The sequence below is a fragment of the Muntiacus reevesi genome, chromosome 2, assembly GCF_963930625.1.
Source record: "Muntiacus reevesi chromosome 2, mMunRee1.1, whole genome shotgun sequence".
In the NCBI taxonomy this organism is placed as follows: Eukaryota; Metazoa; Chordata; class Mammalia; order Artiodactyla; family Cervidae; genus Muntiacus; species Muntiacus reevesi.
The window spans coordinates 161,082,492-161,225,320 of NC_089250.1; the positions used below are offsets into that span (position 1 = coordinate 161,082,492).

The window sequence follows — 142,829 nt, forward strand, 5'->3', positions numbered from 1 at the left end:
TCTTAAAAAAAAAGAAAAAGGCATCCCTCCAATCTATTAATACTAGGAAGGAAGAGAACCACGGTGCCTCCCTGGCCCGACCACTGGCCATAGCCTCTCTGTGGGTGTGGGTTCTGTGCCCACTAGCCAGCTGTCTTTCCAACGTGGTGGTCGGTGGTGGCCGATTAATTGAAATGAGGTCTCCTGCCCGTATTTGGAGTGGTTAGCACACCAAAAGCATGGAAATTAATAACAATGGCAACAAAAGTATGTTGTAATAAGTAACCACATACAGACCCCAATTATCACTCTGTGAGCTTGCATCACTGGATGTGGGCACATGAACCTCTCCCCATGAGGACAGCTGCCCTCAGTTTAATGAACAAAGCCAGTTGGTTGAGAACCAAATCTTCAATCCAGATGCCATGTGTGGCATCTGTGCAGTGGCTTACCCAAGTTGCACACTAGGGTGTCCTTTGGTTATTCTTTAATTCACAGAGAAGAGCTTTTATTAATAAAACCGGACACTTCTGCTGCCTCTCCCCGTTACAGTGGAAAGGTTCTCTTTCTCATGAGCATGACCGTGTCTTGTAAAGAGAAGAGAGACCCTGGGGACTGGGGGAGGTGGTTGCGTCTACAGCTGTGCCTGATGACTGTGCTTTCTCCCAGGCTGTGGCTCAGCTGGAGCTGGGGAAAGTGCCAGGCTCCCGGGGGCCCCATCCCAAAGGGGGTCTTTGTCCTGGAGGTCACCATTCTCTCCCTTACAATTCTCTGACCCAATTCTCCAGCAGGGGTTTTGTCCTCAGTAACTGCTCTCCCTTCATTCCCAGGCCTGGCTCTTGCCTTCAGGGCATCCGGAGACCCCGAGGTCTTCCCATCCCTGGAGGGGTCTGTCACCTCCCACCCCCGGGGACCCTTAGTGCACGGACTAGCCTTTGCCTAACCTTTTCAGTCACTCTCCAGAGTCGAGAGGATACCTATGGCAAACAGCAGCATTTGTTTTAAATTAATACCAGGGGGAGAGAAGTGAGCCCAAGATGGTCTTAACCCAGAGAGAGACCAGACCTCCTGAGCCCAGAGCTGGGGAGGGACCACTCAGGCCTGAGCACCTCAGGGGGTCCACAACAGATGCTTATGTGGCCTTGCCACCCAGAACACTCACACTCACATGCTTGTGATCTTTCCCTTTCAGAGATTTGAAACCCGAAAATATCCTGTTAGACGATTACGGTAAGTCACGCAGCGGCCCCGGGGATCCATTCCCAGCTCTGTAGCTGAGCGTCACAAGCCAAATTGAGCGGGCGGCTTCCAACAGAGACTCAGAGATGCTGACCCTGGGTCCTCGGGAGGGCAGAGGGTGTGGACACAGCTCCTACTTGATGAAGAAGGATGTGGCTCAGCGGACGGTGGAGGACAGGGAGAGAAAGAGGGAGCCAGCACTGAGTGAGGAGTCGAGGGTTCCAGAGACTCTGGGCAAACATTTAGCTCTCACACAACTCCCCTCACCCCATCTTTCTAGTCTGTGAAATGGAAACATGGGCCTTGCCCTGCCTTCTTCAGATGGTGGAGGGTGGTGCTGAGGTTCTGGCGAGATACCTTGATAAGTTGTTTTATCAACTGTGTGTGCGGGCTTAGTTGCTCAGTCCTGTCAACTCTTTGCGACCCTGTGGACTGTAGCCCACCAACCTCCTCTGTCCGTGGGATTCTCCAGGCAAGACTACTGGAGTGGGCTGCCATTTCCTCCTCCAAGGGATCTTCCTGACCCAGGGATTGAACCTGGGTCTCCTGCATTGCAGCTGGCCTCTTTACCATCTGAGCCACCAGGGAAGCCAGCCATAACATGTTAGGTGTTATTACTTGTCTGTCATCATTGTTATTTTCATGTGTGTTTGTGCACACACACATGGATAACAAAGCCTCCACAGGAGCCCCTCACGACTATTTAGACTCTCACACCTGGGAAAGGGTTGTCGCATCTTCTAACTAAATTGTCCCATCTTTACAGAGGGAGCAGGGCCAGTTGACCCTGTGCCCATTTTACAGATGATAAGATTGAGTCTCAGAGGAGCCCACTCACCAAGGCCACCCACAAAAATCAGTGGGGAGTGGAGACCTGAAAGTAGGTCTCCCTGCCAGCAAGTCCCAGGCCAAAGGGAAGGAAGGGGAGGGAGAAGACCTGGAGAAGAGGTTTGAGTGGGATGCTGTCGGGCAGAGGGCTCAGGGCCCACTGCCCCTCTGTGTATGCGCCCAGAGCCCCCAGGGAACTCAGAACTGTGCCTACCACCAATCTATCATCCAACGTCCTGAATCTGCATGCTCTCTCCCCTAGCACCATTCCTGCCTTCATCAGGGACAACAAGCCAGCGGGCTTCACTCAGCTCCAGCCTCGTGGTGGGGCTCCCTGCTTTGGGCCTCGTTGAAGTCCAGTCTGGGGAGGGGGGTCAGTGTTCCTTCCTGCAGGGTCAGATGAGGCCATGACACTTCCAAGTGGGCTGCTGGAAGACACAGTGCCAAGGCGCGCTCTCAGGACGGGGTCGCCTCTGGCTTTTGGGGGTCAGTTCTGGCTTGGGAGCTCCAATGCCACCTCCCAGTCTCTGCTGGTCTGGGCGGCAGGTTCTCCAAAGGGAAACAAACAAGCAACCCCAAAGACCAACAAGGCAGAACAGGGAGTTGCTTCCCATGTTGCTTTGTGATTTTTCCCCTAAAGCAAATTGTTGCAAAATGTCAGGAGAATCTCACATTTTCCCATGAAGCAATCCCAGAATTGGGCAAGGCATCTTAAACTTCGTGATGTTAGCCTCCCAAGAAGCCCCTTAGGGCATTTTATGAGGCTGGTCCGCCATCTTCCAGCTGAATGCAGGGGTCCTATTGCATCTTTATGTTTTTCTCCCTAAGAGTAATAATTTACCCCTGACCTCTGACATCTGACTCTCGCGATGGTCCACAGTCACCCTGCATGGCCAACTGGGTACCACTCTTCTTGGGACAAATGAAAGGCGAGGGCCCCGTGGCAAGTCTAGGGTCCTGCCCAGGGTGGACCAGATGTCCACAGGGCCACCCCAGGGACCTGCTGACCCTGCTGTCCCCCATCAGGCCACATCAGGATCTCGGACCTGGGCCTGGCCGTGAAGATCCCTGAGGGAGACCTGATCCGCGGCCGGGTGGGCACCGTCGGCTACATGGGTGAGTATAGGATGGCTCCTCCCCGGGCTGGGCCCTTGGAGCCACTGGCCTCTTTGTGTAACTTGCCGAAGTAGTCACGTGGGAGGCGGGAAGTTGCGGCCAGGGTCGGGGACGTGTTGGGGCCCCAGGGTGTCTCGACTACACTGAGTTCTGCAGCCCCCACCCCCAGCCAAAGCCCTCCCAGGGCAGTTTCAGGGCTGACACACACAGTTGCCTGGGGTGTGGGTCAAGTAGGGGTCCAGTGAATTGACAGACAGCCTTTCAGAGTGACCTCAAGAAGGGGAGGTCATTAGGAAGGGCCCAGAAAGGAGAGGAGCATGCCACCTACTGTGTCACAAAGCCCCGTTCTAAGCAGGGACCAGCCTTGGCTCCTGCCCCGTGTCCCCTGAGCCTTCTCAGAGACGGTTGCCCTGGAGCTACACTGGTCCCCTGGGGTCTGCCTTCCAAATAGGGATATTCCTCAGGCATCTTCCTGTATACCTCACACACATCCACCTGCTCACCCCAGGAGGCAGGGGACTCGAGAAAGCTCCAAGGGACAGGAACACTGTTGTCCTCCTCTGGGCTCATGCCAGCAGCACACGCTCAGGGTTCTGGACTCTGGTGTCAGAGGGTCCTTTTCAGATTGCATGGTATTGGGGGACCCATGGGGTGTGTGTCTATGTGTATGTAGGAGGTATATATACCTATGTGAATGCTTACGGATGGGTGGATGGATAGATGATCGATAGGTGATAGATAATGGATGGATGATGGATGACTGGGTTAATAAGTGGATGGATAGATGATGAGTGGATGGATAGATGATGGATGGATGGATGATGGGTAGATGGATGGGTGATGGATGGATGGGTGAGTGATGGATAGATGATGGATGGATGGGTGATGGATGGATAGATAGATGATAGGTAGATGGATGATGGTTGGATGGATGATGGATGGATGGATGATGGGTGGATAGATGATGGATGGATGGGATGGATGAATGATGGATGGATGGGTGATGGATGGATGATGGATGGATGGATGATGGGTGGATGGATGGGTGATGGATGGATAGACAGATGATGGATGGATGGGTGATATGGATAGATGATGGATGGATGATGGGTGGATGGATGGGTCAGTGATGGATAGATAAATCCATCTGTGCACGCTGTGTGTGCCTGCTTGGGCATCTGTGTCATCTTCTTGTGCACAGTGTCTGCACCCATGTGGATACAGTTGCCTTCCTGGATGTACGTGGCCTGCCTATCTTCTCTTGCACTTCTCTGGTGAATCTATAATCCATTTGATCAAAGTGTTAGGGAAGTCATAGTGAGACGTTGCTGGAATTCCGGATACATTTAAAATCATCTTTACTTTGGGCGGACACACTTTCATTCATTGAAATGAATATGTGTGCAACACCTACTGTATGCCAGGCATCATACCTGTTACCAGGAGCAGCAGGGAATGAGGCGGCTCACAGTCGAGTGGGGGAGATGTCAAGGGAACGGGTTGTTTTCATCCACCATGGTCAGGCGTCTGAAGCCACAGTCAGAGTCCTTTGGGAGCGCAGAGAAGAGCAACCAAGGCAGGCTCCCTGGAAGAGGAGGTATTTCTAGCAGTTGGTGGGCAGGAGTCAGCAGTGGGAAGGGATCCCAGCTGTGGAGCCCCAGGCCTCCTGTGAGCAGTACCACCACTCCTGCTTGCAGGATGTCCTGAGGCCCCATTAGCATCCCAGTCCTGGCCCCACGTGCCTGGCTCTGACCCACCACCAGCCGTCCCTCACCTCCCCGGATCTCCTGCTCTGCCCCCAGCTCCAGAGGTCCTGAACAACCAGAGGTACGGCCTGAGCCCTGACTACTGGGGTCTGGGCTGCCTCATCTACGAGATGATCGAAGGCCAGTCGCCCTTCCGCGGCCGCAAGGAGAAGGTGAAGAGGGAGGAGGTGGACCGCCGGGTGTTGGAGACAGAGGAGGTGTACTCGCACAAGTTCTCCGAGGAGGCCAAGTCCATCTGCAAAATGGTGAGCTCCTGGTGAGCCAGACGTCGCCCTAGGGCCGGTGTGCAATGCCGGCTCCCTTCCCGGCCCCTAGCCAAGAACAGCCAACAGGCAGATGGGAGCAGGGCCAGGGCATGCTAGGGTGTGGATGATGAAGCCACCGGCTCTGTGAACTGGGGTGGTTGACAGACACTTCCAGGAGGGAGCCTGGGGTGCGGCAGGGAGGCTCCGTGACAAGGAAGGGGGGCTACGGTGAGCAAGGGGAGACACCCTTATGTCCAGCTCTGAGGGGAGGTCAGCATGGGGGAGAAAGGGGATGCTCCCAGCTGGTCTCCAAGATACAAAGGCATCAGGACAGCCCCTGCCCTTGACCTTGGGCCTCCTGTTCCGTCCAGCTCTGAATCCCTGGTGCTGCTCTGGGGCCAGGGGCTGCAGGCGGTGAGTGGTGATAGTCTTGGCCTTCGAACATCATTTAATCAAGTTTTCCACCCACTACATGGAATGTTGGTCACACCTGCTGAGGTCCTGAGTGACAGCGTCCATGGATAGAGAATTTGACCCGGCCCCAGACAGAGCTCACTCGGGGTGTGGCCTTTAGCCAGGCTGGTGGGCAGGGACCAGACTGGGGGCCTGGAAGCTGAATAGAGCAAGTGGGGTGGCAGGACCTCAAAAGTGAAGCTGGAGAGAGTCTGCCCCTGGACCGAGGCCCTTCTCCTCGGTTCCGGCGGGCCCCCTTCCTTCCCTGCCGGGCTCTCTGGCTCCCGAGTCCCACCTGTGCCCCCCAGGGCCCTCTTCCCTCTGGCTTCAGTACTGCTGTGCTGGCAGATGCCCTCTAACGCCAGCCACGCGGGGACAAGGGCCTGAGTGCCCAACGCTTGGCACCTGGGAGCCCCAGGTCCCTTCCTCTGCTCTGCAACTAGAACAGCAAGACAGGGGTCTAACCCTCGGGGTCTGAAATGTGAACGTCTACAACCAGGCCGGAGTCCAGGGAAAGGCAGGCCTGGGAAACGGATGACAAGTAGCAAAGTTTCTGCTTCTAGAAAACCCGAGGCTGCACTGCTAGGGGCCCCGGAGCCATGTGGCCGAGTTCCCGCCCCCAGAAGGCCGCCCTCCTGGAGCCGGCCACCCGCTGCCTGACCACTTCCTCTCACCAGCCTCAGCCTGACGTCACAGAGGCACAGGGAGAGGGATTTGGCCCAGAGCTGCCATCTGACCATTTCCAAAGAGGAACCATAGATCTGTCGTTTGCGTGTGTGAGACCGTGAGGGAGGCATGGCGTGTACACAAGCAAACACATGCCCGGACCACATGCCTGGGCCAGCCTGCAGCTGGGCGGCCTCCAAGGAAACAGGTAGTCACGGCAGCCGGAGCTGGGATAGAGGGGCAAGAGGAGCAAGGCAGCAAAAGGCAGGTACATGGAAGTGTGGGGTACCCTAGGGGGTGGTTGAAAACCGGGGGGGTCGAAAGGGGAGCCAGCAACACTTGGTTGATGTTGCAACCAGGTACCTATCCACGGGGACCTAACGGTGAGGGATGGAAGGTCAGCGCATCATCAAATAGGTCAGGAATTCAGAGAAGCAGTTCTTGAGAGACCCTAAGAGCAACAGGGGACCCACTGGGAGGACAGAGAGGCACAGAGGGCCCCCTGCCCTCGGTCATCGGCTCTGGGACACTGCCGTTCCTCTGCTGCCCCCTGGTGGCCACTACAAGGAAGGCGGCAGCTGAGCCCAGTCTCCAGGTGGACCTGGGCTCACAGGTGCAAATGTCAAAAGCAAGGTCCCCTCATCTTTCTCAGCTAGAAGAACTTCTGGAGGCCTCTGGTCTTGCTCTGACTCCTTGCAAATGACCCTGAGGTCTTGGAATTCTGATCTAGGATTTCTTCCATGTCCTTAACCTCAACCCATCTGGTCTAGCAGCCAGGCTCGCCCTGTCACCACCAAGGGACACCAGGCCCAGGATATAGGACGGCCTGATCGTAAGGAGACCACGGAGGTCCTGGGCAGCTGCAGCCCTGCCTACTGAGGAAGACTTTTCTACAAACAGCAATAAAGTCAGTCCGCAGCCCCCATTCCACCTGGGCAGTCACAAGGCCCCCTTCCCTGCCCCTGTGGTCCAGGAGTGCATGCCTCTATTTGTCCTGTCTCCTGGGTCCAGTCCCTAAGCCCAGACCTCAGCCCCCACCTTTATTAGGCCCCTGCTGAGTCCCAGCACTGGTCCTTCCCCATGGCCCTGTATCCCTCTCAGTCCCACCCATCCTTCCAGCCCATCTCTAGTCATCCTCCTCCAGGAAGCCCTCTCTGCCTGCCCCATCCCCCTCAGCTCACACCATTTCTGTCTCTTGCTTCTCCTGGTTTATACCTAATATAATATTTGTAAACTCTTGACCTGATGCCCAGGCTGCAAATAGGCAACACATAGGTGGGTGTTTATTTTAGCTGAACAGTGTTTTAGAAAAAAGTGAATAGTGGGTTAATTGCCAAGATTTTTAAATGGGGCAAAATCACATAAAAACCTGGATTTTCTGGCCTCTTTTGCAAAAAGCAGAAGCCCCGGACACCTGCCAACATTCCTGCCTGGCAGGAGCTGAGGGACAGCCTGGCATGGCCCACGCAGCCAACCCTCAACTTCTACCCTCACTGTGTCATCTGCCTGGCCAGCCCCTGCAGCCTCTGGGGCCTGCAGCCCAGAGGTTTCTTGGAGACAAGCAGAGCCCAGAAGAAGGGCAGGAGTGGCCCCGAGCCACCAGTCCACGGGGCCAAGCCTGCGGGGGCGGGGGGTCGGTAGACCGAGTTGGGGACATTGTGAGCAGCCAGCTCGTGGCTCCGTCCCTTCAAGGCTCGCCCCACGGTCAGCTTTCACTGCTTAGTTTTGAGGGGAGCAGTCCCAGCAAGTCTCCCCTCCAGACCGTGGACCCCAGGAGGCCCCCTGCCTCTCATAATGAGCATGTGCAGAGGGCACCAGGACGCTGGTAAAAGAAAGGGCTGGACTCCCTCCAAGGTGCGGGCCGCCCACTTTGATTTCAGTCTTGAAGCAAACACTTAGATTCCAACTGTGTCCTCGGGGGAGTGCTCAGTGTGGCGGGCAGGAGAGCAGGCAGCGACCCTGGGGCTGGGGATGGGGCTGACGCCCTGCAGTCATATTGGGGCCCCGCCTCATCTTCAGCTGTGGCCCGGCCCGCCCCGCCCCCTCCCTTCCGCTTCCTCCTTCCCGCCCCTCCCCCTCACTGCCCCTTCCTCCTCCCCGCTCCCCATCTTTCATTCACACCTCCCTCCTGTCTGGTCGTTTGTCGGTCCCTGCAGCCCCTTCCTCTCTTATTAACCTTCCATCCTGCCTTTTGTTTGTGATGAGTACCTTCTTCCATCCTTGGCTCCCCACTACCTCTGTATTAAAATCCCACCTCCAGACCTGGCCTTCAGGACCCTCCATCACTCCTTCCCAGCCGGTCCTCTTGACTCTGACCCATCTCTCTCACCCCCATCCTTCCCTCAGACTCAACGATGAGTGTTCTCCAAGCTCGCCCTACTTACACTGTCACAGGTCCCTCCAGTGCCTTCTGCCCACCTTGAAAGCCTGTCTCAGACGCCCCCTCCCCAGACCACCTCCTGATCCCTCAGCTAGCAGCCAGTTCTCATTTCCTCCGCCACTGTGGTGTCGTATCTGCCTTGCCCTGATGGGTCCTCTTAACATAACTTTGCTGAGGCCAGACCCTCAGCATCCCGTCTCTCGGCACCTACTGGGTACGAGTCTGCCATGTACCTAGGAATCGAGTAGAAGAATGAGAAAGCCCACAGACCAGTCTTTGTCCTTTGTAGCTTACCTGGAGCAAAAGAGGGGATGCCAGTTCAGCACACATTAGTGGGTGCCAGGTACGCACCAGGCATGGGCCATGCAGTCGTGGGCAGAATCAGACAGGACTCCTGCTCTCCTGAGGGTTCCAGGCATCCGAGCACGCTGGGATCCTGGGACCACAAAGTACCCCGCAGTTCAGGAGATCCTCTGAATCAGGGTAGAGCAGTGTCTGATGGGAACCTGGGGTGGCCCAGGCCTGGTGGATGCGAAAGAAGGGATGTCTTGGCGGGGGATGGCTCGGAGATTCTTGTGTGAAAGGGAGGTGATCATAGGCTCTCCAAAGCCCCTCTGCCCCTTGGGCCTCTGGGCAGGAGGAAAGGCCCCCCCCAACCCCCGCCAGGCAAGTCCTCATGGGGCTCTCCTGTCGCAGCTGCTCACCAAAGATGCGAAGCAGAGGCTGGGCTGCCAGGAGGAAGGGGCCGCGGAGGTCAAGAGGCACCCCTTCTTCAGGAACATGAATTTCAAGCGCTTAGAGGCCGGGATGTTGGATCCCCCCTTTATTCCAGATGTGAGTAGCTCCCCAGCCTGGATTGAGCCCATGCACTGACTTACGACCTTTGACTTTGCTGAACATCTGTGCGGGGCCCTGGACCCAGGGCTGAACCCTGTGGCCAGGGGGTGGCTCCCGTCTGCCAGTAGCAGAGCATTGCCTGGTCTGGAGGGGTCTTCATCACCTAAATGAAGTTTTCATTTCCAGATTCCCAGGCTCCCAGAACCCCTGGGAGCCCTCCCCCACCAACCTTGAACTCCCAGAGGGCAGGGCCCAGGTTTGTCTCTCTGAGTCTCTGAACTGCAGCCCCAGAGCATGTTTGGTGGACAAGTGAGATGAAAGAGATCACCAGGGTTACAGCATCAGGTCCATAGCAGCACTGACGACAGCCTCATGGCCCAGTGCCTCAATTGTCCCCATTTTGCAGGCGAGGAAACTGAGGCCTCCAGGGGTTAATGTGACTTTCCCAAAGTGCCTAAGCACCACAGTTGGGACCCCAGCCCAGGTCTGTGTGTGGCAGACAAGCCTGCATGGTGACCCACCCCCCCCCCACCCCCGACTGGCCTCTGATGTGGGAAGGGCCAGAGTGGTCCTCCTGGGACATCCCCCATCATAGCCTGTGGGTCAGTGATGGCAGGAAGGGGCCTGAGTTCTCATCATCCCAACTGGGGGCCCCTTGGTCCCTCTGAGCCAGGGCAGCCAGGTTCCCAGGGAGGGGGGGAGGCCCTGGGAGACCACCCCTGCCCCCCCCATTCAAATCCCTCCCTCCCCAGCCCCGGGCCGTGTACTGCAAGGACGTGTTGGACATCGAGCAGTTCTCCACTGTGAAAGGCGTCAACCTGGACCACACGGACGATGACTTCTACTCCAAGTTCTCCACGGGCTCCGTGCCCATCCCGTGGCAAAGCGAGGTGAGCACAGTGGGGTCCTCGGCTTCACCTGAAAGCGGGGGCGGGGCTGCTCTGAGGGCAGAAAGGGTCGCCGAGGAGGGGGTGCGTCCCGGTGGGCAGACTGGGGCATGGCATGGTGCCGGGTCAGGAGCTGGCTGGGCGGGGAGAGGAGGCCTGTCCGGATGACTCTGGAGAAGCGTGGCTGGGAAACGGGGCAGCAGCTGGAGGCCTGAGGGGGATGATGGAGTCGGGGCAGTTATCTGAGGACTGAAGATGCAGCAGCAGGCAAAACCGCATCCCTCCTTTGGGGATCTTAGTGGCGGGTGAGCCAAGAAAGTGCTCCCATTACCCCACTGCACACTGGGGGATGGAACCCAGTCCGAGCTGGTTCGCGTGAGATAGAAATGATGGGGCGGTCGGCCTGCAGCCTTGGAGCGGGACGGTCCAGAACACGGGTGGAGAAGGAGCTGAGGGAGGCTGAAAGATGAGCGCCTACATCCCACCCTCCGTGCCCGGCTTCTGTCTTCTGAGTGAGGGCGGCTCGCCAGGCAGTCCGGGAGAGGCAGTGGGCAGGCGGGAGGCTGTCGGGGTCTCAGCCCAGGCGAGTGGAGGGCCTGGCAGGACCAGGCTCGGGACCATGCCGCCCACGACCCGGCTGCTGGGCTGCCTGTCCCGCCGGGATGACCTGGACAGCCCCTCGCCCCGCCTGTGTTTTGACCGCTTCCCCAGATGATAGAGACAGAGTGCTTTAAGGAGCTGAACGTGTTCGGACCCCACGGTACCCTCTCAGCAGACCTAAACCGAAGCCACCCTCCGGAACCGCCAAAGAAAGGGCTGCTCCAGAGGCTCTTCAAGCGTCAGGTGAGACCCTCGCCCCCAGCCCAACCTGGATGCCCTGGTCTCAGCTCTGGGAACCCCAGGCCTGGCCCTTCCATAGGACTGAGACCAACTTGCGGGCTGGGGAGACGGGGAGGTTGCAGCTGCAGCCTGGAAGGACAGGCAGCCTGTGCGAAGTACCTCGAAACCCACTGGTTGATGGGGTCCCCAGAGCGGAGGGCACACCCGAAGTTGACCCTCTGTCAGGGTTCCTCAGCCTCAGCACTGTTGATGCGTTGGGTTTATCCTTTGTTGTTGGCCTGTCCGATGCCTTCGGGGGTTTAGCAGCACCCCTGGCCTCCAGCCAGTAGATGGCAGTAGCATCCACTCCCTTGTGTTGGTCAAATGTGTCCCCAGGACCTGGGGACAAAACGCCCCTGGTTGAGAGTCGTTGTAAAGGCGACGCCAGTTACGCATGCAAAGATCTGACACAGAACAGGCGTGCCTGGCGTTGGAGAGGCATCCCCACAGAACCTCGGGGCTCCTGAGAAGGCCCTGTAGTTGCATGCTGTGCCTTACCGCCAGCAGCCAGAGGAGACTTTGTCCCTCAGGAAAAGGTATTCTTCTCTCAGAGACTGGTCTTGGATGAAGGGTTGGTGGGGCCAAATGGAGAAATGTCCCAGGCAGGACCAGGCAGGCCTTTGGGAGAGAGAGACCCCTACCCTCATCCCTGCCACCAAGAAGCGGGGAGCCAGCATAGCGCCCCCTCCTGGCCTGGCTCTTTAAGAAGGTGTGGTCCCATCCCCAGGCCTGCGAGGCCCCGGTTCCTTATTTTCCTCTTTCCCGGCCCACAGGAGCAGCCCCTCTCCCCAGGGGGATGAAGAGGTGAAGGCAGGTGCAGCTCTGTCCCCAGGCCCTTGGCATCCCACCTCCCTCCCTCTTAAATAACAGGGAAGAGGTGACTGTTTGTGGCACTCCACTGTGGGCCGGAACCTGTGCTGACTGCTTTTTGAAGGTGTCTCTTATTTAATCTTCATAAAACCCCAGGCCTCCATTCAACTATTCATTCCGCCAATATGTATTGAGAACCTATTTGTGCTAGACTGTTACCTGAGGACTTAAGATGCAGCAGCAGGCAAAACTGTATCCCTCCTTTGGAGACCTTAGTGGAGGGTAAGCCCTGGAAGTGCTCCCATCACCCCATTTCACAGAGGAGGAAACTGAGGCTGAGAAGGGTTAGGGAACTTGCTCAAGGTCACGCAGCCTGTGAGCCCACACAGAGGATCTGGAATAACAGGGTGGGGAGCATGGATCTGGCAGAATCCAGAGAGAAAATGCAGACTGAGGGCCCAAGTTTATGGTTTTATCTAGAAACTTCGTACACATTCCACGAACATACTCATCTCCGCCTACTATAAAAATATACTTTTCAAATGCCTCCATCAAGTAAAATTGAAATTCCAGACAGAAATGACCCCCATCTCTGACATGGACAAGCACCCCAGGACAGCCCCGGATTCTGGGACAGGTGTTTGCTATGGAAGCTCACAGTCTGAGTTCAAATCCAGCCCTGACCCCTTCTCGGTTGGGCGGCAGCTCACTGACCCTCTCCCAGCCTCTGTTTGCCCACCAGAAAATGCAGGATGGAGATGCTCACTGCCCCGGGTGGGGAGAGGACTTAGTGGGGTGGAGAACAGTGGCCTCAGCACAAGCCCGAAACACCACCAACCGGGGCAGCAGACGCCCGGATCTCTCTTCTCCTGGGATGGGGTGCTGAGAGGCTGCCGGGGCACTAAGGATGAGCAGCTCATGGTTCCGGAGCCGGGCAGCCCAGAGAGCCCTTTGTATACACAGCCTAGTTTCCTTTTTCGAACAGCCCCGGGCACGTGGCTCCTACCCCACCTTACAAAGGCCAGGCAACCAAGGGAGTCAGACACTTGCTCAAGGTCACTCAGCTAAGAAGTGGCACACTTAGGGTTTGAACCGGCAGCCTAACTCCAGGCCAGCAGGTCTAACCATGTACATATTAATACAGAGGGACCGCCTTCTCCCTGCCTTGGGCTTCTGTGAATTCCATAGCTTCTCCCAGGCACCAAGAGAAAGCCTCCACCCGCAGGGTGCTCTGTGAACCTAGGCCTGCGTGGGGGGGAAACGGAAGGCCCCAGAAAGCAAGAGGGAGGGCTGGTCATCCCAGCACTTCTCTGGCTCAGGTTCCGAGGCCCCTGTGAGGCAAGGGCCCCAGGGCCTGACTGCAGTGACTGACTTGCTCTCTCGCCTTCTCTCCTCTCTGCTCACCCACCCTCCCAGCATCAGAACAATTCCAAGAGTTCACCCAATTCCAAGACCAGTTTTAACCATCACATCAATTCAAACCACGTGAGTTCAAACTCCACCGGAAGCAGCTAGTTGCAGCTCTGGCCTGAAGTCCATGGTGGGACCAGCCTGGACCCTTCTTAGAAGCGGACTTGCGACCGGAGGAGCTCCCACCCCGGCGGGCGGGTGGGGAAGCCCTCTAGGAGCCGGGGAAGGAGGCCACCCACCCCTGAGACCAGGAGCCTCCCAGTTCCCCAAAGAGATTTCCACTCAGGTCTGTGTTCGGAGGCGGCCCTCGAGCCGAGATGGATTGGACATGTCTCTGGCGAACATTGCAATAGAAATCCAGTCGGATACAACAACTTGCACGTATTTTAATAGCATCCTAATAACTAGAACTGAATTTTGTCTTTATTATTTTTAAAGAAAAGTTTTGTAAATTTCTCTATTGTCTCAGTTTACATTTTGTATATTTGTATTTAAAAGAAAGTCAGACTTTGAGGGTGTATATTTTCTGTGCAGCCACTGTTAAGCCATGTGTTTTAAGACATTTTAGAGGGGGGTTGGTGGGAGGGGGGGGGGATTTACAACAACAATGAAAAAAATGTGACTCAAGACTTCCAGAGCCTCAAATGAGAAAATGTTTTTATTAAATGTAGAAAATGATCCACACTTCACCTTTAAAGGATTGGTTGTATCCATCTCTATAAGCTTTTCCTCCCATTGGCACCCTCGTTCTGTTGACTTGTAACCATCTGAATTAAATAACACTGGGACATCACCCCCAGCCAGAATATCTTCCGTTGGGTGCGTGGAGTCACCTGAGCTCTGCTCCATCAAGACGTGCACTTTCCCTTTGGGGGCGCACGATGCCACCATTGCTTTGGCCTCAGCCTCCTCTTCCTTCTGGAAGGCAGCCAGTACTTGGAGCTGAGAGTCTTCAGCACAATGGTGTCTAGGCCTCTTTCTTTCTGAGCAGGTTCTGACTGCTGGAGCCAGTATGTTTTCAAGAGTCTTGCATTTGGGGATTATTCTATTTTTAAGAGACATATAGCAAGGATAGGTAGTCATGGAACCCCAAGAGTCCCAAGCTCTTCCGGCCCATGGAAGCATCAGGGGCAGAGGTCTTGGGTTTGTAGAGGTGAGAGTGGTTTGCCCAGGGCCTCCAGGCACATCCCTTGATTATATACGGGACCAGAGGGTCTTGAGAGCTTCGAGGGCCCCCATAAATTCATTGGCCCAGGTGACATGGATGGATGGATGAATGTGGTTGGTTCTCCAAGCAAATGGGAGAGGCTGGGCCACCAAAGAAGCTCAGGACCCACCGTCCCTTCTGGGCGAGGGAGGGCAGAGGCACGTATTAACTGGGCATCTCAAATCTCCAGGCACAAGCAGCCCCAGGAGGACTTGGTGGCTTTGCCAGCCCAGGGCCTCTAAGAGGCCCTTTGAGCCTGGCCATCCAGCCCCAGGTTGCCTTCCCCTGCTACCTTCACAAGATGACAAGGAGCAAATCCTCCTTTGCTTCCCCTCCCGGATTGGGTGAGAGGTCAACCTCCCACGCTCTCCTGCCTGCCCGGGGTGGCCTCAGTCAGACCCGGTCTCAGCTCCCAGGCAGCTGCCCGTGTTTCTCCCGGCGTGGGCCCTGTACTTCCTGCAGCGACGTCTCCCATCAAAATACAGATTTCGGGCTCCACCCCAAACCCGCAGAACGGGGTTCTCAGGGGGTAGGTCCAGGAACCCGCTTCTTCAAAAAGCTTGCCAGGTCATTCTACTGCACCCCAGAGTGTGAGAACCATGGCCTCAGGCCACCCATGGGGCTTCCGATTCTCCCAAACTTACTTCTCTAGGTGACCGGGCAGCTTTGGAGCCTGAGGTTTCAGGAAGAGAGAGAAGCCAGTGTGTCCGCCTTGCATGTAGGTCCCATGCTCCTTCCCCAAACCTTGCCTCTAGGTCTGGACGCTAGACAGGCGCCTGACCTTTGCAACTGACCGTTTTGAGGTCATTTTACAAGCAGAGAGGAGCCAGGAAACAGTTGGACTTCCCTCAGATCCATTTAATACACAGTATTATTTTCTTCAAGACCGGCTCATGTCTCCAAGGCTGCTTCCCTTCCCTTTCCTGGGCTGAGTACAGGATGAATACAAACAGCCATACTGATTTTTTGCTGAGGAAGTAGAGCTCTTTGACCAGTATTTTAAGATCCTCGAGCTCTGACTGACCTTCCTTTCTTATTGAAAAGAGGGACCGTCATCCCACTGGGATAGTCACCAGCCCACTCCACCACCCTCCTGTCCCGAAGTTTCATTCATTTTGCCGCATTCACAGTGACTCAAGCTTTTCCAAACGGACTGGTGTGCAGAAGTCAGTCTCTGCACCTCAAAGCCAATGTACTGTCGGTTTGCATTAAGCATCCTCAAGGAGCAAGAAAGCAAGCATGAATCAGTGGGTTTCTACGTTGTGAGAGCAGAGATGCTAAGAGCGCAGAGCTTTTCATGGCTCTTAGACTCACAGGCGTCTTCCTACACAGTCACTATCTGCCCCCAAGCGCCCAGAGGACACAGAGTCAGACTTGCTGGCCTTTGCAATCCTGCTCTTCCTTTACACCCATTGCTCTTTACAGAGAAGGGGCATCTTCATTTAGAAGAGTGCCTGAAAGTCAGCCCCTCCCCTCGGGGTCCCCACAGGTTCTGCCCCTGGGTGCCCCGACCTTGCACCCCACCCCCGCCCCAAGCTTCTACTCTGGCTTGTTTTCTATAGCTGCAGTTTTTAAAAGATTGTTTTTAATTAAGAAGAAAACTTCCTACCATCCACCTGTCCAGGATGAGTCATATTTGGACAGCAAGTGGATTTAAATCTTTTTACTGCATTAGAGCTCTTCACAGAAGAGCCTTTCTTCCTCCAAGTCATGACGTTCTTCTCACCAGACCTTCGCTGACTTTGTGCCTTTGACGTGAGACGCAAGGTCTCAGAGAAGTGTCTCTGCTTCCACTTTTCAGGAGACAAGCCGCTGTACCCGGTGGGATGGGGGTGGTCTCTCTACCATGATCACCATGACCCAGGAGTGTTTCTCGAGCCCCCTGGCGGGGGGTTCTCCCATAATATCGCTCTTAAGATCACAAAGGCCCAACCCCACCTTCCTGGAGGATGGCACCACCTCCCACAACAACTCGTCCTCTGATCTTCTAGGCCTGAGCATCACTTTGAAAACCACAAGGCTTCTTGCAAGGGCAGCTGGCTGGCACAGTAGCCAAGTGTTGCTCTGTCTTGAGCAGCCCAGGAGGGCTTCTGTCCTGACATGCACTGCTCTTAGCAAAGGGGAGCCTCGGTCTCGGAGGCCATGCTCCCCAGAAGCTAGCGGTGGGGCCTGGTATGCGCACGTTTCTCAGGTAGCCCATGGGGGCAAATGGCAGTGAGTTCTGAGATCACGTGTGGGAATGTGGCCTTGGCATTGAAGGCACAAGTGGGATGCGGCTGCTTGCCCTTGAACCTAGCAAGCCCGGATGATGTTGAGGGCCTGCCCTCCGAGAGGCAGGGGGTGTCCATGCTATTCCAAGGTGCCCAGCTCACCATGGAAGCGCCTCATCCTTCCACACCCTGTCCTCCCCCTTCCCTCCAAGATTTCCCACCAACACTCTCATGCAATCTGCTGACCCAGACCTCAGCCCCACAGCCCCCTGAACTTGGCACCCTAGGCCTCGGCCAAGGGGAACAGCGGCCTTGTCGATCATCAACAGTCCCCAGAGATGAAGAGGGAATGCCAGTCGGGGTGACACTGGGCTCTCCTCTCAGTTTGCTGTGCGCTTATGTACCTGGGGGCAACCCCTCTGGTTGTCTTCTGTTCTCTAGCTCCACACTCTGAAGTAGGACCTCCTAACCTTTCAGCCTTTGTATGGAAAGCATGTGAAATCTTTGTGCATCTCCAAGCGCAGGGCTGCGAGTCACGAATGGCAGAGAGCTCACGTCTTTCTGATCACAACAGACCGCGACGGTGACACCTCATCCCCCGAGACCCCTTCTGTACCTGCAACCAACCAGCCTAGCTTTTCAAGCTCCAGCAGGAGTGAGTGCTCATCAGGTCTAACTTTAAAGGTTTGCGCTGTGGACAGTGGCTAAAACTTTGGAAACGCTAGCTCTCCTTCGGAGGGAAAGACACACCCCAAAAGAAGAATCTAGATGTCTTGCCCCAGTCGATCACTAAGTCATTTTTGTAATAGATCAGAAGCAAATGTTCTCAATTAGAAGAGCTTCGCGGCTGTTGGTAGTGTGAAAATAATAATCCTAGTATCCAAAGGTTTTCTTTTTTTTTTTTTCAGGGAAATTTTAAGAATGATGAATAAAAATAGTTCCATTTTGGAGGTTGTTCCTGAAGATACCGGCTTTTGTTCTCCTGTTGCTCTGAATCTTTGTATGTTTCCTTGAATATGTCACAGTGCTGCTGTATCTAGATCGAACCACTGTTGTTTTGTTTTGTTTTTTTAAAGAGAAATAAATTCCTTAATGAAAATACGGTGCATTCTTTCCTTCTGAGCTGTTCTGTTCCTTCTGCCAAAGCCAGCTGCCCCCAAGATGCCAGGACCTGCCGCTTCGTTCTCTGAGTTAAACTCATCAGGTGGACGGTTCAGCACCCCCCCCCAAGGCTGGCCCTATGCTGACCATCCCTCCTGACCACAGCTGGCCCCACTCCAGGGGGCAGGGCTTAAGGAGCCCTTTCTAGGCTGTTTGACTTGTGATCCCAAACCCAGCAGATGGCTCCAGAGTGTTCCTGCCACATGATACCAGGCAGGATGGGGCGAGTGGGTCCAAGTCAGTGCCTGCACCCCGACGTCGGATGGGGCACCTCCCCCGGCAGGTTATTAATACCTGACAGAGGCCATAACTCAGAGATGGGCTCTGCAGACAGGGCCTCTTCTGGCCTTTCAGCCTCCACGAGCCACACGTTGGAACTGGTCACCAGCATGGCAGGATGGCCTTTGTGCCTCAGAACCCAGAGTCCCAACCCAGGCCCCGAGACCCCTCAGTCCCTCTCCACCTGCTTGGCCTAGCAGGACAATGAGCAGGGCTTTGGGGGCTAAGTGGGCTTCCATGGTGGCTCAGCTGGTAAAGAATCCAACTGCAATGCGGGTAGACCTAGGTTCGATCCCTGGGTTGGGAAGATCCCCTGGAGAAGGGAATGGCTCCAGTATTCTGGCCTGGAGAATTCCACAGGCTGTATAGTCCATGGGGTCGCAGAGTTGGACATGACTGAGCGACTTTCACTTTGGGTGCTAACAACCCTTTACTGACCATCAGCAGGACCTTGAGTGGCCACTTATCACTGAGCCTCAGTGGCTTCACGTGTAAAATGGGACAACACCCGCCAGGTGCGGAGGATGGAGTGAGGGACTCCTGAAAGATTTGGGAGGACCCTGCGATGCTCAGAACAGAGGCCTCTCTCCTGGAGGACGCAGCCACCCTGGCTGTCTTTGGTCCTAGGACAGGGCAGGGGTCCTAGACCCACACGCATCAGCCCCTCACAACCCCAAGGGGAGCTGGTTCCAGCCCCAGCACCTGGCGAGGGAGGCCCTGAGCTGGGAGTCAAGGCTTGAGCCGCCTGCCTCCCAGGGAAGGTGGGAATCAGAGTCATGTCGCCTCCCAGCTCCTGGAGCAGGGGTCTGTCCTCGTGAGAGAAAAGGACTGAAGAGAGGGTCTGGTGAGCAATGTGGGTGGGACCCTGGTGGGCTGAGGACGACGTCACCTGGGGAGAAATGAGAGGAGGGAGTGCGCTGCGCCTCTGAACAGGGGTCCATCACAGGGGTGGGGCTATTCTCTCGGTGGCCCCAGCATTTTCTCTGGGACCTTCTCCCTCCGTCCCATGGCCCGTCCTGTCTGAGCTGCCCCCCAGGCAGACAGAGGGGCTGAGGGAGAAACTCCAGCCTCAGGCCCCGGCCGCCCCTACCACCCACACCGCTCTGCCCAGCGACTTTAGCACTTCCCAGGTAGACGGGGCGAGCCGGGGGGCAGATGGTGTCTCACTCACCTCCCTCACTCCAGACAGCCATGGATTTGCTAAGTGTCCTCGGGACATTTGCCGAAACGTCTTTCAACTAGCTCATTTCCAGGCTCCAAGTGGACACCCCCAGATACTAAGGAGCTTCAGGCCGCTGTCCTCTGGGAGGGGGTCTGTGGGGCCACAGAACCGACCTGCCACCCCTAGAGATCATGAAGTGGAGGGAAAGCGGAGCCCTCGGGGACGGGCGTTCGGGCAGCGGCAGGCCAGGACTCCCGGCAGCACTTCGCCCAGCTGTTCCTCAAACCAAACACTGCCCGGAGGGGTCTGCTGTGGGTAGGGACAGGGAGACTACAAGGAGGCCTGCTCATTTGGCTAGAGGGTGTCTAAACTCAGACAAAGCCTCTGCCCTCTTCAGCTTCTTTCCAGGGGCCCTCAGCCCTCTACTCATAGATAAAAACCAGGGGGTGTGGAGACTCAGGCCAGTGCCTCTCACCTGAGGGAGCACAGCCTTACCTGGGCTCTTTGTAAACCACAGACTCTGATTCACCAGGCCTGGCTCGGGGTCTGCCTGCCTAACAAGCTCCCAGAGGCTTCCGGTCCACAGGTGACTGTTGAGAAGAGAACTTCAAACTGGAACGCCAGGCCAAGGTCCGCAGTCAAGCCGGGGCCTACGCTCCCACCGCCGTCCCCTCAGGCCCTGCACCTGGAGGCATCGATGTCTTAGGGAGACTTGAGGGTGTCTGCCCTGCCCTGAGTGGGGCTCACACTAGCGCTTCTCTAGGTCTGGTTCCTGGGAGCCCCGGCAAACTCTCACCTCCCCCCACCCAGGCCCGCCGAGGCAGAAACTCGGGGTGGGACCTGGAAACAGGCCATCCAGGTGACTGAGGACACACTCAGGTCTGAGGGCCACTGATTTACAAAGTGCCTTCTTCTCCTGAGATCTCATCAAAGCCCAGGGTCTCGCTGTGGACAGTCTGTTAAGCTGAGACATCCTGGGTGAGGCTTGTATGTATAAAAATGGAGATGGTGCGTGTGGCTGACCGCCTTTGTTCTCCAAAAATGGGAGCAAGGGTGCAGTGTGTTATCAGGTTACCTTATATTTTAAAAAATGAAAGGCTAAGCCAAAAACTTAAAGAAAAAAATTACCTAAAGGGAGAGGTATGGGGGATGGGGTGGGGAAACGGGTAATAAAAGCCAGGCCTCTCTGAAAGTGCCTGTCTTGTAGACTTGACTTAGAAAGCCAGGGCTCAAATGCAAAACAAGTCTGGACTTAGCGAGGGGAGATTTTTGTCCAAAAGGATTCTTGTAAAGGAGGAAAGAAGGGGTTTCATTGCAACAGAGGGATGGATGATATCTCAGGAGAGAGGCCACTTTGAGGTCTGCAAGGGCTCAGGTTTTGGATATAAAGGGGGTTTTCATTTAGGAGAGGAGTAAACAAGCCTCTTCTCACTCCACTTCCCCACCCTCTTGCTTTCTAGAAGAGGATGTCTTACCCAGAGTCCAGTGTATCCTCCAAGGGGCTGTGTGCTGGCTCGGGCTGAGGGTGGGCCAGAGTTCAGGATCTCGAGGAAGGAGAGAAACCAAAGCTGGACTGACAAGCATTTTGCTCTGATGGGCCAGTAAGGACTAACATTTCAGCTATGGTTTAGGAGACAAAGATGGGAACTTGGAGGGTCGGTGTCTGGCCTTGTCCTTTACAAACAGTGGGGGCATCCTTGGGTCTTACCTAAGTCATGTGGAAAAGAAGGTTCTTTGCAGTGAGATATTTTGGGTTTTTTTGTTTGGTTTCAGAATGCAAAAGGGTGAGGGGGTATTCCTTTAAAGTCACTGTTTTTCAAGAGTCCAGGGCTCAGGTAAAATTCAACACTGTCACCTGTAAATGCTTAAGATGATTGTAAAATAAAACTAAGATTTTTTTAAAAGCATTCGCTGAGAACTGGACATGGAACAACAGACTGGTTCCAAATCAGGAAAGGAGTACGTCCAGGCTGTATATTGTCACCTTGCTTATTTAACTTATATGCAGAGTACATCATGAGAAATGCTGGACTGGATGAAGCACAAGCTGGAATCAAGATCACTGGGAGAAATATCAATAATGTCAGATATGCAGATGACACCACTCTTATGGCAGAAAGCAAAGAAGAACTAAAGAGCCTCTTGATGAAGTGAAAGAGGACAGTGAAAAAGTTGGCTTAAAACTCAACATTCAGAAAAGATCATAGCATCCGATCCCATCACTTCATGGCAAATAGGTGGGGAAACAGTGAGAGACTTTATTTTTGGGGGCTCCAAAATCACTGCAGATGGTGACTGCAGCCATGAAATTAAAAGATGCTTGCTCCTTGGAAGAAAAGTTATGACCAACCTAGACAGCATATTAAAAAGCAAAGACATTACTTTGCCAACAAAAGTCTGTCTAGTCAAAGCTATGGTTTTTCCAGGAGTCACGTATGGATATTAGAGTTGGACTATAAAGAAAGCTGAGTGCCAAAGAATTGATGCTTTTGAACCGTGGTGCTGGAGGAGACTCTTGAGAGTCCCTTGGACTGCAAGGAGATCCAACCAGTCCATCCTAAAGGAAATCAGCCCTGAATTGGAGGGACTGATGTTGAAGCTGAAACTCCAATACTTTGGCCACCTGATGCAAAGAACCGACTCATTGGATAAGACCCTGATGCTGGGAAAAATTGAAGGTGGGAGGAGAAGGGGGTGACAGAGGATGAGGTGGTTGGATGGCATCACTGACTCAATGGACATGAGTGTGAGTAAACTCCGGGAGCTGGTGATGGACAGGGAGGCCTGAAACGGTACAGTCCTTGGGGTTGCAGAGTCATACATGACTGAGCGACTGAACTGAAAGATCAAACAACAAAATAAACCTACTTGGGTATGCAGTTGGTGGTGCAATCACACAGAATGTTCCCGGGTGACTTTGAAACCGAGCAGGGTCCCGCGGGGCCCTCCCAGCTCTAAAGTCCCCTCCATGTCCCCTGTTTGTAGAAAAAGACTCCTAGACCTTCCCCTAGTTCCAAAGAGTGGGCTCAGGTAGTTAAGAGGACAGAATCACAGGCGTTTAGTTCTCCTGAAAGGATGAAGATAACAATCTAGAATATATTTGAGTTGTTTTCCAAAAACGAAGAACCCCCAGGTGGAGGATGGTGTCTACACCTGGCCACAAGCACGTAGACCCCACGCTGGCTGGAACCAGAAGGATGAGATTCAGGGACATCACCCAGTTACCTCACCACCACCAATCAGAAGAAAGTCCCACTCCCCACAGCCATCACCCCAAGTTTTGCTTTTAATAAGTCTTTCCCTAAAAGCCAACAGGGAATTGGGGTTTCCTGAGCATGAGCTGCCTGTTCTCTCTGGCCCCGAAATAAACCATTCTCTGTTCTAAACTCCAACGTTTTGGTTGTTTGGCCTCTCAGTCCTGGGCAGGTAATGAAAATTTTCTAGCTAAATTTTCCAACCAGCATATACACGGTCAAGAGTGTCTGCCCACCACCCCCACTGACCCCACCACATAAGCAAATGCTTAGCTCCTATCTCTCCCCAGATTTCAAGTAGGTTGCTTGTCCTGCAGCCTCAGTTCTCTGATGGGTTTAAGAGAAAAGTTGCTGTTTGCAATTAGCCCAGCTCCTCTCCTGTCACAGATGTGAATTATACTGTGGATTGCTCTCGCAGCTCTGCAGTGAGGCTGGAAAACACTCTGAAGGCTCTAGTGTACCAAATCCAGACGGCGGGTCATACTTCCTTGCAGGAATGCAGGCTGGGTTTCTTTCCCAGCCTTTGCAGTCAGGAGGGGTTCCAACAGCGACACCTGACCCCACTCAAACCTTGACCAAGGAAGAGCAGAGAGGGGTGGGCGATTCTGAGTGCCGCTGGGCTCTGGAAGATTCCTGGGCCAGAGGGGGGTGCTGGGTGTGCCAGGGGATGGAGGAGAGTGACCCCTTTTCCTAGTGACCCCCAGGGTGGAAAAGAGGGAGGTCTATTCTCTCTCCACACCTGCTTCCTTCTAATTCATTCTCAAAAAGCAGCCAGAGAGAGCTTTGAGCTTAGTTAAAAAGTACTGCTCTCACCGGCTTTCCCCCTTATAATTGTGCCTTGAATAAGCAGGACTTCTCCCCATAGCCAGCGTTTTCCCCAAAGTGAAGACACACTTCCTTACACAGGCTGCGTATAGAAATGGGGTGGAAGGGACAGGGGATGCTGTGGACAAATTAACCAGCTGCAAGTAGAGAAAAAAAACTCTCCAGCCATTTCCAGTGGAGTCTGTGTATCCAGCAGGGCCCTCCAGTGTGAGGGCGGCCATGGGCCTCCGTCCTGCTCTCTCCACCCGTGGCTCCCTGCCCTCCGTCTGGGAGCTGGAGAAAGAGGCAGAGGCTGCCGGACATCACTGTGTTAGCACCTGACCAAGGGCAGAGGAGTCTGGGCGCTTGACCTTTGTCAGCAAACAGCAAGTAGCCAAGGTGGCGACGGCCAGGCTCTCTCGCCCCACGGCCTTTCCCTCTCACCCCGAGTCCTGTGAACAATGGCTTTGCCTGGTTGTCTAACAGCTGAGATCACTTACAGCACTGCACACGCGTGTCACGATGCGCTGTCTGCCTATATAAGCTTCACCTGAGACCCTCTTGACCCCGCACCAGCTGTATTAGAGAATAAGCTTGTCTGTGGTTCCTAAGGCTTCTCGGACCTTCTTCCAGCTTCCCCGCTTGCGCCTTGCCTACCCTGGGTTCAGCGAGCAACGTGAACAGCGAGAGGGCTGGCATGGCGGGCAGTGAGACAGAGTGAGACAACGTTGTATCACAAAGTCCCCTTCCTGCTTCTGGACTCGGGTGCCTAGCTGTGAGCATCAGCCTCCAGGAGATGGGGGAGCAGCTGTAAATAGCAGATCACTAGTAGAATGGTCGTTTAAAACGGCGTTCTGGGGCTTCCCTGGTGGCTCAGTGGCGAAGAATCTGCCTGCCCACGCAGTAGACACGGGTTCGATCCCTGGTCCGGGAGGATCCCACCACATGCCGGGGAGCAGCTGGGCCTGTGAGCCACGGTGATCGAGCCTGGCAGCCACAACTGCTGAAGCCTGTGGGAACCATGAGGCGGGTGGAGGGGAGCCTGCAATGAGAGGCCCACGCAGTCACAAAGACCCAGCACAGCCAAAGAAATAAGATTTTTTTTTTAAAGTATATATGTTTTAAAAGATGGCTATTCTGTTGCTCTCTATGAATCCCCTGCTCACCCAGGCCCTGCCTCATTCACGTGACTATCCAATTCTCTTAACTACACAGCCCAGGAGCAGGGCCCACCTGACATCAATTCCCTCATAAACCGGAGCCTCTTTCTCCCCTAAGTGCCAAGACTGCTGTTATATTCTCCGCACACATTGGGGTATTGCTCTGGGACCCTTTGTGTAAGATTCCCCCATCCCATTAGCCACTGAGGTCTCTCTTGCTGTCTTTGGGCTCTTCCGTCTCGAGGCTGGGCAGCTACAAGCAGTTCAGGGCTCAGCCCAACAGCAGTTCACATTCCTGGAGGCAGGAAGAAGTGTCCAAAGGAGGCGTTTTTGTGCAAGACTTGCCTGGAGGACTCGGTGGGCACCACCCAGGGAAAGTGAGAACCCATCATGGAGAGCAGGCATGCTAAACCCCCTGATGGGGAGAGAATGTTCTAAGAAACTCAGATCCTTCCGTAGGTGCCAGGGTCTTGGATTGCCCTTATGGGTGAAGGTGACTGAGGCTGGACAATAGGGCCAATTTTCTGTCGTGGCTGCGTGTTTGCAAAGCAGGAGGACGGGTGGATTGGCTCTGGGGCCGCTGCCAGGGAATGGTCAACCTTGAGCCGAGGCTTGGGCGGGGGACGTCCCCTGGGGAGCCCTTTGGGGAGATCTGTGTGCGTCTTTGGGCTGTGGGAACATTTGTTTTGTTTTTGACTGTGCTGTGAGGTTTGTGGGAATCTTAGTTCCCCAACCAGGGATTGAACCCCCAGACCCTTGGCCGTGAGTGAGAATGTGGAGTCCTGACAACCGGACCAGGGAATTCCCTGATGAGGAAGTATTTTAGGTCCGCTTAAAAGCCGTGTCCTCTGACTCTTGTGAAGTCTGTGTCCCGCCTTCAGGAAACTCTCTTCCAGATGTAGGGCCCCGTGCTGGGGTGGAGAGGAGACAGGGATTTGGGGTCTTCCTCACAAGGCCACTCTGAGGCTGCCTGCTGGAAGAGGCAGTATTCAAGCGGTCCAGGAGATGAGGCCAGAACCAATGAGCAGGGCAGCCAGGGGCCCGGGACAAAGATGCCTGAGTCTGGGAGGGACCCTTAGCGTGAAGCGTCTGCTCAGTGGGCGGCACCCCCCCCCAATGCCCCAGCCCTTTTTCTAATCTACTGAAATGAGCCTTAAAGAGGGGCGAAAAGGGATACAGGCAGAACACTAGCTCCAGAAAACAAGCTGACCACCCAGTTCCCTGCGTCTCACACCCTCTGCAGCCTCCCTGTCGCCCACCACTTCTCCCCTCTCACTCCCAGGCCTTTGCCCATGGTATGTCCCTGCTGGTACCACCCTCCACCCCTCTTTTAAATTATTATTAATAGACTCAATCCTTTACTAGGCTTTATATTTTTAAAGCAGTTTTAGGTGCACAGAAAAATTGGGAAGAAAGTACAGAGAATGACCGTATGTCCCTTCTGCCACCCCTGATCCCCGCACTCCAGCTCTGGAACACAATTTCCTCTGTTACCAATGTCTTGCATCAATGTGGTGCTTTTTGTTACCAATGGCTGAACCAATATTGAGGCCTTATTATAAAGTCCGTAATATATGCAAGGGCTCTGTGTCTCTGTGTCATACAGATCTGTGGGTTTGGACAGATACATAATGTCATGCTTCCACCATTAGAGAATCTTACAGGAGGGTTTCACTGCCCCCGAGTCCCCCCTCTTCTCCACCTGGTCATCCCTTCTTCCTCCCTCCACCCCCACCCCGCCCCTATGACATTCTTTTTTAAATGACTATTAACACCCATTTTACTCTTTGATTACTGGGTTAGGAAGAATCGCTGGAGAAGGGATAGGCTACCCACTCCAGTATTCTGGCCTGGAGAATTCCATGGACCTTAGTCCCTGGGGTTGCAAAGAGTGGGATTCTACTGAGCAACTTTCACTTTACTCTTTGAGCTAGATTCCTTTCTTTCTGATTTAAGTTGCCTCTATATTTGCATGAAGTCATTTATTTAACTGTTTGAAGTTGATGCTTTGGCAATGGAAGAACACCGGGAAGATGACAATAGATAGAGTGTACTTTCCCTCTTACAAAGGGAGTAGGAGCCCAGGAAAGCCTGGATTTTGTTCCTCTTCCCTCAAGTGTTCAGTTCAACTACCCCAGCAAGGCAGGGGCTGTTACCCCATTAGAGAGATGAGTGAACTGGGGCTTGGTTGCTTAAGTCACTCACCCAAAGTCACACAACTTGGAAGCAGCAGGGCTGGACGCAAACCCTAAGCCGTCCAGTCATAAAGGCAGTTCTCTTTCCAGCATAACCAGAGTTGAGCATCTGTCACCTCCTACCTGTGAGCTGTGTTTCCGCTGCAGCTTCACTAGGCCTGACACGTACCTGGACACAGCTGACCAGAGCAGGCTGCCCACCCTCACTGCCCCGGTGGACTCTTGGCCAGGATGTAGCTTCTGGTGTCTTCACTCATGCCGGGGACTGAAGGGCTCATGTGGCCACGGGGAAAGCAGGAGTCTGGTGGGACTTCCACACAACATTGTAAAGCAACTATACTCCAATAAGAATTAACTTAAGAAACCAAATCTATTCTGGAGGTCAGAAATCTAAAACAGGTTCGCAGGGTTGTTAGAGAAGGACTGGCAGGTGGGGCAAGGTGAGTTGGAAACTGCTAATGTTTGGTACTCCATGGCCTGTATTGTATTGGCCTGTAATACACTGACAAAACATTTTAAAATAATGAAAATAAGCTTCATATTAGGAGACCCCCACCCCAACCCCCCACCTCCCGCCCCAGGACTCCAGTCCTTTATTTCGGCTGCAACAGGTCCGTCTCTCACCTTCTAGACAGCAGGCAGGAAAGTGGGGAGGGGGCTGAGGAGTAAAAACCCCGGGGGGAGGGTTGGCCCTGGGTGACCACGTGACGTCGTGCGACCCCAGGCCACTTTCCCTGCCCCCTCTTCCCACTGTGGGGCTGCAGGGACTGACCAAGAGCCGGCGGCCGTGGGGCAGGTGGCATCAGCCCCTCTGATTCTCCATCGAGCGCTCTCCCTCTGGGATTTGAGGTGGGTCGAGTGGAGAGCCAGACAGCTGGCCGCAGCAGCAGTGGGTGACCTAGAACCCAGGGTCTAGAGAGGGCATGCGGGGTCAGGAGACGCCAGCCAGGTGTCGGCCGAGGCTCTGAGGATTGGAGGAGAAGCCAGTCCAGGCTGAGATGGACAGGTGAGAACAGGAAGAGAAGCTGGCTGCCCAGAGAGGGGGCAATGTGTCACCAAGCAGGGAGGTCCCCAGTGGCGTGAGGGCAGGGGTCCTGGGGCCGCCTTGGAGCCTGGTCCAGACATTCAGAAGTCCCTCTTTTGTTGAGTTTAGTTTCCACTGTTCAGCAAGATCAATCAGCCATAAGTATATATACATATCCCCTCCTTTTTGGACATCCTTCCCATGCAGTTCACCGCAGAGCATTAAGAGTTCCCTGTGCTATACAGTCGGTTCTCATAGTTATCTATTTTATACACACTGTCAATAGTGTGTAGGTGTCAATTCCAGATTTGTGCTGTTTTAAGCCACTAAGTTTGTGGTGATTTGTTTTAGCAGAAATAGAAAACTAATAATTGATATTGGTGGTAGTTGATGATTTAGTTGCTAAGTTATGTCCAACTCTTGCGACCCCGTGGACTGTAGCCTGCCAGGCTCCTCTGTCCATGGGAATTCTCCAGGCAAGAATACTGAAGTGGGTTGCCATTTCCTTCTCCATTAATTGATATTAATACATATTAATAGTTCCTTACACTCCTATTGTGCTTTACTATTTACCAAATAGTAAATATTGTACATCCTTGTCTCCCTGACTAGATTATAAATTCCTTAAGGATATGAACTGTCTTTTCTACTTCTCTTGCACCCCAGTACTGTCAGCTCTCTTCTGTGGGTTCCACATCCTCAGATACCAAAGGCCGACCGTGGTGTCTAATATCTAACAGCTCTAGGAGCTTGGTGAAGGAAGGAAGGAAGGGAGTGATGCTTCTTCAGCATACATTCTGTCCCAGGCATTGTCGTAAGCATTTTACATGTTTTGTCTCATTAAATCTTTACACGCCTTTAAAAATGGAGGGGGGTGGAAAGGAAAAGAGAATCTCTCTATTTTATAAGTTCAACATTTTGTAAATCCTCATGTTTCTCTTGTATATTTCCCTTTGGGCTTTGTGGGTTGTCAGTAAAATTCCATTTGAAAGCCTCTGTCCTTCAAGCCAAGGGAAACACAGAATTAGAACCGCTTTGGCCACGCTTGGCCAGAGGGAAAAAAAGAACTGGGTCTGGAAAGGGGGTTGAGGGTGAGGCTTTGAACCAAGAGAGCTGGGTGCAAGACCAGCTCTGCCACCCACTGGCTCCACGAACTTGGGCGATTGACTTACCCTCCCCAACTCTAAGTCTCCTCTGCTGTGAAACTCATGCCACATTGACTGCACAAATGTGAGGTGAGTGCTTATTCTGAGCTGGGCCCTGGCCCCAGCCCTAGAGATGAACAGATGAATACAAGAGGCACAAGTCCCTGCTTTCATGGGGCATACCTTCCAGAGAGGTAGAGAAAGTAAATAAGACACAAATAAACATGTAGTATGTTTGTCAACAATGCTAAGGGGAAACAGATGTCCTAGGTGAGCAGCTAAATAAAGGATGGTACATCCAGTGTCATGGGATGGTCTTAGCAATAAAAAGGAAAGAACTCTTGATACACCTTGTAGGGACCTCAAGGGCATCCTGAGTGAAAAGAGCCCATTTCCAAAGGTCACGGGCTGCCTGATTCCACTTCTATGTCATTGTCAGCATGCCAACATTGTAGAGATGGGGAACAGACTAGAGGTTGTCCGGGGTTAGGGGTGGTGGGTGTGTGGGCTTGACTACAGAGAGAGATCTTTGCGGTGATGGAGTATGCTGCAATTCGGTTGCAGTGGTCTTTACACCAAGCTACACTTGTATTTAAAAGGGCTGAAAACTGCACACACATTGGACCAGTGTCAGATTTCTGACTGTGATGTGATGTAAGATGCCACCATTGGAAACTGGATGAAGGGTGCATGGGACATTTCTGTGCTGTCTTCTCCAACTTGCTGTGAATCTATCATTTCAAAAAAATTTTAAATATACAGGAAAACAAACTAAAGGAAGGAGGAAGGATAGGAACTCTGTGGCCAGTGGTGTTGAAATTTTGGATGGGGCTTAGCAAGGTGTAACTACCTCAGAGGGCAGAAGGATGGTTTAAATGCGATGTGACTGGAACCTAGAAATGCTGCAAATACTCAGTAAATGCCGGTTATTAATGCTTTCCTTAGGGAGCTTGGGGTTCTGTTTAAATATCTCCTTTTTTGTATTTGATACTATTGGTGTGGTTATTTTTTTTCCAGGTCCATAACTTTTGAAGATGCATGTTTGAATGTTTACAGATGACATGGTATGCGGTCTGGTATTTCAAGATAAAACACAAAGCAGAGGGGACTTCCCTGGTGGTCCAGTGATTAAGACTTCACCTTCCGATGTTGCAGGTGCAGGTTCAATCCCTGATCGGGGACCTAAGATCCCACATGCCTCCTAGCCAAAAAACCAAAACAGAAAAAACAAAGAGTATTGCAATGAATTCAATAAAGAAAAAACAAAAAATGCTCCATGTCAAAAGAAAAAAAAAAAGAATCTTAAAAACACAAGGCAGAGAAGTGGAGGGATGTGGTCAGGGTTTGTGGCTGGGTGGACTGTGAGGCTAGTGGGGTCCCTTGAATTCTGTCACTAAGACACAGCAGCCTCTCGTCCCAGACGGACTCCAAGCACAGCAGGAGCCAGTTCTGCTGCGGGTCCCTGAGGTCAAGACCACACCCACGTCATCAGCTTTTGGTGTTGCAGAGAAGGCAACGTACCCTGCCAACCCAGATGGCCCACATCTTTGGTGAGACGGTCTGTAGGAGCTCTTCTTTCTGCTTTTCAAGTTGAGACCATCTCCTGGTTTGCTGTTTGGAGCTGGTTTTAGAGTCTGTCCCTGCGTTGTTTGTTAATAATTTGTTCACTTAGAAAATCGGGTTCTGAGGGCAGGTAGTGCAGCAGGGCGGAGGTGTGCTTTCCCCTAACTTGGGTTAGCTGCAGAAACTTCTCTCTCCCCAAACAAATCCTTGTGAGGCCACCAAACGTACAAAACCAACAGCCTTTCTACATCAGTGTCATCTTGAAGGAAGTGCTGTCCTCCCCTTTAAAAAAAAAAAAAATTGTTTATTTTTGGCTATGCTGGGTCTTCATTGCTGCTCGGACTTTCTCCAGCTGCAGCGATCAGGGACCACTCTCCAGTTGTGGTGCTTGGGCCCCTCGCGGCAGCAGCTTCTCTTGCAGCAGAGTATGGGCTCTTGGGCAGGAGGGCTTGAACAAGTGCAGCATGCTGGCTCAGCAGTTTCAGCTCCTGGACTCTAGAGCATAGGTTCAATAGCATGGGCTTAGTTGCTCCGAGGCATGTGGGACCCTTCTGGACCAGGGACTGAACCCACGTCTCCTGCCTTAGCAGGTGTATTCTTCACCACTGAGCCATGTGGGAACCCTCCCCTTTGGTTTCTTGGCCAGCACTTTACAGTTTATTGGCTCAGCTCCAAAGGGAGGCAGCCTAGATGAGGTCCTGTCTTAGAGCCAAGGAAGCTGGGAGCGGAAGGTTCTGTTATTTGCTTCAAGCCCTGTGGGTGATGAGCAGAGGGACCACTTCCTCCCTGAGTCCTCCACCATGCCTGTGGAAGCCAGGGTGGGTGGTCTCATCCCTGCAGCCCTCAACATAGGGTCCAGTGATGCATGGAAGTGAAATGCCCACGTGTGCTCCAGGCAGTCAATCAGCTAGTCTCCAGCTGGAGAGAACCACCTAGGTCCAGCCTTCAGTCTGCCATCAGCCACCCAGGGGACATTCACAGCACCCAAATGTCTTCAAAAGAAGGAACTTTGCCACTGCCTTTAGGCCTAAGTAACAGTGGCCTGTGGGAGAGGTCTCTATCCACAAAGATGATAACAGTTAACAGTATCCATTGGGTCAGTGCTGAAAATGTCTTTCTCACTCAGTCCTCCCAACCACTGTGGGTGTCACTATGATTAACCCTATTTTATAGATGGGAAAACTGAGGTCTAGAGAGGTGAAAAGACCTACCCGCAGTCAGACAGACGGTGAGTGATTGAAAAGAAAGTGAAAGTCACTCAGTCGTGTCCGACTCTTTGCAACCCCATGGAATTCTCCAGGCCAGAATACTGGAGCGGGTAGCCTTTCCCTTCTCCAGGGGGTTTTCCCAACTCAGGGATGGAACCCAGGTCTCCTGCATTGCAGGTGGATCCTTTACCAGCTGAGTCACAAGGGAGAAGAACCCAAAATTCACATCTATCTGGTTTCATAGGCCTTGCCTTTTCTTTCCAGTTTTTTGTTTATTTGTTTAATTTGGTAAAAAGTACCACACAACCATCCCCCTTCCCAGTAGAAGAGAGTTTTCTTTCTGGTGTCATTCTCCAGAGCTATTTCCTGCATGTATATTCTGTTTTGCATGTGTGTGTGCTCAGTCGTGTTTGACTCTTTTCCGACCCCATGGACTGTAGCCCTCTAGGCTCCTCTGTCCGTGGAATTTTCCAAGCAAGAATTTTGGAGTGGGTTGCCATTTCCTGCTTCAGGGGATCGTCCCGACCCAGGGATCAAATGCGTGCCTCTTGCATCTCCTTTATTGACAGGTGCATTCCTTACCATTGAGCCACCTGGGAAGCCAGATTCCATGCTAATCCTACTCAAAATGGGGGCTATACCCCCCACTCTCCACCTGGCTTTTCACTCAATGGAACTTCTTGAACAGGGTTCTGAATCAGTACATACAGATTGGCTTTGTCATTTTTTATCTGCTTAGTATTCTCTACCTGTGGCCATATTGATCCTTTTCATCAGTCTTCTGTCAATGGCCACCCAGGTGGATTCCAGAGGTTTCTCTCCCCAAGCACTGCCAGTGCCGACGTGCAAACTCGGCCAACACGCCTGACTGCCTCTTGTCAACGTGGCCATGACCCCTCTCTGGACTTAAGATTCCTTCCAGTCCTAACAACAGCCTCTGATCCTTTAGCTGAAGAAGGGCCAGAGCAGGTGTTCTCAGTCCCTTCTGATGGGGGTCAGAGGCCCTGCAGCAGGGTGAGAGGGCTGGTGGAGGGTCAGCTGGTCCATCTGCCTCCTGCAGGCCCAGCACCGCGCAGACCTCCCAGAGGAGAACCGCCCACCCCATACGCTCCTCTCTTAAAAGAAGAAACACGTGGCACCCACAGACGGCCCTCACGCCCCGTCACTGTTTCCTGCCCCTCCTATTTGGCCCAAGGCCTCTAATCCCCTTTTTCCATCTTGGCCCCTCAGGCCAACTTTCCTTCCTCCTGATCCCTCTGCAGAGGGTAGAGCAGATGGCGACCTTGCTCTCCAAGGTCAGAGCTGTCCCTCCTGAGAGGTGGCCTCAGATGACCCATGGATGAGGAGGGGGCCCTGGTAGGCAGCCAGCCAGGGGGCCTGTTGACAGGAGCCTTGGCAGGACAATGGGGCTACAGGCAGTTTGGGAATTCGCCTCAAACCCAAAAGGCCCTCAATGACCCAACTAAGTCAAATGAAGCCTGAATTGAAGCTCGCCTCCAGCAGTTTTCTTTCTATTCCTATAAAGCTTAAGAGAAGCAGGAAGGGGGAAGAGGACTCTTCTGCATCCTTCTCAATGTGGTGCTAAAGTACATGCATCCTGGGAGCAGAGAAATCGGGATTTGAATGAGCCTGGAGACCCAGGCTAGATCCCTGAGTTGGCAAGATCCCCTGGAGAAGAGGATGGTGACCCACTCCAGTCTTCTTGCCTGGAGAATCCCATGGACAGACGAGCCTGGTGGGCTACAGTCTATGGAGTTGCGACTGAGCATTCACACACGCAAACGCCAACGAAACGACCCAGAGTTACCCACTCAAGACCTCAGTGTCAACAGCTGTCAAGTGGGAGTTAGAAAACTGACCTAGACTGATCTAACAGCAGCTGCTGCCCTATGTGGCCGGTGGGACATTTGCTAGGTGGCATTTGCTTGCCAAGGAGGATGTATGTCCCAGGTGAGAGAAGTCTCTCTGCAGAACTGGGGACCTCCCAGCTCACTGAGGGGAGTCGCAGAGTAAGAGGGGCTGGCGGGCGGCCCCCGAGAGGCTGGGGGGTGGGAGCCACCCTGGCTCCCTGCTCTTCCAGCTCCCTCTGCCCCTTTCCCCCCGCTGGGGGTCGTGTCCACCCCTGCGGGGGTGATCCAGAGCCGACCCCCAGCCGGTGATCCTGGCCCCGTCGAGCGAGTCTCTGAGGCCCCTGTTTCCTCAATGCTGCCTGGGCTGTGACAGGAGCCTGGGAGCCACTCCCTGCTGTGGAAGCTGAGTCCCGAGAGACCCTCTGGAGGGGGCTCAGAGCGTCGGGCAGCGCCTGGAGAGAGGCCCTGGGGTGGCAGTCCGTGGGAGACCCCTCCCCACTGGGGTGGCAGCCAGGAGGTGGTGGGGGGCAGTCGTGGTGAGGGGTGTGTGCAACTGGGCATCCCCTGCACAGCCCCCCCTCCAGTGGCCTCCAGGGAGGATGAGGGGCCTCCAGCACCCCAGGGACCCCACTTGCCTCATCAGACAGGTGCCAGGAGAGGCTGGCAGGAGGCGCGGATCGGGCGTGTTTGAAGCACACCAGCATCTCTTCCTCACGCCTCATCTCTTGCAGCCTCCTTTCCTCGCTTTGACTCTGTGAGCCTCAGTCTCGGTCTCTGCCCCGGGTCTGCTTCCCCCATCTGCCTCTGCCTGCCCCTGGCACCCTGACCTCCAGCCCCCTCCTGCCCCTCTTCCCCTTTAGCCTCCCCTCACCCCCATTTTTCTCTACCTGAAAAGAACCCCAGCACCCTGAGGTTTGGGAAAGGTGGGGTTTGGGGACTCAGAGGCCAGGCCCTACCCCAGAAGCCCAGCAGCGAAGCCATCGCCAGCTCTGCAGGAGGCCACGGCCCCAGGAACCACCGCCGCTGTGAGCACCCCCGTCATTCGGTCATTTAACTTCCTCGCTTCTAACGAGTCCCACATGGAGAGACGACCAACCCGTCGTCCTTTCCCCCCAGGGCCCCTTCCTTCCAGGGAATGTTGTCATCCAAGCTTCTCGTCTCCAGAACAGGGAGGGCATGGAGCAGTGTGGTGCCAGGCCACAGGGTCTGAGGGCAGTTCTTCGGGATTTCTGGGTCTTTCCCACCACTCCTCCAGCGCAGCGCGGTTTGGAATCGGTCACATTGGGCCCATGCTGGGCTGGAATGGCGTCACGTGTGCTTATGAGATACCAGAGCCGTGAGGATGGGGTGTTAGACATTTGGAGACTCTTCTCATCAGCAGAAACATATTTGAGACCCTGGCCATTGTGAAGCACAGCGTGGTCCCTGGGGGGATGTCTTGCCTGCCCTTGCGCCTGGATTGGTGGCACAACTGGCCTGGATTCAGTTGGCAGAGTTGGGTCCCGTTTGTTCCCTGTGCATTGCCTTCGGCACCTGGCACCCCTTGTCACAATGGATGGTACCCCAGGCACCTCTTGGATGCTGGCCAAGACTTTCCAAATTCACCCCTTTGCAATCTCCAGGTCCCCGTTTTAACTGGAAGTTGGCTGGCACAGAGGACAACGAGCCCTCCCTGCCAACTTCCTCACCGCCCAGCTTTTGATTCTAAAGCCATCTTTATACCAATCCCACAAAAAGGAGCCCAAACCAACAACAACGGGAAGGGAAAGAACAATAAAATTGTGACAGACTCAGTGGTTGTTTCCAGCAGGTCTTGAGGGTCCAGGGAGGTCCTTTTGTGCAGCCAGGATCAGGGCCGGGCATCTGGGCTGAGTTACTGGCCCAGCTACAAAGGCGTCCCCTTCCCAGTGGCTCAGGGCTTGCCAAAGATTCCAGAAAAACAAGAGGGTTTGAGGTTGAAAAGTAGTTTAGGGATTGTGTTCATATTCTTGTAAATGATACGCAGTATTCCTCCGAGTGAATAGGAAAAGCTTAGGCAATTTAAACACAAGATAGCCAACAAGGGTGATGGAGACAGACAGTCATGGGCTTCGTCCCTCGTGGGGCCCCAGCTGTGGGCAGTTTTCAGAAAAGGCCTGGCCCTCTCTGCGGTCTTGAAGTTGGGCGCTGGGATGTTGATAGAGGACCGGGAGGGGGTGAGTGACATCACACCTCTTTACACGGTAATTTGTGCAAATTCTGAAAGGAGTGAAGGAATAAAGGAAGAAGAAATGAATTTTTAAAGTAACTTTTTTTATTCCCTAAAAAAGTATGGATCTGAGTTTTATCTCTGCCCTCCTAAAGATGCTTATTAGCTGTTTCTCTGTTCGCTTCTGCACCCACCCGTATCCTTCACTAACTCACTGCTCAGGTCTAAGTTCACCACTGATCGTTTGTTTTTTTTTTTCTATTTGCCCATTGCCAAACTGAGGATGTGTTTAGGGTTGTTTTTTTTAATGACCCCCACACACATACACACACACACATACCCTGGCCCTATGAATTAAACAGAGATAGATAGATAGATACAGGTAGATGGAGAGAGATACCAGTATCAATCTCTATCAATCTATCAATATCTGTATCTCTCTATCTTTATATCCACTGATTGGTCAATAATGAAAATAGAGACCAGAAATTCAAGGCTCTGTCACTTACCTGCCCAAGACCCCTGCTGGTCTTCAGCTATATTACAGACCATCCCTGCCTGGAATTCTCCAGGTCAGAATACTGGAGTGGGTAGCCTTTTCCTTCTCTAGGGGATCTTCCCAACCCAAGGATTGAACCCAGGTCTCCCGCATTGCAGGTGGATTCTTTACCAACTGAGCCATCAGGGAAGCCCTCTGGATGTGCTAGTCAATTTTTAACAGCAGGCTCTTGGGGGAAGTGGGTGAGAAGCCCTGCCTGTAGCCTTTGCTGATTCCCTTGATGTAAACTATTCCCACCATGGCTGACGTCACATTACCAGTGTGATGTCACGGAGCGTGGAGCTGGGAAGAGATGCACACGGCTGCTCTCACGAGTCGCGTCTGCTGCATCCAGCACACCACACGGGAGACCAGTGTGCGATGGACCCAGCTGGCCTCTGAGGCCGGAAGTCCCCCGATCCCTTCTCTGTCCGTGGCTGCCCCAGGGGTCTGAGACACTTTCCCACCAGCCGGCTCTTACCCTTTCTCCTCAATTCCTGGTCCACCTTCCACCCCTCCTCTTCCTCCAGCAAGTACAGACCAGGGTCAACAGTCCTTATCCAACAGCAACCGGAAACCACAGCCAGGACAACAGGTCTTTATTTTCTTTAAAAAGGAACTACAAACCAAATCAATGTATTCTCCACCCCCGAAATACGTAAACATATAAAAGAAAATGTACCCTTGTTACTGAAAGCGGAGAGTGAGGGAAAGGAGACGGTGGAGACCGCCGAGGAGCAGACCCACTGAGGTGGCCCAGCCCCGGGGGGTTACGGCCTGTGACCGTGGGCTCTGTGGTCACAGATGAGATGGCGATGCCTCAGAAGGGAGGAGGAGGCAGGCGGACTGGGCGGCCGCGGGCCAGCGTGGAGCCCTGGGCAGTCACTCAGGGGAAGGAAAGCCACTCAGGGCCGGGCTGAGGAGAGGAACTCCCCACCGTCTCCAAGCCTCCGGGCACCGGGAGGTCAGAAGCTCACTTCATACAGAGATTCAACTCCACCCACTCGAGAGAGAGAAAAGTGACCTTTGTAATAGTTGAGGCAATTCCAGGAAGCATCCCACACAGGAAGCGTCTTCCCTGAGTGAGCCTGGGGCGGACACGTGGGTCTCACCAGCTGCTCTCACTGCCCGGCTGGCTGAGGACATCTGCCCCTGTGCGTAATTCTGCTGTTTGAAGTCGTGAGGAGTTTTTACCCAGCTGGGCCCTCCAGAGGGGCAACTGCTGGGCGGGGACCTGTCCTCAGACCCTGGAGTCTGTTCCCATCCTGGAGGGAACCAAACTGGTCCATCTTCAACACTGTGCCTTTCTGGGGGTGGGGAGGAGTGTTCCAAGAGAAATTTGGATAAAGCACCTTTTTCACCCAATGTAAAGGAGCAGGGAGGGGAGAGGTGAGGCTCATGGACGTGAAGGATGGAGAGGTTAGGAGACGATGGTGTAGTCAGTCTTGGCTGACCCAAAGTCACCACTGCACTGACCTCACCTTGACCCCTCAGGGGGCTGAACAGCCCCCACCTCACCTTCACTGAGACCTTCACCCCTCCCCACTTTATGGTGAAATGAGCAGGGTAAGGCTCCCCCTTAGAAAAGCTGGGGACCCCTGAGTCATGGGCACTCTTTCTCAACACAGGAGACACTTTGGGGGTGATGCTTAGACACAGACAATGTTCAGTCAACCTTCTAAAAAAGGTAATTTCTTTTCTATTAATTTTTTAAATTAATTTTTATTGGAGTATAGTTGACTTGTAAAGTGTTAGTTTCAAAGTGAATCAGTGACACATATGCCCACTCTTTTTTAGATTCTTTTCCCAGATATAGGTCTTTAGAGTACTGAGTGGAGTTCACTGTGCTAGACGGTAGGGCCTGATAGCAGTGTGTATGGGTCGATGCCAATCTCCAATCTATCCCTCCCCCTCTCACCCCCTGTAACCATAAGTTTGCTTTCTATGTCTGTGACTCCATTTCTGTTTTGTAAACAGGTTCATCTGCACCATGCTTTTTAGATTGCACCTATAAGCAATATCATACGACATTTGTCTTTCTCCGTCTGACTTACTTTACTCAGGATGACAATCCCTAGGTCTGGCCACGTCCCTGCAAACGGCATTATTTCACCCTCTCTAAGGCTGAGCAGTATCCCAATGCATGAATGCACTGCATCTTCTTTATCCGTGCCTCCACGGATGGACATTTAGGTTGTCTCCCTGTCCTGGCTACTGGAAACAGCGCTGCAGTGAAGCCTTTCCCTTAGTTTTCAGTCCTCTGGTTGCCACACCGGGAGGTCTGTCTCGGCATTCTAGAGCCGCCACACAGAGCAGCAGGGAGCAGGGGGCTGAGCCGATAGAAACCCACTTTCTCACAGTTCTGAAGGCGGGACGGCCGACAGCAAGGTGTCTGTGGCGTGGGTTCCCTCCCGTCCCTGTGGCTTGCAGTTGGCCATTCCGTCTTCTCCCTGTGTCGTCACGCAGCCTCCCCTCCCTGGGTTCCTGTGTCCTAAACTCCTCTTTTCAGGGGGCTTCCTTGGTGGCCCAGTGATTGCGACTCTGCGCTCCCACTGCAGGGGGCACGGGCTGGATCCCTAGTCGGGGAACTAAGATCCTGAAATCTTCATGGTGTGGCCAAAAAAAAAAGACATCAGTCAGATTGGACTAGAGCCCATCCTAATGGCCTCATTTTAACTGAATCACCTCTTTAAAGATCCTGCCTCTAAATGCAGTCACATTCTGAAGGACTGGGGGTCGGGACATCAACATAAGAATTTCAGGGGGACACAGCACAGCCCATAATACCCCCGCTCGGTGCAGACATCTCTCTGTTTCGACATTTTCTCCTTTTTAGAAAAGATTTCAGACTAAGAGGCTCGAAGGCAAGAGAACCCCGAGTCAGAGATAATCATGCGGTGTTTCCATCAAGTGTACATTGTCTTCTGGGACATGTGACACTGAGCATATGTGGCAGTGACTTAATGTCACTTTTTAAAGTAAGTACACTGAAGAAATGAGTGAACTCTTCAGGAACATGAGGTACGTCATGAAGGTGCTACAGAGAGGAAATGGGATCTAGCCTAAAAGGCTGAGCAAATGGGATTGGATGGATGCCCGAGGCTGGCTGTGTTAGAGCAAGGGCTGGAACCCAGGGCCCCACCTCCAGGTCCGGATCCTTTCAAACAACCAGTGCTATGCCAGTGGGTGTTCAGTGATCAGGGAGGCTGGAAATTTGTGCTTTGTTGTCTTAGTCCATTTAGGCTGCTGTAACAGGATACTGTAGACTATGTGGCTTCTAAACAACAAACATTTATTTCCCTCGGTTCCAGAGGCTGGAAATCCAAGATCTGACTGCCAGTATCTTTCTTCCAGGTTGCAGATTACTGACTTCTCACTGTTCTCACGGGCTTCCCAGGTGGCGCTAGTGGTAAAGAACCCACCTGCCATTGCAGGAGATATAAGAGACGGTTTGATCCCTGGGTTGGGAAGATCCCCTGGAGGAAGGCATGGCAACCCACTCTAGTATTCTTGCCTGGAGAATCCCCTGGACAGAGGAGCCTGGTGGGCTACATTCCATAGGCTCACAAAGAGTCTGACACAACTGAAGTGACTTAGCACAAACTGTTCTCACACGGCAGAAGGAGTGCAGGCTTTCTCTGGGTCTCTTGCATAAGGGCACTAATTATTTTTTTTTATATTTATTTTTATTTTGGCCAAATTGGGTCTTAGTTGCAACCTTTGTCCCCTGACCAGGGATTGAACCTGGGTCCCCTACACTGGGAGAGTAGAGTCTTAGCCTCTGGACCACGAAGAAGGTCCCAAGGGCACTAATTATTGATGAGGGCCCCACCTTCATGGCCTAATAACATCCAGAAGTCTCTCATCTCCTAATATCATCTCCCTGAGGGACTAGGATTTCAACATATGGATTTGGGAGCCCAGGGGACAGAGCATTCAGAGAGTATACTCTTACAAGTCTTGACACCACCATGTCCAGACTGCAACACACTGGACATGTTCCTTAAACTTTTTTGTCGTCTATGTCTTTATTCACAGGGTTGGATAGAATCTAAAAAGCTAATATACATATGTGCTCATCCTAGTACCTGGTCTGCAGCGAGGCCTTGATTAACGCTAGCTCTTGATCTGACAGAAAGAATCAGGGAACACCCTCGGAAACAGCTGAACTCCAGGTGTTTGTGTGTGTGCGTGTGTTTATTTTTTAAAGAAAAATCTAGAAACCAACATCCTGTGAGCACTTCCCATTATGACTCAAGCACATATAAGCACCAGCTCTGGGTAATGAACAGAAATAGGGAGCCATGAATGAGTGATCAGTTCCCATATGATGCCCCTGGGGCAGGTGTTAGAACGCACATCCTTTGGCCCAGAACCCAGACTCTAGGAGGAGGATTTGGGAATCTGTTTTAACAAGTGCTCTGCATCATTCTGATATGCTCTTTGTGTCAGAACCACTGACCCAGAGCCAAACTTGTCTCCTTGTATGCCTTGTGGGCTGCTGAGCCTATAGTCTGGCCCAACTGGTCTCTCTTAACTACTAGATGAAAACAACCTCACTCAGAAAATGTACATTGTTAGAGTATTTTCCCATAACTGACCACAATATGGAGATGCAGGGGAGTTTTGTGCTTTACTTTGCTTTTTAAGTATACTCTTATATTTTGAGATAGGTGTAGATCCACACAGAGCGGGAAATAATAAAGACCCCATGTACCTAAAGAACCCTCCTGCAAATGCAGGAGATGTAAGAGACGCTGGTTCGATTCCTGGGTGGGGAAGATCCCCTGGAGAAGGGCATGGGTACCGACTCCAGTATGCTTGCCTGGAGAATCCCACAGACAGAGGACCCTGGCGGGCTACAGACCATAGGGTCGCAAAGAGTCAGACATGACTGAAGCAACTTAGCACACACACATACACACCCTTTCCCCAGCTTCCTCCAGCGGTGACATCTTGTAAAACTCTAGTACAACACCACAACCAGGATGGTGACATGGATGCCGTCAACCTACAGGACAGGTCCGTCAGCACAAGGATCCTTCATGCTGCCACTCTCGCCCCACCGAAAGCTTAACCCCTGGCAGCCACGAGATAAGTGGCAGAAAGGGAGGCCAGTGCAGAGCGCAGATGCGAAACTGCTCAGTACAGAGCCCCCAGCTCAGCAGGAGGGACTTGGCAGCCTGAGCCAAGGGGGCTCATTTTTTAAGGAAAATACTCCAGAGACAAATCTGTTAGGGGAAGCCTTAAACAGGGTATGCGTGAAGTTGAAACCTACAAAGACCTAAAGCAGGCAGTGGAAAGGATGCAGGAATGTGGGCATCAGGGCCCCACGTTTTCTGCTGGCCTCTCTGGCGTAGGGGGAGATGGGGTGGCTGGAGAAGGGAATGGAAGGAGGACCAGGGGTGGGGGTTGGTGGAAACCCAAGAGGAGGTCAGATGGATTTCTGCTTCTCAGCATCTGAATTGGAAGAATAAAGAGATCAACCAGCCCCTTCCCTCTCCAGACCTCTGTGATACAGTTTTGCACAGTTAGTAGCATCTTGGAACCTGTTTTTTTCTACATTAAAGAAAAAAAAAGTCCAGTGAACTGGTTCCATCTCTGATGAAACTCTGTGGTTTCTATAGCCCGAACTTGAGCAACACTGGAACATCAGAAAATTCTTTCCTTCTGTGGCATCTCTTAAAATCTCCCAGTGTGATGCCTGATCTAGTCTCCCACCCTGTTCCCATAAAGAGAGCTTGGTCTGGGTGAATGTGGTCGCCTCAAAAAATATATTTTATTGTCTCTCTTCCTGCTCCCTCTGCCCCCACCCACCACCATTGCCCACTCTGGGACCCACAGCAGGAGGGCTCCTGCTGGAAAGGGTGACCTGCAAGCCCGTCTCACTCTGAGATGCACTGCCAAGCAGTTTGTTTGCTTTTCTTTTTTCATCTGAACTCCAAATACCTCGGAACCAGCACCTGCAATTTTCCCTAACACATCCTTTGAACTCGCTGCAAGTTAAACCATGGAAGGTTTCATTTCTCAGCTGCAGTGTATGTCGCCTTCCCCCCCCCCACCCCATTTGCTTCCAAGAAACACCCCGCTCCTCCTTCCCCGCCCCACCTCCCAACCAGGACAACAAAATGGAAATCTGAACTTAAACAACAGCGCCCTTGCTTGACTCTGTGTAAACAGCGTGGTGAGAAGAAAGCCCTGGCTCCCTCGCCCTCCTCCCTCTTGCATCCGAGCCGAGAACGCCATCAACAGCAGCCGTGCAGAGGGGCAGATGGGCACACCCAGACTGGACAGATGTGATTAGCGGCAGCGTCCCTTTGTGTGTGATGACGTGACAGCAGGGTGCTGCCGCCCACGTGATGAGTTGGCAAATGTCTCTGTCACTCATTTTCACAAACCCAATTCAATGGGTTTTTGAAAAAGTGCCTGCCACAAGGGAACAAAGGCAGGCAGAAAAAATAGAAGGATAACTCAGCTGGTGTTCCAAAGTTACTTGAGAATTGCTCCAGGGACAGGGAAGCCAAACCAACTGGATGACTCTTCAGGCCAAAGTTCAGATGGTCAGAGACCCTCGGGTTCACAGGACAGACAGGGCAAGGTGCCAGATTCACGGTCAGAAAAGTTAAGCTTAAATACCTGTGTGTTCTTCATGCAGCTGTCCTATGCCTTGCTCTTACTTTTCCCACCTGCTTAATGGGCATATTAAAACCAGTGTTTTATCTCTAGACTTCTGGTGAGGCTTGAAGGAGATCACTTGGAAGAGTGAGTGCTTTGGGATCTGCAGGATGGAGTTGTGGCTTGGGGAGCCAGAAAGGCAGATCGCATGCTACAACACCGAGCATTAACTTCTCCCAGGCAGGAACCCTGCTGGCCTCCCTTCATGAAGTACAAGGGTTAATAAGGTAACATACACAAACCCAGAACCTACATGGTCCATCTCAGAGCAGCCGCACAGGTGAAGAGGCCATTCCAAAGTGTTTTCCTTTTATTTCCCCCAAACCCTGAAGGAGCTCCAAATACCAAGTTCTGGGAACTTGTTGAAACCCTGTTTCTCTCCCTCCCTCTCCCCTCACCCCCAGCAGTCGCCCCGGCACCCCTCCAGGCATCTCTCAGCCCTTTTCTCTACCTTTTCCTGTTTGCTGGAGCTCAGCGTAGCCTCTCTGCCTCAAAAGAAACCTTTTTACGTGTGGGTGGTGATCCAGATGGTCCAGATGGGATTCTCGAGGGCAGCTGGTTGCAGAGGAAGGCTCCGGGGTTAATAACTATTTTTTATGCCAAGGCGATTGTTTCTTTTGATGATGTTCTCAAAGCTCTCTGTGGCCCAAACTTAAGAGCTTATGCAAATGTCGAAAATAAATTATGCCTTTTGGGATATATTTTTTTTCCTCTCAAATCTCCCTTTTAGCTCATTTCCTGCTTTCCCTCTGGGTGAAAATGAAAATTTGAGTTCCTGCTTTTCTTGAGAGGCATCTTTCAGAACATAAACCCACGACCTCTCCGAGTTGAAAGAGGCTTCAGGGTTCACCGAGTGCAATCTCAGGTGATGTTTAAAGGCCGCATCCCATAGCCCAGCCTCTGCGTGGAGGCCTCCGGGAGGGGGTATTCTCCTGTCTGAGGCCCAGCAGATGATGTCAGACTTTCTCCCAAGTGAGCCACCCCCAAGGACACTCTGGCCTCTATGTCAGGCTCTGCACCTCCCCACCCCACACGGCCAATCCCAGGGAAGGCTGAATGAAGGAAATGAGCCAGAAGAATCCCGTTTACAGAAAGTGCCCCAAATGTTCAAGCAGATGCGAGTTTTGAAGAATGATTTAACTTTCATTCATCATCTTGGCATGCTCAGTCATGTCCAACTTTTTGCGACCCCATGGACTGTAGCCTGCCAGGCTCCTCTGTCCATGGAATTTCCCAGGCAAGAATACTGGAGTGCGTTACCATTTCCTACTCCAGGGGATCTTCCTGACCCAGGGACCGAACCCACATCTCTCACATCTTCTACATTGGTAGGCGGGTTCTTTACCACTGCGCCACCTGGGAGGGTATGATCAACTAGAATTCCAAAGGCTTCCTCTCAGATTCACAATTGAAGTTGTCTGGGAAAAAGGGAATCGGAAAAACACTGAAGTCAGGAGCATGGGCCGCAGCCAGGCCTGCTGATGGAGGCCATCTCTCAACATTTCAGTTGAGAAGTTTAAATAATTCACAAAGGAGATTGGTATTTTTCATGGAAAAAAAGAACCCTCAGCACACCTTGCCTACCGAGATCGAGGGGAAATGGCCTCATTTGCTGTGGGATGGGAGAAGGAGAGTCAACATCTATGGAAAACCTCTGTGACAGGGTTTAAATCTACCCTGCTGCTAAGTCACACCTGGGAGATATGTCGTTTATGTCTCTTTCCTCTCAGCAGCTGGAGGAACTCAAGGGCAGTGCTGGTCTTGCTCCCCTCTGGGTCCCACGATGCTCAGGAACTGTCATGTAGAGATGTACCCAACCAGCGCCTACTCAAGAGACCAGGTCTTCTAGAGAGGGGCATTCACAAGGCCATTGATATCACTCTATTGGTTGGATTAAGACTCAGACCTTTTTCACTGAAACTTTATTCTGTCTTCTTCCATGTTCTTCTCTGAGAGTGAACTCTGTCAGAGATGACCTTTTTTAATTTATTCTTTTGTGGATCAAACTGTTAAAGTCTTTACTGAATTTGTTACCATATTCCTTCTGTTTTATGTTTTGTTTTGTGTTTTTGGCCACAAGGCATGTGGGATCTTCACTCCCCGATCAGGGATTTTACCTGCACCCCCTGCATTTGTAAGGCAAAATTTAACTACTAGACCACCAGGGAAGTCCCGGGGATGCTCCCTTTTTAAACAGGTATCTGGAACCCCCAGGTCAGTTTCCTTAGGGTGGGGCTAGGAGTGTTGGTTTTAATAAGATTCCCAGATGTTTCTGATGCATAGAGTTTAGGAAACACTACTCTGGTTAAGGAGATGGTGTTCTCTGTTCGTTTAGTGGTGACAAACCTGTACTGGCTGATTTTGTCTTCAGTTCAGTTTATTCGGTCCATTGCGTCCAACTCTTTGCGACCCCATGGACTGCAGTATGCCAGGCTTCCCTGTCCCTCACCCTCTTCCAGAGCTTGATCAAACATGTCCATTGAGTCGGTGATGCCATCCAACCATCTCGTCCCCTGTTGCCCCCTTCTCTTCCTGCCCTCAATCTTTCCCAGCATCAAGGTCTTTTCCAATGAGTTGGCTCTTCACATCAGGTGGCCAAAGTATTGGAGCTTCAGCATCAGTCTTTCCAATGAATATTCAGGGTTGATTTCCTTTAGAATTGACTGGTTTGATCTCCTTGCAGTCCGAGGGACTTGTCTTCTTGCCCCTTTTAATCCTTGCAGCTGAAGTTAAGCAGATGCTGGACTCAGGCTATGAGTCCCAAACTACCCACAAGGCACCCGGAGGCCACGGCAGTCTGAGGAGTGCCCGAGGATACCTTACACTTACAAGGAAAGACACTGGGGTAGCTGACACTGACTGAGCTCAAGACGGTTCACAGTTCAGCACATCTACATCCCTTCTGACGGAGCCATCTCTTTCCAAAGCTGGGTTTCCGAAGGCTGCTGTGAGAAAAAGGAAACAGTACACGGAGACCACTGTGGGCCAGGATCTAAGGGGCATCAGTCTGATTCCAAGGTTTGAGGAGCTGGGTGGAGCCCACAGGTGTACATGTTCCATTAATAAATACTTTTGGTTATTTCTGGATGAAATAGAAATACTCTTTAAATTTTGATTTGGGTATATTATCTTAAAGGTCAACTATGAAACTGTTAGGGCACAAATGCTTATTAAGTTGCTGGGACCTGTTTAATCAATGGAGCTGTTAGTTTGGGGTTCGTTTGTTTAACCTCAGGACACTGAAAAAATTTGAGACTCCAGGGTGTCATGCACTGAGAAAATTCAGGAGTCTCTGGACTAAGGAGAAAGGTCAGCAAAAGTAATGTTAGCCTCAGAAGTAAAGGTGATACAGGCTAAGAGACACCAGGAAGAAAAAATAAAACAAGTCAAGAATGTGCTGCATTTTATACTAAGCCTGGTTTCCTTGATAAAGGTAATGCCATTAAACAAAAAATAAAAAAATTTGGGAGACTGTTTCTAAATTGAAAGACCCTACAATGCCAGTTCCTTGATTGAACCCTGGCTTTGAAATAAAGGACATTTGAAAATGTCCTCTAGTTTGAGAAGTTTGAATATGGAGTAGGTATTAGATAATATTAAATAATTGTTCATTTTAAGTGGAATAAGTGTTATTATTTTAGGTGAACCATTATATCTAATTTTCTTTAAAATCATTTGGCAAAAAGTTTAAACTATGGAGGAAACATGGCTAATGATTATTAATAATTAGTGATAATTATTAGCAATTATTAATAAAATATAGATAATGCTTTACTGTAATTGTGTTTTTCTTTTCTGAATGTTTTGAGACTCTTCCTATAAATAGTTTTTGTAAAGTAACAGGTTAGTGGTAAGCTGAGCAATACAACTGGTCAACACTGAAGATGCGGGATTGTCAAGATTTGGACGAATCCACTGAAATCCCTCCCAACTTTGCCACAAAACGGAAAAAGCCAGGACTTCCCTGGTGGCCCAATGGTTAAGAATCCGCCTTGCAATGGCGGGGGCTGGAATAAAGGTTCGATTCCTGGTTGGGAACCTAAAGCCCCACGTGGTGTGTACCACAGCTAAGGAGTCCACATGCCGCAACAAGAGATCCCACGTGATGCACTGAAAACCCCACGTGCTGCCACTAAGGCCTGCTGCAGCCAAAATAAATATTTTAAAAACTGTACTAACTGCGAATGGCACCTTGGCTGTTAACTATTTTGCAAAGTAAAGTAACTCATTTCCCTAATGAAAAAAATCAGAGGAAACTCTCAAAGACTTCTGTACATGGAGGGACCACTTTATTCTTACTCCATACACTTGAACAAGGAGCTGAAGACAGGGTACTGATATCTGTACCCATGAGAACTGAGACAAGGAATGCGGAAGGTAGGATGACAAGGTATGCAGGGGTCCTGGGTTCCTCGACATCCCACCTCCAGCAACACCGCAGCCCCCTGGTCGCAGGGCTCCTGTCAAATGTTCTCTGGGGTGGACTTCTTGAGGGGATGCCCCTTAAAAGCTGTCACCCAGATGCTGGCAGCCTTCTGTAGCTGGACCTGGTGGGGATTCCATGTGTGTAAACAAACAGGGGTGGCTTCCCAGGTGGCTCAGTGGTGAAGAATCTGCCTGCCAAGCAGGAGAAAGAGGGTTCGGTCCCTGGGCTGGGAGGATCCCCTGGAGAAGGAAGTGGCAACCCATTCCAGTATTCTTGCCTGGGAAAACCCTTGGACGGAGGAGCCCGGCGGGCTATAGCCCACGGAGTCGCCAAGAGTCAGACACAATTTAGTGACTAAACCACCACCAGCAAGCAAACGTGGACATCCACTGAGCTGCCCACTCAAGATCTGTATGTTTACTGAACATTAATTACTCCTCAGTTAAAGGGAAAAAAAGCCCTCCCCTTACCTCTGAAACAATAATGCAGCCCAGAGATCTGGGGAGCAAAGATTGAAATTGTAGCCTCTTCTCTTGGAAGCTTCAGAAGTAATGACTACATTTCAGAACAAACACCAGAGATAAAAGAGGAGGATTTAGAGAGAGACTTTTAAAATCCACCGATGAGAAAGAGAGAAATTTAATATCTCAACCATTTTAAACCTTTAAGCCTCTGTGCACAAAGCTAGTCATTTCTTGATCTCTTTGTTAATGTAGCTTTAGTTCCGGGGGGTTTACTCTGCAACGTTGTGCAGTTCTTTAGTAAACTCACATCAAAACACTGTTTCCTGATGCTTTAAAAAAATTAGCAGTGACTTTAGAAATGAATGAAATGAAGGAAACAGTCCTCCACTGAGGGGTCTTTGGGGCCAGTAGAGGTCAAGAGGTGGGAGTGGGGGTGGAAAGAGGCTAAAGAAAACCTCAGTGTAAGCCCAGGAAGTTCCTCGCTCTCCTGCCTAAACGGCTATGGGACCGGTGGGGGCTAGGAAGGGTACCCACCTTCCTGCCACTCACACTAGAAGCCAGGGTCGTGCCCTGGTCAGTTGCCCCACCCCCAGATCCCGGGCACTCAGAAGGTGATTAGTAGAAAGATCCTTTTACAACCAGACCTGGGGAGGGGTCTCCGCAGGACGCCTCTGGGGTGGGGGGAGAGGGGGACGTGTCCCAGGGTGGGTGGGAGTGATGCCCAGGGCCTGGGGAGGGTCCCGTCGCAAGACCCTCTCCGCAGGGAGTCCAGCTTCTCACTCCCTCCATGGCTCAGCAGCTCCCCCGTGAGTCCGAGCCGGGAACTTCAGGAAGCCAGGTTCCCTCCTCCCGCAGAGTGGAGGCCATCCTGGAAAGCGGAGGACGTCCAGGGAAACCACGCCAAGAGAAAGTCCCCAAGGATACAAGCAGCCCCTCGAAGGACTTCTAGTGGATTCCCTTCCCCTTGTTTCAGGTGCAAAATGCCTCCAGAAGAGACCCCAGCTCCCTGTTTTCACTGCTTTAAAGAAGGCTGACACCAAAGAGCTGATGCTTTCAAACGGTGGTGCTGGAGAAGACTCTTGAGAGTCCCTTGGACTGCAAGAAAATTAAACCAGTCAATCCTAAAGGAAATCAACTCTGAATATTCATTGGAAGGACTGATGCTGAAGCTCCAATACTTTGACCACCTGATGCAAAGAGCCGACTCACTGGAAAAGACCTTGATGCTGGGAAAGATTAAGGGCAGAGGAGAAGAGGGTGACAGAGTGAAATGATTGGATGGCATCACTGACTCAATGGACATGAGTTTGAGCAAACTCTGGGAGATGGTGAAGGACAGGGAAGTCTGGCATGCTGTAGTCCTTAGGGTCACAAAGAGTCAGACATGACTGACTGAATAGCAACAACCCTTGTCACACACTAACTTTTTTTTGTCAGAGACCCTCTCTAAGACTTCTTGCCTTTAACTTGGCCACTTGGCTGAGCTAGGAAGCTAGCTCCCAGTTGGGTTGGCAGTGGTGTCACCTCCCAGCCTTGATACACTATTCCAGGCCCTCCGTGGTCTTCCCCTCCCAGGCTGCCCCTCACATCCTCCAGTGCTGACCCTCCTGCTCAGGGACCCACATTTTCAAGGTCAGTTATTTGAGCAGTATTCAGATCCAGCTCCCTGGTCCTGGGGTTCTTCTGTGGCCACTCAAATGATGTGGAGAAGCAGCCCCAGCCAAGGAGACAGGAATTAGCCCAGAGATACCAAGGGAACATTTCATGCAAAGATGGGTTTGATAAAGGACAGAAATGGTACGGACCTAACAGAAGCAGAAGATATTAAGAAGAGGTGGCAAGAATACACAGAAGAACTGTACAAAAATGCTCTTCACAACCCAGATAATCACGATGGTGTGATCACTCATCTAGAGCCAGACATCCTGGAATGTGAAGTCAAGTGGACCTTAGAAAGCATCACTAAAAACAAAGCTAGTGGAGGTGATGGAATTCCAGTTGAGCTATTTCAAATCCTGAAAGATGATGTCGTGAAAGTGCTGCACTCAATATGTCAGCAAATTTGGAAAACTCAGCAGTGGCCACAGGACTGGAAAAGGTCAGTTTTCATTCCAATCCCAAAGAAAGGCAATGCCAAAGAATGCTCAAACTACTGTACAATTGCATTCACCTCACACACTAGTAAAGTTATAGGCTTTAGCAATACGTGAACTGTGAACTTCCAAATGTTCAAGCTGGTTTTAGAAAAGGCAGAGGAACCAGAGATCAAATTGCCAACATTCACTGGATCATTGAAAAAGCAAGAGAGTTCCAGAAAAACATCTATTTCTGCTTTATTGACTATGCCAAAGCCTTTGACTGTGTGGGTCACAATAAACTGTGGAAAATTCTGAAAGAGATGGGCATACCAGACCACCTAACCTGCCTCTTGAGAAACCTGTATGCAGGTCAGGAAGCAACAGTTAGAACTGGACATGGAACAACAGACTGGTTCCAAATAGGAAAAGGAGTACGTCAAGGCTGTATATTGTCACCCTGTTTATTTAACTTGTATGCAGAGTACATCATGAGAAATGCTGGGCTGGAAGATTCACAAGCTGGAATCAAGATTGCTGGGAGAAATATCAATAAACTCAGATATGCAGATGACACCACCCTTATGGCAGAAAGTGAAGAGGACTTAAAAAGCCTCTTGATGAAAGTGAAAGAGGAGAGTGAAAAAGTTGGCTTAAAGCTCAACATTCAGAAAACTAAGACCATGGCATCTGGTCCCATCACTTCATGGGAAATAGATGGGGAAACAGTGGAAACAGTGTCAGACTGTATTTTTTTGGGCTCCAAAATCACTGCAGATGGTGATTGCAGCCATGAAATTAAAAGATGCTTACCCCTTGGAAGGAAAGTTATGACCAACCTAGATAGCATATTAAAAAGCAGAGATATTACTTTGCCAACAAAGGTCCGTCTGGTCAAGGCTATGGTTTTTCCAGTGGTCATGTATGGATGTGAGAGTTGAACTGTGAAGAAAGCTGAGTGCCGAAAAGTTGATGCTTTTGAACTATGGTATTGGAGAAGACTCTTGAGAGTCCCTTGGACTGCAAGGAGATCCAACCAGTCCATCCTGAAGAGATCAGTCCTGGGTGTTCATTGGAAGGACTGATGCTGAAGCTGAAACTCCAGTACTTTGGCCACCTCATGTGAAGTGTTGACTCATTGGAATTCGATGGCATCACCAACTCGATGGACATGAGTTTGAGTAAACTCTGGGAGTTGGTGATGGACAGGGAGGCCTGGCGTGCTGCGATTCATGGGGTCGCAAAGAGTCGGACACGACTGAGTGTCTGAACTTAACTGAACTGAGGAACCTGCCACGGGCTTTGCTGGTGGCTTAGCTGGTAAAGAATCCGCCTGCAATCCAGGAGAACCTGGTTCAATTCTTGGGTTGGGAAGATCCCCTGGAGGAGGGCATGGCAACCCACTCCAGCATTCTTGCCTGGAGAATCCCCATGGACAGAGGAGCTTGGCGGGCTACAGTCCAGCTTGGGGTCTCAAAGAGTTCGACACGACTGAGCAACTAAACACAGTGCAGGAACCTGCCACGCCTTCCCTGTGTGACCTTGAACAGACCACACGACTGGGGATCATTAAGATTTATTGACCAGGAGCTGTGCTATGCACATTACATGTATTATCTCTCTGAACCTCATTGAGTCAATGGTATCCCCATCTAACAGGTGAGGGAATTTAGGCTTGGAAAGATACGTGACTTGCCCAAGATCACAGAGATAATCCATGATGAAGCTGGATTAGAATTTAGGCAGTTGAACTCCATGATACGATCTCAGTTGAAATTTTCATGCTAGTCAATAGTTAAAAAAAAAATAGTAATAATAAAAATAACTGATGGGCTTCCTGGTGGCTCAGTGGTAAAGAATCTGCCTGCCAAAGCAGGAGACACAGGTTCGATCCCTGATCCTGGAAGATCCCACATGCCATGGGGCAACAAAGCCTGTGCACCACAGCTGCTAAGCCTTGCCCTAGAGCCCACACGTGGCTACTACTGGGCCCTCGTGCCACAACCACCGAAGCACACACACACCCTAGAGCCCGAGCTCTGCAACAAGAAAGGCCACTGCAATGAGAAGAAGCATGCGCACTGCAACCAGAGCGCAGCCCCCACTTGTTGCAACTGGAGAAAAGCCGGTGCAGCAGCGAAGAGCTAGCACAGCCAAAAATAAATAAGTAAAGTTATTTAAAAAGATAATTGAGATTCTTCCACTGCTAAGATTCAGGGGAAAGTTGCCAATTTGGTAAAAGTGGACCCATGTTTTCACATCTCCAGATGGGCCATGGTTAAGGTAACCACCTAAGAAAATTGAGATAAATACTCCCTCCAGAAGGGGAAAGGACAGCCCTCCTGGGAGACCAGGGTCTCAATAGAGATGTTTACAAGGCAGCCAGCGACACTGTATTTCTCCTCGATTCTTCTTAACGAGGGTAAGAGGGGCGACATGTGGACCAAAAGTCACATACTTGCAAAGACATCCTTCCTCTGGAGACCAAGAAACAGCAGATTCTTTTCCTGGGAACATCTCTATCAAATAGACATCTGTTACTCTTTGGTGATCTGTATGCCATAACAGTTTAAAAAACAGAGTTTAAATGCTTAAATAAGAAGAAAACAGTTTGCCCGTGTTGCAAAATAGCATATAAACTGTGCTGGAATTAGCGCAAGGGGAACATTTATCTTTCCTAGATAATCTTGAAGCTGGACTTTTTTTTTTTTTTTTGATGGTGTATAATTATGTTTACTGGCATGGAAAGATGGTCATGATATATCACTAAAGTGGAATAAAAACCCCAAACTGGCTGTAAACACCAAACCAGACTTATTTTTGCCTTTTTAATTATTTGCTTATTTTTGGTTGTGATGGGTCTTGGTTGCTGCCAGAGCAGACTTTTTAAAGGAGTATTTGACTGTACCTCCCTGGCTGGGGTGAGGTGCTTTCTCCATGTCCTGTGAAAGAAAAGGAAGAATGGGTTGAGACTAGCTGGATTTTTTAGCTGTAATGACCAAAGACTTGTCTGAGCTGCAATTTGGGCCAGCCTGGTGTGGAGAAAGATGGTTGGGTGGAGAGAGGAGTCTAAAAGACCTGGCTTCCAATCCTGGCAGCCCCAACCATGAGCCACGGTGGCCTGGTGCATGTTCGATGCCTCTGAAGGTCAGCCCCCTGTTATAGCGTGGAAGCCATGCCCACTGCCCAAGTTTGATGCCATCTGCCGTGCGCCTCACACAATACCAGGCGCATGGGACGTGCTCAGGAAGTGGTGGGCCTCCCCACTCTGCAATCCCAAGGGTTGACCATTACCAAGGGCTGACACTGAGGTGCCGGGCTGTGAATGAGATCAACCAAAATCTGAGACCCTGGTCCACTTGACATTCCTTTGCTCACTCAAGGAACATTGATGGAGGGCCTGCCCTGTGGTTGCTCGGGGCCAGGCAGTAGGCTTGCCTCCGGGAACTCAGTGAAACACATCCCGTCCCTGTCCTTGGGGAGAGAGGTCATAAACGGGTAACAGAGAAATAGCCTTGTGCCTGGGCTCTGGGGTCGCTGGAAAGGGGGCATAAGGACAGGGGGCTGCTTGGTGGGGTCCTCCGGAAAGACCTCTCCCAGGAGCTGACACCTGGCCTGAGACAGGAAGGAGCCTCGGTCAGGAGGGGGCAGCCTGAGCAGAGGCTGCAGAAAGCAGCATCCTTGCCCTGCTCACATCTGAGCTCTACTCAAGTGAGCTGGAGAGGTACCACGGCAGGGGAGGTGGGGCTGGGCTCAGCTCTCCTGCCTTTGGAGTCAGGAGGCCATGGTCATGATCTGAACACTGGAGAACAAAGAAAGGCCCAAAAGGGGTTTATGCAGGTGAGCAACGGGGTCAGGGTTGTGCTTTTAAAAGGTGGATGCTGGAAAAAGGTGGGGAGGGGGTGTGGAATGAGAAGGACTGACCAGCGAGGAGACCCCATCGGGCAAGAGATGAGGGAGGCAGCTTGGTCAGGACCTGGGGCCGCGGAGACAGGAAGGGTGGACACGTTCAAGGTAGATTTGGGAGAAGGCGCCAGAGGGTTACTGATGGATCAGACATAGAAGTACAGAAAAGGAGAGACCGTGAAGCCACATCCAGGTGCTCCAGCCTTGTGGCTTTGTGGGAGTTCGGAAAAGGTCCCCACTTTCTGCAATGGATACAGCCCTGGGAGTACCCTGTAAGCACCCAAAGAAGGTACGACCTGCAAGACCCCCCCCCCCCCAGAGCCCCAGGCAGAGGGACCGTCAGGTTTCCAGCTGAGCAACTTTGGACTCGCAAAGCCGCACTTCCTGTGGGAATGCCAGGAAAGCCATTAGGGGGCCATTTCAGCAGTCCACCCCTGCCTCCCTCTGGGTGTGAGGTTTCTCCCCTCCCAGCCGCGGGACATGAACCCCGCCACAGTGTATGCTGCTAAGCTGGAGAAGAAGCACAGCTTTAAAACCCTGGAAGCTAAGGGTACAGCACGAACATTTAGCATTTAAATAGATGCAAGTTCTAGGACATCCACAGCCAAAAGAAAAGTAAATAATGACAGAATGTGAGTCATGACTGCGCTTGCCGAGTATTTGCAGAGCGTATAAACAAAGTGTGCTTACGGATTCAGAGCAAGGACCTGGGAGTTGGGTACCAATTCATCAACTCCCAACTCTAGCACATGCAAGGACATATTAATAAAATCACAGTCCAAGGGTTCGCAAAGAGTCGGACACGACTGAGCAACTGAGCATGCACACACACACAATGAAAAACTTAGCTAACTAAGTCTTCATTCTCTGGAGTTCACCCGAGACTGGAATTTAAGAAGCTTATCCCTGGCTCTGTGACAACCTGGAGGGGTAGGATGGGGTGGGGTGGGAGAGAGGCTCCAGAGGGAGGGGGCATATGTATGCCGATGGCTGATTCATGTAAATGTACGGCAGAAACCAACACAATACTGTAATTATCCTTCAATTAAAAATAAATTAAAAAATTTAAAAATACATATTCATTTTAAAAACTCTTATCCCCAGGACTTCGCTGGCACTCTAGTGGTTGGGACTTTGCCTTCCAATGTGGGGGGTGTGGGTTCGACCCCTGGTGTGGGATCCCACATGCCTTGAAGCCGAAAGCCCAAAGTATGCAGCAGGGGCAATGTTGTGGCTGGTTCCATAAAGACTTTTTTTAAATGGCCCATATTTTTAAAATCTTAAAAAGATAAAAAGCTTATCCCGATAAAAACAGAGTACTCATTCTCACGTTTCTCGAATGAAATCACTTCACCACCAATGTTGACATGAAGCTTAATTAACACTCTGATATTTAGGGAGGGAAAAAACAAAACAACTGAGCGTGTAAACCTGAGAGATGAACACAACCAGCCAGTCTTGCCCCATCAGTCTCTCTCCCAGGGGCTGGTCACCTACTTTCTTGTAGCAGGGTGTTTGGTAGTGACCCCTTCTCATCTCCTGATAAGCTGCTCCCTTAGAGGCAGGGTTGATGCCTTATCCTTGAAACCTCCTCCATTCCTATAGCTAGGAGAAGGCAGCAAGTGAAAGTCACTCAGTCGTGTCCGACTCTTTGTGACCCCATGGACTATACAGTCCATGCAATTCTCCAGGCCAGAATACCAGAGAGGGCAGCCTTTCCCTTCTTCAAGAGCTCTTCCCAACCCAGGGGTCGAATCCAGGTCTCCCGCATGGCAGGTGGATTCTTTACCAGCTGAGCCACAAGGGAAACCCAAGAATACGGGAGTGGGTAGCCTATCCCTTCTATAGCAGATCTTCCTTACCCAGGAATCAAACCGAGGTTTCCTGCATTGCAGGCAGATTGTTTACCAGCTGAGCTATGAGGGAAGCCCAGGAGAAGGTAGCAGTTGCTCTTTAAGTCTCTGCTGTGTGAGTGACCATCTTTACTAACTGCCAGTATTCACCCCAGCCCTGGGCTCCCCTAGGGTCCTGTCCAGGAAGAGGATGGACCCAAAAAGGCAGCTAGGATCAGGAGACAGATCTGTGTTTGGTTCCAACACAGACCCTAGCACTCATGGGCCTGTGTGAGTCACATCCTTTGTTTTCATTTCCTCGTCTCTACAATGGGAGAAATAGCTGTTCTCCTTTTTAAGGTTTTGCAGATGAAGCAGTGGAAACACTTGGAAAGGTGTTCTTTGAGTGTGAGGTGACCCCTACCATGCTTTGGAGGGGAGTTCTGTGCATCAGAAGGCAAGATGCTGCCGGAGCGTGGACCACGGCAGATTCTGGGCCAGTCAGCAGGGTGGATCCGGAGGTATAGTTAATGACTGCAGTCACAGAGGAAAATGTCACCAAGGCTGTGCTGATCTGCTCACAGGAGATGGCAATCAGGGCACAGACTCTGGAGCCAGCAGATAACATAGAACGTGACCAGCCTTAAGGCAATAGGACGTGACAGGCTCTTCGGCCAATCGGAGATCCCACTGGTGCTCTGCCCAAGGCAATTGCTTGGACAGCTTTAAAACATAGGCCTGGTCAAACACAGCATCTATGCTTTTTTTTGTTTCGTTTTGTTTTTTTAGCATCTATGTTTTGAGACCCTGCAGCCTGTTGATTTAAATGTATGTTTTACTCTGACGCTTTGACCTCTTTGAGAGCTCCTTGAACAGCAAAGAGATCCAACCAGTACATCCTAAAGGAAATCAGTCCTGAATATTCATTGGGAGGACTGATACTAAAGCTAAAACTCCAATACTTTGGCCACCTGATGCGAAGAACTGACTCCTTGGAAAAGACCCTGATGCTGGGGAAGATTGAAGGCAGGAGGAGAAGGGAACAACAGAGGATGAGATGGTTGGATGGTATCACTGACTCAATGGACATGAGTTTGAGCAAACTCTGGGAGTTGGTGATGGACAGAGAGGCCTGGCATACTGTAGTCCACAGGGTTGCAAAGAGTCGGACATGACTGAGTGACTGAACTTTGACCTCTGGGTCCTGGCTGGCCCTGGAGGCACTGCTCCTCACAGCACCAGCTAATTCCTAGAGATAGAAAACAACTGAGCAACCCAGAGCTGGCACCCCTAGATCCTTCTTTATGGAGTGCTTGTGCTCTGGGCCACCTGCCCTAATCATTCAACCCAGATACCAGGCCGTTAGGGACACCGCCTAAGCCCCAGAGCCCATGGAAATGATCCAAGCTGGCCAGTCCTACTCTTTGTCCCGCCCTTTCCAAGGAAACCACAATAAAGGCTTTTGCCAACATTTCCCCCTCACTCTCTCCACCTCCTGACTGACCCTGGTGATTTCCCATCAGCCCTGCATGGCGGGACCTGCTCCCTCCTCTTACTTAGAAATTGTAACTGACTCTCCTGTCAATGATAGGCATCTCCTGATATCCTGGGCTAACCATACCTTAATAATAATAACACCAACATTTTAACACACCTGTGAATCCCATTGAAGCTTGAATCATCATGGCAGCTACACGGTCCCCATTGAATCTGGGCATCCAACACAATGAACAAGAGTTGAACATGAGTCTGAGCAAACTCCGAGAGATAGTGAAAGACAGGGAAGCCTGGCATGCTGCAGTCCATGGGGTTGCAAAGAGTCAGACAAGACTCAGCAGCTCAACAACAACAACCAGACACAGTCCTTAGCCCATAGAAGACACTGTTATTTATTCTTTTAAAATAATTTTATTTACTTATTTATTTTTGGCTGTGCTGGGTCTTCATTGCTGTGCTGGCTTTTTCCTAGTTGTGACAAGTGGGGCCTCCTCTCTAGTGGTGATGCACAGATTTCTCATTGCAGTGGCTTCTCTTGTTGTGGAGCACGGGCTGTAGGGTGCATAAGCTTCAGTAGTTGTGGCTCATGGGCTTAGTTGCTCCACAGCATGTGGGATCTTCTTAGATTAGAGATTGAATCTATGTCTCCTGCCTCAGTAGGCGGATTTTTTTTTTTTTTTAAACCATTGAGCCATCAGGGAGGCCCCAGATGCAATTAAGTTACTAATCAATAAATGGATAGGGGGGAAGTGAAAAGCTGAGTGTGGAAGCATCATCTGGGGACACAGATGCCCTACACTTCCATCTCACTGTTGCAACGACTTTAGGAAGCTGCATTCTGTACCTGCCTGGTTCTGCACTTGGAAGGGATGTAGGCAGCCAGGCCGGAGCAAGCCGGGGGAGATGGTGTGAGCACATGCTGGTGGGAGTAAGCTGTGGTTAAACGTAAGCAGCTCCCCCTCCCACTGGGGAGTTTTTCAGGCAGCTTTTAAGCAAGAGGCTCTTCTCTTGGCAGACAGGCTTCCGGCTAACTAGCTGTTTCCTTTATGTGTTTCTGAAGAGATCACCACCTCAAAGGGTCTCTGAACCCAGGGGTAAAAATGTGAAAGCCGGAAAGAGGGCTCCCAGCCAACTGCAGTCTCTGGGACCCGCCCGGAACAGGCTCCCAAATAGGAGGACCAGGGTTTCCCAGGTGGTTCGGTGGGTAAAGAATTCACCTGCAATGCAGGAGACATGGGTTTGATCCCTGGGTCGGGAAGATGCCCTGGAGGAGGAAATGGCAACCCACTCCAGTATTCTTGCCAGGGAAACTCCATGGATAGAGAAGCCCGGTGGGCTACAGTCCATGGGGTCACAGAGAGACGGACACAACTAGGCGATAGCACACTAGCCACTCGCTCAGCTCCATGGGGCCTTGAAATTATCCTGAGTCTGTGACAGTGCAGGACTGGGGCTGGGCGGGGCGGTCTGCATCTCGGCACTTCCCTGGCTGGTAAACTGTAAGTTCAGCTAGAGAAACTATTTCTTTTTTTTTTTTTTTTTGTTCCTTACTCCTAAAAGCACATCAATCTGTTCTGCTTTTGAAGATGGACTGAATTTCCCAGATGACAGGGCCCTTGGATGTCATTCTCAGGACGACCCTCTCATTCCAGGCAGAGAGAAAACCTGTCTGGGATGACCTGGGGAGGCAGAGCACCTGTTGGGAGCAGGGAAGATCAAGTGTTTACTGTTTCTGATGAGGGTCAGCTGTGTGCTTCGATTGGAAGCAGCCAACGGCACCCTAAGACCCAGAAAGGAAAGACGGGGGCATTCAACCACAGTGAAGGGACAGTGAGAATCTGGGGGGCGGCCCAAGTGGTCATGCCAGGAGAGGGGGGTCAGCAAGGCGACTATGTGAATGGGTTTCACCCAGAACAGAACTGGCTGATGTCCTGTTATCCCAGCGCAATGATTCAACTCACTGTCTTTCTCTCTCAAGTGTCCTGGTTTGATTGATAAATCATAGAGTCATAGTCAACAGCAGGGAGTTTTGCAAATGGAATGTCTGAGTTGGAAGGCTCTCAAGTAAGAGTCTAGTTGCTTTGTTTGTATAAACAGAAGTTTAAGGTTTGGCAAATATGCTGGAGGAGGTCTGGCAGCAGCAGATGGCAGGAACAGTGAGCAGAAGGGAACCATGCCTGACCTTGGGCTTTGCTGGGGGCAGGGGTGAGGGAACTTGGGCTGGCTAGGACCGCCTGGGACCGTTGGACTTTGCTCACAGATTCTAGCCCGAGAGGGAGCTTCCAAAGACAGCATTTCCATTCCATCCTCTGGTTGAAGTCTCAAGCCCAGAGTTAAGAAGTCTAGTGAGGGGTAGGCACTAAGACGAAAGGGTTTCACCCAATGGGCTGTGAGGGGAGCGAACATCCCCCACCCTCCATCATCAGCAGGGGCCGGGTGCCACCTTCCCAATTCAGTACCACCTTGCATCGCCATGGGGACCCTGAACAGTCTCCCGGTTTTCTTCCTTCCTGGTTGAGATCTTGTTTCTGTCAAAATGAACTGTTTATCTGTGTTGCATGAAATGTCACAGGTTGTGGGCAAAACCAGGACAAACCCAAACCTCAGAAATAAGAGCCCTCTGATGATACTCACACGCAACTCCCCGAATCTTTAGAGGCTGCGATGAATTTTCTTTTCCCAGCACTGAACTTATTCTCTAGAAGTATTTAACCCAAGAGGCATCTGACAGACAAGCCCCCAGTAGCCTGAGCATGCCAGATCAACTCATTTTTGAGCTGATTCACCAAGTGAAGCCATGGACCCGAGTGACCCACCCACGGAGGGAGGGTGAAGATGTCAAAGGGAAGATGTGGCTGTTAAGTTTCACCTGGAGGCCTCACATGAAGTTTAATCAAGCTGTAAAATACTCAAGATGTCCAGTGTGTAAGGACTATTTCACTTTTGTGTGTGAGACAGAACTAAAACTTCAAAGCTATTTGTCTTTTTATCTAAGATTAGCCATCATGCAAAACTTACTGGTCAAGCAGATAATAAAATACACAGATCCCATGGAAGGGTTTTTGTACATTTCAGTCCTTGCAGATAACAAAGCCATTATGCACCCTGCATGGTCCTGAGAGTGAGTTCCTTCGGTTTTGAAAGCTGCCAGTCCTGCTAGCGCCTGGAGGGCTCATGTGTTATAAATTCTCGAAGCTCTTTTAGCTGCAGTCTGGGCATCTGGTGATTCTTCATCCTCTTCCTCGGTCCGCTTGTGTTTTAAGAACAAGTCAGACTTTAAGAAGCGGCTGTAACTGTCATACTTCATGAGGTTGAAGATCTAAGGGGAAAAGGAAAATTATAAATCATTGAATATTTATTAAATACCTATCATGTACTGGGGCTTTGCAGGTGGTACAGTGGCAAAGAACACTCCTGCCAATGTAGGAGACATGGGTTTGATCCCTGGGTCGGGAAGATCCCGTGGAGGAGGAAATGGCAATCCACTCCAGTATTCTTGCCTGGAAAATTCTTTGGACAGAGGAGCCTGCAGGGGCTACAGTCCATGGGGCGACAAAGATTTGGACACGAATGAGCGACTGAGCAGGAGCACGATCATGTGCCAAGGAATGCACATGCATGCCAGACACCAAGGAAAGCTGAAGTAAGTCGTGCGGTAGACCAGGCAGATTTCCTGGATGTTTGGGGTCATTATGAAATTATCTCAATGGAATATAAGAGCTTAAAGAGTCACACAAGCAAATCTATATTTTTCACGGAAGTCTAGATTCACAGCATTGATGCATACCCTTGGATCAAGAGGTACTTTAAGAATCACCACTTAAAAAAAAAAAATAGAATCACCACTGTATTCAGGTTAGATAATACAGGGATGTGGGTCTCCAGGAACTTGAGGTAGCAGAAGAGAAGCCATACCTATAGAGACAATGAAGTAAAGGCCACTATCACATCAGATGATGCTAATATTTAGGCCCCCAGAAGTCTGGCAACCAAGATCTTACACAAACCTATTATTATGCCAAGAAACAAAATGGGGCTTATTCAGTGCAGGGCAGAGAAGTGGAATGACAAGCTCAGGGAGGAGGGGCTTTGGGAACAGGCTCTAATTAAAGAAAATAGCAGTCAGCTGCATGATGCAGACACCTGCTCGCTCACACAGGCCCAGGAGAGCATCTCTGGGAAAGAAGTCATTCTAATGCACACTTGCCAGGTGCGAGGGGAGGACCCCTGATGGATTAGAGGAGTGCCACCTGCAGCACCCCAAGTTCGCAAAGTTTCCCCCCTTCTCAGCCAGAGTCCCTGTTCCCAATATCCTCCTCCCCCAATGCCTCCTCATGCTTTGCTACAGGCCTCCCTTGCCCTGCCAAGGGGTGGGAACAGGGGGAAACAAAAGGGAAGCACCTTCGGGCTATGGAGGGACAGTCTCTTATTTTGAGAAGTTTCTCTCCATCTCAGACCTTCCCACTGGACTTTCAGGACATTGTGCAGACTGAGAATTCACACCACGCAACCTGGCACCTTCACTGACTGCACCACCATGGACTCAGCAAACAGAAAGTTCCAGGGGCATCTAGAACGACGCTCGCTGCCAGGCGGGGTCACCAAGTGGGCGGTAAAACATCTTCTAAACCCACCCTCTCGCCACAGGCACATAAACTATGTTGCAAATGAAACGCCTGATGGTATCCACGGACTGGGAACATCTGGTCAGGGGCTGAGAGAGCTGGAACTTGGCCTTGACACCTTCGTTTTCCCAAGACGGCTCCAAACACGGGAGAACCGCCTACATCGTTTTGCTCTCAGCGAGTTTGAACTTCGGGTTTTCCTAAAACTCTTGAGCTGCTGCTTGCCCTTCTATGAGCGCCCTTCCAGTTTGGTCAACCTGCTCAGAGAGAGCACACTCCAAAGGCCCACCGCCTTGCGCCTCTCCAGAGTGGGCATCTATTTTGTAGCAATCTTGTCATCTTAGACTGCTTCGATAAGGTTTGGAGAAAGTATTCATTAAAGCCAAAAACCTCCCAGAAAATACAAAAGTCATAGGCGGGGGTGAGACAGGAGAGGAGAAATGCCAGTATCATGTCATGCAGGTATGTTACCATCCCTCATCACGAACTGCATTATTCAGCCCTTCCAGGCACAAGAACCTCCAAAGGGGACTTTGAGACGCTCATCCAGTTCACCGTTTGAAATGATGCTCGAAGTGTGACTAATGAAACCAGGCTCTTGAGTGCCCCCGACCTGGGGAACCAAGCCCCCACCCCCTCCTCCCAACCAGGCCAGCAGCAGATGGGACCCAGCACCACCAGCAGGATGCGGTTCGACCCAAGTGTCTCGTCTGAGTCTCCGCGTGTGGGAGTGGTGCATCCTGTTTGCCTGCTGCGGCTCTTCGAGAAAAGAAGAAGAAAGGCCGGGGCTGGAGGCGCCCGGCCCGAGGTGGTGGGGGAGTGGGGAGGGGAGGTGGTTCCAGCAGGAGGGCTCAGCCTCCCGGAGATGCTCAGCTCCCCCTTTGGCACAACTGGAGCCAGCAAGCTCGGGAGGACGGGGCTATAAACTATTTAGCAAGAGTGCACGGACCACTCCCTCCGTGGGCGGGTGTGAGATACCCATGGAGGCCCTTGAGCTGGGGTTTCCCTCTTCAGGAGTCCTCGCCTGTCTCCTGGTGCCACCGAGTCACCGGGTAGCAGCTGGAGGCATCAGACCGGGACAGATCTGAAGAAGGAAAGGGATGTGGTTACCAAGAGTCTCATTTTCTGGAGCTAGTTGCTGCCTGGCACCTCTGACGGGGTCTTCACTGCCACCAGCAAAAGGTCTCCTGGGCACTGACCTTGGAGCTCATGGCAATAGGCAGCTCCAACCCAGGGCCCCTCGTGGGTACTCAGCAATGATAACTTTGAGAATGTCCTAAAAATCTCTTGCAAGAAAGTGGCCAAAGACCAGTTACCCCGCTGCTGACCACAGCACCCTTCATCACAGGGCAAATGGTCATGTCAGAGGTTCACTCAGTGAATGAACGGGGCCCATCCACTGAGCAACGACAGAAGGGCTAGTGAAACAGTTCAAGGTGTACCAATCCCAGTAAGAATGCCTTCAAACCACATGCCAGGCAACGCATGGAGCATCCTCTCTAATCTTCACTGAACCCCTGAGGACCCCAAATACACAAGGGAAAGAACCGGGCCAAGGAGGTTTGTTGCTTTGCCCCCGTGGCTGGTATATTGTCAGCTCGGCTGCCATGTCAAGTACCAACGACTCGGTGACATGAAAAGCAGGAATTTCCTTTCTCGGGACTCTGAAGGCTGGAAGTCCAAGATCAAGGTGACAGCAGGGCTGGTTTCTCCCGAGGACTCTGGCCTTGGCTTGTAGGTGGCCGTCTTCCCCAGGGTCTTCATCTGGTCTCTCCTCTGTGTGTTTCTATGTCCTAATCGCCTCTCCTTATAAGGACACTGGTCAGATTGAATTAGGACTCACCTCAAGGACCTCATTTAATCACCTCTTTGAAGACCCCCATCTCCAACTAGTCACACTCTGAGATCCTGGGGCTTGGGAGTCTGACATCTGAATTTGAGGGGAGACACAATTCAGCCCGTGACAGTGAGCAAAAAAGACCGGCAGGATGCAAACACTGGCCGTCCAGCTCTCGAGCCCACACGCCTACCTCCAGGCCATCCCACCACTCCTATGGCAGAGTGAGAGGTGGTCACTAAAAACGGAGACTGTGAAAATAGTTTAACGTGGAAAAATGAACATGATTGTCAAGTGACTAAACACCGAATGTTTAAAGTTCACTAAAACTGAAAACAATGACCCCAAATACATTCTCTAATGTGTTAGCTTGTGTATTTAAGTGGAAAATAAACATCCCCAAAGGTCAGTATAGGAGGTTGAACAGTGTGTTCCCCAAATTGACACCCACCTGGAACCTCAGAATGTGACTTTGTTTAGGAATAGGGTTAGCTGAGGCTCTCAGGATGACATCATCTTGGCTTAGGGTGGGCCCTAAATCCAAGGGGGTTTTCTTTGTGTGGCTCAGACAGTAAAGCATTTGCCTCCAGTGCAAGAGACCCGAGTTCAGTCCCTGGATCAGGAAGATCCCCGGGAGGAGGGCAGGGCAACCCACTCCAGTATCCTTGGCCTGGAGAATCCCATGGACAGAGGAGCCTGGGGGGCCATAGTCCATGGGGTCGCAAAGAGTCAGACACAATTGAGCAACTTTTCATTTCACTAAATCCAAGGAGTGAGGTCCTTAAAAGGAAAAGAGAGAGAGCACACAGAGAGACATACAACCAGAAGCCCAAGTAAAGACAGAGGCTGAAAGGATGCAGCTATAACCCAGGGACACCGAGGATTGCCAGGAGCTGGAAGAGAGAAGGATACGATCTCCCCTCCAACTTTCAGAGGGAACACGGCCCTGCCTGATACTCAGGTTTCAGACTTCTGGCCTCCTGAGCTATGAGAGAAAAAAAAACACCTGTTTTCTTAAGCCACTTAGTTTGCAATCATCTGTTACGACAGCTCTTGGAAATGAACACAGGTAAATTATTGACGTCACCTCACTCCTGCTTGAGCGCAGAAAATGAGATGGCCCTTAGGGGTTCCAGAAGACTCAACAAGACCAGGACTCTCTGATGGGAGAACTGGACTCACCAGGGCTGGACTGTGGTCATCAGCCCGACCACGCACCTCAAGTTGTCTGCAGGGAAGCGAAAGAAGAAGGTGGAGACCCAGGTGGGCTGGGACTGTGGGCAGCGGACCACAGACCAAGGGAGCAGAGCTCTAACACACACAGACAGCCCTTCGGGGAGACAGGCAGCCGATGGAGCAGAAAACCTAAGTTGGCAGCAAAGTTGCATTTCTACCTTTTTTTTTTTGCCAACACAGCTGTGTCCGTGCAGGTTTCAGATTTCAGCAGCCCCACACCTGGGAGCTACATGCCAGGACTGTAAATCACTTAGTGTCTTGGCCTTGGGATCCAACCCTTAGTCTGCCGGAGGTGGGACTCGCAGTGAAAACCAAGAAGGGAGGCTTCCTGCCACGAGGTCCCCCAACTCAAGGTTGATCAACAGCAAGGCACTCCACCCTCCCCAGGCCCCAGACAGCGCAACTAATTAGGATTTGCCTTTCTGTGATGGAAAATATCCACGAGGGGCTCTGATTTGAGACTGTTTTGTCTGCTGCTCTGAAAAGGATTCCCTCACAGACACATACTCAGTCGTGTAGAGAATGAGATGCTTAACCAGCTTTGAGGGCCCCTCCGTAGAGGCTTCATCCCTGTCTCAATCAAGTACATTGCAAGCCTAATAAATCTTCTAACCCATCTTAGAAGACAAGACGGCAGTCCAGTGGTTTGGACTCTGCGTTTCCACTGCAAGAGGCATGAGTTCCATCCCTGATCTGGTGGGGAACTGAGATCCCGCATGCTACGTGACATGGTCCCCCCCCAAAAACAACAAAAAACACAAGGACATTAAAGACCTAAACTAAACATATACACTGCAAAACCTTCCACGAATGTAATTTCAACTGGATACCAAGAGGAAAAAACATGAAACCTTTCCTGCAACAGAAAATTTTATTAATGGGATTTCATATTTGCTTCAAGCACTTGATTTAGTTTTGATGTGAAAATGACTGAAAAGGTATACAAGTGTCCACAAATTGCAGTTCTAGAATGTAATTGCACACGCAGACTGCAGACACACTTTCACACCACGCAAGCAGATGCAAAGCATGAAGAGAGCCAGTCCCCATGCAAGGATCAGCTGGGTGCTTAGAGGCTCCTGGCGCAGGGGTACTGATGGGAGCACCCCCACCCCTGGGTCAAAGACCACCTTCCCCTCTGTGATGGGGGTATGGGAGAGAAGGCCCGAGGGCAGCTGGCGGAGAGCGGGAGAGATGACAAAGCTCAGGTCGGCCCTGGTCCCAGAGCTCCAGGGAAGGCCACAGAGAAGGTTCCGTCACCTGGGTGTTGCTCTTGCTTCTGGAACCGGCCCCCCCAGAGGTGGACCACGTGCCAGGGTGAGGTCAGAACTCCAGAGAGAGGCCGAACTCAGATGGAGGCAGTGGCCCCTGCAAGTGGAATCCCCTTGCAAGCCCATGGGTCTGGTGCTATCACACTGTCAGGGGCTGGGGGATGGAGGAGGTGGCCATCCACTTGTTCCTGAAGTCCCTAATCCTCAAATCCAAAGCTGAATGACACACCTTCTGTATGGGGTGGAGGTATTTTATCCTTGCCTTTTGCCATCACGGAGAGAGTTCAGGGCTATACTGGTACCTCTCCCCCGCCTTCTTCCCTTAAACACTATTTTTAAGTTGTAAAAAAAAAAAATAAGTATTTCAAATGCTGTCCTTCCTGCCCCACCCTCAAAAGCCAAAGGACTGTGACAAACGCCAGGATCCAACGCTCCTTGCATTTGAGTGGAAACCCACAAACTGCTCTTTCTGGCTGTGCCTGTGGAACATGCCATTTTCTGGACTGGGCTCGATCTTTGGGAGCAAAGGTCAGCTGGCACCAAGACTGAGGCACCCAGGAACCCCTGCTCCAGCCATCATCGCAGCCTTGCAGAGATGAGGGACTGGGAGAGGCAGTGGACCCCGGTGGGCGTGGCAGCCCCTCCGCCTCCCCTGGGTCCTCACCAGCTGCTCCAGTCCTTCTTACCGAGGTTGACGAAGGAAGCGAGTCTTACTTCTTTGGGTCTGGGGAAGTTCACAGAAATGACACTGCTGAAAAAAAGAACAGGTCTGGGGCTTGGTTCCTTTCTCTGTCAAGGATGTGGCTGGGAGCATCGACGTCTCACTGAAGGCTTTCAATTTTTCTTTTTTTTTTAAACATCAGAGGTTGAGGACTTCCTTTTCAGTGGAAAAAACCTGCCTCCGCTCTGTCCTCCCCAGACCAGACTTAGCATGCATCAACCCTGAAGCCTGGATGAGGGCCTCCTGGAAAGCCTCAACATCTGCAGTAAGTGTAGGCTTTGGGGTTCCTACGATTTGTGGAAGGAGAAAGAGCACCCCTGCCCCCTCGAACCTGCAGCCCTCTCTTTCATGGTCCCATGAGCAAGGACCTTCCCTCTTCTCTAATCTCCTTGCTGTTCCAGGGAACCCATCATTCTACACTGTGGAATTCAACCCAGAAGCTTCAGGGCAAGACCGGCGTGTAAACGGGTGCCCAGAAACTTGTGGAGCAGAATTCTGTCCTAAATCTTTCATCTGCCACAACCTCAAGTCACTGAGCAGATTTCAAAGCGCTCCATTTTCAAACGTTCAGGGTCTGGAGGGATACACAGCATGAGGCAGAAAGTGAGAGTGAAGAGGCAGCAATTGGGGGATTTTAGCCTTTCATGTCATCTTCTGGATGGTGTCATTTTCTCCTCTTAATCTTAACAATGCACGTAGTAATTTTACAATTGTTGTTCAGTCCCTCAGTCGTGTCCAGCTCTTTGCAACCTCATGGACTGCAGCACGCCAGGCTTCCCTGTCCTTTACTATCTCTCTGAATTTGCCCAAACTCATATCCATTGAGTCAATGATACACATTCGACCATCTCATCCTCTGTCGCCCTCTTCTCCTCTTGCCTTCAATCCTTCCCAGCATCAGGGTCTTTTCCAATGAGTCAGCTCTTGCATTTTTTTTTTTTGCAATGAAAAATAACTTAAAAAATTAACTTGTCCAGGGAACTTCCCTGGTGCTCCAGTGGTTAAGACTCCAAGCTTCCACTATAGGGGGCATGGGTTTGATCCTTGGTTGGGGAACTCAGATTCCACTTGCTGTGTGGGGTGCAGCCAAAAACAAAACTGACTTGTCCAGAATCCTGGGCGGGCCAGTAACAGGATGTGCTCGTGGCTAGCGGTGGCTTCGCGGGTTTCCCTGCTGGCCTGCCCCGCTGGAGCTCCGGCCGAGTGGGTGAGCAGGACGCCTGGCTGTCAGGGCCAGCACAGACAGGCGCCATCACTTCTCGTACAAAGAAAAGCACGTTAGGCTGCTGCGACCAATTTGGTCCCTTTAGGTTGTAGGTGATTCTCAGTGCCTCAGTGACTGCTGGGAATGTTCTAGAATTAGCCAGGGCTGGAGGTACAGGAGAGGACAACTGAGCAAGGAAGGCCAAGGGGGAGAAAAGAGAAGAAGGTAAGCGCGTTGATTGGTCTTTGCATGCCAAAGACCATGCCGCCTTACCAGCCCCCAGGAAGGGAAGAAGGCGGCAGAGACGAGAAAGAGAACAGTGAGAACAAACGCCACGGCTTCCCACGGAGCTCGGGCCTCACAGGCGGCCGTGTGGCAGGCAGAGTCCAGCCGAACCAGAAGTGCTCGGTGCTTGCCCCTTTCCCCTCTTCCAGCTCTGGGAGCTCGGGCTAGCCAGGTCACCTCCCCCTCTAGGGAACTTTCTCCCGTAAACTGAGGTGCCAGGTCCCACCTTCCCCAAGGCCGCTTCAGAGTCAAAGGAGACGCACACACAGAGGCACTGTGTAAACTGGAGAAGCGCAGCCTGAATGTTTTCCCAGGACTCACTAACGTGTAGAGAGCCATACACATTATTTGCTGCTTTTTAAAAAAAAGGTGGGGCCCTGGGGCTCAGTGAGGGTAAGCCACATGAATTCTGCTACATTTCTGAAAGCCGCATTAAGCCAGGATTTCTGCTTCCCTGGTGGCTCAGATGGTAAAGAATCCCCCTGCAATGCAGGAGATGCAGGTTCGATCCCTTGGTTGGGAAGATCCTCTGGAGAAGGAAATGGCCACCCCCTCCAGTATTCTTCTCTGGAGAATCCCACGGACAGAGGAGCCTGGCAGGCTACCATCCATGTGGTTGCAGAGAGGCGGTCATGATGGAGCGACTAATACTTTCAATACTTTTCTCCGCCTCAGCACCATTGACATTTTGGACCAGATACATCTGCATCGGGGGTGGAGGGTGCATCCTGGCACCGTTAGGAGCACGCCCACTACGCTTGCGACGACCAAAACTGTCTCCAGACACTGCCCATTCCCCAGAGGGGCCAAACCGCCCCCGGTTGAGAACTGCATGAAAGCAATTTAAAGGACACACGCACAGCTAACACGTATGGAGTTAACACTTACGGACTGCACGCCAGCCTCTGCACTAGGTCAGCACATCACAGACACGAGTGCATTTCATCCTCAGAACTGCCTTATCATAACCCGCATTTCACAAACGAGGAAACTGAAGCTCAGAGAAGGGTGGCATCTTGCCCAAAGTTTCACAGCTGCTAAATGCTCACGTCAAAGAAAAGAGAGACACGTGGGGTCTAAGATACAAGGTTGTGGCCATCAGGGAGCGACTTTTTAACACCTGGTCTTTGAAGGCTTGTGGACTGCCTTGCGGAGGAGCCTGGAGAGGCAGCCATGTCTGCCGAGAGCTCCGTGTTACCGATGAGGCCACAGAAGTCACGCCAGGAAGCAGGACCCAGTTGGCGGCGGGAGGATGGAAGCCATCCTGGATCATAAGCTCCCACTTCCCCTCCTGCCTAACCTAACATACAGTGATGATGACATGAGTGTGAACTTGGCATCCAGGAAGTGATGGGCAGGGAGTGGGGAGCGAGGGGGCAGGGAGTCAGGCCATTGGGTACAGAGATGAACCATGGTCAGGAGACTGTGGGTGTGCAACTGACTTTCTAGCAGCAGAGATGGCTCTGCACTGAGTCATCTGCATTCCCTTGCCACCCACCCACCCCCCATCCCAATGAAGGAAGGAAGCAGCTGGCATCAGGGGTCAGAGCCAAGGGGCCTGGCTTTCAAGAGAACCAAACCTTATGAGCCCAGCTGGCACATAAATAGTCACCAGTTTGAAATTAAACTGGTTCCCTCAGGGCCTAACTCCAGCCAGCCCCTCCCAACTCGGCTTCTTCCATCTCCCTCCTTCCCCTCCAGCCACACTGACCTCTGCCAACACACCCACTGGCTTCCTGCCCCAGGGCCTTTGCATGTGCCACTGGCTCTGGCTGAAAGGTCCTGCCCCCGTCTTCTCACCTGGCTCCCCCTTCTGCCACTCGGATCTTCAGGGAGTACTCCCTGATCACTAGACCCCTCTCGGTCACTCCTAGCCCATTGCCTGTTGTATTTCCTATTCTCATGGTTAGTCAGATGCCGATTTCCTCACCGCACTCACAGTTCCAAGCACAATCCCTGGTACATAGTAGCCTCCCCCCCACCAATATTAATAGCATAAAGGAATGAAAGAAAAAACAACTTCACACACCAGCAAACCAACTAGAACCGAAACAGACCTCCCAGGGGAAATTTTTTTTTTTAACGTGGACCATTTTTAAAGTCTTTATTGCACTTGTTACAATATTGCTTCTGGGTTTTTTGTTGTTGTTGTTGTTTTACTAGTTTGGTGTTTTGGTCCCTAGGCTGTGAGATCTTAGCTCCCTGACCAGGGATCAAACCTGCACCCCTTGCTTTGGAAGGTGAAGTCTTAACCACTGCACCACCAGGGAAGTCCCCCAGGGGAATTTTGAAGATTAAAAAGTGGCTGCAGTGAGTTGCGATTCATTGAAGAGGTCAACTCTGTGTAAGATCACCTCATCCCGCTTCCAGTTTCCTGAAACTTAACTTTGTCCAACAACAGCCTTTGACTATAGGCTGAAGTTCCAAGGATGCTCCTAGTGCTACTCTTGCCTCTCCTGACCTTACCAGCACATGCTCAGCAACACAACTGGGCCCCATCAGCAGAGCAAAATTAAATCAGAGAACAATCTCTCCAATGGCGAATTTTCTAGAGAACAAAGTTTTAAGCCTCCAAACTTCTCCTAAGATATCATTTTAATAAGTATGCAATTCTTATTAAAACATCTAACACACTCCACAGTGACCTTGCTGACCACCATGTGAGTTTTGCTTGACATTTTAGGGTCATTAGGATCACTAACTGCACCACCATTCTGCAATACTGGGTTGCCCCCAGTGTGGTGTGTGGGACTGTGGTCCCCCACGCTTGGTGGTTCCCAATCACTGTGCTATGGTTTTCTGTTTTCAGTATCATGTTTCTGCCTCCTCCTTGGCTGTTAGCCATTGCTTCTTGCAGCTCCTCACTCCACAGCCTCTACCAGCACTTCAAATAGGCTGTGAACTGAAAAACCAAAATGTGTTACAACTGTGAGTAAACCAAGAATCAATAGGACCTGAGCAAAGACCCAAGAAGCTCTCATTTAAATGAGATTCATGGACATCAGGTCATCTCATCTGATGCTCAGGGAAGATTTTTCCCGTCCTTCTAGGTTTCAGCTGTGCCCCAAAGTCCACGCTGCCCTAATAGCAGCCTCCAGGGCTTGGAGCACTGTCCAACACAGGTAGGGGTTAAGGCTCCCTAAAGCCTTCCTGATGAGCTGGTGCTGAAAGCAGCCTGCTCAGACAGCTCAGCCATAACACCAAGTGGTGCTGAATGAAGTCATGGCTTCCCTAATAGCTCAGTTGGTAAAGAATCTGCCTGCAATCCAGGAGAACTGGGTTCGATCCCTGGGTCGGGAAGATCCCCTGGAGGAGGAAATGGCAACCCACTCCAGTACTCTCTTGCCTGGAGAATTCCATGCACAGAGGAGCCTGGCTGAACGAAGTCAGGGCCGCTAAGAAGGGTTTTTAAGTTATCTAAAGTCTTGTGGTTCCAAACATGCTCTCCTCTGCTTCACTCTCCTTAGGAAAACAGGGCTCTCGTGGGGGCCTTTGGGGGGCAAAGAACCACAAACCATGCTGAGCATGCATTTCGATGGTTACCAGCAAGGCCCCTGAGAGACAGTTTTCTGAAGCGAAACAGAACCCAGAGGCCTTCACAGGGACTCACTATGGAATCAACTCAGATTCCAAGTACCCTGTGCTATGCTCAGTTGCTCAGCCATGTCCCACTCTTTGTGACCCTTTGGGCTGTAGCCCCCCAAGCTCCTCTGTCCATGGGATTTCCCAGGCAACAATACTGGAGCGGGTGGCCATATTCTCCTCCAGGGGATCTTCTCAACCCAGGGGTTGAACCTGCGTCTCCTACAGCTCTGGATTCCTTACCGTTGAGCCACTGGGGAAGCCCCTCCAAGTATCTTGTTTCCATCCAGTTATGCCCAAGGAAGACAGTTAGCACCTCTACTTCCCCCTCAAGTGAATGACTTTCAACAACAGGATATAAAAGTACTTTCTTTGCAGGAAATAGTTTGAACTGCATTGTGCCACACTTGTTAGAGGTGTGTACACATACATATTTAGAGAAAAAAATGATGGAAAGTCTAGACATCAGATGTTACTTAGTGATTTGCTCCAAGTATAAAATTACAAATTTTTTCATTTTATATTTTGGTTTCCCAGGTTTCTTTGGTTGAGTACATATAATTTTTCTAGTTAGGCAGATGAAAGATTTTTTTTAACAAAAATTATTTTTTAAATGTTTTTGGGACTTGTCTACTGGTCCAGGGACTAAGACTCCAGGCTTCCACTGGAGGTGGGCATGAGTTCAATCCCTGGGCAGGGAACTAAGATCCCACATGCTGCATGGTGAGGCCAAAAAACAAGATTAAATTAAAATACTTTTGTCACTTAAAAACATCATCCTCGGTCCCTTGTATTTCCTCCCTCCTGCACCAGCTAAACCTCCCAAGATCTGAATCCAATGGGGGTGCCCTGGGCACAGCAGTCCAGCTCCTTTTTTAGACGTGTCGCAGGCCTAACTCTCACAGGAGAGCAGGGTCTTTGGGAGACAGAGGTGACAGCAGCCCTCCTCATTTCTCGCTGCTGCAGCCCCGGAAAAGGGCTGTATTCACATGTAATCCCTCTGGTCCAGCTCCTGGGCTTTGAGGAGCTGTGAGGGGCCATGAGAGTCCAGAGTACAGTCTTATTTTTTTCGCTTTGGCTACACCTCACGCCATGTGGGACTTTCCCGACCAGGGGTTGAACCTGAGCCCTGTGCAGTGCAAGCGCTGAGTCTTAACCATTGCGCTGCCAGGGAAGCCCCCAGAGTACCGTCTTTGAAGGCAGGTGCATCGGCCTCCAGCATGTCCTAGACCTGTGGCACTCTGTGCTAACAAACCACGTTGTCCTCCTGAACCTTGCTTTCCTCATCATCAAAATGGGAGTACAACTCCTCACTGGAGATTAAATATGTGCCAAGGGGGCACAGAAGGGCACCCCTGAAGCGTGGATATTGTTCTGATGGAGAAACTAGAACACAGGGGTGTCGGTGCAGGGTCTCACCCTGGCTTCCCTTCCCAGTACCCTAGGAAGCTTGTAAATGATTCTGAGGTCTGGGTGAAGCGGAGACCTCTGTGTGGCTACAGTCACAAGCACTGCCTTTAACCCTGCCTTCCTTTCCCTCCACAAGCCCATGTCCACGGCATCCCTCCCATCTGCTCAACATCACCACCTCCAGGAGGCCCTCAAAAAGTTTCCCATGCTAACTATAGAGTCCCTTCGACACCCAAATTTGAGGTCGAACTCATGTGGAATTTGCATTTGCCACTGTATCAGCTGGAAAACATTCTCAAGTTAATTCTCATATTTATAATTTCTACCTGTCTATTTGTTTTCTATCTGATATTGAGCAGATGAAGCCTTCTGGATGCTGGGACATGCTCTGAGCTCTGTGCACACTCCAGCTGATAAAAAAAAAAAAAAAAGGCCAACTGATGCTGTGGACCAGTGGTTTCCAAAGTGTAGTCTCAGAACCTGCAGCATCAACATCACCTGGGGGTTTGCAAGGAGAACAAGGTCCCAACCCACCTGGAAACCATCAAGTCTGCTCGTTAACTCTAGGGCTAGAGCCCAGTTTCTCTTTTATCGAGCCCTCCAGGTGGCTCTGCACTTGCTCATGTTGGAGGATTGCTAAATTAAGCTAAGAGCTAGTCTCCACCTGTGTGCCAAAGAAGGCCTTTGCTTCCCCAGTAAGAACAGGGCCAGCAGAAGTTAGCAATTTGTCAGTGTTCCATGGTCCACGGGTGTGTATATAAGGTTTCACAAGAACAGAACCTGCTATGAATAGTCACATCTGCAAACACATATCCGAAAAAAACCTCTGCAAGTACAGCTTCAGCCTGTTGCCCATTTTATTGCTGGCATTCCTTATATGACAATTCGCCAGAAAACTCAAGTTTATCCCTTAGAGGTCCATTTTTTAAACCTAACTTTTCCTGTATTAAGTGGACTACATTGACAAAGTGGACCACAGGCCAACTGAAGCAGGTGGTGAAGTTTGGATATTGTTACAAAAGCCTCAGGTTCCCTGCCACTTCGGGTCTTGTGCTTGCTTTTCTAGACTTATCTGGCTGCTCCCACCTTTAGCAGTTATCACATGTTGCTTCCTCAGTGTGGGTGCCTCAAACAGCTCCAGCCTCCCTTCTAATCCGGTTGAGAAGACTGATAACCCTGCTTGGTCAAACTGTGAGTAGACCAAGAGCAAAGAGGCCTGCGGGCGGATCCGATGGGTCAAATCCTGGGCCTGGCAGGCCAGCCTGTCTCTTTCACCAACCACGCCCCCTCCACGTGCCTCAGGCCACCCAGATGGATGGGACTACTTCTAAGGTGTTCAGTATTTAGTTTTAACTGAATTCTTCCAAACTGAGGGGGGGCAGAAATGTCAGTTTTGCCATCAAGGTGCAGCTGGGGAAGTCAGGTTACCTGGTCCTGGAGCTTCTGGAACATCAGTGGATGCGGTTCCTCCAGGATCTTCTCATTGAGGCGGGACTGGCCCTCGACGTTGACTTGGGATGAGGCCTTGCTGGACAGAAAGGTCATGTAGATCTCCTTTGCCTTTTCCTGCATCTGCGGGGAGACACGGGGAGCCTGTCTGTTACCTGTGAGCACAGCCCTTGCCAGCCGGAGCCCAGAAGGAACCACTGCTGGGAGAGCCCTGGGGCATCTGGCTGTGGCTCCAAAGCTAAGCTGAATGGGGGGACCAGGGGGGTGGGGGGGCTCATGGTCACCCTGCCCCTTCCCCTTCCCTTCAATGCATCTGTGGCCACATCTCCTGCTTCAAAATCTACACTATTCATTCCTAAATGAGGACAGAAAGAATCCCAGCCCAGAGTGCAGGACATTGAGCAGCATTCACGACCATCCTGTGAATTCTCCAAATTAAGGCCTCAGGAGAAAATTTTGTTGTTGCTTAGTCACTCAGCTGTGTCCAATTCTTTGTGACCCCATGGAGTGTAGCCAGCCAGGCTCCTCTGTCCATGGGACTTCCCAGGCAAGAATACTGGAGTGGGTTGCCGTTTCCTTCTCCAGGGGATCTTCCCAAACCAGGAATTGAATCTGCATCTCCTGCAATAGCAGGCGGATTCTTTACCACTGAGCCACCAGGGAAGCCCCATGAGAACATTATTCAGCCATAAAAAGGAATGAAGGACTGACACATTCTGCAGCATCAATGAGCCCTGAAAGCATTATGCTCAGTGAAGGAAGCCAGACGTGAAAGGCTACATGTTACATGATTCTACTCATATGAAATATTTAGAATAGGCAACTCCACAGAGACAGAGAGATAAGTGGTTGGCTCGGGGAGGGGGAAACAGGGAGTGACTGCTTAACGAGTCAGGGCTTTGTTTGCAGTGATAAAAAAGTTCCAGAACTAGACAGTGGTGACAGCTGTATAATATCGTAAATGTATTCAATGCCACTGAACTTTAAAATGCCTAAGATGGTAAACATGAGAGCCCTAAAAATGGTTAGTGTGGTAAAAAGTGTGTCTATTTTACCATGGGTGTGCTCAGTCATCAGTCGTGTCCAGCTATTTGCAAACTTATAGACTATATCCCACCAGGCTCCTCTGTCCACGGGATTATCCTGGCAAGAATACTGGAGTGGGTTGCCATTTCCTTCTCCAGGGGATCTCCCCAACCCAGAGACTGAATCTGCATCTCCTGCATTGGCAGGCGGATTCTTTACCACTGAGCCACCGGGGAAGCCCCATGAGAACATTATTCAGCCATAAAAAAAGAATGACGGACTGACACATTCTGCAGCAACATTGATGAGCCCTGAAAGCATTATGCTCAGTGAAGGAAATCAGACATGAAAGGCTACATGTTACATGATTCTTTTCTATTCATGTGAAATATTTAGAATAGGCAACTCCACAGAGACAGAGAGATAAGTGGTCGGCTCGAGGAGGGGGAAATGGGAAGAACCACCCAAGAAGTCACAGATTCTTTACAGCCATTGGCAGGCAGATTCTTTACCACTGAGCCACTAGGGAAGCTCTTTTTATTTTACCACAATACCAAAAAAATCAAATTAAACAATGAACACATACCCCAGCCAGTGATCAAGCCCCTACTAAGTGCCAAACACATGCTAGGCATTTTATGACTATGGTCCAATTTCCTTAATCCCTAAGGAGTCCAGCAAAGCGCCATCTTTCTGTTACTGCCACGTCCCTGATGAGGACACAGAGGTCAGGAGGGGTGATGTGGCTTATCCAGGGAGCCTGCAGGGAGACATGGGACCATCTGGCTCCCAAGCCTTGCATTTCTGCTCAGTTTCACACCTGTGACATACATTATCCACCCTCTCCCTGCCCTTGGTGATGCACTGTCAGCCCCGCAGGACTGGGGCTTGTTTTCACAGAACTAGAGATGAGCACCAGCAAGAGATAGAACACTGCCGCCTGCCCTGAACCCTAAGTGCAGTTGGCCAGAAGGCATCAACCCTAAAAGGCACTGCCCTGGGAGGGCTTGTCAGCAGGGTTGGGAAAGGTATGCACACCTGCACTTAGGCGTCACCAAAACCCAACAGTGACTGCTGCAGGAATGTGTTGTTCAGTCGCTCAGTCATGTCTGACTCTTTGCAACCCCATGGACTGCAGCACGCCAGACTTCCCTGTCCGTCACCAACTCCCGGAGCTTGCTCAAACTCATGTCCATCGAGTGGGTGATGCCATCCAACAATCTCATCCTCTGTCGTCCCCTTCTTCTCCCACTTTCAATCCTTCCCAGCTTCAGGGTCTTTTCCAATGATGGCAAACAGTTTGTCTTACAAACAGCAGGCCTCCAGGCGAGGGTCCCGCAGGACATCCCCTGAGGGCTCTCTGCGCTCTGACACCCTGTGCTCACCCCTCAAAAAGCTGTTTCTCCAAACACTAGAGCCCACGCTACAGAGGAAACCAAACAATAAAAACCTCTAAATGGAGCTGCGGAACTATGATTTGCATAGGAAGCCAGGGGCTTCTCAGGGTCTACGTAGAAAACCCCACTCTCTCTAGATAGCCCACCTGGGGTCCTGCATGCTGCAGGGCTTGGCTTAGGAAACCCCAGGCTCTGAAAACCCTTTGGGCTCATAGAGACCACCGGAAGGCTTCAATACTTAGTGCTTAAAGGAGGAGAAAAGCAAACCTTTTACTTCTTTTGGTTCCGGGGACTAGTAGACAAAAGATCCTACGAGATGGAGGTCTGGTCTGACCCATCTCCCGTCACCGAGAAAGAAAACCTTGGGGAGAAGTGGGGGAAGACCACCCAGGTGGGAGCCTTAAGGAAATGTGGCTGTTGCAGGGGACAGGCCGGGAAACCATCGAGGAGACCCAGGGGGCCAGTACATCGGGGCCGCCCACCCCTCCAAAACCCACTTATTTCAGGAAGCTCTGAGCCTCCCTCCCACCACCCCCATTCTGTCAGAAAGGAACGTCTTTGGAAAACCACTTCCTGTTTTAACGATAATTCATAAAAGCAGACTTTAACCAGTCAGATTAGCAAACTCCATGTAGGGCCCTAGAAGAAGAAAGAGCTTTAGGCCTCCCCTCCCCCTTGAACATTCACTCACTCACACGCACACACATTTTCCAGATGGATCCAGGCTGTCTTGGGTGGTTCTAAAAAGAAGAAGTGTAATGAGTAGCTTGAGGCTTAGAGGTGGGGGTGAGAGGGGGTGGGGGAGGACAGGAAGCAGGTTTTGGGGGGACGCCTGTAGGTGTACAGGCCTCGGGCCTCTCAGCCCCACGGTGTGTCCACAAGCACCCCGAGCATCGGTCGGAGAAGAGTGCAGGGTCCCCGAGGCGCCCGGACATGGACCACCCTCATCTCTGGCTGATGGCTCAGGGTGACAGCTTCGTGGGCAGAGCTTATCTGGCCGGGGTAGGAAGCATGACTGAAAAGGGAAACCCTGAGACTGCCAACCACAAGCTGGTCACAGGAAGGCCTGGTGTCCACGCTGAGGACGCATAACAAAAAAGAAGAAGCAGGTCTCTCGAGTTATTTGGGGATATTTTCCAGAGTGTGGTTAACCCTATTCTAGTTCCTGTCGGGACAGGGTGAGAATATCCCCCACTGGTGGGGGCCCCCAGGGTTTAGGACTCTGGGTGTGCTGTGGAAGGATGTCTGGCCTCTCTCCTCCAGCTGTTCCAGCCTCCGCCAGAGCACCCGCACCACTGTGGACAGCAGCCACGCCCGGCTCCCAACCCTGCCCCAGAAGGTGCTGGAAAAGGATTGCCCCTAGGTGCAGGCGATGACTCCCGGCATCAACCTGAGGACCCCCCGTTAGAAGCCGTGTGTAGCCAGGTTTGCCTCCGGACACAGACCCCAGCCCCTCTGCCCGGAGCCTTCCTCCCAGCCCGGCAGCGCATCAGCCAAGAGCAACGCCCGGCAGGAGTCAGCACTCAAACCCAGCTCCCAGCAAGTGCACGTTTAGGAGAAGCAAACTCACTTGAGTCCCATCAGCCCCAGCAAGAGAATCCGACCCAGAACAAAGGCAAAGGCACTCGCAGGCCCGAGTGCGGACGAGCACTGCTCTCTATGTTCTGGCTTCTCTCTCTCATTAGTAAGTGTGCTTTAACTTTATCCACTGGGAGAAATAAAAGCTTTTACTCCGCGTGCCCCTGTAGTTGATGATTTCTCACTGAGGCATCTCAAAAGAAAGAAATGCATTTTCTGTCTCCACTTTCTCCCTTCCACCTGCTCCCCCGTCCCTGGCTCCTGCCCTCCCACCAACACCCTTCTTCTGGACCGCTCTCCAGGCCCCCACCCTGCTCACCCCCATCACCCTCTTGGGATTCTCCAACACCTCGCTGCTTCTGTCTCCTTTGCCAGCTCCTGTCCCTCTGTCCCCCCCACCCCTGCCAATTCTGGGGTTTCCTGAGTTTGGCCCTAGGCTGACCACTTTCCTAACCACATGGTTTCCCAAGATTCCAGCCCATTCCTCTGCCCCAAGCAACTTACCATGCAGATAACTCATGTCTAGAATTGTGGGCTTAGATATCCCACAGACATCTCACACCTAACACCGAGAAAAGAAGTGGTCCCCTTCTGGCCTGGGGGGTCCCCCTGTATCCACTCCAGGAACCTGGGGGTGGTGATCCCCTAACACCCCACTCATCCCTGCACCCTGCCTGTCCCTGAGTCCTGCTCACCTGGCCTGCGTCAGCCCCTCCCCTGCTGTTCCCATCACTCTGCCAGAGACGGACAAAGGGGCAGGACACATAAGGAAAGGCAAGGTCAAGCCACACACTACCTATGTTACTATCAGCTTCAGAAAGAGAATGAGGCAAGGAAAAGGTCAAGTGAACGATTTGAGATTACTTCTGAGAAGGGGTTCAGGAAATGGAAAGCAGTTGGAGGAACAGTGAAAGACACTGCAGACAGCAGCAGGAAGAAACCTAGGCCCTGCAAGCTTGTGGGGGGTGGGGGCATGCAAAGTAGCATCCCCAAATGGCAGGAACTCAAGGGCATCTGGGAACCCAGGTGGGAGGGATGAAGGGGGCAGCAGGAAAAAGCCGTTAGACCCCCAGGTTCTGACCCCAGCCCTGGGCAGTCATCTCCTCCCTCCCCACCCACCTACCACCCCCACCCACAGCCTGGAGTTTTCTTCTCTTGAAGACAAAGGTAGGAGGGAAAGGAAGAGATACCAAATTGAATACAAGGGTTAACTGAAAATCCGCACACAGACACACAGCAAATTTCTCCCCACCCAGCTCATTGGAAATATGTTTAGTTTATAAGCCTGTCAGGCTTGACACCACCAGGATGAGGGCCCCAGTCTATAGAAAACAGAAGCAGAAAAAATTCCATAGAAAGATTTAAAGATAAAGTTGAAATCTGCAAAAGAAAATGTAGGAACTGAAAGGCACAAAGATGAAAAACTGGAGGGAAAGAAGAGAAAACTAAAGACTCAGTCCAGGGGAGGAGGGCCATCATTGGGAAAGAAACCAGAGAAAACGGAAGGAAAGAAGTTTCAAAAAAAATAATGATAATAAAAATACGAGAACACTTCCCAGAACTACAAATTTCCAGATGAAAAGGCTCCAGAAAATGTCCCACACAATGGATGAGCCTCACCCCCCTCCAGAGCCTCTGACTGTACAGCTTCAGAATACTGGTGATGAAAAGAGGGTATTATGTTATTCTGGAGAGAAAAAGCAAAGAAAACGAAACAGCTTACATGTAACGTACTGATTCGCAACAAAAATGTAACATAATGGGACAATGGCTTCAAAGTACTGAATGAGTTTTAACCTGGAATTCAATTTTATGCCCTGTCGAATTATCCATGAAGCAGGAGAATAGGAAAACAATTAGCATTTTCACTCAGTAAGACCTTCAAAGGTCTACCTGCTGTGTGCCCTTTCTCAAGAAGTTATGACTGGTCTTGCTCCATTCAGATGAGGAAGTGACTCAGGACAAGTGAGGGCCTGGGAGATGGCAGATGGCAGGAGAGGGGCAAAGCGAGTGGCCACTGACGGCAAAGAAAGACCTGGGGATGCCCGGGTGGGAGCTGTGGCCAGAGGGCCCCAGGAGGGGCCCCCAGGGGAACCCGGACTGCAGAGATGAGAGGCCTCAGCCACATCATAACAAGAAGCATTTCGCAGGCTCCTAGAAAGTATAAAAAGAAGAAAAGCAAAAAATGGTCCAGGGACTTCCCTGGTGGTCCAGTGGTTAGGAATCCGCCTGCCAATGCAGGGAACACAGGTTCCATCCCTGGTCTGGGAAGACCCCACGTGCCTCGGGGAAACTAAGTCCGAGCTCCACAACTGCTGGACCCACACTCCACAAGAAGAGACTAGCCCCCACTTGCGGCAACTAAAGAAAGCCTGCGAGTAGCAAGGAAGACCCAGCGCAGCCATAAATAATAAATAAATATTTTTTTAAAAAATGATCCAAGAAGAAAAAAAAAATGTAATCGTAGCATCATCCTCTTGGGTCAGCAGCAAACAATAAAGTTTTAATACTGAAAATGCCGTAGACAGGGATATAAAGTAAGTGGAAACTCATAGTAATGGTGAAAAGACATCAGTAGAGGATATCGGAGAATGATGAAGTGAGCCAGGATGGGGTGGAGATGCAGGGCAGGCCTGCACCAGGCCCCAGACCACACTATGAGCCGCTGAGTTCCTATCCGCTCCTGCCTGGACCCGGTCAAGTCCATATCAAAGGTCAGAAAGACACAGCCCAAACCAGAGAAGGAGGGAGAGCTGGAGGCTCCTGAGGGCTGACGGGAACGAGACCTTCGTACTCCATCCACTTGTGAAGCTTCACATAAGGAGCACTTTTGGATCTTTAAATTATATATATATATATATATATTTTTTTTTAATAAAGAAGATGATGTGTTAGTCTTTTTAGGAAGACCTTTATGATTACTTTAAATAAGAACACCAAACACTAAAATCCTGGATCAAGTTTTAGTGTTAAATATAATAAAAGTAATAAACATGAAGATCCCCTGGAGAAGGAAACGGCAACCCACTCCAGTATTCTTGCCTAGAAAATTCCATGGACAGAGGAATCTGGTGGGCTACACAGTCCATGGGGTCGCGAAGGGTCAGAGATGACTGAGCGACTTCACGTTTCTTTTACAGACCCCTCCCTCTGTACTGGTTAACTCTGAACCACTATAAAAAGGCAAGGTACTGTTTGTTACATTTAAATACCAGTGCAAGTTGCTCTCAGAGCTTTGATTATTAGAAATCTTGCACCACCCCACTTCCCCACCCCCACTCAGTTTGGTTTTTACAAATCTGTAGGAGATGCTGTATCCATTTCAATCATTGTCACATACATAGTAAATAGGCCCTTCATGCATGTACTGATGAATGAATGAGTAAAAATGAATGAATGAGTGAGGGAGAGCCAAAGAACAAACACCTTCTTGGAGTTTTTTCAGAGGTTTTATAAGACATGAATGTTGCTCTGTGTTAGAAGGTAGATGTATCTCCCATGCTAACTCGCGGGGAAGAGGCCCTTTATAGAAAAATGTCAAACCATAAGGAAATCGCCAAGGGAAAGAACGGCTCTGAAAGCTGTCTGCGGAATAGGAACACCTGGCAGTTACAACCCCCAGGAACCCCGAGACGGGAGCAGGGCAGGCATCACCTCCCAACTTCCTAAAGTTCCAGCATCCCGCATCATAAATACAGAGCTCTGAGACCCTCCCAAACTAAAGGGTTGCTTTTCCGCCGGCCAGGGAAGCACAGACCGGGGAAGGCAGTGAAGGCACAGTATGGGTCCACTGTCTGGAGTTTCTGAGAGTTCAAACCCCAGCAGAACAGACAGCACGCCCCTTTCTCAAGTCTACCCCTAAGACTGTGACTGCAGCTCAAGGCGAGCAGGGAGGCCACGATCCTGCCCACCGCGGGTCCTCAGGGGTCAGCCGACCTGAGTGGCGATCGGGGAGGACCCAGTGAGCCAGGCACCGTCCTAGGCTTGGCACTGAAGACAGACAAAGCTCACCAACCCTAGAGAGCCCTCATGATAGAGGGAAAGGCAAACTGAACAGGAGATAAATAAATACAAGGTACCAGGTAAGTTGGTTAGAGCTTATGGAGCCATCTGGCTGGATCATGATAGTAAAAGAACCAAAGCAGCACCCAGCACAGGTCCAATTTAAACCGAGGCCAAGGTGAGACCAGCCTCCATCTTGCAACTGCCTTAGTTCACGGTAGAGACAGACAGTCAACAAACTCCCCACTGGCTCAGACGTGATGAGTCCGATTGTGAAATGCAGTTGGGCTGACTTCTCCCTGGGCTATGTCCTCCTCCGCATCTTAAAATTAGTGAAGCAGAACTTAGTTCTGGTTTTACTTCCCTGCGGCTGGACCCGCAAGACGGTCTGGAGCAGAGAGCCGGGCTGCATTCCCGGCTCTGTCTGCACCGAGCCCGTGGGGCCGTGGGCGAGCCACAGCCTAACCTCTCAGACCGCAGCCCCAGTGTCTGGGAAGGTGGGAGGAACGGTTAGGACGCTGAGTGTAATGACCGGGAAGGAGGTGTGGACTCCATGGGCCTCCCGGATGGGACGCCCCGTCTGTCCCAGAGCCGTCCACATCCTCAGGCAGCTGATGGGCGAGTGTTCACTGCCCTGAAGCAACGTCCAGGCCTCAGGACACAAACCCTGGGTGTCAGGGCTGGGGGTGCAGAGAGGGGCTGCTGGATTCTGGAAGCTCTGGCTGTCGGAGCTGGATGGGCCCATGCACTCCAACCCCGTGGCTTTCCAATCTTTACCTTGGCACGCGGGGTTCTCTGGCCGTGACCCCACCTCCCTCCCAGCACAACGTGCAAACAGGCACAACGAAGCCAGCCCGCCCCGAAAACAAGCTTCCTGTCCCCCGCCACCCCGGTCTGCCTTCAGCTCTTCTTTCCAGGCCTGCCTCCCCACAGGCTGTGCCCTCTTCTGGGAACACTCCGCCCACCCCCGACCTCACCCCCATCCCCAAACTCTCCTGAGATGTCAGCTGAAGAGTCACTTCCCCAGAGGCCTGCCTGTGCTCCCACGGAACCTGCACTTCCCATTTCTGGGCTCGTCGCACTTGCAAAGGCTTGGCGAACAGGGAGCTTCCGCTCTCGGGGTCTGTTCCCTAAAGGGGCTCGGCTGTCTCGTCCCCGCGTGGCACCCATGCTTTGCACAAGGCCTGGCCCTGAGCAGGTGCGCCACAAAGGTCTGGCAAACTTGACCAAAAGGAAGGGCATGTCAGCGTCACGGGCAGGGACACCTGGGAGGCTCAGGAGGCAGGTTCAAGTCCCAGCTCAGCGGTGCTGGGACCTCCACTGCCCCGTTTGCATATAGAGGAGCGGCTGGCTGACAGGTCAGCCCCTCGCGTCTCCATCACGCAAACTGAGGCAGAAGAGTGGCCATCTGTCCATCTGTCCCCCTTGACTCTGACCTAGTGCTTTAGGGTGAGGCCAGATGAATCCATTGCCCAGGTCAGCATTCATCGACAGTGGCCCCTGGGCTCTGGGCTGGGAGCTGGCGGCCAAGGAGAGCAATGGGTGAGACATCAGTCAAGTGTTAGTCATTCAGTCGTGTCTGACTCTTTGCCACCCCAGGACTGTAGCTCACCAGGCTCCTCCATCTCTAAGGATTCTCCAGGCAAGAATACCTGGAGTGGGCTGCCATTCCCTTCTCCAGGGGATCTTCCTGACCCAGGAATGCAACCTGGGTCTCCTGCATTGCAGGCAGATTCTTTACTGTCTGAGCCACCAGCAAAGCCCAAAGGGCCCAGGCAAAGTCATCCACTGGGGAGAAGCAAGAAGGAAGCCAGTGTCAAGGATCATGCCCAGGATGGCTTTCTGGGCTGAACTGGGAAATCCAGCTCCAGGAATCTCAGAATCCATCTATCCTTGCCCCTGCAGAAGGGAAGGCATAGAACAAAGGCCACACCACTCCATCTTGGGGAAAGAGTGTCTGAGGCAGAAAAGCCTTTGAATAAACCAATGACAGATATTTTCTGCAAACACGTAATAGCTTCTGGCTTCATGGATTCCAGCTTTTTGGAGCCAGAGGCTTAAAAACTGGCAGCCCACAAGCCACATCTGCCCATGGCTATATTTTGTTTGGCAGGAAACGTTTCACATTTAAAAAAAATCAGTTCCATCATTTATAAGATTGGATGGTTTCACATAAGAATCCAAACGTCCAGCTTCTCTAGAAAAACAGGCAGCGGTTGGACTAAAGATGGGAGAAGATGCCCTAAGAAGCAAGGTCCCTCAGCGAAGACCTAGGTGGGTAGAACCCAAGGCAGGGAAAGCTCAGGCAGCCACAGACCCCAAGGCATTTGCTGCTGAAATCAGCTAAACAACCAGTCACTGGAGGCAGGACAGGCCACCCTCTAATGCCCCAATCCCCACCACTCCCTACAGTCTCACACCAAAAATCTCCTTCATGCACATTATTACTGGAAGATCCCCTAGAGAAGAAAATGGCATCCCACTCCAGTATTCTTGTCTGGAAAATCCCATGGACAGAGGAGCCTGGTGGGCCATAGGTCCATAGGATTGCAAAGAGTCAGGCACAACTGAAGCCACTTAGCACACATGCATGTAGGCATTTAGCCATGAGCCTCTTAGAAAGACACAAGCATGAGCCTTGTAAACACACCCAATCCACAAGCATCCTTGCCCAGAATCTCTTCCACCTCCCTTGACACCCAAACTTCAGTGGCAGAAAATCCAGCTGACATTGGAATTAAAGACTGCCTCCTGCAAAGAGCACATATTCACCCAGGAGAACAGTCAGAAACTTTCTATGTGGGATCCCTGCCAACTACAAGATGTTTTGTAAAGATATATTGAATAATTGACAATCCATCTGATGCGCCTTATGCTTTTATCACCACGCATCTGCTTTACGATGTCCGTACAAAACACCAACATGTCAAGCCCTGGAGGGAGCATTCACATAAATTATTCATGAAAAAAAATCATACTCGATGACAGACTCTCAGTGACTTAAATTGTTATTTCTACTTTAAATATCTGTTCATTTGAACAGCTCCATTTGAAAACAGATTAACACACTCTTTTAAAAATTGTTAATATTTGATCAATACAAGATAGGCTATTCTGAATCTTAAATCCTACCCCAAATCCAATATGGTTTGAATTTCTGTTGGCAATTTCAAAATTTATTGGAAAGGTAATTGTAACTTTATAAAGAAAGTTAGCAAGAACACGGTTACAGAGTGAAAGAAGTACCTGCTTTTTATCTTGTGTTTTCTTAAAATCTTCACATGCTAGCCAAAATAAAACATTTTCTTCACTGAATTCCTTTTTTAAAAATTCCTATGGATGAAGAGAAGAAAAAAATATCAAACAGTATTCTACTTAAAAAACAAAGAAACAAATAATGCATTTCCTTTCAAGAAGTGATAAGCCAAAATTCAACAAATGAGCATGTTCACTCACTCTGTAAAAGCTCCACCCCCAAAACAGTGTTATGCTTAATGTTAAAGCTAGAATTTCATATGCATTTGAACTTAATGGTTTTAACATTGTGAAGAAGTGTAAAAATGAAGCAGGAATCTACTCAACAATTCTCAACTAACAATAAATTACTAAAAAGTAAATTAAAGTGGAAGATATATTAGTTCCTTCCAGACAGTGTTTAAACAAAGTACATTCCTCTAAAATCAGGCTCATTTTTTTTTAAACAAAAGAAAAGAAAACATATTAAGCACGTCTAAAAACACCACAATGAAAACTATTTTAAGTTGGAGGTGTGCTTTCTTTGGGCAGATGTTGGGGGTCAGTGGCATAGCCAGCTATCCCAATGTGCACGGAAAAGTTTTCTCCCCGAGATCTAGATGGTGCTTCTGGAGGCCCCGTGTCCAGGAATGGCTGCCACCCACTCCCTGGAGTCTGCAAAGGGAACCAACAGCAGGATGGCTTTTGATGGCCTGACCCAGGACTAAAGACAGAAGTCAGTGGGACTCAGGCAGATACAGGCATTCTTGAAATTTACAGGTTCTTCTGACACCTGGGGTTTCTGGAGGCCATTTCTAGGTAGTCCTGACATTTCCCCATCCGCCTGTCCTCCTTTGAATTCCGCTTCACGTTACCAGCTGTCGTCCAGCCTCTTTCACTCTATGAGCAGTGTATCCCGAGAAGCCCAACACAGGAGAGAACAAGCCTTCACATCAGGGAGACCCTGACCGCTCCCTGCTAGGTGTCACAGAGCTGGAAAGTCTTTGCAGATTCCGCCAGTGGGCACAGTACCTCTTCCCCATCCCCCACCCCTCCCAGTTATATAAAACCAGACACAGTCAGGGCAAGCCCCTCAGTGCTGGTCCATGACCACCCGGGAAAGCGTGCCCACGTTGGTCATGACAGGTGAGAAGTTTTCTCTCAAGTTGGGATGGACAGTATCAAAAACTGGCCTTTGTTTCCCCCACAGGCTTCTAAACTTTGTGTGGCGTGTCAATTCTGGTCAACAAGGAAAAAGGCACACCCTAAATCTTTTCACGCCTTCTGGGTCTTCAAGCAGATTCTCCAGGGAAGACGCCCATTTGGCTGTGCTCTTGGGGGCCTGGTGACTGCTGCTGGAGCTCCCATCACTGTCGTGGATGTCTGCAAAGCAAAGTTCAGAGACTGTGTATGTGGTCTAAAGATACTGTCATCTTATAAGGAGCATTATTTTCATCATCACCACCACCACTATGACTAAGACACAGTATCAGGTTACACACCAGAATCTACTCTCAGGGCTAACAGAGGGAATTCATTCATTCATTCATTCCTGACAACAACCTTATGAAGTAGGTGCTACCATTCCATTCTACAGATGCAGAAAACTGAGGCTCAGAGTCAAGAAGGGACTTGTCATTTTCCAACACTCCCCATATATCCTTCCTCCACCCACATAGCCACTGGCCGAGCCACAGGCAGCCTTCAGGTCTCCCTCAAGCCCTCCTTCAAGGGACCTTGACTCAACGGCAACTCCTCCCCATTACTTTCTGTGTGCAGTCTTATAATTACCCTGCTGTGCTGTGACTGTTTGCACAGTCGGCTCTCACTAGTCTGAAAGCTCCTCTGTGTCTTGATCTTGTATCTCAGGAGGTAGCTCATTGCCTGGCACATAAAGTAAGTACCAGAGCTGGGAAAGGGAGGCAATGGACACAGGTGAAAATTTTAAAGGGACACCAAAAAACTCAGGCATCAGATGAAAGAGATTTTCATGCAATATATTGAAAAACCAAAATTAGTGCAAAAAATTCCATAATGAGCAAAATACTAAAGACAGAGTCATTATAACTGAGTTTTCCTGTGCCTCTCAGGAGGCACTCCAGTATGGCTCGGCATCAAACTGGTACGATGGACAAAGACTGAATGAGTTAATGACTGCACAAGTCCATCTCATGCATTCTCTTACTCTTGCCTCCAAAAAGAGCCTCTTGATTAAAGGAAAGGGGACTGGAACCTCCAACTAACACACTCTGGCTACTTGCCTGAAGGAGGAAGCAATAGCACAAACACATCTCATCTCACTTGGCCCCTCCCTGGAGTCACGTGAAAAACCATGGAATGTCACTTCACATGGGCCCAGGTTCCAAAGCCATTTTGGCCAATTTGAACTACGTGCCTGGGTGTTCTGCTCAGCCACTCACTTGTGTCCAACTCTTTGCGACCCCAAGGACCGTAGCCGGCCAGGCTCCTCTGTCCATGGGATTGACTCAGCAAGAAAACTGGAGTAGGTTGCCATTTTCTCCTCCAGGAGATCTTCCCAACCCAGGGATCGAACCTACATCTCCTGCATTGCAGGCAGATTCTTTGCCACTGAGCCACCAGGGAAGCCCTTGAACTATTAATATGTGAACATGGGCAAAACTCTCTGCAAAATGAAGATAATCTCTGCATCTCTTGGCGTTATCAGAAGGATTAAAGAAGGAAACACATTAGGCACCTAGATGTTCACAGTGGACCCTCAAGAAATACTAGTTCTTCTCTCTGCTTCCTTAAAAGTATGATCTATCAAGTGAATATTTTTATAACTAATACTTCTTTTTTCATTGCTTTTTTTCAAAGTATAGTTATGTCTCTCTAAAGAAAAGTTTGAATCTGGGAGAAAATAAACTTTAAATCAGGGCTCCCCAACCTCCGGGATCTAATGCCTGATGATCTGAGGTGGAGCTGATGTAATAAAAATAGAGTGCACCATAAATGTAATGTGTTTGAATCATCCGGAAACCATCCCCTCACCACTCCGGTTCATGGGAAAATTGTCTTCCATAAAATCAGTCCCTGGTGCCAAAAAGGTTGGGGACTGCTGCAAGAAATCGGCAAAACAAATCATTTTAAAAGGATAAATCTTAAAAGTCTTATGAATGTTAGTTGCTGCAGGTAGCTAGGGGGCCATATGGTTTCAAATGCTTTTAGAGGAACGTTGTACCAGAATATGATGAACTTCGAAGTACCTCCGCTTCCGTGATCTCTCATGTACTACTGGGGGTCAACACAGGTTCATTTCTGTGATCGGCAGAGATTGCATTCTCCCAGCATCTTGCCACTAGGCTAAATAAACCAGAAGCAATACACTTTGGTGACGGAGTAAGAAAATTGTTTGGGACAAAGCCACTCCTTGGAGAGGCAAACTGACTCAAACATCACAAATGGACCTGATGCTTCTCTAAAGTGAATCTCCAGTTCGTGGATATTAAATTAGTTCTCTGCTCTCTTTGCAAATGCTAAAATGGCAAGCTTCTGAACACTGTGTTTCTTCCCAACGAAGTATAAATCAAATTAAAAGATCATTATCATAAGGAATTTCTGCAGCAGGGTTCATTCTGCCAAGCATTTCACAAATTTACTCTCTGTTCTCTGCCCGAAGAATACAGTTTGATGGTTTTCTCCACTTCCCCAGCAGGTCTTCTCTTAAGTAAATAAATTAGAGACACAATTTGCTGTTCCAGGAATAAAACCTTAGGCAGCCAGAACTTTCTCTTGCCATGGCAGAACAACTCCTTTCTCTATAAGTTTTCAACCTTGGCCTGTGGTGATTCCAAAACTCTCTGACATTCTTTTCAATAATAAATGAAACCACAATTGGGTTTTCACAGTTTCACAGTCTTGCAAGTAAGTATAGTTGGTGGATTCCCATTTAGCCAACAGAGTGCTCTGGTTAACTAGGTCTTCTGGTTAACTGAGAGACAAGATAGCTGTCTTATGAGACACCAGGAGCCAATCGCTTCCTCCCTCCCCTTTTCATTTCATTCTCTACTCATTTTGCATATTAGGTTTCTGTGCCAGCTTTCTGTGCCACTTGACAAAAAGTTTTACAACTCAAAACCCACTCATCTGATCCAGTCTCCTCATTTAATAGACTGAGACATAAAGGTTCGGAGGTAAGGTGACCCAGCTAAGGAACTGCTGGATGGAACCAGTATTGGGACTTAAATGTACAGGCAATTGTCCCCACCAGGACCACCTCCTTGGAAACCCAGGGTTCCTCAGAACACAGGAGGGTGCAAATGGGTGACCCTTCCTTTCAGTTCCCTCCTGGGCTACCGTTTCCCTTCCATCAATATTGTGAAATACATCTATGGCCGACACTGTTACAGAAGGCATAGAATTTCTAGGGCTAGCCCAGAAAGCATACCAAGATACAGTAGGTATCCCCATAACCATGGCTATTGACTTCTGGCTTTGGTGCTCTGGATAAAGAGAAATTCTTTCTTGCTTTTTTGCTCACCTTCTGCCCTAACAGTTCTTACTATAAGAAACTTCTATTCACACTCTACTGTCATGTGTTTTCCCTTCTCCAGAATATTGGTTCAAATTTTGCAAAGACTTCCCGATTGTCTTTCAATTTTGATTAAGGCCTCTGCCCCTGCCTTAAAAAAAAAAAAAAAAATCCTTCTTGATTGTATCAATATACATAGATAGCTCTAGTTAGAGCAACATTTGCAAACTCCATTCACTTAATGGTGTCTCTCTTTTCCAAGTCATTATCCCCAGCTTCCAATGAGCCTGGCAGAGGTCCACTCCATTTGGCACTGCCCTAGAGACTGCCTCATCACCTGAGGCATTTCCGTTCCTCGGGAGCCTCTGCACAAGGAAACTTCCACTATTTTCCAATGCATACAAGTAAGGATTTCCTAAGACAACTTGGTTCACTTTAAATGTTACAATCAGTCCAGTGATATCCAGGAGAAAGAAATAACCTTTCTTCATAGCAATCAGATATACTTCTGAGCTTAAGAATAAAGCAAAACCCAGCAGTAAACCTGGAATGCAGGAGATGTGGCCAGAGCAGAGGGTTCAGTCCCCCTTGGGCAGATCCCCTAGAGGAGGACATGGCAACCCACTCCAGTATTCTTGCCTGGAGAATCCCATGGACAGAGGAGCCTAGTGGGCTATGGTCCATAGGGCTGCCCAGAGTCAGACACGACTGAGCAACTATAACAAGGGTACCCAGCTTCCCAGTTCCTCCCCAGTCCCTAGCACTTGGGAACACAAAGGTCCAACACTCTCCTTTCCTTTTTCATTGACAAAAGTTTCCGCTTTAGATAGATTACACAAGGAGGTAGGTTTGGAAAGGACAGGCAGGGGGACTTCCCTGGTGGTCCAGAGCTTCCACAGCAGGAGGCATGGGTTCCATCACTGGTCTGAGAACTAAGATGCCACAGGGCACAGTAAAAAAAAAAAAAGAAGAAGAAAGAAAGAAAGTACAGGAGGAAAAAAGTTAAACCTATCTATCTAGCAGCTTTAAGACCACTCAAGTTAGTAAAGAGCCGTTGGTGATAACATTTGTTTGTTTCAATTTTGTTCAGCTCTGCACACTTGTTGTCATTTAGATCAGCTGCAAAGCATTTTTGCAATGAAAAAAAATAGGTTTTTTTTTTTTTTTTTTTTTTTTACCTCCTGGGCCCTTCAAAGTATTTTAGATTTTCAGATTTTTGCAGGCACAATACTTACTTTTCAAGAAATTCATCTTCAGATGAGTTTATCACAGGCTAGTAGTAACCATTGCGTTTATAAATTATTCACAGCATGCTGGGCACTAGGTATTCCGAGCTTTTTCCGTAGGTTAAATCATCTTGTTCTCACAATGACCCTCTGATGTGGTTAGGATTATTCCCACTTCACAGATGAGGAAACTGAGGCACACTAATTTGCAAGGGTCACCCAGCTTTGAAAATGGGGACTCATGGTCCAAGCCTAGGCAGCCTTGGCTCCAAAGTACAGCACACCATTTGCCACTGGCTTGACTGCCATCTTTATTTTTTATATCTGCTGATCTTCACCCTCACAGAGGCCAGAACATGCCAGCCTTGAAAAGAATGGCAACAATTATGTGGGAGAAGACGGTGAAACTAAGAGTCTAACTCCTCGCAGACAAAATCCCACACATGACTGGGCCAGAATCATCCAGCACATAAATACAATGGGCATATGCTTTCATTTACGTTGGCGCTGTTCTGTGCAGCCTCTGACTTCAGTAAAAGCTGTTATTGCAAAACCAGCGCCGCATCCAGGTGCAGAGGCCTGAGGAGGGTTGCCTGTAGCACATTCTGTGATGCATTATTTATAGATGCTATGATGTCATATCTGCCAGAGACCTTCTCCAGACATTAATTCCTTGGAAATCCACATTCAAAAGGCATCTCTAACATTCATCACAACTGAATGCTTACAGTACAAATTCTTGCTATTAGTCTACAGGAAGGTCTGAGTAATGATCCTGAGACAATTTCCCCAAGCCAAAGATTTTAGTAAAATCTCAATATCCAGCTTCCTCAACAGCAGAGTCAACTTACATCCTCAAAGGGTTTGTCAAAAGCACCCCCTCAAATGCACGACTTATTTTTAAAAAATAAACATTCAAGCCCAGGAAAAGGCAAAAACGTTAGCTCTAAATTCTAAAGTGGTTGATACTACACACAAACACACACACACACATCCCAGACTCCTTTAAAATATGCAGGGAAAGCACACACCCCACAAAACTTATTCAAAACCTTGTATCACCTACATCACGCCAAACATTACATTTTTTAAAAAGTCATCCCAACTTAGAAGCGGAGAATCTGTTTTTAAAATTGGTGATCCATGGAGGGCTCCAGAGAAACTGGGTCATGGAAACCCTCTATCTAAATATTCCTTAAGTGTTTATCAGCTCCAGTATCTAGCTTCTGAGAATAACGACCCTTCAGGCGTGCAATTCCCCTGGTGGGAAGGTTTGCGTGAACTGCCATTAGCAGAAAATAAAAATAAAAACGTTTTGAAATAATCATACTAATAGAAAGCATCAAAGACCAGAGCAGGCCCACAGGCTGGAGAGGTCAGCTCAGAAAAGGCCTCATTGGCATTTTCCCACGAGGTCTGAAGCCTCAAAAAAGAAAAAGTCAAGTGCTCAGCAACCCCCAAAAAGGCCCCCTGTGTACCTGTGACTGCACCACACACCCCCGACCCTACTTTGCCTGCCAGCACCCAGCGATGGCTGAACGGAGGTCATATCAGCTCCAGGGATGGGGACCCTGCTTACGTGCCATGCCCTGGGGTCCGCCTGGGGACGTCCACGCAGCCCCACACTCCGCCGTCTTCTCAGAGACGCGTTGTACAAGACGGGCAGGGGCTACGGGGCTCCTGAGCACCCTTGGGTCCGGAGGAAAAACAAGCCTCAACATCCTCTTTTGAGTGGACTAAACAACAGATGGCCACTGGTTTCCAGTTTCTACCAGAGGGAAGGAAATAAGAACGCCAGACTGTTATTTGTAGGCTCCTAGAGTCCTCACTTTCTAGGCAAAAGCCCAGAAAAAATAAAAACTCCCCAAGAGCCCAGTTCTGGAGGTGAAAGTAAAGACCCTGACAGCATTTTTTTCTCACTTTCCAGAAGCCCCTGTGCTTCCTCTGGAACCAGTTACTGTTCAGTCGCTCAGTCGTGTCCGACCCTTTGCGACCCCGTGGATTGTAGCACGCCAGGCTTCCCTGTCCATCACTGTCTCCCGAAGTTGGCTCAAGCTCACGTCCATTGAGTCGGTGATGCCGTCCAACCATCTCATTCTCTGTCGCCCCCTTCTCTTCCTGCCTTCAATCTTTCCCAGCGTCAGGGACCAGACATATATGCAGAAATGTTCCCTCACTCTCCCCTGGAGTCCGACTCTTGTGACCACATACTATGGACCTCCAGGCTCCTCTGTCCCTGGGACTCTCCAGGCAAGATTACTGGAGTGGGCTGCCATTTCCTTCTCCAGAGGATCTTCCTGACTCACGGATCAAACTCTGGTCTCCTGCATTACAGGCAGATTCTTTACCAACTGAGCCACCAGCAAAGGCCCACCCCCAACCCCGGCCCTTACACTGGGGCAAATAAGCAACTTCCCCCTCCAGTGTCTGTAGGGTAGACTGTGTATTTCCTGAGAGTAAGAATTGTGTCTCCCTCAGGGCCCACAGTGCTTGGCATTCATGTATAGATTTACAGTGATAACAGTTTTCTGATAGATTGTTGGGGCGGAGGGCAAGGCAGAAAGGAGGGTGATGGTTGTACAAAGATCTAGCATGTACTGAACACCGATTACCTCCTGTCTCAACCTGACCACAACCCTTGGAGGCTGGGTCCCTCACTAGCCCATTACAGATGAGGACACCAAGGCAAGCAAAGGAACAAGCCAGGAGCTAGATGAACTAGGACTCAACCCTAGGCTGTCTGGCTGCAGAGGCTTCAAAGAGAAGGGCAGAGTAAGATGCAAGAAATAAAAGGCAGGCCCTTTTTCTCAGGGAACTTAAAATTGACAGAGAAGACGAGGCCAGGCATTCCCTGATGGCCACTGCCTGCCTTGCCACGCACTGCATGAAGTTTTCTTCACTGGTCCATGAAGGAATGAGAATGAGAAGGAGGAAATATTTACCAAGTGAGCTGTGTTGACCAAGTAAAGGCAGCCTGGGGTTGTCTTCTTTAAGTAAATAAATACATTTATTTACATGGTACAAAAGACAAGAGCTACAGTGGGACAGGTCTTCCTATCTTCCCTGTCCCTCAACGACCCAGAGCCTCTCACTAGAAGCAACAGCCTCTAGAAGATTCTTGTTATCAGGACAGTTCTTTACATGAGATTGTATCTTTCCTACTACTGGGGGTGTTGAAACATCCTTCATTTGTGGGATGATAAAGATGTGTGGGATGATAAAACCAGTGCATCCTAAAGGAAATCAGTCCTGGGTGTTCATTGGAAGGACTGATGTTGAAGCTGAAACTCCAGTATTTTGGCCACCTGATGCAAAGAGCTGACTCATTTGAAAAGACCCTGATGCTGGGAAAGATTGAAGGCAGGAGGAGAAGGGGATGACAGAGGATGAGATGGTTAGATGGCATCACCGACGCAATGGACATGAGTTTGGGTAGACTCCAGGAGTTGGTGATGGACAGGGGGGCCTGGTGTGCTGCGGTTCATAGGGTCGCAGAGAGTCGGACACAACTGACCAGCTGAACTGAACTGAAAGACGGTTGATGATGGTGTTGTTGGCTTTTAATGTCCTGATTGGAGAGGGAGAGAAAGAAAGAAGGAAAAAAGGAAGGAAGGAGGTGAAGCAAGGCAACAGGGAGGAAGGGAAGGGAAAAGAAAAGTCAGCATGTCACACTCACTCTCAATGTTAATACAGGTGAGCTAAGAGGACAAAATGGATACTGCGTGAGGTCACACCAGCAGCTCTGGGCTCGGGTCAGAGCTCTGAGTCCTTCTCAAATAGGCGGCTCCAGACTGTCCCTATCCCTTGGCGGGCTCTGCACGATCCAAGCAGAGACAAGAGGGTGTGTCTCTGGTGCCGAGAGGGAGGGAGACAGGAGGTCTGGGAAAGAGGGTCTCCTGGCCTTCTGGGAGGACACAGAACAGAGGAGAGGGGACCAGGAGAGAAGGTAGGCCAGATGAGGGGGTCCCTGAGCGCATCCCAGATGAGGGGCAGCAGCACCGAAGCACAGGCCCTGGGTGGGGCCCTCGAGAGCAGGGTACTGGCTTGGGAGGGAAACCGATCCCCGGAAGCCTGCAAGGCACTGTTTCGCCCCAGTGGACGCCTCCTGACAGCTCTTATCGGGGAGCCGCTGCTGTCGCCCACGCAGGCCCCTCTGCCCCCTACTGCCACCCCCGGGGTTGCTGCCCTGGAGAGCTATCTGGGGGAAGCAGAAGAAATGGGTGGGAGTAAATTTAGTGCAATTTAAACAGCAAGTTCCCAAAGCCCAGCAGCAGGAGCCCAAGGGGATTACTCAACCCCAGGGAGGGAAGTGACTCAGTTCACCCAGGAAACCGGAGGACATGGCCCAGCCCAGCACCTGCCTAGTTTCCACAATTTCTAACAGTGAGGGGAAAAAAAACACATCGGTTCCAATACAAAGTCTTTGAAGACAAGTAAAGCGCCCCGAGCACCTGGCACCCACCAGTCTGCAAGCTGCCCATGCCCGTGTTCAGAGTTGGCACTGAGGACTAAGCCAGCATGGAACACGCATGTATAAACAATGCCCCTCTCCCAGCCCATCCTCTCTGTCTCCTTCCTTCTCTCTGAACCCACAGGCCAGCCCAGTGATGTTCTGCAGGGAAAATTTCCCCCAGCAGCCAAGCCAGTCCTGCTGTCGGGTTGTTATAACAAAGACATTAAATTGTTATGTCAACTGTCATCTTTAAATAAAAACTTAAGCCCAGCAATAAATCTGCAGCTGGTCCCAGAGGTTTAATGGGATAATGTATAACAGGCTCCGGGCTGGGTGGGGAATTCCCCCGGTCGTTCGGTCCTGGTCTGCTTACACGGGGCGGTGGAAGGCTATGACTTTGACTTTTTTTTTTCAAGTGAGGAGCATCCCAGGTACCATCAACATCGCAAGTCATCGTGGGGGGCAGGGTGGGTGCGGGGAATCGTCCAGGGTTCCTCACATTTCAGTAGCCTAAGAATCAACTGAGCGCTTGTCAAAAATGCAGCCAACACTCCCTTCCACCTTGGGTGCCCAAGACAGAATCAGAGAGAGGAGGGGTCTGGGTCATGGCCTGGAAAGCTGCATTTTATCAGACCACCCCCACCCCCTTGTGGTTCATGAACACACTTTGAGAAACCTCAGAAAGGAGAACATTCACACTTTGAATCACACTTCGAAACTTGGAATTAAGGGTTGGGAGTGCCAAACCTCAGTTTAAAGACATGGTCTCCAGTGAGATTTTCTGGAAAAATGGAAAAGGTTTGGAGTAAAAGGAGCTGGGAGGCAGGACTGCAGCCAGGTCTGAGTCACGGTCCAGCAGGGATGGATCGAGTTTTTGAGGGGCCAGATGCTTATACAATTTGGACAGCCACTTTAGGAAAATAATTCAGAATCACCAAAAAAGAAAAAAAAAAAACTTCAGCCCAGGGTCCCCTGGATCACTTGGCTGGCTTCCCAGTGCCTTTGCCTCGGGGCCCACATTCCCCTTTTCTCACTGCTGGGTGGTGATGACCAAACTGGCAGAGGCTTGTTTGTCCTTTCCTATCCAGAGACAGACGTTAACCCTAAAAATCATAAAGAAATCAGGCTCCTGGAAGCCAGACATTTAACACCAATCCATGATTTTTAGCTACTGATCTTTCTATCAGCGACCTAACCACATTTCATCAGCCTTAAAATGTGTTACTCTGAAAGAGGTACACTCCACCGGTATCCCTAAAACTGGTATCCCAGTTTTTCCGGGGTACAATCTGCACATATGCAACAGCACCCTAAAACCATGTGTGATCCATAATCTGTTCTATTTGGAAGACCTCACCCCAAAAGTGACCTGTGTAGGGATGTTCAAAGCAGCTCTATTTATAATAGGAAAAAGGTGGAAAAGATAACAGCCAGCCATTATACTCAAGTTATGCCAGGCACTGTACTGGGGACTTTATATATATTTATACACATATATATATAATATAATATTTTATATATATGCTTTTGTATATTTAGCTTCACAACTCTATGAGATCCACTGTACAGATGGGAAAATGGACATATAAGTATGCTGGTAAACCAGCTCTCCTAGGAAAAAAACAACAACATCTTGATTTTTAACATCTGCTGATTTCCATGATGGAAATGGTCACTAATAGCCAATTTCAAGCTACCTATGGTTTAGCAACCAGGTCCCAAATTTCCCATTTAGCAATGGACTCTGAGGTCAAGTAACTTGCTCAAGGCAGCTGAACGCTAGAGTCAGGGTAGGAACCAGGGATGTAAGTAACTTCAGAGTCCAGGCTCTGACAACCACTCCTTTGGCCTGTGAACATCCAACAATAAGGAATGGCTAAATCGAATGGCTCAGACAGTAAAAAATCTGTTTGCAATGCAGGAGACCTGGGTTTGATCCCTGGGTCGGGAAGATCCCTTGGAGAAAGAAATGACTACCCAGTCCAGCATTCTTGCCTGGAGAATTCCATGGACAGAGAAGCCTGGTGGGCTACAGTCCATGGGGTCGCAAAGAGTCAGACACAACTGAGTGACTATCACTTTCAAAGCGAACAACAACAGAGAAATCCTTTGACTCACAGGCAACACAGAAAGGTTTACATAACCCCTAATACTAACACTAATATAAGCAATTTATAGTAACTCTATGGAGTCCTACTTTGAGTTGCTCTCAATATTTGAGGGAACAATTTGCAAAATATGATGGATGGGAAAGTAGTTTCAATTCAGCGTTTAAGGAGGGGTATTTTATTGCCATCCTGCAGGTCCTTGTCTGCACAGAGATAGTGCACCTAGTTAGAGAAGGAAATGGCAAACCACTCCAGTATTCTTGCTTGGAGCATCCCGTGGACAGAGGAGCCTGGTGGGCTGCTGTCCATGGGGTCACACAGAGTCGGACATGACTGAAGCAACTTAGCATGCATGCATGCATTGGAGAAGGAAATGGCAACCCACTCCAGTGTTCTTGCCTGGGGAATCCCAGGCACCGGGGTGCCTGGTGGGCTGCGGTCGATGGGGTCTCACAGAGTCGGCCACGATTGAAGCGATTTAGCAGCAGCAGCGCACCTAGTAGTGGAGGTGGGACTTGGACTCAGTCAATCTACTTTCAACTCATCCTCTTAACTACAGTGTCCCTCATAAAATAAGACACAGGTGAAAAAAGATAGGGATCAACGTGTACAGGCTCTCCTGGTACCAGCAGAAGCGACTTTTGGAGTGGGAAGTGGCAGAAAAGCCTCTGAACCCCAGAGTCAGGCTGAGCTGGGTTTGAAAGATTCTCCATCACCTAAGTGTGACTCGGAGCAGGTTACCCAACAGCTCGCTGGTGGCAAGGGCCGAGGACAATGCCTATCTCAATGGGTCGCCCTAAGGGTGAAGAGAGAATTCACAGAACACTACTGGGTCCCACTTGGAGCGCTCACAGGGGCTAAGATGAAAGGAACAAAAAGGGTGAGATGGTTGGAATCAGGGGCATGGTTTCATCTTCACCAGGAACTCTTCGTCCTATCGAATCGCTCCGACGAACCGTGGTTGGTCCAGAGTGACAGGCTGGTCCAGAGTGACAGCCAAGCTGAATCCTTTGTAAGGTCTGTTGTTTCCTGGCGCGAACTGCAGATGCGCCCTTCACCTGGTATTCACCCTCCTTCCCCGCCCTACATTTCGGCTCCTCGGCGCAAAACCGAAGACGCCCAGCAGCCCAGGCCTGGCCACCCAGTCGGATGCCCCGGGTCCGGGAGTGCCTTCCGCGGGCTCCGCTCTGGCATCTTTCGCACCAACGCCCGCAGCGGAGGCGGAGACCTCCAGAACTCCGTTCTGCTTTCGGAATCTAGAGCCCATACAACCTCCAAAGTTTGGATGTTTTGGATCTCCTTTTTCTCCCAGACCATCACTAAAAAGAAAACGGCTGTTGTTCCTCCTTTCAGACAAACTTCCTCCCCAGCGCACGTCTCTGGACTCAGCGCTCCCGCTGCGGCTGGGACTGCGGGGACCCTGGACAGAGCAGGGAGAAGTGGCGCGTCCTGCCTGGGGCATCGCGGAGCCGCGCCCGACCCCGGGCAGGAGGGAAGGATGCCCGGGGGGGCGGGCAGCACCGGCCCGGGCGGCTCATCGGGGCCCCTGGGGGCGCCCCAATCCCCAGCCCGCGGAGCCCTGGGAGCCGCTTACCTGACGGCGGCCGCTTCCTGCTCAGTCGACTCACTGCGCGGTTAAACATCGCCGCGAGCACCCCGGGGAGGAAGGAGGAGCAGCCGGGCTGCGCGGCGGCTGAGCCGGAGGAAGGCGAGGAGGAGGAGGCCGGAGGAGGAGGAGGAGCTGGCTCAGCACCGCCCCGGAGCGCGCGGCCCCCACCCTGCGGCCCTCTTCCCCGCCAAGCGCCGCGTGGCGCGATCCGTGCGCCCTACCGGCCCGCCCCCGTGGGGGCCCTGCGGTCCCGCCCCGGGGTGCCTGGGCGGGCAGGGCGCACCCGGGTGACTCCCAAACGCCGGGAGTCCAAGAGCCCGGCTAAGAGCCCAAGAAGGCGCGCACTCGCTCGGAAGTGGCCCGCGCCGCCCGAGACTTAGGAGCCTTGCCCTGGCTGTTCGCGCGTCCCGGGGATCCCTCGCCGCCTGGCCGGGTTCTCCAGAGATGCCGCCCGAGCCCCGCCCAGCCCTGCCCGGCTCCCAGCTCCAGCGCCCATCCCGGCCTCCCGGCCTCTCCCTGCAGCCCCGAGAAACGGGCGCAGATCCTCCGGCGCTCTGCGCTTCGTGATTCCGCGCGCTTTTGCTGGGCGGCAGGTGAGGGTCACCTCCTGCTTCCGAGACCGGAAAGCCGAGATCTCGTGGTTCTGCAAAGCCCAGGTGCAGCCCACGGCCTTCGCCCTCTTGCCCTCGGGTTCCAGGATCGCTGCGCTCCCCGGCCGGCCAGACACCGTTGGCGCTGGGCCTTCCCACGACCGCGCAAGCCAGCGGGGGCGTCGCCTGGCCCCGGGCCGCGATGTCCGCGGTCGGAGCGAGCAGAGCCCTCGCCGGGGGGCGCCCTCTCCTGGGCCGCGCTGAGCGGGCACCGAAACGTGGGCGCCTCCTGCCCTTGGTCTTGAGGCTCCAGGGGCCGACCTCGGGGGAATTCCGTAGGACCCCCTCCAGTTTCAGCGCGGAACGATGCCTCTGTCCGGCACGCCGGCTGGCGGGAGACCCTGACTTTGGGCGCCACTCACGTGGTGCACCTGTCGGCAGGGCCTTGGCGATCAACCCTGGAGATCACTGAGGCCGCACTGAGCTCCGCTTCTGATTCCTCCTTTCCCGTCGCCGGTCCCCAGCCCGCACCGCCAGCTCCACTCGAATCTATTATCTCATTTCTTCTGCAAAACAGCCCAAGAGGGGGTGTCATTAGCCCCACTTTCTTGAGGATTTGGTTTACGAGGAATTGTCTTTCTGGCGAGTCCTATTTTCCTCCTTGGTATCTGGCTTTGTCTCTAAATTGGTCTTTATTTTTAGCTGTACTAATTGCTATTTTTCTCAACTGCTCCCCAGTCCTCGGTTCCCCCTCCACCCATCCTTTCTCAAGATTTTCACTAGTTGGCACTTTCTTTTATATCTTCTGTTCTGAGCTTCCCATTCTGCTAATTTTTCCTCCCTCCCTCCACCCACCGTTTTGGTCCCAATCCCACCCAGTCTCTGGCCTTCTATGGCTGCTTCTCATTTCTGTCCTTCCCATCCCTTCCCCTCTCAAAGTATTTTCCTCAAAGTATTTCTAATCACCCTGCCCCTCTACTGTTGGAAAGAAGCTTTTCTAGCTCGTGAAAGTTACAAGAGTTTTCAGCTGCAATTCTAGGAGACACTCTAACCACCATGACCAGGAACAGAGTGAGAACCATCTGAGAAGCTCGGGTTTTTTTGAAGCCTCTCCTGCTGTCAGCCTGCTCTGGGCCTCCTCTTTCCTCTCGGTTGTAACAGGATTGAACCATGGTGCTTAAATATCCTGCTTAAATAGGCAGCAGGTTCAGCCATTGTAAGAGCAGGACTTCTATAGTCTGCAGAGTCCAGCATTTAAATAATGCTGCTTATCATAGCAAGAACCAGGGAATTGTGCAGAACCTCCCCCAAGAGCTCCTCAGGAGAGATTACAAGTCATCCTAACACAGGAAATAGGGAGAACGGCAATGGGTGAAAGTTAGGCACAGCTCAATGTTATGCCAGTTTCCAAGTCCACCCTCGCTGTGTCCTGGAAAAAAAAAAAAAACTGGCGTGGCCTAGGACATTCATATTAAGCTGTTCTGAGCTAAAGACTGTGGCCAGGCCTTTTTGAAATGAAGGGAAAACAGAACAGCTTCAACTCACTTTTACTGTCCTGTTAGCACATCAGATAGTGAGTACAGAAATAAAGACCCATGGGTCAACGTTCACAGTTTAAAATTTGTTTCGGGGCATGAAAAGACTTGTCCTCATGAAATTGCTATAAATACTTGTCTCAAGTGTCTGAAGATCCAACAGCCAGTTTCCAATGTGTGCTGTGCAGAAGACCAAGTATAGAAGTGTATAGCCTCATGGTTCCTAAGGCTTGCCAAAAGAATACATGCACTCATACCCCTCCCACATGATTCAAGTTCTGCCTGTGGTTTGCAGTACCTGAAGATACTCTCCATCCAAATAGCATCACTCATTTTCTGTAGCTCATCTCAAACCTCTACAAACACTGGTAACCAATCTAGGAAAGAAGAGGACAAGCAGCTTTGCCCCTTCCTAGCCTGTTATTCTCAGCTTTTGTTGAACCACTTTCACTCTGACCAGGCAAGGAGCAGGGGACTAGGATGTCTCCTAGTAAAGCAGAATTTCAGAATTATCATTGACTCTAGAATTTGATATATTTTTTATTCCCAAAACCTTGAAAAAAACTGGTAAGCTGTGAATACCTTATAGTCTTTTACAATAAAGTTGATTCCAAGTGGTGCAGTGGTAAAGACTCTGCCTGCCAACATGAGACATAGGAGATGTGGGTTCAATCCCTGGGTTGGGAAGATCCCCTGGAGGAGGAAATGACAACCCACTCCAGTATTCTTGCCTGGAAAATTCCAAGGACAGAGGAGCCTGGCTGGGCTACAGTCCATGGGGTCACAGAGAGTCGGACTGAGGGCCTGAGCATGCACAATAAAATGGAATATAGCTTAGAGTCATAAAGATTATTCTCAGCCATTTGAAGCAGGTGAGGTATAGTAAAATAAGTAAATACCAAAGTGCCCAACTTGGAGTCAAGAGCCCTGGGTACCGATCTTGACCATTCAGCAGACCAACTGTGTGTCTTTTGGGTTTTTTTGGTGGCATCTCGCAGTTTTCAGGAACTTAGTTCCCTTAGCAAGGATCAAACCTGTGTCCTTGGCAGTAGGCGCGCAGAATCCTAATGACTAGACTGCCAGGGAATTCCCAGCTGTGTGTCTTTCAACACAGACTCCCAGGATTGGACAAGGAAAGGATGCCACCTACACTCTAAGGGTGTGGTGTTCACAGAAAACAAGAATAAACAAGAAAGCATCCGGCACAGTGCCCAGATCATGTAGGCACACAAAAATATACTGGAATCTGAATCACTCTCCCTACAATGCTGTTTTAATAAGTAATAAACTTTGGCTTATATGCATTGAAAGGGGACTTTAAAAAAGAAATCATAGGAAGTAGGCAGGGTTTGTAACAGCCTGATGCAATCAACACACAGGGTGAAGGCGGGGAAGTAAATTGTTACAACCTCTCTGGAAGGTGAGAGAGGCAGATGTGTTAAGGTGGTTTTTGGCAATATGCCTAAGAGCCTTGGGGATGTTTTCACCCATCGGATCAGTGAATAATCCTACAACTGGTTGCTTATGCCAAAGAAAGAATAAGACATGCAAAGATTGATTGATTGATTCATTTTTAAACCTTCCTGGCTGTGCTGGGTCTTCGCTGCTGTGCGCTGCCTTTCTCTAGTTGCAGCCAGTGCGGCTCCCCTCCAGTTGCAGTGCGTGGGCTTCCCATCGCCACAGCTTCCCTCGTGGAGCGTGGGACTTTGGAGCACGGGCTCAGCAGTTGTGGTACGTGGGCTTAGTTGCCCCCAGGCATGTGAGGTCTTCCTGGACCATGGACTTGAACCGGTGTCCCCTTGTGTTGCAAGGTGGAATTTCAATCACTGGACCGCCAGGGAAGCCTGAAGTACAAAGATTTACGTGCAAAGTCGAATATCCTAACACTTCTTTAATCAGCGCTATTTATGGTAGCTATAAATGCCCATTCGTAGAACGGCTAAGTTACAGTGTATTCCTAGGATGGAGTATTGAACTAGGATGGAGTAAGAACTAGTAAAGAATATTTGGTGATGCAGGGAACATGCTTGTGAAGCTGTCATTGAAAAAAACAGGATACAATCATAGAGGCATTTTTCATTGGGGGAAGAGAGGAAATATGGTATTATGTTTATGGATAGAAAGCTTGAAGGAAATGATTCCACATTGTTACTATCATTTATCTCTAGATGTTGGGATAATGGGTGATTTTAATGTTCCTTATTATATTTTCATATTGTATAAAATTTCTGCAGTGGATATGCTTTTCAATGAGGGGATGGGTTCAGTAGTTGGAAACTGATCAAGATCGCTACTAGCATTAACCTACAAATACTTAAGCCCACAACTTTACATTAGTTGTGCTTTCTTTGAACTCTTAATTTCCCATGGAAGAAGCAAGCAGACATTGACTGCCTTTCCCAGCTTTGATCTCCCTTGCTTTTCAAGTTACCCATTCATGCCATATCACAGCTGGATCCTTGGAGATCAGCATCTTACGCTGCAGATTAGGAAACTGAGACCCGGATGACTTTACCAAGGACTGATGCTTGCTTTCCTGAGTCACTGGAAGGTGGTCTTCCTGGTTCAGCACTCTCTGTCTGGTACCATGCTGCATCCATGAAGATGTACCTAAAAAAAGGAAGGGCTTTCTATATGTCTAAAATTCAAGTTGGGATTCCTGCTAAATAAAGGCAGATTAACTATAACACCATGCGGTCATACTTGTACTTCTCCAAACTCAAAGTAAAAAAAAAAAAATTTTTTTTTCTCTGTTGCTCTTTTTCACCGTAGCACTTCTCAGCAAAGTGCCTCAATGAGTTACCTGTACTCACTGTCTCCTCTCACCCTCCTGCAAGCCTCTCCAGGCTGCTTGCATCTCCACAATCCCATGCAACTGCTCTTGCAAAGTCACACTGGCATCCCCCTTGGGAATTCTAACAGTCAGCTCCATCTCTGTCTTACTTGACCCACTGTCAGCATCTGACCCTGTGGATCCTGCCCCCCCCCAACCCCAAACCACTTTCTTCCTTTGACTTCCAAGACACTACGCTTTCCTACTCTTCTTTCTTTCTGCCACATTTGCTGTCCCTACCGCCACCTCTCCTTCCTCCTAAAGGAGGGCACTGCAAGTTTTTGGATCTCTTGCACGCTTACTCCCTTGGCCATCCCATCAAGTCTCATAAACAAATAGACTTTGTTTTTCAGAAGAACTTTGGCCCCACGGCACAACTAAACAGAAAGTTCAGAGTTCCCAGCTACCTTTCACCCACCCCTACAACCTCCCCCACCATCAGTCGTCTCCCTCAGGGTGGTTCATTTGTTAAAAGCAATTGAAACTGCATCGACACATCAGTTTCACCTCAGCCCACGTGCAATGCCGTTCTTAGACCATGGGACTCCCATGTTTCCATCTCCAGCCTGGTCTTGCCTGTTTGACATCTCCTCTTGGAAGCCAAGACATCGCAAACCAAGTGTGTCTGGAACGGAACCTCCTCTTCCCATCCACACCCGCTCCACCCACCCGCAGCCTTCTCAACGCGACTAAAGACAGCTCCACCCTTGCTCAGGCCGATTATCTTGGAATCATTTCTGATCATCCTTTTTCTCACACCTCACATCAGAGTCCAAGGAACTCTGCAGGTTCTACTTTCAAAATAAACCCAGAAGCCCATTCTCCATCTCAATCTCCACATCACCCCCATCCAAGCCACCATCCACTGCTCTGATTCACTGTAGCAGCCTCCTGACAGGTCACCCTGCTTCCAATTGCCCTGGTCTGTTCTGAACCCAGCAACCAGAGTGAGCCTTTCAAAATAAGGGACGTCTCACCACATCAACGTTCTGCTCAAAACGACAGTGGCTCCCCATGTGGCCCCAAGAGAAAGCCCAAGACCTTATAAAGACTGACAAGGCCCCACGTGACTGGGACCACTCCCCCGCTCTGAGCTCCTTTCCTGTTCTTTCCCCTCACTCGTCTGCTCCAGCAAATCCTCCTTACCCCTCACCCTGCCACCCCCAACAATCCCACCTCATGACCTTTGCTGGGGCGCTTCCCTCTGTCCTGAGCGGTCTGCCCGGGGTATACATGGTGCATACCCATGATTTCTTCGGGTCTTTATCCAAATGTCACCTCCTCAGTGTTTCAAATGGCAACTTCACCCCTGAACTTCCACACTCCGTTTTCCTCCATCCCTGCCCTGTCTGTAGCACGTACACCTTCTAACACACTGGAACTTACCTACTGACTGTGTATATCTGCTCTCCGTGGAGTCCTTACACACACCCTAGTCTCCATTCTCCCTAGAATGTCAGCTGCCGTCCCAACACCCGGCGGAGTGCCTGTCACACAGGGACCACCAATGCGCTGATGAATCCAGAGGAGAAGTACTGATCCCCCCTCTCCCCAAACTCAACTAAGATGACAGAAAAGACATTAAAATAAGGTGTATTCGATCATAAGGTACACACCTGGGCTTCCCTGGTAGTCTAGTGGTTAAGAATCCACCTGCCAATGCAGGGAACATGGGTTCCATCCCTGGTCCAGTAAGATCCCACACGCCATGGAGCGACTAAGCCCAGGCACCACCACTGAGCCTGTGCTCTGGAGCCCGGGAGCCGTAACTACTGAGTCCGGAAGCTGTAACTACTGAGCCTGCACACCCTGGAGTCCAAGCTCTGCAACAAGAGAAGCCACCGCAGCGAGAGGCCATCACAACGCGACTAAAGAGAAGCCTCCGCTCTCCACACTAGAGAAAGCCTGCACACAGCAACGAAGATCCAGTACAGCCAAACAATTCAAAAAACGTTTTCTAAGTACAAACCTGCCTGGACGAGGTGTACAAGAAAGGAGGCAATGACAGAAGAGAGATTTCTGCTTCTTTTTTTTTAAATTAAAGTGTAGTTGATTTACAATATTATAAAATGCCGGCCAATCTGAAAGCCGATGGAGCAGCAGAAACTGCTTCAACAAGAGAAAAGGAGTTTCCACCCAATGCGGGCAGCTGGGCGTTGGCAGGAGGCCAGTGACCCTGCAGAGCCACCCGTGAGCTGTGAACCAAAAGGAACAGGGCCACCAACTACAGGACACGCAAGGGCTGGAAATCTCCAAGGAGGCCTCAGGCTCCCTCCTACCCCAGCCCAGGAAACCAGAAATGACTGTGGGAAACATGGAGGCATGGAGGCTGTGGACTTAGGGACCAGGGGCCGAGCTGATGTGCAAGTGGGATTCTGGGCTCTTTGAGGGTGAAGTGAAGTTCTGGATCCTAAATTGGGAGGTCCCTTCCCCTCCCTGCACCCAGAAAGCCAGCAGTTGGGAGCCCTGGATACATTTAATATCTCCCTCCAAATAAATATCAAGCAAAGTGCAATAGATATTAATATTTAGGAATTTCCCAAAAATATCACATCTAACCAATCATAGAGAAATAACACCATCTACATGCAGCTTCTGAGAGCTTTTGACATCTCCCTCTCAAATATGAGGGGTACGTGAGGATCACAGACATTCAAGGAATGCCTCCAGCCTGAGAGAGAAACCAGAACAAACAGAAGAATTCAGAGGAAAGACAATAGAGACAGTAGAATAAATGTTTTTTAAAAACTGTGATTACCTGAGAGAGAGAGAGAAGCTAATGCATCCATAAAAGAAACAGAGCTTAGAATATAGATATAAAAACAATTACTTTTTAAAGGAGGGTAGAAGAAAAGGTCAAAGAAATCTCCTAAAAGTCAGAACAAATGAAGCAATGTATAATAGGAAAGAAAGAAAATTAGTGAAGAATCAGCCCAAGCAATAGGAGTTCTAGAAAGACATTGCAGAGAAAATAGCAGAGAGGAAATGAAAGATACAATTCCACAAAATTGTCCAGACAGAAGAAAACTCATCGCCAAACTGAAAGAGCCCACAAAGTGGGCATAATGATATATCTACAACAAAGTACACCAGCATGAAATTTCAAACAGCTCTTTCCAAAAAGCTTATGAAAAGTGTACTGCTGGTGGGAATATGCAATTTTTAAAAAAAGTCAAACATATATAGGCCGTATAATTCAAATATTCCACTTCTCAGCATTAAATCAAGAAAAATAAAAGCATATGTCTGTAACAGACTTATACATGAATAGTCACAGCAGCTTTGTTTGTAATATCCTGAAACTGGAAACCACCCAAGTGTCTATCAGCTGTTGAGTGGATACACAGATAACCATGCAATAGACTGTTATTCAACAACAAAAAGGAGTGAAACCTTGACAAATACTACATGCAGGAACCTAAAAAAATATTTCACTAGGTGAAAGAACCATCACAGAAAACCACATGTTGTATGATCACATTTAGATAAATTTTAAAATAGACAAACCTATAGAGATGGGAAGTAGATTATTGTTATTGCTGAGTCACTAAATTGTGCCGATTCCTCGAAACCCCATGGACCGTAGCCCACCAGGTTCCTATGCCCATGGGATGTCCCAGGCATGAATAATGGAGTGGGTTGCCATTTCCTTCTCCAGGGGATCTTCCCAATCCGAGATCAAACCCACATCTCCTGTATTGGCAAGTGGATTTTTTACTCCTGAGTCACCAAGGAAGCCCCAGAGAGTAGATGGGGTTAATTAACTGTTGTTGATAGGTACAAACTTTCTTTGGTGGATGATGAAAAAGCCCTAAAATTAGGTTATGGTGATGGGGGCACAGCTCTGTAAATATACTAAAAGTCATGTAATTTTATGCTTTAAATAGGTGAACTCTATGGTATACATTTTATCTCAACAAAATTGTTGGTTCTTTTAATTGCAAAGATCAGGGGACTTCCCTGGCGGTTCAGTGGTTGAAAATCCACCTTCCAATGCAGGGGAGATGGGTTCAGTCCCTGGCTGAAGAACTCAGATCCCACAGCTGCACTGAAACTCACCCCTCAAGCTGCAACTACTGAGCCCGCGGATTCCGGAGCCCCCACATTGCAAGAAAGAGCCATCGTGCCACAATGAAAGATCCTGTTTCGCAACTAAGATCAGATACAGCCAAAAACAAACAAATACATAATTTTTTTTTTTTAAAGATCAAACCAGCTCACATACAAATTTTCAGAAATCAAATTGTTGGGATTTCCCTGGTGGTCCAGTGGCTAAGACTCCACGCTGCCAATGCAGGGGGCCTGGGTTTTATCCCTGGTCAGGGAACTGGATCCTCCATGCAGCAACTAAGAGTTTGCAGGTCACAACTAAAGATTACACAAGGCACAATGAAGACCCAGCAAAGTCAAATAAATAAATATTTTAAAAAAAAGAAGAAGAAATCAAATTGTCATTGAACTTCTTGGAAAACTACTGGAGGATATTCTACAACAATATGAAGTGAAGTGAAAGTCATTCAGTCATGTCTGACTCTTTGTGAGCCCATGGACTGTAGCTGGCCAGGCTTCTCTGTCCATGGACTTCTCCAGGCAAGAATACTGGAGTGGGCTGCCATTCCCTTCTCCAGGGGATCTTCCTGACCCAGGGATAGAACTCAGGTCTCCTGCATTGCAGGAAGATTCTTTACCATCTGAGCCCCCCGGGTAGTCCCTATAATATGAGGAAATGCAAAAAGAAAGGAAAACACAGGCTTCTGGGAACAGGGATCCCAACCCCAAAGACACGCAAAGTGCCTGTAGAGATGCTGGACAGAGTGGTAAGGCTTTCTAATATGGTTGCCTTAAGAGACAACAGGATTGTATATCATTCTTGTTATATGGAAGTAAATAAAAGACTGAAAAAATAGGACTGGAATGAAGGTCTTCAGGCTCCTGGTGCTCTTCCACATGAGCCTCATATAAGTACATCATATGAAATGCCAGGCTGGATGAAGCATAAGCTGGAATCAAGATTGCCAGGAGAAATATCAATAACCTCAGATATGCAGATGACACCACCCTTATGGCAGAAAGCAAAGAAGAACTAAAGAGCCTCTTGATGAAAGTGAAAGAGGAGAGTGAAAAAGCTGGTTTAAAATTCAACATTCAGAAAATTAAGATCATGGCATCCGGTCCCATCACTTCATGGCAAATAGATGGGGAAACAACGGAAACTGTGAGAGACTTTATTTTGGGGGGCTCCAAAATCACTGCAGGGTGACTGCAGTCATGAAATTAAAAGGTGCTTGCTCCTTGGAAGAAAAGCTATGACCAGCTTAGCATATTAAAAAGCAGAGACATTACTTTACCAACAAAGGTTCATCTAGTCAAAGATATGGTTTTTCCAGTAGTCATGTATGGATGTGAGAGTTTAACCATTGGACAGCAAGGAGATCCAACCAGTCCATCTTAAAGGAAATCAGTCCTGAATATTCCTTGGAAGGACTGCTGCTGAGGCTGAAACTCCAATACTTTGGCCACCTGATGCGAAGAACTGACTCATTGGAAAAGACCCTGATGCTGGGAAAGATTGAAGGCAGGAGGAGAAGGGGATGACAGAGGATGAGATGGTTGGATGGCATCACCGATGTGATAGACATGAGTTTGAGTAGGCTCTGGGAGTTGGTGATGGACAGGGAGGCCTGGCGTGCTGCAGTCCACGGGGTTGCAGAGTCGGACACAACTGAGCGACTGAACTGAACTGAACATATGAAAAAATGATTTTTAAAATTGCTATCCCTAGTGTTTACTTTGTAACACTGTTTCCTCATCTTATTTTTAAATATTAAAAAAGGGTTTGGCATTTCCAAACCCTTAAAATTAAGGAGTAAACCTTTAAACCCTTAAAATTCAGACGAAAAATGCTCTCTGAAAGGCCAAAAAGGAAAAGAAAAGGTGGACGGAAGTGCATTAGTGCACACAAACTCAAACATGCTCACATGAAGCATGACCACGGTAAAGAATCTGCCTGAAATGCAGGAGACAAGGGTTCTATCCCTGGGTGAGAAGATCCCCTGGAGAAGGGAATGGCTACCCACTCCAGCATTCTTGCCTGGGAAATCCCATGGACAGATGAGCCTGGCGGACTACCGTCCATGGGATTGCAAACCGTCAGACACGACTGAGCTACTAACAGAATAACACTGGGTTTTTGAACAATTGTACCGTAACCCATGCCCCACTAAGCGTGGTCCCTTCAGTGTGGCCCTGCAGACGTTGTCCTGAGACAACCGCGTGCCACCACTGCTCAGACCTTTTGAGAAACCTCTTCTTGGGTATATCTAACAGCAAACAGTGTGGACGTAACTAGTTTTAGAAAATCGCTAAAAGCTATTTGATGAAAAGCGGAAGAATGAGGAGGGTGATACAGTGGTGAAATGCTAGTGGTGAGACACAACTCTAAAATAGCTGGGCCAATTTACTCTTGAAAATGACTTCATAAGAATCCACATTTGGGAAGAGGATTATGGGTGACTAGTTTTTAAGATGAGCATATTCTTCCCATTTTGGATACATAAAATCTGGCATGATTAAAAGAAATTCACTTTATGAAAGCAAAAAGTTACATTAGTGAAGTTTATGACCATCACATAACATACAAATGTTCCTTGGTACTTGGTAAAAACAATGGACATTATTGTAAACTACTCAGTCAACTTAGAATTCAATGGAAAACATTTACAAAATCATTTTTTAACCCAAACCTAATTGATATTGAAAAATACAAAAGTTTTAATGATTTCAATTAAAAGTCTTCTGATTATTCCTCTACACATATAAACTAATCTCCAGAATGCTTTTAAAAATTATAAAACCCAACCAAGAAACTTAGCAAGCAATCTTCAAAAGATAGATTATCTATCAAGACGTTCCCATTTACCATTTCCAAGTACCATTTGATCAGCCATCAAGTTTCACCTAAAAGTTATTTTATAGCTGTTCTGTATGTTGTTGAGATGTTTAAAAATGGTGGTAAACACGTAAGAAATTCATCTGACAAAATACAGGGACTGTAGATCATGTTGTTCTTGCTTAAATTTTAGTCAGAAACTTTTCTGAATCACCGCTTCCTAGATATTCATTGACCAAGTTCACAGAAAGTGTACTTTGGCTCACCAGTTTCATATTTTTATCAGATATTGAAGGAACATTAAATGTAGAAAAGCTTATGGCTACCAAGGTGGGGGGGAATAAATTGGGAGATTGGGAGGGACGTATACACACTACTATATGAAGGGACTAATAAGAACCCACCGCATAGCACAGGGAGGCCTACTCAGTGCTCTGTAATGATCTATATGGGAACAGAATCTAAACAAGAGTGGATGTATGTGTAACTGATTCACTTGGATGTACATCTGAAACTAACACAACACTGTAACTCACCTGTAATCCAATAAAAATTCAAAACTAAACATTACATGTTTGTTTTTGTACCCTAAACCAAAAAAAAAAGCTGAAATAATATACAAAGTCAAAACTCAGATCTTGAAGATACTTGGGGTAGAAAAATACACGTGTGTATACACAAATGAGGGTGATTCCCTGGTGGCTCAATCAGTAAAGAATCTGCCTGCAATGCAGGAGGCCCAGGTTCGATCCCTGCGTCAGAAGATCCCCTGGAGAAGTGAATGGCAACTCACTCCAGTGTTCTTGCCTGGGAAAACCCACGGACAGAGGAACCTGGCGGGCTACAGTCCATGGGGTCACAGGAGCCAGACACTGCCAGACACCAAACCACTGCCACCATACACAAATTAACTTGTATCTACACATGCACACTTAGATGACTTTGTAAGCAAGCTGAGAGCAGTGAGGACTGTTGGCCCAGCAGCTGGATAAATGCACCTTAGTCTGCACTACACTTCTCAAGAGTAGGCATTAGCTCCACACAGAGATCTGGCAATCGTCAGACAGACCCAAAGTTTTAAGCCCATAGAAAGGAGTTACTTTTATAGGGAGGCAAATACCACAAATTTCTGGTTATCAGTCTTGTTAGGTGATCTCTACTGATAAAGACAGGAGAATCTACTAGCAGTACTTATTTTTACATGTTTCTAGTCTTAAATACCAAAACGCTTTCTTTAATAAACTGTTAATCCCACACATTTATAAAATGGGCTATCAAGTGACACTTTGGATTGGGGTCCATGTTTTGAAGTGATTTATAGATACAGGTGAAATTTGTTGCGGCACTATTTGCAACCTCAAGCAATCTTGCCAGCTGAGACCATGTCTGTTCTCAGCCACCACTACCCTCAACCTTTATGAGTCAGGGTCACCAGGTTTTTTTCACCCTTAATATAAACAGCAGTAAATTCTCCGAGGGCAAACATACCATTCTTGACTTTATAGGCTAAATGGATATGCAGCAACTGAGGATCAGACTGCTATCTGCTACATTTTGCACGCATTGTCCTCCTAGTATTGTTGAGGTTGGTGGCCTAACTTAATTTCTTCACGTCTAATATTTTTATGCCACTGGCTAAGAGATGCCAGTAGACTAAAATCAGCTTAAGGTAGTTTAAGTCAAGAGGAAATTCACTAATAAGCTGACGACTAGCTGAGATCTTAACTCACCTAACGTCTTAAATAACTAAGTTCGGTGACATCAAATGTAGACCTGAGCAAGCAAAAACAATGGAAGAGTGCTATTTCTCAGGAGGAGAAGTATCTAAGGACAGTCACCTAACAGGAAGAAAAGAGTAAATTTACACAGAGGATCTAATTCTGTCAGCAAGAAAATGAGAATATGTCAGAGAGCACTGACTGACAAATCTGAAAGGAAAATAGTGGCTAGGCCCAAACCGTAATCTTTCTCTTGTTTATTATTATTTTCTAATGTGATCCATAAAATTCAAAAGTTATATAATTTATTGTGTTGAAAATACACAACGTAAAATTTTCCATCATAGCCAGTTTTAACTGTACAGTTCAGCAGGGTCACATTGTTGAGAAACAAACCTCCAGAACATTTTCATCCTGCAAATATGAAACTATCCCCATGAAACATTTCCCCTGTCCCTCTTCTCTTTAGCTCCTGGTAACTTTCATTTTCCTTTCTGTCTCCATCAATTTGACTACATTAGATGTCTCACATAAGAGGAATTACAAAATTACGCAGTATTTTTTTGTGACTGGCTTATTTCGCTTAGCACAACACCTTCAAGCTTTATCCAGGTTGTAGCGTGCGTCAGAATTTCCCTCCTTTTAAAAGGCTGAATAATATTCCATGGTATGTATATCATTTTGCATAATCCATTCATCCATCAATGGGCACCTGAGTTGCTTCCATCTCTTAGCTTTGTGGATAATGCTGCTATAAACATGGGTGCACAAGTATCTATTTGAGAATCTGTTTCCAATTTTTTTGGATATATATCTGGAAATGGGATTACTAGGTCATAAGGTAAATTCTATTTTTTAGTTTTTTGAGAACTCTCCAGACTGCTTTTCATAGTGGTCACACCATTTCATGTTCCCACCAACAGTGCACAAGTGTTTCAACTGCCCCACATCCTTATCAATATTTGTTACTTTCTGGTTTGCTTTTTTTCTTTTGGATTAAAAAACAGAACCAAATATGCTTTTGGGTTTCCTTGGTGGCTCAGACAGTAAAGAATCCGCCTGCAATGCAGGAGACCTGGGCTCGATTCCTGGGTCGGGAAGATCACCTAGAGGGCACGGCAACCCACTCCAGTATTCTTGCCTGGAGAATTCCCATGGAAAGGAGCCTGGCAGACTAGCTACAGTCCATGAGGTCGAAAAGAGTTGGACACGACTAAGCACATATACTGGAGAAGGCAATGGCACCCCACCCCAGTACTCTTGCCTGGAAAATCCCATGGATGGAGGAGCCTGGTAGGCTGCAGTCCATGGGGTCCCGAAGAGTCGGACCCGACTGAGTGACTTCACTTTCACTTTTCACTTTCGCATTGGAGAAGGAAATGGCAACCCACTCCAGTGTTCTTGCCTGGAGAATCCCAGGGACAGTGGAGCCTGGTTGGCTGCCATCTTTGGGGTCACAGAGAGTTGGACACGACTGAAGCGACTTAGCAGCAGCAGCAGCAAGCAGATATACGTTTTACATCTACAGTGAAGTTTTCAGCTTAAGGTAAGAATAAAAGTTGGGTTAAAAAAAAAGGAAATAATTGTCTAAAATTTTTCAAAGTTTTTAAATGTATATAGTCAACTAGATCATTGCTCCCAGAACTTAAAATTTTAACTCCAAATTATTTAGATATTTACTTTTCCTTTTGAACACCCCATCCTTATTCTGATCAATCAAGGAAAAGAAGATGACTAAGGGTTCATTCAACTGTGAACATAGGAACAGCTACCAGTGTGAGACAGGGACGAGGGGGACATGACAGGAGTGGAGAAGGGAAGATTTAGATTTGCACATAGATTGGCTTCCCTCTTGAAGGTTTCCTTTCCAATCACTGCCACAAGCATGTTCATGAACACCAACAGGAGCTCTTGAAAAGAAGCTGACTTGCCTGTTCCCCAAACAGCTGAAAACTGAGGCTCCCACCACCAGTGGTAGCTGCCTAGACTATCCAGAGGAAGCTCTCAATGGCCCACCTGACTTTGGCAGTGACAAGGTGAGAGGTCAGCAACTGTGCCTTGAATAAAAGAATGACGCATATTGCTTCCCAAAGCAATGTACTTCCCTTATTAATGGATCTGACCAGACCGCTGCTCCAGTTTTGTACACCATGCCCCTATTTCTCTTCTGTCCCTACTCTACCATCATTATCTGCCATTGTTGTTATTCAGCTGCCAAGTTGTGTCCCACTCCTTGCGACCCCATGGACTGCAGCAGGCCAGGCTCCTCTGTTCTCCACTATCTCCTGGAGTTTGCTCAAATTCATGTCCATTGAATCAGTGATGCTATCCAACCATCTCATCCTGTCACCCCCTTCTCCTCCTGCCCTCAATCTTTCCCAGCATCAGGGTCTTTTCCATTGAGTTGGCTCTTCGAATCAGGTGACCAAAGTATTGGAATTTCAGCTTCAGCAGCAGTCCTTTCAATGAATATTCAAGACTGATTTCTTTTCAGATTGACTGGTTCGATTTCCTTGCAGTCCAAGACTATCAAGAGTCTTCTCCAACACCACAGTTCAAAAGCATGAATACTTTGGTGCTCAGCTTTCTTTATGGTCCAACTCTCACATCCATACATGACCACTGAAAAAACCATAGCTTTGACTAGACGGACCTTTGTTGGCAAAGTAATGTCTCTGCTTTTTAATATGCTGTCTAGGTTGAAGGACAGCAGGTAGATAGCTTTTCTTCCAAGGAGCAGGCATCATAGAGGGTAAAAACAAACTATTTAAGATCATACAAATTAGGCTAGTGGTTATCTTATGGGGAAAAGTGGAGGTGAGAGACCAGATAAAAACTGTGAATGCCTCTTTCCCAATCTTAGTGGCACTACATGAATGTGTATGCTCAAAACTCGGAGTTGTGCACACATGTGTACCTTTCTATGTCCTAACTTTTTAGAGGATATATTCCAGGTAGGAAGCTGTAGTATTCCAGATGAAAAAAGATATTAGGTCAAACTTGGGTAAGAATAGAGAGCAAGTGAAGACAAGATTTATAAATTGAGATGCATTTTTTTTTTCCTGCTTTTGCATTTTGTCTCGTCTCTGTAGGTCTAATAAAAGCATCAGCAAATTGAATGTCAAGACAACGTATTTGCTTGAAAAGTGTAGTTGCTCAGTTGTATCTGACTCTTTGCAACCCTGTGGACTGTAGCCCACCAGGCTCCTCTGTCCATGGAATTCTCTAGGCAAGAATATTGGTATGGATTGCCATTTTCTTCTCCAGGGGATCTTCCCAACCCAGACACATTGCAGGCAGATTTGCTTGAAAGAGGTAGCAAATTTCAGTACAGTTGTAAATTCCTGGGAGTAAACACAAGTAATTTTCAGACATATTAGAATTTAAAAGCTTTGTGTTTGACAGCACTAGATTCAGGGCACATTTTTTTTTTTTTAAACCTCCTATCCATTATGATCTTATGCTTTATAGATTTTCTAGATAGTCCCATACCTTATCAGGGCACATTTAAGACCCGATCAAGTGAAGGGCTTGCTTGAGGCTTCCCTGGTGGCTCAGATAGTAAAGAATCTGCCTGAAGTGCAGGAGACATGGGTTTGATCCCTGGGTCGGGAAGATCCCCTGGAGGAGGGAATGCCTTGCCTGGAGAATTCCATGGACAGAGGAACCTGGCGGACTATAGACTAAGTGACTAGCAGTTTCAGTTTCAATACCTAATCAAACTATAAATATAGACTATAAGGCATTACCCTTTGTGATAGAGGGCAGATCAAATTTTAAAGCAACACAGTATTTTAAATGTACACGCACAGGTGATACCATGAAAAATCAACTTTTAAAATTACCTCCTGTTTTCCTACAAGTCTTTTACAAACTAATTTTCAATTAAGCAATTTAAGAAATGTCCTTGTTTATCAGTATTGCTGAAGCACACAGACTTTAGATGTCTATGATATATATATAGCAATTATATACATATAAATACTTCAAGAATCTCAGCTGTGTCACTTCCTATGGTTATTTCCAAGTAGTCTACTATACTCCAATACTGCCTGCCTAGGAACCCAATTCTGCCTTGCTGGTAGCCCCTCTTCTGAGAAAATGATCCCCAAACTACCTGATACCATGGCCTGGTATCACTCACAATCTTGAAGAGTAGTTATGGTCCCTACTGGTAACATTACCATAAGGTGTACATTCTAGTCACATTTGAAAGACGCGTAACACTATATTGGGTAACAATCACAGTAATCACGCACTCTAAAATAGTCTGCATTTTATCAAGCACTCGGTTGATTCTGATCAAGGTCTACTCATATAGTGTTCTAAGAGGAAGACTAAAATACTCATCTGCTTTTACTTCCTCAATCACATTCATGCAATAAACATCTACTGACTATCCTCCATGTGCCAAATATTGTTATTTAAGTCCTAGGATTTGTGTAGCTATCAGAAGGTCCCTGCCCCATGCAGCTTACATTCTAATGGAAAGAAACTGAAGTATCCAAAGATAGAAAAATAGTGAGGCAATCTGGGAACAAGGTTATCCATTAAAAGATTTCTGGTTATGACAAACTAAATATGGAGTTTGAAGGATATCTTAATCTCATTTTACTGAAAATGCTCAAAGCCAATATTTTAAAACAGCAGCAGGACTTCCTGGTGGTCCAGTGGATAAGACATTGAGCTCTTATCCTGGGTTCAGGGGACCTGGGTTCAATCCCCAGTCGGGGAACTAGGTCCCACATGCTGCAAAGAAGACCTGGTGCAGCCAAATAAATAACAATAAATAATTATTTTTAAAATACATTAACAAAACAGCGCCAAGTGCCCAACATTCTAATACACACACAGGTACAAAAATAAAAATACACATTAAGGGAAGCTGAAATGATCAAGCCCAGTAAATAAGACAAATAAATTGGTAATATTTTATTTTTAATAACCTGGTTCAGTCTTCTTGACAAAATGTGAAGAGTGTATGCTACCATATTAAGTATCAGCACCCAAGTGCTGACATCATGCATGGTTTACCACACGTGCCCAGGACCGTCTTATTCCCATTAACACTCTTCAGAATCAAGGGCCTCTCCCATCTTTATTACTCTAGCCACTACTCCCTTCCCAATCTCATTAAACAGATAACCAAGGATGAATGCGGCCCTACACCAAAATATTAATATAACCTATCCAACTTAGTTAAGACTGTTCTTCCTAGTCCTCTTCAAAAAAGACTAGTTATTAAAAGTTTTGTTTAGCTAAGACCTGTGAATTGGCTTTCTTTTCATGAGCAAAAGCAATCATATACTCCACATATGGAACAACTCAACTCACAACTCTTAGCCAGTAAAGTGAACTGTGAAAATCTGAAATTTATGCAGTATTAGTATCAATTCTCAGAACAGGCACAGTTGCATATGGCTATACCTTTCATGCCCATTTCGTCCAGATGGTTTTGTGGACTTCTCTGCATTGGTGTATTGAAACCCAAGGAAGAAAGATACAGGAACAAAAGGGAAAAAAACATCACGGTCAGGAAAGTTAGGATACCAGTTATACATAGGAAAACCTGGTTTACCTCAAAAAAACAGTTCTGCAGAACCACCTGATAACAGGCTGTTTGCAAACTCTTGTCAGTTCACAAGGGTGACTCAGAGTCAAAACAGGTCCACAGGCAAAAAAAGCCCAGTTGCAAAATCAACAACTGGACGGCTTGACCCCAAGAGATTACTTTTCAGTGTAAAACCATCCTGGCTTTCTTCTGACAGCTACCCAATTGCAGTTCAGTTTTAGTCATGTCTGGTTAACTTTTCAAGCTGACTTCAAAATATTAGATGTGAATCACTTTCTCAGAGGAATATCTCAAAGACACAATGGTTACTGGATTTTGAAAAATGCAACCATCTAGAAAAGTGAAAATTCAGCATTATGTGTTAGAACTGAGTTGGAACACTAAGGGATTCATTTATTGCATATGTACCTTTCATCACCTGTTACCCAACTGACATTGTTCAAAAGCCAAATTTATGTTTGTTACATGAATTAACCTCTTCCTTCAAACAACAGTCTAATTTAACAAAAGGGTGACTATTAACACCCCCTTTTTCTAAGACAAATACATATAATTCCCCTTCCTCTATTTTCTAGATATAAACTGAATCTTCTTCACATTTGGGCAATTCTAAAATTAAATTATTCATGCCCCTCAAAGAGATATTTATACAAAGTACCTTGTGAATTATAGTTTCTAGTTTATCTGCAGTTATTTAAAAATAGCCCCCCTCCCAAAATAGACCCAATTTAGGTAGGCACAAGCCTAGGTTTCATATGGCATTTAAATACCACACTAATTAACCACAACTTGGAATGACACATTTTTATTTTTTTTTTATTTTATTTTATTTTTTTTAATATTTATTCATTTATTTGGCTGCACCAGGTCTTGGTTGCAGCATGTGGGATCTAGTTCCCTGACCAGGGATCGAACCTGGGCCCCCTGCATTGGGAGCTCAGAGTCTTAACCACTGGGCCAGCAGGGAAGTCCCTGACACATTTTTAAAATGTCATAATTATTCACGTAATTTCCTTATTTGAAAGTGGAAAAGATGGTAATACAATCTGTAGTGATTTATCTGAACATAGTAAGTAGGACAATTTATTACTATACACAGAATGCTTATTTAACAAAACCCACTCATTTGAACCTCTGAAGGCTTTATAAAAATAGTAAAAGTCTCAATCATTTCTGTATCTTTTCAATACACACTAAAAATGCAAATTCAATGTTTATAATGTATTCAGTAGAAGCCCAAATGCTGACTTTTCAATGAATAGGTAAGATGTAATTTGGTTACACCTGTTAGAAAGGTGTTTAGACAATTTATTAAATTCTTTTTCTGCTTTTTCTGTTTATTGAGCATAATCTTTACTCATAACACTACCAAAGATCAATCCAGAAATGGTAAACTTATGGTCCCCATTACTTGTGGACTCTATAATGAGATTTTACTATATTAATAATCAACAGAGATGGTTGGATGGCATCACCAACTCGATGGAAATGAGTCTGAGCAAGTTCCAGGAGTTGGTGATGGATAGGGAAGCCTGGCATGCTGCAGTCCATGGGGTCTCAAAGAGTTGGACATGACTGAGCGACTGAACTGAACATTCAACAGGACATACGTTTTTAGAAGGATGCAAATTTCTACTCCTCCATATCCAGAAATAAAATTTTAATCCGGCAAAGCAAATGGATATTTATCACTTATACAGAACACAGAAATAGGTCCTAAATATATGTAAACTTCATATACCTTAACTAATAATGTAAAACAAAATGGAATTGCCTATTTCATGGCAGCCTGGAAGGATAATTATGTAATAAACGACAATAAGAAAAAGTCACTCATCATATAGTCTAGTCTTTATTGAAAGACTTACTTCAACTGTGGTTTACAGCTTTGGCTTAAGTTGGCCAGTCATTTCAGCCTCTCACTGCCAGCAGACATGAAAATCAAGTGGGAATGGCATGAGGGGAAATACTAGTAGAGAGATCAGAGCAAAGAAGGTGGTAGGCAGAAACACATCACCAAAAATAAAATCTCAAAGTGATTATGAAATAAACATTTTCTTGCTTGCCAAAGAATCTCTGCTGCTGTTTTTAATGAACATGGAAAAGGCAACGATTCTTAGGCTCAAATTGGATCAAGATAGCACTGACTTCACTCTGTTATAAAATAGTTCTTGAGTCTGTGTTAGCTTGATAGTTGTATTTTAAAATGGTACATTTCATTTGGATAAGTAGCTTTATATTTTAAAAACCATTTAATAAGAAATATTAATAATTTTCATTAACTGAACTGAGCACGTAATCTTGTTCTTTCAGATTAAGATGAAAAGATTTCAGTCATATGTTTCCTATGCAGTATTAACTAGTCTGGTGTTGCAACAAGCTACTTAATTTACTGGCAGACCAAAAAAGGCAAACTGAGAGTTTAGTTCAAGTTTCACATATATTTAAGAAAATTTTAATTAGGAGGCATAATTGATATAATTTGAGTGTTCTTCTTATAAAATATAAAGTAAATTTTCCAAAACATCCCCCAAAGATACTAACCACGAACAAAAAAAATAAGGGTAAATTTTATAATAGATGAATGTAATAAATGAGTACTGTGGTTAAAACTAAAGTGCCATAAAAAATTTGGCCTGAAGACGAACAACTTAGGACTCTGCAATTTTTCATATTTAATAAAGTTCTAAATGGGGGAAGAAGGAAAATACCAAAATTACTGTGGGGACCAATTTACAAAACCATTATTTTAAAGCTAATTGTAAGACTTCAAAAGTTTAAAAACCAGTAATTTGTGGGTGCTAACTCTATCTTATAGTATAACTGTAAAGAGTTTTTTTCATTTTGGTGCCCAGACTTCAAAACATTTCAAGTACACTGCCTAAACATTTGCACCCCCTAGCTGTCAAAATTCAAATAGATAGAATTTTTATCTCTTTTACATTCCTATTATGATAGAAATTTGAGGCAGATTGTATGCACATGGCCTGAAAAATACCTCAGAATCAAGTGTTAATCTTACCCAGTCGAATCATTTACAAACTCTGCACTCATACAGCTCAGCCTCTGTTCAGACTTGTCATCCCATGCACACTACCCACAAGGAAAAAATTAATTAAAAATAAAAGTCACAACTCTGTGTACTATTTAAGCTGAATATCCAATTATAAATTGGTACATCAAACTGTCTAAATAAGATGTTTTAACAATCTTGTTAAAAAAATTCTTGGGCAAAATATATCTAATTTTAAAAAACACCCCAAGATTTTTTAAAAACGCTTGTACTATACAACTTATAGGAACCTTGAAATAGGCTTACAAGGTTTTAATCAAGGTATTTACATACCAGATGATGTAAAGCAAAAACAGAAAAAAGAAAAAAAAATCTAATTTCCAATGACATTTTAAAATGTATTAACGCATCAGATTTGTATGAAATTAAAATTAAGGCTTTTTCTGTCATTTGTATAATTTTAATCTTACATAGTAGCCAACCTTGGAAATGTCAGTCTTAAACATTCTTATTCATCCATTGCATTCAATGCAGTGGAGTGTGTTAAGTGTTACTTCAAATAATTACATTGTTGCTACTTCTATGTTGAAGCATGCTTTTAAAACACTGTATTCAATATTTACAATGTATATCATTTAAACTTCATGTAAAAGCATAGGTATGACTATCTGACTTTAATACAAACACCATACTTGGGATTTTCCCCCCAAAATGAAATGTAGTTTACTACAGTTTTAATTATGAACACTTTTTAAAGTTTTAAAAATATGTCTTAATGTGGACCACCAACATTTGCTCAAGTAAGTCAGACAATGCTGCTCCTTATTTAGGTTACAAAATTTCTTTTATCAGTCTGGTTTCAGTTTCTTTAGGCACAGAGAAAGTATTTCCTCCAAAGCGACTCCAAAATCATGCATTTCTTCTCAATATCACTTTTTTTTCCTGCTGACTTCGAATGTGGTCCACCTCGGGGGAGGGGAGGGGAGTATCAAAATTCAGGATGAACTTATATATGATTCCCAGTTTTTCATGATCCTCCCTTTTTTGCTCTTTTAAAAACACAGTGAGTTAAAATACTGAACAGCAAGATAAAAATGGAATAGTATCTAAGAATCAAAATGTATTACCCATTTCTCCTATTATATCAAAATTTGTAGTCAGAATTTTTTATTCACTTTATTTTAGTTTTTATACACAAAGAAAAATCATGTTCATATCCATCATGAACAAAAACTTAAAAAGGCAGAACTAGAAGACATGTGTCCTTCACCAAAGCAAAGCTGTGCTAAAGGTTCCAAACATTTCAATTTTTAAAATAAATATTTTCATTTTCCGATGTCTACTTTCATGTCTTCAGAGTGTCACAAAGAAACTGAAGCTATCATGAATTACATTTTGTTTAGAGTCCCCGCTCACTGTGTTTGGTAACTGGCCATGCCGTATCCAGCTTGGTTGGGAGGAGGTATTACCGGGGGAGGGGCTTGTCCTTGGGGAGGCTGAGCACCAAATCCACCCATCCAAGCAGCTGAGGGTGATTGACTTGGAAGAAAGAAAGAAAAAAAAAAAAACTTCAGCAAACACAAATAAAAAAATCATCTACACCTTTATACACAAATCAAGCAGAGCCTAATCACAGAACAGACAAGAAATCAAGATACCTACAACAAAGAGCAAAGAAATAAATGTTACATATCTAGCCACATATGCAAAATATATATTCTAATATCAGTCTTAAATTTTTGTTTAGACAAAATAATGTTGTCTGATAAATATCTCAAAGCTGATTTTTTTAAAAAAATGACAAATGATTCAACACATCTACCTTCCAAATATTGCACACATGGTAGATATGCGTATCAATTTATAAGCAATTTAAAAAACACATGTTTACATTGGAAGGGGGAGGAGCAACTGCTGAGAATGTACAAGGAACAACGCAATCGATTCATAAAATAAAAAGGGTAAGCTGCTTTGTATTAGATAAATCTTGGGAGACTTCTCACACAAGCTAATAGGTATAAAGTGTTAAATTTCTGAACATGAATGAGACAAAAGATCTTTTCCATGCAAAAGTAAATAAGTAGATAAAATGGAGTATTTAGAAATATAAGTCAAACTCTACCAACTGCTTATAGAGATAGTAGGACACTTCAAATGCTATCCCAACCTCCCTTTCCACCTAGATTATAAAAAGCAAAGTTTCAGCATTTTTCATAGTTTCTACAATGCTTATAATGCCATATTGTTCAGAGTATTTAATTTAAATAGATTCTCCCCAGGAAAATATACTTCTAGATTCCTTTTGTTGGAATTTTATCTGTTTCTACACTGGAAAAACTCAAACAACTTACTCTACTCCAAATCCTTGTTGATTCCATGGCTGCCCGTATACTCCATAAGGCGGTACTTGCCACCCATTTGCCATATACTGTCCATACTGTTGTGGGTTTCCATAAACTTGGCTCCACTGGCCCCACTGACTATAGTCAACCTAGGAAAAAGCAAATTACTGCTTTAGGAAACGAGTAAGAAACACAGTATTTGAAGAAAGTGGGAGACAAGGAAGAGAAAAACTAAGTAAGCACCCTTATGTGAATAGGACTCTGTTATTTATCATTGTCTAAGTTTATTGGGGTGGTGACACCTGTGAAAAGAAAGTATTAAGATTCAGTTAATACCGTAAAATAATCACTTTTGAAATAGCATTAATAAAATCAACTGAAAGCAGCTATATGCTTTATTTTTTGTTTGCTTTCTTTTACAGACTTTCTAAAGCTCTTATGTAGATATGTAAGATGGAAACCTTAAAAAGTGCTATGAAAAATCGAATTACCTGTTGAAAGTTTTTAGTCATATCAGGAGATTCTTTACCCCAATAGCATTTAACAACATGTCCTTCAATTGTAGTACCATTCACCGAAACAATAGCATGAGCCGCACTTTCATGGGTAGAAAATCTGAGAGAGGAAGAGAAGGAGGTTTGTTTTTTTTAAACTTAGTAATACAGAAACCCCTTAGTTTAAACCTATCAACTTGGTATTTTCCTAAAGCACATCATGTAGGCAGTTTAAAGTTCTATATTGCAAAGAAGTACTAAAATAACAAACACATACTTGAGGGGATCAAATAATATAACTGAAAGGAATGGATTAAGGTAGAATTATACCTGACAAATGAATAGCCCTTTTCTGGAAAAACTCGGATTTCCATAATTTGCCCAAATGGTGAGAAGGTCTGCCTCATAAGCTGATCTGAAAAATAAACGTACAAAAAATGTAAAATATTTAAGGTTCATGTTATCAAGAAATTACTACTAATGATGATGACGCTCCACAGAGAAGGGGACTAAGAAAAAAAGAGACACTATACCTGTTAAGCCAGAAGCAATTCCTCCGCAGTACACAGTACAGTTTTTTGGACTTGACTGGTTTACTACATCTTCAAATCTCAGCTGCTTAGTGTTATCTTTGTGCAGAAAGAAAGCAGTGTTGACAGTTATGCAGCATTATAAAATGGATTACTGTAATACTATAAAACTATGAGATATGCCTCACTGTGGGGAGAAACAGAACTTTTTTCTCCTTGACACTACTGATTTGATCTATAAAATCAGCTGGTTCACAGCTTCAAATATACTTACATCAAAGCCCAGTTATTTTCAAATAAATATATTGAAAATTAAATGAGTCTTACAACGCTAACAAAATTAAATTTTAAGAAATTAAGACTATACTAACAGATGATTCTGTGAAAGTATCCTTAAAAACATATAAAAGCAGACGTATCTTACTTTCTTGTGTACTTTTAGGTGCAGGGGGTTTACGTGTGGCCCAATTGGTTCTGATCTGACGACCACCCAACCACTGACCTCCCATATGCACAATTGCATTTTCTGCATCCTGTGAAGAAAAAAAAGAAAAGAGCGATTACCAACACAGAAAATAATGGTATACAAGACTAAGATGAAATAAAGTGTTGCCATTTCTGGAGACAAAAATCTTATCAGTAAGTGACTCATTACAGCAATGTTTATTTATAGATTTTAAGATACTAGGAACAGCATTTAAGCATCAAGGGAAATTTATAATTCAAACATGCAAGAAGAAAAATCACAATCCCATTGATAACCAAGAAAAAGGACACAGTTGTTCTTAAATATCTTGTTGATCTGTAACATAACTTTTACTGTAGAGTATCTAAAAACTCTTGATATTATGGTCTAAATCACCTTACCCCTTACCAAATCTACATTCTAATAGCAATGGATTATGATTACGACAGGGCTTCCCAAGTGATAGTGGTAAAGAACCCGCCTGCCAATGCAGGAGACCAAGAGAGAAGGGTTTGATCTCTGGATCAGGAAGATCCCTCGGAGGAGGACATGGCAACCCACTCCAGTGTTCTTGCCCAGAGAATCCCATGGACAGAGAGCCTGGGGGGCTACAGTCCTTGGGATCACAAAGAGTTGGACACGCCTGAAGCGACTTAGCACACACGTATGCACACGTGACTAAGACACAAGATTTAAAGCTTAAGACAGAAGAGCTGGAATGCTGTAAAACAAACTTTTTTTTTGGCCATGCCACATGGCATGCAAGATCTTAGTTCCCCAACCAGAGACTGAATCCATACGCTCTGCAGTGGAACTGCAGAGTCCTAATCACTGAAACGCCAGGGAATTCCCCCAAAATGAGTTTAGATTATAGTGGTTAATGTGCATTTGCAATGAATCTAAGCAAAAAAAGAATATGACTCCAAGGACTTCCCTGGTGGTCCAGTGGCTGGGATTCCAGGCTCCTAATGCAGGGGGCTTGGGACCAATCCCCAGTCAGGGAACTAGATCCTGCATGCCTCAAACTAAAGAGCCTGCATATGCAGGGAAAACTAGAAATCATACGTGCCCCAACTAAGACCTAGAACAGTACAAAAAAAAAATACAACTCTTGTCCCTTTATCTTACTGCTTCAATAAAACATGCAATTTGTTGTTGAAACTGTTTCAAAATGTTAATATCAAAGCCCACTGTATTATCTGATGTTACAGTTAATGCAAATGCTTAGATATTTGATGCCTTTTTCTTAAATACATGCAAATATCAATGTGAATTGCCTAAAATTTCATTTACATAACTTGCTGTAGTCATTACCATCCCAGCTACAAAGATACAGATAATATAATTTAAACGTTAAAATTGAGATTTTCATGGTTAAGACAAATATAATTTAACTTCCCTCCAAATTCTGAGATTAGCTCATGTGTCCTAATTTTGAGTTTTACTTCTAACACATCTTACCCATACCAAGTCGCAATATTCTTCCTTATAACCACCTTATGACCAGTCTATCTTTTCCCATTTATTTCCAAGCTTACGGAAAAAAAAAAAAAAAAAAAAAAAAACTATGCGCTATTACTCAAACAAAATCACACAATCATCGTGTTTGTTGTTAACATCCAAAAACATTTACTGATGACTGAATTTTGTATTAAATTCAAACTGAGCTGAAAGAACATACCAGTTTATTATAAAAAGACACAAAGCCATAGCCTTTGGATTTTCCAGTTGCCATGTCTTTAACTACTCGGGCATCCCTGTGAAAAGAAGCACAGCTAAATGAGGGAAGTGAGAGTCATCCTCAAAATAAAAACTAAAAGGAACCACACACACTGTATTGTGAGCATTTTTTTAAATAAAATTTCAGTTAGCCCTAATTAACTATAGCCATTCCTGAACTCTCCCTAACGCTTCTTTACCTGTTAGAAAAAAGCAGTAGGACAAAAACATGTAATAAACATGCAACCTAATCCAACAGCCTGTGCTCTCTAAACTAAATGCTCAAATCTGAAGATTAATAGGAACAATAGTTTCCTTTGCTAATATTCTATTGGCTAGTGTCCTCTAGGTTTACTGGTTCTATAAATTACTGTAACAATGCTAGCTACTTTACCATGCAAACTCTAAATAGTTAAATGTTTTCTGCCTAGTGATACCAAATATATGAAATATTAAAAAATTGAAAAAGAGGAAAAAATAGGAATTAAAAAGGCATACATGGCCTGTTAACAGATTTCTTTATTTTTCTTGGTCAATTCTCTACCATCATTTTGGAGTTTGGGCAGCTGTAAATTTTGAAAAATTGACATTTTCAGAAATTTAAGAAAGGAGAATAAAAAACTAACAACAATGCTAAGCACACCAGTACGAAAACAACAAATTTACACAGAAATTTTAGTGAGTAAGTTAAAATGATTGGAAATATAGAACTCCACTGAATATAGAATGTTAAAATGTAAATACTAAAATATGTATATATAAATAATGTATAATAATAATAAATAGAAATGAGAAAAAAATCTACAACTGAGTTCCAGTGTGCACAGTTCCTTGCAGTTAGCCTTCAAGATCCTGTCCATTCTTATGAGCAATTCTGCAAAATAACCAGAATGCTATTACTTTTAATTGTGACTTGGACTTTAGAAAAACTGCAGGTCTCAGGTATAAATAAAGATTGAAAAACAGCAACCTGTATTATTTTTTACACTGATTTTTAAAACAGTACTACTTACCACATTTATTAGAGATTAAAAAGCAAAGCATATATCAAAATAGAAAATTAAGAATTACATCTATCAAATAAAATCTATAGAACAACAAATTGTAGAGAGAAATATTGTTGTTCTTAGGTGAAACATATTTTTGTAAAGTACCAAAGCATTTAACTTAAATCTACAGGAAATAAATACATAAAATAATGTGATTTTAATTAGATAAATTGTGATAAACATTTAACAGAACTTGTAACCACTTTTAATTTTCCAATATATTAGATCAAGTAATAATACAGTAAAATCTGAGCATAAACTTTGTTTAAAAAAATAAATAGATCAAACCACAATTCAGCCCTAACTAGCAGAATCAAACACCACTAACAAAAAATAATTTACTAATAAATCCCACATTTATGGCTCAGACATTGAAACATTTTAATACTGTAATAGTGCTACTTTTCAGCTAAAATATCAAAACACATTTATCATTATAATAACATGTACATTTCTAATTTCACAATAAACCCAAGGATTTCCCTACTTTTCCACACTTATAAATTCCTTCTATAAAAGTTTAATACACAACCGAAATCACATTTAATCTTGGTTAACCTGTATCTTTAACTACCAAATTTTAAAAACATTTGACAAAAGCTAGACTTTATTAATAGGCATTACCACCCAAACATCTGCTTTAAATGTAACAAATAGAATCACTTAAAATTTTTTCACATGTTATACACAGGATTAGATGAAAACAAGACCCCAAAACATTGAAATGACATTAACATTTTCAACAACATCTACTAATCAAAAAAACCAAACAAACAACAAACAAAAAAAATCACACTAACTAGGGAAAGAAACTCTTAACTCTTATACAAGTTCATCATATACAATTTTGCCTATTGCTATTGAATATAATATTGATTATGATACTTACGATATTTTACCAAAGGGGGCAAATGCTGATTTGATATCTTCTGTTGTAATTTCTGGACTCAAATCTCCAACAAACACGTGGAAATGATCTGAAATCAAAGCATTTAGTAATCAAATATTTAAGAAGTCAGGGACAAACCTTTTTTAGGCAACACTAAAAGGAAGAAAAAGCCCTATGTGAGCTGGTAATGCTGCCAGGATAATTTCAGAACTCTTCCTTAAAATGCAGCAGGAGTACTTACTGGAAGTATCTTTTTTCTGGCTACTTGGTGTTGTTGCCCAGTTTACTTTGACCTCCTAAAAATAAAGATTATATTTCATAAAATTATTAGGCATGTCATTATGACTCATAACACTTACCACTTATTAAATCATTTATCAAGCAGAATGAATTTTGATAAAAGCACTAAGCTGAAGAAAACAAAACCATCACTTGGCAGAGCTGAGTATTTGTTTAGAAACTTGCTAGGAAAGAACACAAGCTCATCTGACGTGCAGAAAGACACACTCACAAGGCGCCATCACTCACTGTCTTACCTTTCCCAAAATTTTTCTCCCATTCATAGCAGCTAATGCAGCAGCTGCATCTCTGTGTTCATAAAATTCCACAAAGCAATATGGGTCATTGCTTGTATGCTGCAAAACAGAAAATCCAACAGAAGAGTTGACCCTTCTGCTATCGGGTTGCTGAGAAGAAAATCCAGGAAAAAACATTACTGATAGCTAGGAATGTATGAGGTGAGACTGTATAAGCTTATGAAAGCCTAACACTTTACAAAGCCTAACACTTTTTAAGATTTACACCTATACCTGGCTTTGCACCTCAGAATATTGTTGTACTCAAACAAAACTACAAAGCAGTAGAGAATCATGACTATCAGTATTAAATAAAAATATAGGATTCTGGTGAAATATGTTAAATATAAAACAGAAGTTTATACTAAACAAAACCTCAAGCTCAGATCTGAGAGATGAGGACCACTCCTTACCACTGCTCTCCTCTCCCAACATTATTTTCAAAGGGATGAACTCTATTTACGCATCATAATCCTTCATAAACTCTATCCCACGACTATAAAAAAATACAGAAATGAACCAACTTTACTCCTGATCGAAACTAGGATTAGTACTATACATGATGAGACAAGATTATGTATTTCTCTGGATAAGGAAGGAATAAGAATGGAAACCGAAAAATCTCAGATTTATAATCAACTGTTGAAATGAAATCCCTTTCAAAAGCTTTGAAAGCACTGGAGATTCTGTTCACTTTGAATTTGGTCTTCCAAAGACCAGAAAAATGTACTAGTGATTAAGAAAAGGTTTTCTGAAAATGTGTCTGAATAAAATACTCCAAGGCAAAGCTACGATTTTACATCAGAAAATGCCAATACAAGAGTGAGTGTCTAATACAACACCAATAAAAACTAAATAGCAATATCAAATTATCAACAATAAACAACCAAAAAAACACAACAATATAAAACAAAGTACCTAAATTTTAGCAACTATATCACCTATGAACCAAAATGGAAATGAATTTTTATAAGATGGCCACCTATAATGAAGAGCTATACAATTGTACAAATATATTTTTTACGTAGGCTAAAAATATTCATCACTGTTCCATGTAAAATATACTAAAAATAATATTTAAAATGTGGCAATTCCAGTTACACTTACAAGGGATTAAAAATACCAGATAAAATTAAGCTCTTTTCAACAACCACTGTTTTTCATTCCAGGAAAGTTTCAGAAGAAAAATCCAAAATAAGACATCTAAAACAATAGTGGTGAAGCAACTAGAAGGCATTTCCTTAAGGGAAAAAAAGTGTAATCGTTAATACTGACAAGAAAACTACGGGCTCTCATACAAAAACCTATTGTTGTAGCCACGTGAACGTGAATGTTGTATTTGCGAGGCAGAGAAAGGAAATAGGGGGAAAGACTCCAAAGAGAAAAATGCATTCAAATTCCTTTTGTGAAAAAGAGTTGACATTTACCAGTAACATTCATTGAAGAAAGGATTTCAAAGTAAGTAAGAGGCTAAATCTGTGCTAGTCAGCTTTCCTCCTCACCCTACCTCTTTTGCCCTGATGGTCTCTAATGAAAACATGGGTAACTAGTAAAACGTGCAGGAATCCAATGGTAGAAGTATTCTTAACGATTACAGGCTTCAGGTAACTAGTCTACTTGTGCATACTGATCGCAAATTTATCTAACCAGTAGTAGGCCAGGTCCCATTCAATGTACATACATACTTGTGTACACACACTCTTAGATATTCATATCACACTGCATTTCGTCTCACTTAAGACACCATTGACTATTTTTGTCACTGTCAGAGATGTTAAAATTTTTTAACATTTGCCTTAGAATTGGTAATATAATACTAAATTATAGTATATGGAGGCGGAGCTTCCCAGGTGGCCCAGTGGTAAAGAACCTGCCTGCCAATGGAGGAGCCCTTAAGAAAGTCAGGTTTGATCCCTGGGTTGGGAAGATCCCCTGGAGGAGGGCGTGGCAACCCACTCCAGTATCCCTGCCCAGAGACTCCCGTGGACAGAGGAGCCTGGAGGGCTACAGCCCATGGGGTGGCAAAGAGCCAGACACGACACAGCACCTGAGCACACACACACACAGGGAAAGCAGCTGGAGTCCAAGATACAGTACCTAAAGCAGAACACCATAAGGGCAAGAAAGAGCTTTCTCACACACTGAAATGAAATTCATGAAAGGAAACCAATAGTCGGCAGCAGAGGCCAGGGCCTTTGAAAGCTTTCCATTTACACCACTACCAAGGGACACCACGGGGGCTTCCCTGGTGGCCCAGCGGTTAAGACCCACGCTTCCAATGCAGGGGGCATGGGTTAGAGCCCTAAGATACCACATGCTGTGCAGCCAAAGGAAAAGAAGTTTAAAATCGACTGTGTCCTTACCTTCAGGTTGTCACCAATTTTTGTTGGATGACATAAATATCAAAGCAGAGAAATATGAGACTTTAAAACTATTTACAAGTTCAAGTGTAGGAGTTATAGAATATGGATAAATTATCAAAGTTCACTTCAAACCCTTCCACCCTCAAGTGGCTGATTGTGCATACAAGTTAATAAAAACAAACAAACATCAAATGTTTCTCAAAACACTTTCTAGTGACTTTCCACTTTCTCACATTCCATTCTTTCCCAAACACACTCCAACCAGTTTCTAACCCAACCATGGCAAGGAAATTTTGTGCTGAGTTCACCAATGACCTCTCTGCCATCTTTGTGATCCCTTTTCTTCTTCATCTTGACCTTCAAGCAGAATTCAACACAGTTGACAACTCTCCTCCTCTTCTAAATATTCTCCTCTAGATTCCACCATATTCTCTTGGTTTTCCTATTTCCTCATTGGAAATCTTTCTAAAGGCATTTTTCCCCCTTAACTCAGACTATTACTGTCACTTACGTGTTGAGGAGGGCCTGGCATGCCGCAGTTCACAGGGTCACAGAGTTGGACATGACTTAGCAACTGAACAGCAGGTGCCGAGATGCACCAGGGCTCCTATGCCCCTCTACTCTCTTCTCTCTCGGCGCTCTCTAGATCTACCAACTACATCTTATCCAGTCCCATGGCTTCAAACAATACTGCAAGCTAGTATTATCAGTACTGGTCTCCCTGAAGTTCCAAAATGTTTATCCAACTGCCTACACATAATGTCCATTTATTGATACATGTCTACAACACATCTTAAATTGAACACTGCCAACACAGTGAGTGATTCCCACCACTCCCCCATCCATCCCATGCCCCCTTCAGTCATGCCCATTTTAGCAAATAAACAGCATTACCATCCACACAACCACAAACAAGAATCTTAGGGGTTTTTCTTGATGTCTTCATTTCCCTGTGTCCCATGGCCAACCCAGTGTTATCGACGCTGCCTCCAAAATACATCTCAAATTTATCTACCTCTGCTTCTGTGGCTACCGCTCTAAAGAACAAGTCCCCCACAGCATCTCTTACCTTGATTAGTGAAATGAACACAGCTCGTTTCCTTCTCCTCCTGCCCTTGCCCCCTACAATCCATCCTCCATACAACAGTCATTTTATAGTCACCTTTAAAATGCATGCAAGACTAGAGAAAGTCCAAGCCCCTCAATGAAGACCCAGCACAGCCTCTCCCCCGAAATCAAACAGGAATACTTTACCATCCTACCTAAAGCCCTGGGTGCAACCACAATAAAATCCAAGTGCCCTGTCATGACCGGCACTGCCCTATTGATTCCCAAACCCTGCCTGCCTACTCATTTCCCACCATTCACCAGGCTCCAGCCACCCTGGTCTTTGGTTCCTCAAACACCCAAGTTAACTACCAACTCAAGGCTTTTGTATGGGTTGTTCCCTCTGCCTCCAGCTCGTAATGCAGACAGCACCATCTTGTTATTCCCATCTCAGCTCAAAGAGGTGATGATTTCTGACAGCAATCATTACCAGGTTGGTCCCATACCCAGTATCCACAATCTGAAAAAGACTCATTTGATCCTTTAAAATTTGGCTGAGTCAACTGCCCACTGACAAGAGAGATTTCTGGATCACAGACCATAACCAAAAAGTCTCAACATTCAATTAGGCAACTTTCGTTCCCGTCTCCTTACGAACCTTTATTACATTCACAAAACAGATGCCAACAGCAGCAGGACGCCTCCCCTCACCACCCAGGCTACAGGGCACCAACACGCCACTCGTCATCACGGAACTGTTTTATTCTCTTCAAAGCTCTTATCCCTATCCGGAATTACCGTTCACGGCTTTCCACAACAGTTTACTGTTGTTGACAATGCTCTCATTAATATGTGAACTCTGGGCACCTTGCTGGTCTAGCTCCGCAGTATGTCCCCAACGCTCTGAACGATGCCAAGTACAAAGTAAATGTTTAATGAATGAAAAGAAAGAATGAGTAATAATCAAAGACAGGAAGGAAAGAAGAGAGATCATTATTGTCAGGAAGGAAGATCCAAAGGCTACTTGGCTTTACAGGTGTTTAAGTTTCTGCAGTCTCAGAACATCACACCAACTCCTCAACCAGCTCTGGTCCCTGCTGAATGCTCCTGCCTCATCTCCTGGGATCTCAGAAGACGAATCCCATTCCAAACTCAACCGTGTTATGGTTTTTATTTTTCCCTCAATCTCACAACAACTCCTGCTCTCTGTCTACCGGACTGGATCAACATTCTTCTCTCTACCTGGATTCCCTTCTTCCTGGATTGCTATCTAGACAGTTTCCACTATCCTTTCTGGTTTCGCCTAAGACGCTGAATCCTCCAAGAAGCCTCCTCTGCCTGAAGACTGTGGACCTATGTGCTCCTAGAGCACTTGAAATGCTCGGTGTCCGCAGCGTTTCCTACCCTGTATCATTAGTGCCTGTTAACACCTCCGTCTCCCTCATTAGACTGGAAATTCTCTGGGGCCGGAACTGTTTTATTCACCACTGTATCCCTAGCGCTTACCATGGTACCTGGCACAAACTGAACAGTCCCCCCTCCCCCAAAAAAGTGTTAACAAATAAAAAAGAAGAGAATAAACTGAAACACAAGTCATTGACCAGGAAAGTATAAAAAGTAAGATTTTGGGGGGGGGGGGGCGGGAAGGAAAACAAATTAACAATTCAAGTCAAACTCCTACCTTCATCAAGTTGTTCAGTCAGCATTTACTAAAAATTAAAAATGTTCAAGATGCTTATGTGGTACTATGCTCATAATGACCCAATTTTCTACACACACCCATCCCTGGGCTCCAAACGTAATGTTCCTACTGTAAACAGATGAAAGATCACCTAGTTTTTCAGTATTCTGAGATAAGCTCTAACAATTTTTTTATAAGCAGCATCACCTGAAGACAGCATCATCATGAAGGACTATTTGAAAATAAGGGCGCAGAAACTTTGTCCTCTCAACTTCTAAACCTAGTTTGTCAGTCAAATCAAGTAAGTCAACACAACAAACACTAATCTCTACATCTAGTAACCTGAGGCTTAAAATGATACAAATCAACTCATGTATCTCAAAATGTTAAACATTATGCTAACTGTCAGCACGTGGAACTGGGAAGCTCTTACCTCTGTGATCATTTTACAGCTTTTACAGGGTCCAATCTGACTGAATAACTGAAGAATAAGAACTTCTGTCACATCTCTGGAGAGGTTACCTACGTATCTGTATAGGAAGAGAAAAAAAATAAAACTATTAGCAATTTCCCTTCAGCTCTGGCTCTAAAGCATTATCATTTACACATTATCTTTTATTTCAACTTCCTCTCTCTTCAATAAAATTTTTCCAATTAAGCCTCATTCTTTGCATGTAAGATTAACTCTCACCTAGAAAAGCATAACTGTTCTTAGGGCACTACAGTATCACTTCAAAAGAGCAAATCAATGTGATTTTGCATACCCCCAAAAGCATATTATTCTGTAGCCTATATATCATTTTCTCATCTGTTAGAATAAAAATAATAATTTAAACCAGTCTCAAGAAAACTACAATGTTTAGATGTGAAACACAATTCAAAATAATGTATAACACACACAGTACCACAAATATTGACTCATTAAAACACCCAATCATAGAGGGGTATCAGATATAAGGTTAGTTAATCTTAGACCCTCAACCAAAGCAATTACATGAACAAAGAACAGAATCAAAGTTATAGCAAAACACACAAGAAATTGAAGGATTTTGTTCTGTCTTGGTAATAAGACTATCATTGATGGTATGTCTTCATTATTTTGTTTCAGGAGAGCAGGGTAAAATAACAAAATTTCCTCATCTAAAATGCATCAGAATCAGCAAAATACATCTTTATGTAGATAACAAAGCAAATATAAAGATTTCTCTAGAAATTCAGAAAAAATTACAGACAAACTCAGGCATACTTTTGACTGTAACATATCTAATATTTTGTGTTTTTTTTTTAATTACAGGTTGAATATATATATTTTGTAGAAGAAATTTAATATACAGGTTAAGTTTAAAAGAAAAGAACACTGCCACTCAAAGATGACCACCTTGTATCATGGGCCCATCTCAATTTAGCTGAATAAATTTTTTAAGTCTTTCCGGTACTCAGTGTATAATTCCTAAAACTCACATCTGCCATGAGCCTCATAAACCAAACAATATTTGTAAAATTTAAACACTGTTTCTTCTGGAAAGGAAAATAAGCTTTATTTTCCTAACTGTAATATATAACATCTGGAAACAATGGATTGAGACCAATATAAGCCTTGCATCTACAGTTGCCATAGTTTAAGTAGGGACACTTTGAAAGGGAAAACAGGACTGAGAAAGGTAAGGTTAAGTGTTAAAAAAAGAAAATCTGATTAAGAATGAACAGCAATTTTCTTGTTTATCTAAGAATTTCATCCTAATGGGTCCTAATAACTTTTAACACACTCTAAAAATGAAACATAAGTCCAATGTTACTTGAATGGAAGACTAAACAAGTGACAAACTGGTTTAGGTCCACTATGTTACCTTTTTTTGTTACATTTACAGTAGAGCAGACCCATGAGTAGAATGTGCAGGACACACTCCTAGCAGCAGTGAAAGGTTACAGACTTTTGAGCTAGCCAGACAATCACCTGTCTCCTTTTTTTTTTTAAACCCATAGGGGTTTGTGAGTCTGTATCCTTGGAATTTTTTATACAAGGTAGACCTAGCTATAAAGAACAGTGACCTTGGTCTCTGAAGTGTCAAAACTCATCTAACCTAAAATAGTAATAGTTAGCTCATTTCTAAGTGGGGAAGGAAATGGCAACCCACTCCCATATTCTTGCCTAGAGAATCCTATGGACAGAGGAGCCTGGTGGGCTGCTGTCCATAGGGTCGCAGAGAGTCGGATACGACTGAAGGGACCTAGCATGCATGCATGCATTGGAGAAGGAAATGGCAACCCACTCCAGTGTTCTTGCCTGGAGAACCCCAGAGACAGGGAGGGGAGCCTGGCGGACTGCCGTCTTTGGGGTCGCACAGAGTTGGACACGACTGAAGCGACTTAGCAGCAGCAACAGCAGCTCATTTCTAAGAGAATAGAGTTTCACGTATCAAAGCTAACTAGTAACAAAGTAAAAAATTATTGCTTTTATGTAACAAATTGTAAATGATTTAAATAATTTTAAGTTTGTATGAGTGTTTAAACAGCTTTCCAGGAAAAACTGCATGGGCATCCTGTTTCATAGGATCTTTATTCCAAGTCAATCTATTTCTAATCAATACAGATTCTGAAGAATTTCTAGAGGCACATTTAGATATGTTAATTTACATTTCGAGCAACAAAGAGCAAAAGGTTAATTTAAGTTTAGAATGTCATGAAATACTTATAGAAAAGAGTCCAGTTTTAAGGTTTCCTATTTTTCAAATATTTTCACTAAAAGTTCAATGGTAAAGGAGCAAACTTCAGAAGCTAATATAAAAATGACCTTCCTTAACCACATGTAGGACATCTGAATCTGACAGGATAAAAAGGATATAATTCAACACATAATTTCACCTAAATTATACCCAAATCTCAAGACTGCCTTTTCCTTCACTCAGAGTTCTGTAATTCATTTATCTACATTTGCCTGCATCCTCCATACAACTTAATACAGAAATACTTCACAACTTTTAAAACACTGTACTATACAGTTTAAGTACCTTGACATTATCATAAAGTTATCTGTCCCAAAATAAATACTAACAAAAATATTCAAGGCTTGACCTGGCAAAAATATCACATCTTGGTAATATACTGAAATATTACCCTTTTTCCTTCTAAATTATATGTCATTTCTACACTTTCTTTCTGCTTTGGTTATGAGGCAGTCAACATAGTCTAACGTTCCAAGGATTTAAATATAAATTTTCTAGTTGAAGAACACAGAATAACAGAAAAAGACAAATGGCTCAAATGCTTGTATCTGGACAATTCAAAGAGAAAATACTTAGGAAATTCTAAAACACTTTTTAACTCAAGGTGGGGAAAAAGCATACGTTTGGTCTGTTTTGTCTTCAAGAACAGGAACTGTAGGAATTAACACGTTAAAAATGGAAAATAGTGTCTTTATCCCTAACCTCAGGGTTAAAATCAAATTTGAGACTAGAACTTGGCAGTTTCACAGTAGGCAAAAGTCCACATTGCCAAACTACTTCCTATGTCGAACTGGGCAGAATTTTAAGAACATCATGCCTTTCAGAAGACTAATCACACTTTCCATCCTGACTCTGCTCTCACTCTGAAAAGGTTAGCCCTACAGAGGCCAAAATTATCAGTTCTTTTACACAAGATGCTATGGCTAAGTAACATTTTTGGTTTTGTTCTTGCAAATTCTTATGTAAGAGAAGATTTTGCAACAATATCCTTCAATGGGCCTCTAATGAACTGACCAATTTATCAATATTTCATTTTAGGAAGGAGGCAGGGCAGAAGAAAGGTACAGGAAGTATAAGTGAACTGACCAACTATATAAGGAATATTAACACACATACACATACATTTTAGAGAAACAGAATATGATTAAATTGAATGAGAGGCTTAATTTAATTACAGGCCCAATACAGCCAAACCCTTGGTACAGCTAATCAATTTTATAATAGGATTTAATAGTATTTACTTCTGTTATTGCCCTTGGATGGTCAAATTATACCCTAAATCAATGGTTTATTTCCTCCTTTTGACCGAGTCTCTATTGGGAAGAAAACAGTCTAAAAGATGGCTCTGTACAACATGGTATAATCCCAGATCCACAATTCCTATTCATTGTGGTACATCGAATAGATGAAGAAAATAAAACTACAGTAGAACATCATTACAATTTAATGCTGTATAACAGATTCAGAAATACCATGGATCAAATCACTGCACTCAAAGTTATCCACAACACAAATCTGAAATGTGAATCCTACAAGGTAGGTGTTGGGCAGTCCCCTTCCAACACCAGTTTTACACAGAATTTTCCTCATTTGTTTTTTCAGATCTCAAATTACCCAATATATATTAGCTCCCCCCACCCCCCACCCCGCAAATGTCAAATAAGAACAAAGAACATCAGAAAACAGACCTTCAAAGCAACTATATGACAAACTTTAGGCTCAACATCAAAGCAATTCTATATCACTTTAAATACCATCAAATAAATTAGTAATACTGTAGGTAATGAATATTTAAAGACCTACCTAGGCTATAAACACCATATTGTTTTCTGATGATAGAACCATATGTCTTAGCTTGTGTGTGTCTGCAGGAAAAAAACCTCACTAGTAACACACAGGCATTTTAAGGAAACAGTTTAAGATAAACTTTGTTAAGAGTACATTGTTTTAAAACATACCAACCACTTTAAAGCCCAAACCAAAGATCACAATGTAAAATAAAAGAAGGATCTGCATAAATAAACAAAACCCCTACTAGATATCAATCTCTAAAGTCACCTTCAAATTTTTCATCATGTTACTTGTATCTAAAAGAACCTTTTGAGAATACATAAAATATGCATTACTTTTATTAAAATCTGACAAAAATGTAATTGTGAAACATTCGCTTTTATCTCAAATTGTACGTTTGAGGTTTAAAATATATATATATATATAAATCAACAGACCACACCATATATGACCATGTCTGCCTACATGTAATTTTAAACCGATCAAGATTTCTTAAAAAATGGACTTAATATTAAATTTAGTGAAAAGAAGTAAAATCATTGTAAAATATTTGAGTACCTCTTACGTTCCAGGCAGGGGTAAGACCTAGGAAGATGTAGCAGTCCTTGTCTAAAAAAAAAAAACAACAAACCTTCCCATGGAGAAGAGTGGGAGAAGGAAAAAGGAAGACTAGCAAACATGCTGCCATCTGACATACGGGTACAACCAAGCTCAAGGGGCTTCAGTACTTAATGTATACATGTCACAGTTTTAGACAGCTGTAAAGATACTGAGAAAGAACAGGAGTTTGGAGAAGGTCGAGGTAAGAATTCTTAAGTGACAAAGAAATTAGTCTGTACAGTAAGGTCTGACAGGGATGGAAGAGAAGGCAGGGGCAAAGTAGTTACAAGAATTAAAGGTACTGCAATAGCATTTTACTTAGCATGACAGAACCCAGGGATTCTTCATAAGGGACACAGTTAAAGTGAAACTTGTCTGGAGAATTTACCAATTATTCAGTAGCTATTATGATGCAATGATGACATTTCAGAGTTTTAAACACAATGTAACTTTTCTCTTTGTTAAATACATGCTTGCTTGCTAGGCCTAAATTCAGCCTTCCCAGATGCTTCCTTCCAAGAACACATTGCTAACTAAATCCCAAGTCTTGGCTTCAACAGATGTCAAGAGGACAAATTTCAAGTTTGTCCCAATTCTCTCTTCTGGGAAAAGACAGCAGAAATGGAAGACAGCACAAAACATACACTGAAAACTTCCATTAAGCAGGCTTTTCAATCAAGCATTTGATGTGCTTAAGCTGGCCTCAAATTCTCAAAAAGAACAGCGGATACTTTAGGGAGACATTAAAGAATCAGGAACAAAAAAAGTGTAATCTCCCCCCTCCCAACAAGACAAGAAGCCAAACTTGTACCAATACTGAACACAGATATATGCCTTCTTGACTGAACACACTTTCCTTGCTAGGAGTAGAGAAGAGAAACTGGTCAAACTTCCTGAGTACCCATCCACCTTCGTCTACTCCCCCCAAAGTAATTTCCCCATCAGATAGTACAGCCAAGTGGACTATGATCCTATCAATACCAGGCAGAGGCAAGAGAAAACAAAGCAGCGACCTGACTGACTCCCTGCACTGGAAGCAGGTGTGCTGAGCTTCGAAACGTTAGGAAAACCCAAGGTACCCAACTTAGACATTTAACTAGGAATTACTCACACTTACAAAAAAAAAAAAAAAATTTTTTTTTTTTTTTTTTCAGGAAAAAAGGAAAGGAATGCCACACTATTTGCAAAGGAATGCAAATGCTGAGTCATCACTCCTCAGTAGAAAGGCAAGGAAACTCGAAAAAGCGATTGGAAGATGAAATTCATTCATTACACTGGGCTTCAGGTAAAGAGAGACAGCAAGATCGAAGAAAGAGCGCTCAAAAGACACACATCGAAGAAAGATCTGATTAAAAAAACAAAAACAAAAAACCTCTACTTATCCAACTCTGAAGGTCTCGACCCAAGAAACAGATTAGAAGGAGGTAACACCAACGAGAGCAAAAGCAGTTTAACAACTGGTTGTCAGTTTAGCGTAGGTAGCGCTCAAAGTAAACTTCATCATCCAAGAAGGGAAAAGATGCTCCGGCGGCAAGAGGCATCCCTTTCTCACTCTCAAAGTAGCGGGCGCTGGGCGAGTGTTTCTGACAGCGTGGGCGCGGGCACGTGGGGCAGAAAGAGAGTAGGGGCTAGAGATGCGGGCGAGCGTCCGGCTCCCTTCGGGAGTTCAACTTAGGGAGAAGAGCCGGCAGCGACTGGAGCCGGGGACGTGGAGGGCGCGAGTGCCGACTCCTCGCGACCCACAAGGAGAGGCGGCTGCGATCCCACCCCCAGGCCCACCCCCACCAGGCCCGGCCCCCATGGTCGGGCGGGGATGGGGGGGACCCGCAGCTCCCGGCCCAGCCCAGGGCTCCCAAAGCAGACTGAGAGCAGGAGCTCTCCCGGGCCTGACAGGTTCTGCCGTGCAGAAACCCAGCTTAAGAAGGGGGTGCAAAGAAGGGCGCGAGAGGGAAAGGTCAAAGCTAGCCCCGGACCCTAGGAAGTGACTGTGTTTGGGGGGGAAGGGAGGGCTTCCCTTCCAAGGAAAAAAGGGACAGATGAGGAATGCACTTCGCGTCCGCGCCACCGCGGCCAGGGATCCACCGAGAAGTCCCAGCTTCGGCCCCGCGCTCCTGCTCCCTCCCACAGCGTCCCGCGGTGCCAGGGGGCCTCCCAGCGCCTGGCACCCCCTCCGTCTCGGGTACTCACAGAGTCCGGGGCTGCCCGTCGTCTTCCATCATGGTGGGTGCGACGGAGCGATCCCGGGACAAGGGGGAGGGCAGGGCCGGGGAGGGGAGGGGGTGGGGAGGAAGGGGAGGGGGGCTCCGGGCACCGGCTGGGGACAGAGGAAAAGGCACCGAACCCTGCT

The 142,829-nt window shown here is 47.6% G+C and overlaps 3 protein-coding genes across 14 annotated transcripts in view; 1 reads left to right on the forward strand and 2 right to left on the reverse strand.

Moving 5' to 3' along the window:
* The window catches only part of GRK5 (G protein-coupled receptor kinase 5), a 221,248-nt gene extending 206,960 nt beyond the window's left edge, over positions 1 to 14,288 (forward strand). For 3 of the 4 annotated variants that reach the window (XM_065923425.1, XM_065923424.1, XM_065923428.1), the window contains 7 exons: positions 1,172 to 1,209; positions 3,073 to 3,162; positions 4,965 to 5,173; positions 9,369 to 9,506; positions 10,262 to 10,399; positions 11,108 to 11,239; positions 13,502 to 14,288. In XM_065923425.1, coding sequence (XP_065779497.1) covers positions 1,172 to 1,209; positions 3,073 to 3,162; positions 4,965 to 5,173; positions 9,369 to 9,506; positions 10,262 to 10,399; positions 11,108 to 11,239; positions 13,502 to 13,600 — 844 coding nt within the window. In that variant the 3' untranslated portion in view covers positions 13,601 to 14,288. The remainder of the gene's footprint in view (positions 1 to 1,171; positions 1,210 to 3,072; positions 3,163 to 4,964; positions 5,174 to 9,368; positions 9,507 to 10,261; positions 10,400 to 11,107; positions 11,240 to 13,501) is intronic. The other variant, XM_065923427.1, reaches the window with a different exon arrangement.
* A 45,900-nt stretch (positions 14,289 to 60,188) lies between these two features.
* Positions 60,189 to 100,194, reverse strand: RGS10 (regulator of G protein signaling 10). 2 transcript variants are annotated; one of them, XM_065920136.1, is made up of 5 exons: positions 100,049 to 100,194; positions 87,440 to 87,558; positions 86,188 to 86,274; positions 74,918 to 75,061; positions 60,189 to 60,637 (listed from the first exon to the last, which is right to left on the reverse strand). In XM_065920136.1, exons 1-5 carry the CDS (start codon positions 100,095 to 100,097, stop codon positions 60,491 to 60,493), a joined length of 546 nt encoding a protein of 181 aa, XP_065776208.1. In that variant the 5' UTR covers positions 100,098 to 100,194; the 3' UTR covers positions 60,189 to 60,490. The 2 variants fall into 2 exon arrangements, with proteins under 2 accessions (XP_065776208.1, XP_065776209.1); XM_065920137.1 differs by lacking the exon at positions 100,049 to 100,194 and adding an exon at positions 93,473 to 93,550.
* A 23,179-nt stretch (positions 100,195 to 123,373) lies between these two features.
* The window catches only part of TIAL1 (TIA1 cytotoxic granule associated RNA binding protein like 1), a 19,795-nt gene continuing 339 nt past the window's right edge, over positions 123,374 to 142,829 (reverse strand). The window contains exons 1-13 of one of the 8 annotated variants that reach the window (XM_065923435.1): positions 142,670 to 142,730; positions 139,895 to 139,956; positions 135,802 to 135,898; positions 130,239 to 130,388; positions 129,944 to 129,998; positions 129,703 to 129,790; positions 127,727 to 127,802; positions 126,004 to 126,112; positions 125,583 to 125,678; positions 125,380 to 125,464; positions 125,047 to 125,170; positions 124,565 to 124,704; positions 123,374 to 123,752 (exon numbers count right to left, since the gene is read on the reverse strand). In XM_065923435.1, the coding sequence (XP_065779507.1) occupies positions 123,626 to 123,752; positions 124,565 to 124,704; positions 125,047 to 125,170; positions 125,380 to 125,464; positions 125,583 to 125,678; positions 126,004 to 126,112; positions 127,727 to 127,802; positions 129,703 to 129,790; positions 129,944 to 129,998; positions 130,239 to 130,388; positions 135,802 to 135,813 (1,062 nt within the window). In that variant the 5' untranslated portion in view covers positions 135,814 to 135,898; positions 139,895 to 139,956; positions 142,670 to 142,730 and the 3' untranslated portion in view covers positions 123,374 to 123,625. Of the gene's footprint in view, positions 123,753 to 124,564; positions 124,705 to 125,046; positions 125,171 to 125,379; positions 125,465 to 125,582; positions 125,679 to 126,003; positions 126,113 to 127,726; positions 127,803 to 128,262; positions 128,331 to 129,702; positions 129,791 to 129,943; positions 129,999 to 130,238; positions 130,389 to 135,801; positions 135,899 to 139,894; positions 139,957 to 140,440; positions 140,492 to 142,669 lie in introns of those variants that run through there. The other 7 variants (XM_065923431.1, XM_065923430.1, XM_065923434.1 and 4 more) reach the window with 7 other exon arrangements.

What these genes read in the sequence shown, in the direction of transcription:
- RGS10 (XM_065920136.1), bottom strand. Translation starts at nt 100,097, where the DNA reads ATGTTTAACCGCGCAGTGAGTCGACTGAGCAGGAAGCGGCCGCCGTCA. An exon ending in CAGGAAGCGGCCGCCGTCAG is followed by an intron (nt 87,559 to 100,048) that starts GTAAGCGGCTCC and finishes TTTGCTTTGCAG; the next exon opens with ACATCCACGACAGTGATGGG. An exon ending in AAACACAAGATAAAAAGCAG is followed by an intron (nt 75,062 to 86,187) that starts GTACTTCTTTCA and finishes GTCTCCCCGCAG; the next exon opens with ATGCAGGAAAAGGCAAAGGA.